The 144,179-nt window shown below is 38.7% G+C and overlaps 1 protein-coding gene and 1 long non-coding RNA gene across 3 annotated transcripts in view; one reads left to right on the plus strand and one right to left on the minus strand.

Moving 5' to 3' along the window:
• Positions 1-5,299: 5,299 nt before the first annotated feature.
• Positions 5,300-84,381, plus strand: LOC306667285. 2 transcript variants are annotated; one of them, XR_013765488.1, is made up of 5 exons: positions 5,300-5,595; positions 26,993-27,217; positions 28,212-28,306; positions 29,388-29,526; positions 82,592-84,381. It is a non-coding gene; the product is annotated as an uncharacterized lncRNA (long non-coding RNA). The 2 variants fall into 2 exon arrangements; XR_013765489.1 differs by lacking the exon at positions 28,212-28,306.
• A 17,536-nt stretch (positions 84,382-101,917) lies between these two features.
• LOC306667384 (sodium/glucose cotransporter 1) overlaps positions 101,918-144,179 on the minus strand; it is a 74,190-nt gene continuing 31,928 nt past the window's right edge. Inside the window, exons 6-15 of the mRNA XM_079149922.1 lie at positions 136,600-136,705; positions 135,030-135,110; positions 133,613-133,833; positions 133,250-133,385; positions 131,766-131,873; positions 123,378-123,528; positions 120,900-121,068; positions 117,505-117,720; positions 109,836-109,941; positions 101,918-106,289 (exon numbers count right to left, since the gene is read on the minus strand). Coding sequence (XP_079006048.1) covers positions 106,069-106,289; positions 109,836-109,941; positions 117,505-117,720; positions 120,900-121,068; positions 123,378-123,528; positions 131,766-131,873; positions 133,250-133,385; positions 133,613-133,833; positions 135,030-135,110; positions 136,600-136,705 — 1,515 coding nt within the window. The 3' untranslated portion in view covers positions 101,918-106,068. The remainder of the gene's footprint in view (positions 106,290-109,835; positions 109,942-117,504; positions 117,721-120,899; positions 121,069-123,377; positions 123,529-131,765; positions 131,874-133,249; positions 133,386-133,612; positions 133,834-135,029; positions 135,111-136,599; positions 136,706-144,179) is intronic.

Below are 144,179 nucleotides of genomic sequence, written 5' to 3' on the forward strand. Positions count from 1 at the left end.
TGTTCATTGAAAAATATTAAAGTTAATAGAAAGGCAAAATATGGAATGAAGAAAGTATTTGAACATATTTAATTTATATTGGTAAAATTTCCAAAATGTTAACAAAAATAGAACATAGCCAGAGAATCTTGAATAGGTATTTTGCAACAGAGAATATCCAAATGTTCAAAAAATATTAACAATCAGGAGAAATACAGATTAAACCATGATAAGGTATCACTATTCACTTAACAGAATAACTAAAATTTGCTTAAAAGATGGATGATAGAAGAGTTGGTAATGAAGTGGAACATGGCAATGCTGATATACTGTTTGTGGGAATATACACTGACCCCATGACTTTGAACAGCTTGATATTATCTAGAAAAATGTAAGATTCCCCACATTATGACCCAGCAATTCTGCATTTAATTGTATACCTTACATAAGTTTGTCTATTTGTTCAGAAATTTCATGTTCATATGTTCATTTTAAAACCCAAACGAATCAACCAAATATCCATCATCATTGAATAGATGAATAAATTGTGGTATCTTCATACAACAGAATATTTCATAGTAAACTAAGTGGGTGAACTATAGACACACAGAGAAACTTGGAGTCATCAAATAAATTAAACACAAAATACTATAAAATGATTCCTGAAGCTCAAAAACAGGTAAAATGATTTTAAATTAGGGTGCATAAAAGTAAGGAAGTTGCTAAAATAAAAGTCAGGATGACAGTTACCTGTAAGAGAAAAGGATGAGGTTGTGGTTGGAAAGAGGCATGTGAGGGATTCTTTGAGAGTTGACTATGCCTCCTATTCCTATCCTGGGTCCTGGTTTCTCACATTTTTTTATAATAATCAATAAGTTTTATAGTTATAATAATGTAAATTTCTATATTTCTTCCCCCAAATAGTTGTGGCTTAAAAAATGCCAGAGTTACTACAATACTTTGGTAAATAAGAAAAATACTGATGGTAATTTAAAAAATATTTATAACTAGTATAAATTTTTAATCCTAAAATTTGACTTAGTTACAAACAAAAGTGTAAAGTAGGCATAGAAGAGTCGCCTATTTTAAGTGATAGGGAAATCTTTATAGAGATGACCCTTCAGGCAAATTGCATACGAAAACATAAAAGATAGTGCACCATGATCAAGTGGTTCATCCCAGGTATGCAAGGTTGGTTCAACATCCAGAAATCAATAAATATAATTCATCACATCAGTAGACTTAAAGTTAAGCATCATATGATCATTTCAATAGATGCAGAAAAATCCTCATGTTCAAAACACTAGAAAAAATAGGGACAGTAGGAACATACCTCAACATTGTAAAGGCTATCTATGCTAAGCCCAAGGCCAACATCTTTCTAAATGGAGAAAAACTGAAAGCTTTTCCTTTAAAAGCTGAAACAAGACAGGGATGCCCTCTCTCACCTCTTCTATTCAATATCATCCTTGAAACTAGCCAGAGCAATTAGACCAAGAAATTAAAGGGATATATATAGGAAAAAAAGAACTCAAATTATAACTATTTGCTGATGACATAATTCTATATTTAAAGGATCCAAAAAATTCCACCAGAAAACTTCTAGAACTCATAAATGAATTCAGCAAAGTAGCAGAATATAAAATCAACACTCATAAATCTAATGCATTTTTATTCATAAGTGATGAATCCTCAGAAAGAGAAATTAGGAAAACTACCTCATTCACAATAGCCTCAAAGAAAAAAAGCATTCAAATATTACCTGCATATAGTACATGCCATGTGGTAAAATTTTGTACATGGCAATTTCAGCCACAGATGTCATCTTAATGACAAAGAAAATTTCTTTTTTTTTTTTTGTTTTTTGACTGTGCCATTCTATGCTTTAAATAGATGGTTTAGCCAGTAACTGTGGAAAACGGGAGACCAGTATAGATTATTAGATGATGGGTGCTGACTCTTCAGGGAGGAAAGATTTAAGATCACTGCTAAGAGGGTGAGTGGCAATGGAAAGGTAATTCCAGGTGGATGAAGCTTTGTTCTTAGAGTCATGATTCAGGAAGACAGAAATGAAAAAAGCCCTGGGGGGTGAAGAAAACAACTTATGGAAAAGAGTGGAGGGAAGTAAGATTGAGGCCAGGCTGTGAAGGGTCTCACTGTCATGCTGCTGAGTCCAGGTACAGAGGAATAGTTAAAAATATCATGCATATTCAGTACAACACAGGTTGCCTTCAAGAGAACACTGACTATTGCTGCACATGACTTGAGTTTCTGTTATGTTCTTCATTAGGTAACATATCATTTATATGTAAACTATTTCCTCTGCCTGCTGAGATACAAATTCACTTATTCACTTATTTATCAAACAATTATCAATTTTTATTTCACCTGAGGTACATCAGCATAGGTAAGATCTGTGGAATTAAAGATTGTACTCATGTTTAGCCCAGTTGTTGTAAGCTATTTTCTCAATCTTCTATATTTACTTGTTTCTGTAATTTAATTTTCTGTCTTTAAGGAACATGGTACCTATACTTTGAATTTCAGATGAACTATGTATAAGAATACATGTCTTAGAGCAGTAGTTCTCAAATTTGGCAGTATTGACATTTGGGGCCTTTGTTTTGGAGGCCTTCCCTGTGCATTATAGGATGCTTAGTAGCATCCCTGCCTTCCATTGCCAGACACCAGTAACATTCTTTCCAAGTGGTGACAAGCAGAACTGTATCTAGGTGTTACAAAATGACACCCAAGAAGTGGAACTGTCTTCAGGGAAGAATCATTATCTTGGGTTAATTAAAATAACAGAATACACTCCATGTATTTTCAGAAATGTTCCGGTAGTTTTAGTCAAGATAAACTATATGAAAACCTTGCTTTGAGTTGTTTTGACAGAAACTTACCATTTATAAGGATAGATCTTTTCCAGTTGTCAAAAAATGGAATTCAGTAAAAGCATCTCAAAGAAATTATTGACCATAGACTACCACTTGTATCACCAGTTTGTATTAATCTTTAAAAACACAAATACAAGCAACAAATTGAGCTCCCTATACAGTCCACATGTTCATTGCATTACTGACAATAAATGAAAAAAAAATTTTTAAAGAAGTCTTTACCTCTTCACATATTTAATATACTGCATCTTAGAGGTGTGATTTTTTTCTGTTAATTCCTTCCATTCAAACATGTCCAAGCACCACCAGAAATTATGAAGGAAAAGAAAGCCTTGTGAAAGTGTTCAGTGAAAATTGCTGAGTTCTGAAATTACTCACCCAGTTGATCTTCAAATCTACACTATTCAACCAGAGCACTGGAAGCTCCTTAAAACGAAGTAAGAGCAGTGACGTCTCTGGCTAATGGCCTGATAAGTGCATCCCTTCTTCCCTTGCATCTGTCCTATTTGGTTTGGGTTCATATTATTCTTCTACAATGCCTTCAGGTATGAATTAGATGCAGAGTCTGAACATACTGTGAGAACAAATTGACAGAGGGTCTGGGATGAGGTGACAGTACACATATCATTTTCAACAATGGATTAAGTTGCAGAGCCCCTTAAGAAGTGCACAAACCTAGTGGGAATTTCTAAGTCATGTAAATCTTGTAGAAAACATCTAAATTATGCTTTGGTTAAAAAAGAACACTTAGCAAAACACCATTATAACTTCATTACCACTTGGATCAATGAAAGACAAGAAAAAAAATGTTAGCTTTTGCCTTTATGACTAAAGAACATATTGTCAAAATACTTTGTCATCTTGATAATTTAACAAAGCTTCCACTTGCCAGGATGTAAATCAAAAGTTAATCTTTCAGCTAATTTGAACATTGTCAGCAATAAGCATATGAAAATATTTTAATTAATACATCTTTGATTTTTAATACCCTTTAAATTACTCACCATTCTATCTTTCTCCACTAAGGAAATGTGTAATGTCTAATCCGTATGCTTTAAACATCTACTCTTCCAACAGATTTTATGTTATACAATCAAAATGGGTAACATTACACAATGCTACAATATATGTATGCTATGTATGCATATATACATATATTTTAAGAATCTATTCATAAGGTTATGAAGGGTGTTGAATAGGATACAAATGGGTAGAAGTGCCAAGAATTTGCAATGAAATGGTATTCAGTACAATTCACTTTGTTTCCTTTATTGTTATTAATATAAGTAGCTTCCATTTGAAATCAGTAGTTTGTAATAATAATGTTTTTTACTTATAAGTCATTTTCCCTCACCATCTCAAAGAAGTTTAAAGCACATTTTTTCGTGTTTAACAATCTTTAATTCAAATGTAAAAGTTCAATACAAGCCGTATGCAGGGCTTGGGATTTGTTTTTCTTTTAAAAACAAGCATAGGGAAAATGCAACAAAACGATCTTTCCACTTTTCTCAAAAAACTTTCAAGGAAAGAATAGCTCCTAGGGCCATAAAGATCCATTAACCAAACCCATTTTCTCCCCCTACCAAGTCTTACACCCATTCCATAATCCTAATACATATTCCTGAATGAAGAGCTATAGCTCAGCTTTGCTTACATAACCATTTAAAAATACTTAGCACCAGTTTGCTTCCTATAATGCGAAACAAATCGTCAAGTAGTTCAGTCTGCATTTCTTCTTTTTAAAACAAGGGGGCAGTTCCTTGTTGAAAGCAATACTTAGCCTCCACATACATTTCCCAGAAATGACCTATGCCTGCCATTCAAAAGCCTCCACACTCTCATGGAATACCTAGCGTAATGTCACAGAAGCGTGAATGGCGAAGTTGAAGGTAAGTATTACAACTATTTTTCTATTTATTTGAAGAACAGTCAAAAAAAAAATCGGTACACTTTGGAAATTCGTAGGTACAAGGTACACTACCGTTACTTGAGGGACATTACACAGTAAAGGGGGGAAAAAAGGAGAAAGGAAAAGAAAAAGTAAAAAGAAAAAACTTTTTTCTCCTGTTTGAAACACTGCATTACATAAGCTTACCTGCCCTAACAGACCCTTCACAAATAAACTGCTAACATCCATAAAAAGGTAGCTTTCTTACTAAAATGCAAGAATTTAAAATTAGTATCTAAACAAGAAAAGAAAACTGGAATGAAAGTCTAGACAGCACATCTAAAACCGGTGCGACGGCTTTGGGTGGTCCTCCCAGCAGCCAGCTGCCTTTGGGGCCGCCCACCTTGGGGGAGTGTGGTCGGGGCTCCATTGGTCCGCGGCTCAGGCAGGCAGAGGCATCGGGGCGCGCGGCCGGCTGCCTGCTCCGCGATCCAGGCCGGACTCCCTAAGGAACCACGCGCTTGGACCAGTCCTGCGGCGCCACTGGCGGATGCTGGTGCGGTGCTGCTGCTGCTGCGGAGGCGGCGGCGGGATCCCAGGCTTAGGGTGGCCGGGCCTAGGCCCGGCCCGAGCCCATGCCGGGCAGTGGAGGGCGGTAATCGTGCAGGACACCACTGTCACCTTCCTCTGCACTCGTAGAAACCGCCGCCGCTGATGCAATCCCCAGACGCTTCTGTGGTCCAGGGGCTGTCGAGGCCCAAGCGAAGAAGACTCTCGGGGACCTGGAGCCCACCTGCCTTCACACAAAATGACGGAGAACCCAGGCTTAAGGTACATCTTACTGCATTTTTAAAAAAGCATCTTTCCAGCATTCTTCATGGAAGCTAGATGGTAGATTTAATTAATCTCATTTTACAAATAAGTAAATCTAAAATCTGAGTTTTAAAGAGAGCATGTTTTCATGAAGACCAGTCTCAGAAATTCCTATTTTCAAAAATGTTACCCTTAATTGTACTATCTCAAGTATACATATAATATCTGGTAATTAAGAAGTCCTTACCCTCATTCTTCACTGTCACAAGTTAATAAGCATTAAAAACAATACTCTGGGCTATAAAGCACAACAGGCATTTCAAGGTTTCAGTGATTAAACAGAGCTACTTAAAATGCCATAAATGAGCAAACTTCTAGGATGGACTGGGTTATAGAACTGAAGATCTGTCAGGGAAATAGATGGCCCCACATAGGATAGAAGACCAGGGAGATTTGCTGAATGCTTGGGAATTTTTTTCACTCAATACTGAACTTAAGTTACTGAAAATAGTGGTAGAGAGTAATTGCTTCAGCATCATTGGAAACGCCTGAACATCATTTGGAAGGGTCTTTTTTTCATAGCTCTGATTACTTGTTGTTTAATCCCTGTTAACAACTAAACAAAATAATAAGTAAAATGCAAAACTCAGAGCTCTCCTTTAATTCTGGGGATAAAATGTCTGAAATTCACTTGTGAACTGATTTCACAATGCTATCCTACTGCAAATGTTGATTCTTTCAATACTACATGTAGAGGAGTGTTAGCAGCTTACCAACACGTATGAAGCTCCAAAAGGGACACAGAAACACACTGCCCCCACCAATACAAAAATATAAGGTAAAATGTTGAGGACTACTCTAATTCTGGAGTAAAATAATGAAACAAACATGCAAATAAAGGTCACAAAAGATAAATAAGATTTGTGTAATAAATACGTAATGCAGATCTTGTTACTTATTTTAAGGAAGACTTGTCAGGGTAATTGTGGAATAAAATGTGTAACGGTGAAACGACATATTGAAAAGCACCCAGAAACCACTCTGGACTCAGGAACTTGTGGAAGAGCTTTTATTAAGTGGACAGGCAGTGTCTGCCCTGGGGGCGGGGGGGGGGGGGGGGGGGAGAGAGAGAGAGAGAGCGAGAGAGAGAGAGAGAGAGAGAGAGAGAGAGAGAGAGAGAGAGAGAGAGAGAGCAAGGGAGCTATTCTTAAGTAGTGGAAGTTTGTGGGCTAATAACAATTGGACCAATGACTGACTAGGAAATTCGTGGGCTAACAATCTGGGTTGTAAAATGGTGTGGGGGGACAGAATACCGGTGGCAGCAAAATGTCAGATCTGATGCCAATACATATAATAAGAATTGTAAAATAAAGTATATGTAATACACAAGTGCCACCAGTTTTTAAAAAGGGAGACAGTATTATAAAGTTGTTTGAAGAAGTTCATTTAGAAAATGTAGTTTTGAATTTAACTGTTTATTCATTTATAGTAAGGGCCAAAAATTTGAATGTTGATTTTTGAGAAAATCCTTAGATGCTGTGATTCTTCAGTTATTTGAAGTTAAACTAAAATACAGAACTTGAAATTTCAGCTTCCAGCGTTCCAGCATTCGTGAGTGATGGAGGTGTAGAGTGCAGGCTCTGGACTCAGGCTTCTGTTAGAATCCCAGTTTTCCATGTGCCAGCTCTGTCACTCTGGGCAACTTACTAAAGGTCTTGGTGTCTGCAAAGTGGAGATAATGCAATAGATGTTTAGCTTCCTGGAGGTGTTCGTTCTGTATAAGAATTGTATCCTTAGTAGTCTAATCTCCTCATTTGTGAGGAGGAAATGGGGCTAGGTGACCTCTAAATTCCTGGACACCTTTTAGCTATTATGGTTTGTGCTTTTTCTGTCTGCTCAAGAAATCTGCACCTGCTCTGTGGCCATTGAAGATAACCTTTGTATCCTCCTAAGGAATTTTTGTTTTGTCTTGTTTTGCTCTGCTTTGTTTTACCCCTTACATTTAGTTTTCAAATACCCTTTGAATTCACTTTTGTGTGGTACATGGTAGTGAACAAGATTCCTTCATCTCCACATGAATATCAATTAATTTCACATGCCTTTGTGAAGAAATTGTATTTTTGTTTTCCACTGCCCGGAAATGTCAGTTTGATCATGGTCCAGCGAGATAGAGAGACAGAAAGACATATACATCTATATGCATATACCTCAATTTACAAATAAGCATATATGCCGGAAATATGTCGTAAAAAGTACTGATACTACTATAAGTGGTGCAGTTTGGGAGATATCATTCCCTAGGTAGTTATTACTGGTATTACTGATGTACTTTCTGATCTTCTAAATTCATGTATTAATTTTAACAATTTATTTTAGATATTTTCGAATATTCTATGTGCACAACAGTGTCTCTTGCAAATGTTGTTTCATTTCTTGTGTTTCTATACATGCATTCTTTCTTGCCCTGTTTGATTTGCTGAGAACCTCCAGCTTAATATCAAAGAACCATAGTGGTAGTGGGTATCTTTTTCTCATTACTTGAAAAACCTGCCTATATTTTACTAAAATAGCTGTCCATAGGACTTTTTTGTATTTGGAAACTCTATCTCTAGTTAAGGAAGTTTTATTCTGTTCTAGTTAGCTAAAGCATTTTTATGCTGAAAGTACACTGAATTTTATTAAATATGTATTGAAAGAATTTTTATTTTCCTCTTAATTCTATGAAAGTGATGGCCTATAATGATTGATTTTTGAATGTTAATTAAGTTTTACATGCCTGTAATCAAACTGATGAAGTAGCTTCTTTAAAGAAAATTTCTGTCCTTGATAAGACTTTGTCCTATAATTTTTTCTTATTATGCCATTGCTGGACTTGCAATTGAGAAAATGGTAGCCTCATAAAACAAACTGGACAATATTCCTTTTTATTTTTCCTTTTCTGAGGAAGAATTTGCAAGTGATCAGTGTTGTTTCTTTCATAATATTTGGAGAACACATCAAAGATGATATTTGAATCTGGATTATTTATATTTTTAATTATTAAAAAATATCTTTAATACATATTCAATTTCTTTAATAGACATAGTACTATTGAGGTTTTTAAAAAGTTTTTTCTTGTGTTGGTTTTGGAGAAATAATATTTCAAAGAAATGTGTTCACTTGATACACATTTTCAAATGTATTTGGTATGAAACTGTAGTATTTTATTATATTGTATTGTCATCCATGTCTTTAAAACATCCATGTCTTTAAAACCTTTCCAGTTTTTAAATGTTGTTAATTTCTTCCTTAACCTTTTTTTTTTTTTTAAGTCAGATTTGCCATCTATTCAAGTAATCAAATTATGGCACTGTATTTTCTCTCTTGTGTGCTTGTTTTTGTTTCTAAAATTGCTCTGTAATTTTATCTTTTCATTATATATTGACAGTTTATAATCATATGATTTGTCGCTGGCTCTTTGCGGTTCCAAAATCCGTGGATATTTGTCACCGCTTGCAGCAACAACTTGCATGGGTCTTATGGGTGGTGGAGTGGAAACTGAGGCACTTCTATCTTTCTCTTTAGTGCACTGCTTTCTTGCTTGTTTGTTTATAGAGGACAGAGGAAATGAGGTTTACTTGCTTTGAGAGGAGAGAGAGAGAGACCCCGCTTATCAGAGAGAAAGAGACTTTGCTTAAGAGAGAAACTTTGAGAGAAAGACAGGCTTTGCTTAGAGCTTAGAGGAAGAGACTTGCTACACCTTAAAGTCCTGCATCCTGTGAACTAAGGGTATGTCCACCCAAGGTGCCCTAGTGATGCAGCTCAGTTCTCCGTTCTGCGATCTGCCTTCCGCCGCTGCCCCTACTTGCTGCTGCCGTGCTGTGTCCTTCTTCTCCTGCTTTTCTGCTAATGGCTGCTGTGTCTCTGTCTCACTCCGCCTACGCTTATATCACCTCCAGGAGGTGGAGAGCAGGGCCAGCCTCTTACGCAAAGATTAGGCGAGATGCTCCGAGCAGGCAATTAGTGCTCGAGAACACATGTGCAAACATTGTGTGCGTGGAGGAGAAAATCACCTGAGTGTGCTTATGTCAATTAACCTCCTCACTGCCGATGTGATCAGGTGCCATCCCAGCACCGCCAACATGGCACAGCCCCCAACATGATTTATAGAATATAGAATATTATTATGACTTATGAACGTGGTATGGAAGAATTAAATCAAGCTAGTTAACATATCCATCCCCTCAATAGCACATAAAGGGTCCCAACTGACCTCACAGCAGACTTCGTAGTAGACAGCTGCTATCCTAGGAAAGAGTGATGTGACATTTTCATAGTAGTAAAGGGGGGAAAAATGCCAGTAAAGCTATCCTGTATAAATGAAGGACAGGTAAATACGTTCCCAACTGCCTGCACACATCTCCAGCACCACACCCAAGCTCAGCCACCACCTGCACGCATCTCCAGTGCTGCCCAGGACCAGCCCGTGGCCTCCAGTGCTGCTCAGGCCCAGCCTGCCGTTCCTGTGCCCCACTGCTGTCCCCCATCTGCCAACATGTGGGGTCACCTCTGCCCACTATCATGGATTAGTTCCAACCTGGATAACACCATCCTTAGTCCTGGTAGCTCCCTTACTGGGACACCACATTACCAAGTACCTCTCATGCATCAGGCTACTAAAGACTAGGAGGTTTGAATAGTATTTTATAGTTTCATTGTAGATTTTTATTAGTATTATTATTACTATTATTGCTACTTTTCTTTTTTATTATTTTTCTACTGTATTTTCTTCTTATCTATCTGTTTTCTTGGAGTATCTTTCTCTCTTTTCTCATGCTAACAACAAATTTCTTTTGATTCTGCTTTCACTCTGCCTATGATCTAATACTTCTATATACTCACTTCTTATCTCATTAATGTTCCACATTCTCTTTGTCCACCATTAGAAATTATGGACCTTATTGCAAACATATTGTTTATACTATAAATAACAATCAAACTCATCATCTCTGTTTATTAAGGCAATACTATTACTATCTTAATAGGGACTATTTGGGTTAAGGCTATATTTTGTTCGTATTGTGTGCAGCTGATATTGATCTCACAGTTTAAGGTGAGGTAATGGAAACCTGCAAGGACACTATAAGCCTATAGGTGAGAAACTGCAATACCTCAGATCCGCAGTGCTAGAGGGGAAAATACACAAATGACATGAAAAGATAAGGGAAGAAAATGTCCCAAACAAACCTACATACTATATCAATAGAATCAAATGACATCATGGTAGAAGATATGTCAGAAAAGGAGTTCAGAATGTACATAATTAAAATGATACAAGAAATAAAGGATGAGGTAAGAGAGCAAATGCAGGCAATGAATGAACACCAACAGTTAAGAGAGCAAATGCAGGAAGCAAAAAAGCACTTCAATAAAGAGATAGACATTCTGAAAAAATCCAAATAGAAATTCTTGAAATGAAGGAAATAATAAATGAAATTAAAAAATCAATAGAAAGCATCACTAATAGACTAGATCACTAGGAAGACAGAACCTTAGACAATGAAGACAAAATATATAATCTTGAAAACAAAGTTGACCAAACAGGGAAGATGGTAAGAAATCATGAAGGAACCTCCAAGAGAATTATGGGTTATTATGAAAAGACCAAATTTAAGAATTATTGGGATTGAGGAAGGCACAGAGATACAAAGCAAAGGAATGAACAACCTATTCAATGAAATAACATCAGAACATTTTCCAAATCTGAAGAATAAAATGGAAAATCAACTACAAGAGGCTCACAGGACACCAAATGTACAAAATTACAACAGATCCACACCAATGCACATTATAATGAAAATACATAACATACAAAATAAAGATGGAATTTTAAAGACTGCAAGACAAAAGCATCAGATTACATATAGGGGGAAACCAATATGAATATTAGCAGATTTCTCATTCCAGATCCTAAAAGTTAGATGGACCTGGAACAACATATTTCATGCTCTGAAAAAAAATTAATGACAACCAAGAATCTTATATCCAGAAAAACTTACCTTCAGATTTGATGAAGAAATAAAATTCTTCTATGATAAACAAAAGCTAAAAGATTTACAAATAAAATGCCTATACTACAGAACATTTGCAGCAAAATACTCCTTGAGGAAGAAATGAAAATTAACAATGTAAATCAACAAAGGACGGAACTACACTAAAGGAATAGCCAATTGAAGGAGAAACCAAGTCAAGTTAAAAACCAAAAATAAGCCAAAATGACTGGGAATACAAGTCATATCTCAATAATAACCCTAAATGTTAATGGCCTAAACTCATCAATCAAAAGACTTAGATTGGCAGATTGGATTAAAAAGAAAGACCTAATAATATGCTGACTTTAAGAGACTCATCTCATAGAAAAAGATACCCACAGACTAAAGGTGAAAGAATGGGAAAAAACATAGTACACACACGAACTCACTAAAAAGCAGGGGTTTCCTTCCTTATATCAGATAAAGTGAACTTCAAGCAAAAATTAGAAGGGATAAAGAAGGCCATTTCATACTGCTTAAGGGAAGTATAAATCAGTAAGACAGAACAATCATAAATATTTATTCCCCAAACAATTATGCATCCATGTAGATCAAACAAATCCTTCTTGATTCCAGGAACCAAACAGACCACAACACCATAATGCTAGGTGAGTTTAACACACATCTCTCACCATTGGACAGATTTTCCAAACAAAAAATGAACAAAGAAACACAGTCAATAATTTAGACTTAACAGACATATATAGAATATTCCATCCATCAACGAGTGAATACACTTTCTTCTCAGCTGCACATGGATCCTTCTCTAAAATAGACCATATGTTATGCCACAAAGCTACTCTTAGCAAATACAAAAAATAGAGATACTACCGTGCATTCTATCAAATCATAATAGAATGAAATTAGAAATCAACAATAAAATAAAAAAAGAGAAACTACTCCAATACCTGGAGACTAAATAATACACTATTGAATGATGCATGAATAACAGAAGACATCAGGAGGGAGATTAAAAAATTCTTAGAGGCAAACAAGAATAAAGATATAACATATCAAAATCTCTTGGATGCTATGAAAGCAATACTAAGAGGAAAATTCATTGCATGGAGCACATTCAATAAAAGAAGAAAAACTCAACAAATTAAAGACCTAAAATTATAGCTCAAAGCCCCCCAAAAAGAAGAAAAGATCAACACCAAAAGTAGTAGGAAATAATTAAAATCAGAGATGAAATCAGTGAAATTGAAACAAAAGAAATAATTCAAAAAGTTGACAAAACAAAAAGTTGGTTCTTTGAAAAAAATTAAACAAAATTGATAAACCCTTAGCCACACTAATAAGGAGGAGAGAAAAAACTCAGATTACTATAATTCATGATGAAAAAGAAAATATCACAACAGACACTACTGAAGTACAAAACATGATTAGAATCTGCTATGAAAATCTATACTTCAACAAAATAGAAAATCTCGAAGACATTGACAGGTTTTTTGGAGACATATGATCTGCCCAAACTGAATCTGGAGGACATTCACAATTAAAATAGATCAGTTCAAGCAATGAAATAGAAGAAGTCATCAAAAACCTACCAACCAAGAAAAGTCTGGGACCAGATGGATTCTCAGCCAAGTTCTACAAGACCTTCAAAAACGAACTCATTCCAATTCTCCTCAACGTATTCAATGAAATAGAAGAGGAGAGAACCCTTTAAGACTCTTTCTATGAAGCTAGTATCACCCTGACACCAAAACCAGATAAAGACACATTGAGGAAAGAAAACTTCAGACCTAATGAACATAGATGCAAAAATTCTTAACAAAATTTTAGCAAATCACATATAAAAACATATTAAAAAGATAGTGCACCATGATCAAATGGATTTCATCCCAGGGATTCAAGATTTGTTTAACATCCAGAAATCAATAAATGTAGTTTTTTTTTTTTTTTTCCACAATGGATTTGCCATCAGAACACAGGTGTCATGAAAACCACTGCTAAATCAAAGCCATAATGGGAAAGTAAAAGACTCATATCAACATCATTGTCATGGGACACATAGATTCAGGCAAGTCTACCACTACTGGCCATCTGATCTACAAAAGAACCACTGAAAAATTTGAGAAAGAAGCTGGATGAGATGAGAAAGGGCTCCTTCAGGTACGCCTGAGTCTTGGATAAACTGAAAGCTGAGAGTGAGTCTCACCCTTGACATCTCCTTGTGGAAATTTGAGAAGAGCAAGTATTATGTGACTATCATTGATGCCCCAGGACACAGAGACTTTATCAAAAACGTGACTACAGGTACATCTCAGGCTGACTGTGCTGTCTGGATTGTTGCTGCCGGTGTTGGTAAATTTGAAGTTGGGATCTCCAAGAATGGGCAGACCTGTGAGCACGCCCCTCTGGCTTATACACTGGGTGTGAAACAAGTAATTGTTGGTATTAGCAAAATGGATTCCACTGAGCCACCCTACAGTTAGAAAAGATATGAGGAAATTGATAAGGAAGTAAGTACCTACATTAAGAAAATTGGCTATAGCCCTGACACAGTAGCATTTGTGCCAATTTCCGGTTGGAATGGTGACATGTTGGAGCCAAGTGCTAATATGCCTTGGTTCAAGGGATGGAAAGTCACCTGTAAAGATGTCAGTGCCAGTGGAATCACACTGCTTGAAGCTTTAGATTGCATCCTGCCACCAACTCGTCCAACTGACAAGCCTTTGCATCTGCCCCTCCAGGATGTGTACAAAATTGGTGGTATTGATACTGTCCCTGTGGGCTGATTGGAGACTGGAGTTCTCAAGCCTCGAATCGTGGTCACCTTTAGCGCCAGTCAATATTGCAACTGAAGTATTGAAATGCACCATGAAGCTCTGTGTGAAGCTCTTCATGGAGATATTGTAGGCTTCAGTGTCAAAAACATGCCTGTCAAAGATGTTCATCATGGCAATGTTGCTGGTGACAGCAAAAATGACCCACCAAGGCAAGCAGTTGGTTTCATTGCTCAGGTGATTATCCCGAACCATCTGGACCAAATCAGTGCTGGCTATATCCCTGTACTGGATTGTCACACAGCTCACATTGCATGTAAGTTTGCTGAGCTGAAAGAAAAGATTGATCACTGTTCTGGTAAGAAACTGGAAGATGGTCCTAAATTCTTGAAGTCTGGTGATGCTGCCATCATTGATATAGTTCCAGGAAAGCCCATGTGTGTTGAGAGCTTCTCTGATTATCCTCCTCTGGGTGGTTTTGCTGTTTGTGATATGAGGCAGACGGTTGCTCTGGGTGTCATCAAAGCAGTGGACAAGAAGGCTGCTGGAGCTGGCAAGGTCACCAAGTCTGCCCAGAAAGCTCAGAAGGCTAAATGAATATTATCCCTAACATCTGCCACCCCAGTCTTAATCAGTGGTGGAAGAATGGTCTCAGAACTGTTAGTCTCAATTGGCCATTTAAGTTTAATGGTAAAAGACTGGTTAATGGATGAAGATACATAATGGGGGAAAGGTAAGAATGGAGGAAGGATGGATTGTATAGAGGGGTGGGGAGGGTATGGGGGGAAGGAAAGAGAATGAGACAAACATCATTACCCTTTGTACATATATGATTACACAAACAGTGTGACTCTATTTCATGTTCAGCTGGAGAAACAAAAGTTATACCCTATTTGTGTACAATGAATCTAAATTAAAAAATAAAAATTAATAAAAAAGAGAGGACAGAAAATGATTGAGACATTCATGCTCACAGTGTAGAAATCCTGCAGTGGAAAAATACATCTTCATCAAGCAACACTGAATCTCACTTCACACATACTCTACTCCACCTCAGCCTTGGTGTTTCAGTCAGCTTTTCTGCTGCTGTGACCTCAAGACCTAACAAGAACAATCAGAGTAGGAAACATTTATTTTGGGGCTCAAATTTTCAGTAGTCTCAGTGAAAGACTGGCTCCATTCTTCAGGACTAGACATGAGGTCAAATGTCAAGGCAGAAGAGAGTGACAGAGGAAAGCAACCCAAGACATCACAACATAGAAGCAGAGAGACCCCCACTTGCTAGAAACAAAAGATATATCCCAAAGTCATGCCCCCAGGAAACCATTCCCTCCAGCAACTCCCAACCTGCCTTCAGTTATCACTCAGTTAGACTATGTGGTCTATTGTGAATGTGATCATGTCCCTGATTTCTTCCTCAGCTGAATCACTGTTGGAGTTTTGGAAAGCTATTGATTTATGGGTGTTGATTATGATATGTCTTGGAGATATTCTCATTTGTATAGGTGTATTTGCAGGTCCTGTGAGCCTCTTATATGTGGATGTCTATCTCATTTCTTTCTTTTAGTTGGCACTCTTAGTTGTACATGACAGTAGAATCTATTTGACATAATTATAAAAGCATAAAAATTGTAGAACACTGAAAAAAGAAATTGAAAAAGACCTGAAAAGATGGAAAAACATCCCATAGTCTCAGAGATGCAGAATTAATATTCTCAGAATGGTCATACTGCCAAAAGCAATATACAGGTTCAATACAATCCCCATCAAAATACCAATGACCTTCACCACAGAATTAGAAAAGAAAAAACAATTTTTTAATTTATTTGGAAGAATAAGAGACCCAGAATAGCCAAAGCAATATTAATAATGAAAAGCAAAGCAGGAGGCAACAAAATACCAGACTACAAGTAATGCTACAGAGCTGTAGTAACAAAAACAGCATCGTATTGCACCAAAATAGACGCAAAGTCCAATAGGACAGAATAGAAGACACAGGACAAATCCACATAATTACAGCCCTCAGATACTTAACAAAGGTGCCAAAAATATATGTTGGAGGAAAGATAGCTTTTTTAACAAATGGCGCTGGGAAAAAATGGATAACTATGTAGAAAAAGAACACTAGAACCCTATTTCTCACCCTGCTCAAAACTCAAATAAAAATGGATCAAACATTTAGGAATTAGACTATAAAATTTTCAACTGCTAGAAGAGAACATAGGGTCAACAGTCCTTCACATAATTGCTGACGCCAGCTTCCTTAACAAGATACTTGAAGTTCATGAAATGAAACTAAGAATAAATAAATGAAATGTCATCAAACTGCAAAGCTTCCACATGGCAAAAGAAATGAATAAGAGTGTGAAGAGAGAGCTACAGAATGGGAAAAAATCTTGACCAGCTATTCATCTGATAAGGGATTAATACCCAGAATACACAAATAACTCAAAACACTTAATGCCAAACCCCCCAAATAACCCAATTAATAAATGGGCAATAGAACTAAATAGAAACTTCACAACAGAAGAAACACAAATGGCCAATAAACATATGAAAAAAATGTTAAACATCACTAGCAATCAGGAAAATGCAAATAAAAGCTACACTAAGATTTTATCTCAACCCAGAGTGGCAATGATCAAGAATACACACATCAGAAAATGTGGGCAAGGTTGTCGGAGGAAAGTGTACTATCAATGTACACATTGATAGTGGGACTGCAGACTAGTATAACTACTCTGGAAAGCAATATGGAGACTCTTCAAAAAACTAGAGAGGTAAGCATCCTGAGAACATTTGCCCACTCCTTGGTATTTTTGCCAAAACATCTAAAATCAGCATACTACAGTGAAAGAGCTATCTCAATATTTATAACAGCACATTTCACAATAGCTAAATTATGGAATCAACGCAGATTCCTCTCAATAGATAAATGGATTAAGAAATTCTGACATATCATATCACACACAGACACACACACACACACACTGGGGTTCTGAGCCACAAAAGGAGATAAAATTGTGATGTTTGCAGGTAAAAGATAGAAATGAGAATATCATGGTAAGTGAAATAAGCCAAACACAAATCTCAAAGATTGAATGTTTTCTTTCATATGCAGAAACTAGAGTCAAACAAAGGAAAGAGGAAGGGCAGGATAGGATATCCTAAAGATAAAGGGAAGAGTAGTAATGTAGAAAAAGATTGAGAGGCCGAGTGGAAGAATGGGTAATGGGAGGCAATGCAGAATGATTCTTAAAAAATTATGTGCACATATAAACATACCACAGGGAACTCCACCTTTATGCATAGGTAGAAAGAACAAATGAAATATAAATGAATGGATGAGCAAAAGGAAGTCTAGTAGAATAGATGAGGGAGATTGGTAGAGGTAGGGAGGATGGCAGGAAAAAGAGGGAGGGAAAGTGGGGAATTCTGAACTAAAATCAAATTACATATATGTATGACTTTGTCCAAATGAACTTATTACTATGTATAACTATAAAGCTCTAATTTTGAAAAGGAAAGAATGTAAGAAAATGATTGTAAAAACTAAAAAGGCAGAAGAAAAATCTATTGAAGTTTGACTATAGGTGGGAGATACATACTGCCCTGGAGTCTGTTTTTTCCAATTTCATTTATAGTAGGACAGCTTTTACTTTCTTTTTATTTTACATGATCCAGCTGGCAGAAGGGGGCATTGATATATCAATAGACAAGTTGGGGTTTACAGGGCCTAGAGACTCTAATCAGATGCTTTGATTTTCAGTCAGTCTTCCGTCCACATGACCAGGCTCTGTCAGTATCACAGACCTTCCTACACTTTCTAGAGTAACTTCCCTTTCCTTCACATATGGGGACTCGGTTGTGGCAAAATGCTCTTGTCCCTAAGGAAACCATGGCTATGGGAAAGTGATGGTGGCAGGCACATTTATTTCATATGTTAAACATTTACTTCTGCCCCAATCTCTTGCCTGCCTCTTCAGATAAGCATGTTTACTAGATCTCTCTGGCTTTCTTCAATATCCAGTCTCTTCCTTGTTTCCCTAGTTTTAATTTGAATGTTAACAGAGTCCCGTTCCCCAACTTCTTAACACATTATTTCACTTCTGTGTCTTGTTTTTCTATGTGGTGCACCATTTAATTCACCCTCTCTAATCACCTGCATGGCCATATCCTCAATCACTTCTGCTCAGGTTTCTCTAAGCCTAAGCCTCCAAATTCTTGTGCCAGATATTCTTAGTTAATGTTAATCCTTACTTTCTTTGGTTTTTGCTGAATACTCATTTATCAGATAATGACCTCAACTGTCAAATGAAAGTGGAGAATTTCATGGACTTTTTATTGTGGCCTTTAAGTAAGAAACATCTGTGGACTGCTAAGTACAGTACCCAGATGGCAGGAACTGCAAAGCATTACATTAGGTTGTTGCCTTCCCCTTTTGGAGCTACCATGGTGGGTGTGGTGTTGAGTCACTTCTCCACTTCCTTCTAACAAGGCTTCCATTGTCACTGTTTTCCCATGCACCAGCTCAGATGCAGCCCCATGGCTTAGTTCCTACTCTTCCTCTTGCTCCCAGCCCCCAGAGTACTGAACTGGAACCTGCACTGACCCACTATTCTCTTACCAGGAACTTTTTTTTGTTGTTTGTTTGTTTGTTTGGTGATACTTCACATTTTGATAAACTTTTAAATTATTTTCTTAGTCCAGGGGAATTGAACTCAGGTCCTTCTGTGTGCTAAGCAAGATTACACCAAACTGCACCCCAGCCCTTGATCAATATTTTAACATATATGTATATATCTGTGTATATGTGTGTGTATTTCATACACATTTGCATATACATATGATTTTGTGCATATCTAAGTTTCACTCGAAGGCATTGTACTAGACAGCACATAGAAAATTATACTCAAAATTGTCTTATAAAATTATACCTAACAAGTCTTTAAGAGGGAAATTATATTTGTTTGGAATACCTGTTCATCAAAGAAACATTTTTTTTTGTACTGAATAAAAGAAACATATCATCTAAGTGATTGGTTGACTTTTGCTTTTTCACGTGGCATATGTATGTTAATGATATGAGAGGGAAGTCCTGCTGCCTTAGATCGTATGTGGTCAAGACTAGACTGTGCATGATTTGTGCAGAGTGTTCAAGGTGTACTGAAAACTGTGGTTTTCAGATTCCATAGATTTAGTTTCTTTCCCTTGAATTTGGAAAGTTGACATGAATTCTCCAACTCTGGTCTTCCACAGTTCTTTTTTCTTTTGGCTCAGATCCTGCCATTTTCACCAGGACAAATGCTAAATATGACAATTAAATGGCTTGGAAACCATGAAGGAAAATTATTAATGCAAATAACTGTTGGTCCTCTGTAAGTGTGTTATGTGAATTTAGAAAAATTTCTCTGTGTGCCACAAAGCCTTCAGTCCTATTTATTGAATCTTCTGTGGCTGCCTTTCTCCTCATTCTTCTTACCACAGTTGTCCTATTGTTCTGTTTGCATCACTGCCCAGTAGTTCCTCCGTTCTTAAATGTGTTCTCTGTGTCCAGCTTCTGTACCTTTTCTACCCAGAAAATTTTTTATGTTTGTAATAATACTTGTCCTAAATATCCCACTTATCATAAAGACAAAATTTGTCTTCTGGGAATTTTATTTTTATTTATTTATTTATTTCTATTGTAAACAAATGGGATACATGTTCTTTCTCTGTTTGTACATGGCATAAAGGCATACCATTTGTGTAATCATAAATTTACATAGAGTAATGTTGTTTGATTCATTCTGTTATTTTTCCCTTCTCCCACCCCTCTCACCCCGCTTTTCCCTCTATACAGTCCTTCCTTCCTCCATTCTTGCCCCCCCTTCCCAACCCTAACTCTAACCCTAACATTAACCCCTCCCTCCCCCGATTATGTGTCATCATCCACTTATTAGTGATATCATTCGTCCTTTGGTTTTTTGAAATTGGCTTATCTCACTTAGCATGATATTCTCCAATTTCATCCATTTGCCTGCAAATGCCATAATTTTGTCATTCCTCATGGCGGAGTAATATTCCATTGTATATATATGCCACAGTTTCTTTATCCATTCATCAACTGAAGGGCATCTAGGTTGGTTCCACAATCTGGCTATTGTGAATTGAGCAGCTATGAACATTGATGTGGCTGTATCTCTGTAGTATGCTGATTTTAAGTCCTTTGGATATAGGCCAAGGAGTGGGATAGCTGGGTCAAATGGTGGTTCCATTCCAAGCTTTCTGAGGAATCTCCATACTGCTTTCCAGAGTGGCTGCACTAGTTCGCAAAACCACCAGCAATGTATGAGTGTACCTTTTTCCCCACATCCTCGACAACACCTATTGTTGCTTATGTTCTTGATAATCGCAAGTCTAATTGGGGTGAGATGAAATCTTAGGATAGTTTGATTTGCATTTCTCTTATTACTAGAGATGTTGAACATTTTTTCATATATCTGCTGATTGCTTGTAGATCTTCTTCTGTGAAGTGCTGTTCATTTCCTTCGCCCATTTGTTTGTTGGATTATTTGTATTCTTGGTGTAGAGTTTTTTGAGTTATTTATAGATTCGGGATATTAGCGCTATATCTGAAGTATGAGTGGCAAAGATATTCTCCCACTCTGTAGGCTCTTTCTTCGCATTACTGATAGTTTCCTTTGCTGAGAGAAAGCTTTTTAGTTTGAATCTATCCCAGTTGTTGATTCTTGCTTTTATTTCTTGTGCTATGGGAGTCCTGTTAAGGAAGTCTGCTCCTAAGCCAACAAGTTGAAGGTTTGGACGTACTTTTTCTTCTATATGATGCAGAGTCTCTGGTCTGATTCCGAGGTCCTTGATCTATTGTGAGTTGAGTTTTGTGCAGGGTGAGAGATAGGGGTTTAATTTCATTCTGTTGCATATGGATTTCCAGTTTTCCCAGCACCATTTGTTGAAGAGGCTATCTTTTCTCCGTGGTATATTTTTGGCCCCTTTGTCTAGTATGAGAAAATTGTATTTATTTGGGTTTGTGTCCATGTTCTCTATTCTGTACCATTGATCTACCAGTCTATTTTGGTACCAATACCATGCCGTTTTTGTTACTATTGCTTCGTAGTAGAGTTGAAGATCTGGTATTGCGATACCCCATGCATCAATCTTTCTGCTAAGGATTGCTTTAGCTATTCTGGGTTTCTTATTCTTCCAGATGAATTTCATAATTGCTTGCTCTAATTCTGTAAAGTACACCATTGGGATTTCAATTGGAATTGCATTGAATTTCTATAGCACTTTAGGTAGTATGTCCATTTTGACAATATTAATTCTTCCTATCCATGAACATGGGAGATCTTTCCAACTTCTAAGGTTTTCTTTAATTTCTTTCTTTAGTGTTCTGTAGTTCTCATTGTAGAGGTCTTTCATCTCTTTTGTGAGATTGATTCCCAAGTATTTTATTTTTTTCAATGCTATTGTGAATGGGGTAGTTTTCCTAATTATTCTTTCCAAAGATTCATCACTTATGTATAAAAATGCATTAGGTTCATGTGCATTGATCTTATATCCTGCTACTTTACTGAATTCACTTATGAGTTCTAAAAGTTTTCTGGTGGAATTTCCTGGTTCCGCTAAGTATATAATCATATCATCAGCAAATAGGGATAGTTTGAGTTCTTCTTTTCCTATTCATATCCCTTTAATTTCTTTGGTCTTTCTAATTGCTCTGGCTAGAGTTTCAAGGACGATATTGAATAGAAGTGGTGAAAGAGGGCATCCCTGCCTTGTTCCAGGTTTTAGGGGGAATGCTTTCAGTTTTTCACCATTTAGAATGATATTAGCCATGGGCGTAGCGTAGATGGCCTTTACAATGTTAAGGAATGATCCCACTATCCCTATTTTTTCTAGTGTTTTGAGCATGAAGGGGTGCTGTATTTTATCAAATGCTTTTTCTGCATCTATTGAAATAATCATGTGATTCTTGACTTTAAGTCTATTGATATGGTGAATGACATTTATTGATTTCCTGATGTTGAACCAACCTTGCATCCCTGGGATAAAACCCACTTGATCGTGGTGCACTATCTTTTCAATATGTTTTTGTATGCGATTTGCTAAAATTTTGTTGAGAATTTTTGCGTCGATGTTCATTAAGGATATTAGTCTGAAATTTTCTTTCCTCGATGTGTCTCTCTCTGGTTTAGGTATCAGGGTGATATTGGTTTCATAGAATGAGTTTGGGAGGGTTCCCTCCTCTTCTATTTTATGGAATACTTTGAGAAGTATTGGAATGAGCTCTTCTTTAAAGGTTTTGTAGAACTCAGCTGAGAACCCATCTGGTCCCGGACTTTTCTTTGTTGGTAGGCTTTTGATGACTTCTTCTATTTCATTACTTAAAATTGGTCTATTTAAATTGTGTATGTCCTCCTCGTTCAGTTTAGGCAATTCATATGTCTCTAGAAACCTGTTGATGTCTTCGAAATTTTCTATTTTGTTGGAGTATAGATTTTCAAAATAGCTTTTAATTATGTTTTGTATTTCACTCGTGTCTGTTGTGATATTTTCCTTGTTCATTCCGAATTTTAGTGATTTGGGTTTTCTCTCATCTTCTCTTTGTTAGTGTGGCTAAAGGTTTATCAATTTTGTTTATTTTTTCGAAGAACCAACTATTTATTTTGTCAATTTTTTGTATTGTTTCTTTTGTTTCAATTTCGTTGATTTCAGCTGTGAGTTTAACTATTTCCTGTCTTCTACTACTTTTGGTGTTGGTCTGTTCTTTCCTTTCTAGGGCTTTGAGCTGTAGTCTTAGGTCGTTTATTTGTTGAGTTTTACTTCTTTTATTAAATGCGCTCCATGAAATAAATTTTCCTCTAAGTACTGCTTTCATAATGTCCCAGAGATTTTGATATGATGTTTCTTTGTTCTCATTTACCTCTAAGAATTTTTAAATTTCCTTCCTAATATCTTCTGTTATCCATTCATCATATAATAGCATATTGTTTAATCTCCAGGTGTTGGGGTAGTTTCTGTTTTCTACTCTTTCATTTATTTCTAACTTCAATCCATTATGATCTGATAAAATACAAGGTAGTGTCTCTATCATCTTGTATTTGCTAACATTAGCTTTGTGGCATAATATATGGTCTATTTTAGAGAAGGATCCATGTGCTGCTGAGAAGAAAGTGTCTTTGCTCTTGGTTGGATGGTATATTCTATAAATGTGTGTTAAGTCTAAATTATTGATTGTGTTATTGAGATCTATGGTTTCTTTGTTCAATTTTTGTTTGGAAGATCTGTTCAGTGGTGAGAGAGGCATGTCAAAATCACCTAGTATTATTGGGTTATGGTCTATTTGGTTTCTGAATTTGAGAAGGATTTGTTTGACATACATGGATGAGCCACTGTTTGGGGCATAGATGTTTATGATTGTTATATCTTGCTGATTTATGCTTCCCTTAAGCAGTATGAAATGTCCTTCTTTATCCCTTCTGACTAACTTTGGCTTGAAACCACATTATCTGAAATGAGGACGGATACTCCAGCTTTTTTGCTGAGTCCATGTGCATGGTATGTTTTTCCCCATCCTTTCACCTTTAGTCTATGGGTATCTTTTTCTATGATGTGAGTCTCTTGCAGGCAACATTTTGTTGGATCTTTCTTTTTAATCCAATCTGCCAGTCTATGTGTTTTGATTGCTGAATTCAGGCCATTAACATTCAGGGTTATTATTGAGATATGATTTGTATTCCCAGTTATTTGGTTCATTTTTTAAATTTTATTTATTTATTTATTTATTTATTTATTTATTTTGACATGACTTGGTTCCTCCTTTATTTGACCATTCCTTTAGGATAATTCCTCCCTTTGCTGATTTGCTTCTTTGTTTTTCATCTCTTCCTCATGGAATATTTTGCTGAAAATGTTCTCTAATGCTGGCTTTCTTTTTGTAAATTTTTTTAGCTTTTGTTTATCATGGAAGGATTTTATTTCATCATCAAATTTGAAGGTAAGTTTTGCTGGGTATAAGATTCTTGGTTGGCATCCATTTTCTTTCAGGGCTTGAAATATGTTGTTCCAGGCCCTTCTAGCTCTTAGGGTCTGGACTGAAAAATCTGCTGATATCTGTATTGGTTTCCCCCTGAATGTAATTTGGTTCTTTTCTCTCACAGCCTTTAAAATTCTGTCTTTATTTTGTATGTTAGGTATTTTCATTATAATGTGCCTTGCTGTAGGTCTGTTGTAATTTTGTGTATTTGGAGTCCTATAAGCCTCTTGAACTTGATTTTCCATTTCATTCTTCATATTTGTGAAATTTTCTGATATTATTTCATTGAATAGATTGTTCATTCCTTTGGTTTGTTTCTCTAAGCCTTCCTCAATCCCAGTAATTCTTAAATTTGGCTTTTTCATGATATCCCATAGTTCTTGTAGATTCTTTTCATGATTTCTTACCAATTCTCTGTTTGTTCCACTTTGTTTTCAAGGTTAAATATTTTGTCTTCAATGTCTGAGGTTCTGTCTTCCAGGTGTTCTATCTTATTGGATATACTTTCTATGGAGTTCTTTATTTGGTTTATTGTTTCCTTCATTTCAAGGATTTCTGTTTGGTTTTTTTCAATATCTCTAACTCTTTATTGAATTGATCTTTTACTTCCTGTATTTGCTCTTTTAACTGTCGATTGGTGCGATCATTCAATGCCTGTATTTGCTCTTTAATCTCATCACTCAGTGTCTGCATTTGCTCTTTCATCTCCTCATTTGCTTCCCTGATCATTTTAATTATGTACATTCTGAACTCCTTTTCTGTCATTTCTTCTGCCATGCTGTCATTGTGTTTTATTTATGTAACATCTAGATTTGTTTAGGGCATTTTCTTCCCTTGTTTTCTCATAGTGTTCAGGTATCAGTGGACTGCTGAGATATTGCAGATTTCCTCTATTGACTTATAATGTCCCTGAAGATTTCTAGTATATCCCCTCTTAGCCTTCAGTGGGCTGAAGTCTTGGAGGAAGTTGATAATGCGGTGCTCCACAAGGAAGCTGCCTCTCTAGGAGTGGTGGCCTTCAGGTGGGGTATTTTCCCTGCTAGTGGGCAGAGGTGCCTCCACTTGTTGACCAATGGTCATCCAAAGGGGAACTAGGCTATGGGCTGAGGCAAGGCCTGTTTGGGCCTGTGTCTCTGGTTTTACCGTCCTTGTGGGAAAACCTCACCCGGTGGGGAGGTCTCGCTGGTCAGGTCCCGTCCTAGAGGTTCCCCTCAATCTCCAACTACTGCCTGGGCTGGGCTGCCTTCCTCTTCAACTTTCCCAGGGGCCCGGACCTACCTCCTGGGCCTCGGAGCCTCACCCTTCGCAGACGAGTCTCCTTAGGCTGCCCCTCCTCAGAGAATCTGCCCGCAGTCCTGGAACCTTTGCTCTGCCCCTAAGCGTGTCTGTGCGGCTCTTCCACCAAGAAGCTTCCTAGGTCCTGGGACCCTGGTCTGCACCTAATCGCCTGGCTATGCGGCCCCTCCTCTGAGCAGCCACCTGGGGCCCTGTACAATCGCTCCGAGTCCCAGAGACCCGCCACACGCCTCTTCCTCCAGACAGCCTCCCCGTATTCCGGTGCGGTCACTAGGAGTCCAAGCAACTCACTGCGTGCCTCCTCCTCCCACCAACCGCCTGTTGCCCTGGGCAATCACTCCGAGTAGAAGTGACCCACCCCATTCCTCCTCCTCCTCCGGGTAACCCCCTGGGAGTTCAGGAGTGGTTGCTCTTTGTCGCTCTGAGTCCAAGCGACCTGCTGTACACCTCCTCTGGGCAGCCACCGGGAGCTCTGGTGCAGCCACTCTGAGACCAAGCGACCCACCACGCTCCTCCTCCGGGCAGCTCCCCGGTGTTCCGGAGCAGTCGCTTTGAGTCCAAACAACTCACCACTCACCTCCTCTGAGCAGCCTCCTGGAACTTTGATACAGTCACTGTGTGTCCAAGCGACCCGCCGCGCTCCTCCTCCTGCTCCTCCTCCTCCTCCGGGTGGGCCCCGGTGTTCAGGAGTGGTTGCTCTGAGTCCAAACAGCTCTCCTCGCAGCTCCTCCTCTGGGCAGCTGGCTGGAGCCCCAGTAGTTGCTCCCAGTCCAAGCGCTGTGCTGAGCGGCCTCCTCTACGATGCTCCCAGTTGTCTGAGTTCGCTGCTCTAGTGGGGTAGAGGTGTCTCACTGGGCAGCTCTACTTCACAAAGTTCCCTGCGTTCTGGGACTACCGCCCCATCCGGGATGCCTCCCCAACGGGAGAGACTCACCCGGCTGCTTTGAGTTGGTCCCAAGTCTCTCAATATCTCCTCTTTTGAATCCTGAGTCCTGGAGCAACATGAAATGCAGCCACCCTCTAGTCTGTCATCTTGAAACCCCCCTCTTCTGGCAATTTTATCATTATGCAATGATGTAAGGAATATTATAAAAATAAACAAACGTCTCTATGAACTTCACCCACTTTGCATTTTTGAAGGCTTTTTTTTTTTTTTTTTTTTTTTTTTTTGCCTTTCTTGGTCCTGGGCTCTTTCACTGTCTCTTTGTATTGGTGGGAACTGAGATATATATCATAAATAACAGCAGATCACATATTACTGTGGTTTTCTTTTTCAGAGCTGGATTTGAATGCTCCTTCAGGAATGAAGAATTCTCCCAAGCTGGAGGGTGATGCTACTGATGGCTCCTTCACCAGCAAGAATGGCTCCCATGTTATAGGCCACTGATGACTATAGTGCTCTCAGAGAGCAGATTGGGCAGGAGAAACAGCTGGTCCAAAAGATCCTATCTCTCCTGAGACCCACATGCAACTTTCTGGACCATGAAGCTCATAGCTTAGAGGTAGTCACACCCGCAGTTCTTTGGTTTACCCTTTTTTTTTTTTTGTTCCCTTTGTCCTTGTTTCTACTTCCTTCTCCACTATTTATGTGATTTGCACTCCCAATGACAGAGAAATCATCTTCCAATTATTCTAGCCAGGCCCTTGCTTCCCTATCTCCTGATTTATTCTAAATTCTAGTCTGTTATAGATAAGGCCAACTAGATATTCTCCCTCAAAGCCACAGAGAAGTATGTAGGACATTGTCACCATCCTCAGTAGAGCATTTGTTTAGTGTTGCTGTCCATATGGTGTTGAAATAAGCACCCTCTGATAGTTTATTATTTATTACAGTCATGCTGGTTCATGTGGACAGATTTAAATGAATCAGATGGGACAGAGACTGAGGGATTTGCATCTATAAAGGTCTTATATATGGAAAAAGAAAGAACCTGACCACCACAGGATTTCTTTTTTCCCATGGAGCAATGGGAGGGAAGCAGTCTATAATGCTTCTCAGAGTGCTTCTCTGTTGAGAGATAATAAGGGCCAGTGGCTGTGCTGTCTGAGCCATCAGAGACCCATGGATGTGTAGACACAACCTTGATCCAGGGAACCCCCCACTCTGGGGCAAGACACAGATCCCTGTTGATAAACCAACTGAGGGTCCACAGGCTCAATGTGAGAATTCATATCTTGTGCCTTGAGTATACTGATGCGGAAGGATCTTTTATTGTAGGTGAGGAAGGTAATAGGTCTATAGAGGACATCACATGAGAATTAGCTTTGACAGCCTTATGTAGGGTATCCAGGTGGAGGAGGCATTCCAGGTAAAGGGAACAGCACTTTAGTCCTGGGACCTCAAAGGGATGAACCAGGGTTTTACAGGTTCAAGTAGCCCATGGTTTGTGCCTCACTTGCAAAGGAAGTTTGAGTCCTGTGCAGGTCTAAAGGGTCCTGAGCCCTGAGATGTTTAAGCTTCACTGATATCCATGGCTACCTTCCCCCTTTCCATAGGAACCAGGCAACAAATGTTTCCATGAACTAAGAAGCAGCACTAATGCTCTGCACCACACCCTAGAGGAGGCAGCTTCCCTCCTGACCACATTCTGGTGAGCAGCTTACCAAGCTTCCTTGGCCCTGGGCTGCTTGGCATAGTGGAAGGAGGCCAGTGTCATCTTCTGGTACAAGCCCCACTCTTCTGTCCTATAAGATACTGTATTCTCAGTTTCAAAGCTTTCTGAGGATCAGGAGCCCCATGGGTTGTTAGAATGTGCTGGACCTTAGTGGAGCATCCTAAGGGAGACACCTGATCCATGGCGGCTGGTATCATTGAAGCTCTGATTATCTTAATTCCTCCTCACAACCCAACCCCCAGAATAATAATTCAGAGAGAAGAAAAGGACATGGAGAAGCACAGAGATCGACACCCTGGTAATCCATAAATGTCCACTTCCAATAATTTTGAAGTTTGAACTGAAATTCAGGGGCCTTTGAAGCTTCTTCAGTCCTCAGGGCTGCTTGATCAAAAGATCAAAGAATGTCACTCTGAGCCTGCAGCTTATTTTGGTTATATCCTAGAATCCCAACACACCTTTGAAATTTTCATGTCTGCCAGTCTTGGGGAAAGGCAGACACACTGAAGAATTGTTTAGATATCAGTCTGGCTCTTATTGCCAGCCCTAGGGTGGGCTAGTTTCTGGGTCCTCTCCCAAGTTTCAAATTCCACATTATTGTTTCTGGTATGTTTTGCATCTGACTATGCAGAGAGGTACAGACGTTTTGAAATGTGAACACTGTCATCAGGGTAGCCCTGTATCCCAGACATGGTATCTCTGAAATTCTAAGTCCTGTATGGATAGGGGTTAGGTGAGATAAAACTTGTACAAGGACTAAGTTGGAGGTCTTGTTCAGAGTTGGGAGTTTCCTGCAGGCCTGGGGTCAGGGTCTCTTTGACCAAAGGAATGTAGGCCTGTGCTAGTCTGATTGGGGGCTTTCAGATTCTCAACATTCCTACCTGTGGTCTCTCTCAACTCTTCTGAACTGGAGAATCGAGAGGCTGTAATGTAGGGAACTCAGTCTAGGAAGTGTTGAGAAGATTGTAGAGTTCCGCTTTCGATTGATAGGAACCACAAAGCACAGGGTGCCTTCAGTCTCCAAACTGTTGTCTGAAAGCCTGTCCCTCTTCCCCAGAATGAGTCAATGGAGAGGGAACTCCTGGATCTGTGAGCCCAAGTATCCAAACAGGAGAGGCTCCTTCAGAGCACAACTGAGCATCTGAAGACTACCAACCACCAGAAGGAGAACTTGGAGCAGTTCATCATCAGCCAGCGTAGGTGCCCCTAAGTTGTGCAGCAGCAAAGGAAAGGGATGGTCTTGCACATGCCCCAGATGAACAGTGACCAGAGAGGCATAGGAATGTTGGGAGGGGAGAGTCTGATGCACTGGGCCCAACCCTCCTGTGCCATGAGTAATTGTGGGTCAGAGGGAGGGGAAGAATAGATCAACAAGAGACCATGATTTATGGGTCAGAAGAAAATGCTTAAACGCTTTAGAAAATACATGCCCAGCAACTTGGGCCTAGCTGGTAATTCCTGCTCTGTGGCACTCTTTTGTCATTTCGGTGACCAGGACACATGATGTTTTGAAGAAGGCAAGGACTGACTTGGAGCTAAGGAAACAGTTGTACTTTTCACAGTCACAGAACCTGTTTCAAACACCTCACCATCTGTCATCAGATCTGTAAGTGATTCTGACCTTCTTTGACCTTCCAGAGGAGATATCTGGTCCACTAGACATGTCTTAGTTCCTAGATAACCTCCTCCTAGGATTCCATCCCTTTGCCCTCCTGCCCTCTCATCTCCCTACCCTGCCCTTGTTCTCCCCTTGTCACCATCTCTCCTCTTTACCCCAATTTTCCATACTTGATGTCAGTCAAGCAAGGAGCCAGGAGAAATGCAATTCAGTTGTTCCTCAAGGGAAGAAACTTTGAAATTCTGTCTGTGAATTAGTTGTCTACAAAGACAACTTTTTAAAGTTGTCTTAACTTATTATTAACTTTTTTTAGGCCATTTGTGAATTCTGAACTTTCCTGAACTATTTTTTGAAAAACCAGAAAAGGCATACCCTCATAAATTGACTTTAGTGCACAATATTTGGTTAAGAACAGAAATTTGATTTTGACACATCATTTTCTTTAAAAAATATGAAGGAGGATCCACTTGGTCTCTTTGATATAAAAGAAAAATTGATAATAAAAAACACTGAACTTAAGGGAAAAGCTTTAAAAATATATGTACCAGATATTTTCTACATTTATTTAAATGGTAAGTGTTAATAATTCCCTAGAAATACTTTGAAGAAAAACTTGATGTGTAACTGATTGGTTTAAGAATCAGAAATTAAACCTTTACATTTAGACAGTAAACATCAGAGCCACTTAGCATTCTCCTAGGAATGTTCCTAAATTGTATGCTGAGAGCCCTGACCCCCACAGTGTGATCAAGGATGGGCCATGTTTTAACTACCTCTTGTTTTCTAATTCCCTCTGGTTCTTCTCTGAGGTTTGCTTTCTTTCCTGAGCCTCTTTAGCACAACGCTTATATGATTGCCTCTGTACAGCCTCATCCTCTCCCTGTAGAGTTAACCCAGCAGCCTCCAGTTCCCACTGGATCCCTCCAGTGTGCAGGTCACCCTCTCTTCTTCCTGACATCTGGTCTCTGATGCTAGGCTTGTCACTAACTGGTTGTATGCCTTTGGCTGGCCCCTTTGTCTCTGTGAGCTGCTGCCTTTCATCTGTAAAAGGTAGACCTAGACTTAAATATCTCTGAGGTCCCTGCCAATTTGAACTCTCCTTAAGAAACCTGGGACACACACACTTAATAGGGGAACTTCCCCCAATATGTCCTCTCCATATACCACAGGCTGTTTTTACATGTGCATGTTTCATTCTATATCCTTATTTTCCTGGAAGATGACAAAGTACTTTATTTCTCTTCAGACCACATAATTTATACCATGAATCTGGCTCATGAAAAGGAAGTGGTATGATATGACCACACAGCATTCAGTGGGGCAGTGGGGCATTGGCTGGGGCAGCAGGGATTTGGCTGCACAAGGAGGCTCTTCCTCTAAGCTGGAAACTGGAATCTCCTCCAGACCCAGTGCATTCCCTCGGTTCATCCTCTTAACCACCTCCCACCATGTTCCTACTTTCCTGCATGATTTGCCCTCATTCCAACCTTGAGCACCATGAGCGGTGTCTGACAGTTCTGTGTGAATGGGGCTATTTTCTGTTTGCTTGCAGGTGAAATTCTTAAGGGCCCTGCTATGCACTCCAGCCTTGAGATCCTTACCTTCCAGGAACCACACAAGAAGCAAAACCACTACAGTTCCTTAAAGCATAAGGAAGCCTAGGCCTACCCCACATCCGAACAACTGCCTATCCATGGTAAACCTTGTGACACTGCTTCTGAACAGCCTCAGTGGCACAACACCTGCTGTAAATGGTTCTCACCTCAGCAGCTCTCCTCAGATCATCAAATTTGGGGAAACAATTCCCTCCTACACATGAGTTATGTAGTCCCAACATGGAGCTCCTTGGAAGTTCTGGTAGCACCCTAGTGAGCAGCAGTGCACTGCTCAATATTGTCAGTGGATCTCAGCAAGCACTTTTCACAAATCCACACCTGACCAGGTAGCGCCTCTGGGTCAAGCCAGGCTGGACCAATGGTCAAATCTGCTGCTTTTATTAACATGTTCTCCAAATTTTACTGCCCCACATTCAGTATGTTGTCCCATTTTGTTAACATAACTTCCGTCAGGGGAATATGAGACATGTCCACACCAAGCCTACACAAAGTCTTGCATATCGCATTTCTCTACTTGATTTTTAATGGTGCAGGCAAGGCCTCAATTGTGTCTTCAAAGTGCTCCTAGAATGTGAGTAGGTATGTATAAATGTATGATAGGGATTTATTCATGTTGCTGTAGGCCAACATCACTCACGGAGAGGGATGTTGAGATGGAATAATGGTCTTTTGGTGGTTAGTAAAGTAAAATTTGTATAGAGAAATAGTTTATTTTCATTTCCCATTTCGACACCAGTCCCTAGAACAAGTGTTAAAAAATAAAATAAGCCAAACACAAAAAAACAAAAGCTGAAAGTTTTCTCTGATAAGCAGATGCTGATCCATAATGGGGAGGAGAGGATAGGGAAAAATGAAGGAACTTTGGATTAGGAAGGGTGGAGGGAGGGGAAGCGGATGCTGTGGAGGTGGGAAGATGGAATGAGATCGACATTATATCCTACACACATGTATGACTACCCTACCAGTGTGTCTCAGTGTAGGTTCCCCTGTGCAGTGCCTCCAGTCCATCAATCTCCATCCTCGATATAAAGAAGGTCAGAAGTTAAAAGAATTTGAAGATTTTTATTTCAAAGGAGTCTGTCTCACAATCAGTTGTGGGTATTGTGGGAATGACTTCCTGGGCTGCAAGAAATACCCAGCACTTTAGTGGGTATGGGTCTGTAATCTAGGATCTGCATCTTATGTACCCCAAGTGATTCTGATGCAAACACAGCTTAACACACTGATGATTCTGATACAGATGGACTGCAGACCACAGTTTAACATACACTGTGTGTGTCATTTAGTCACAACAATAAAGAAACATTTAAGAACCTTAATTGAAAATCACATTAGTCCATAAATTTTGAGATAAAAATCTTAAAATATGCCTTCAGAAAATTCTTGTGTCTTTTGCCTTCCAGAATTAAAATAAAGCTATTAGTCTACATTTATTTCCTAGAAATAGTTAAAAGTGAACACAAACAATAACAGCTAGAACAAAAACTGTAATCATTGTCAACAAAACCATCACCATTATCAGCAGCAATAACAAAAGACCTTTCAAGAGACCTCTGTGTAGAGACATGGCCACTCATATGGGAAGACATTAAGTTAACTTGTGCATGAGTGCTTTTAGCCTTGAAATACAGAAAAAATTGCTGGCAGAATTAGCAGAATGGTTGGAAAGTCCTCAGACCCATTCAATATCATTTAATGTGGCCACTGGTAAGGCCCTGAGGTTATTGCAGAAGCCTGCAAATTTTCTTTCTTTATCTCTGTGCTTCAAGAGCTGGTAGCCTTGATAAAATAGTCAATGATCACAGGACAACTCAAATATTCATACTTAGTAAGTCAGCTTACTAACTAGCAACTTCAGATAACAACATATTACATCTTGTCAGACCTGGTGAATACAGTACCAAGTTACTTTTAGGGAAAACTTTTTAAAGCTATAGTATTTTACCTTTTGTGATTGTAGAAAAATAGCTCTTTGAATTAATTTTAAAAAGGTGACAGCAAAAATATTCTTGAGGCAGATTCTTCAGTATATAATTTTTAAAAATTATATTCTTTCCTTGTGTGTGGCAGGAACAACTTACTCTATAAGAAAGAAAAGAAAAAGGGAAAACAGTCTATATGACTACCACTGTCTTCCAATTTATTCTAATTCAAATAAAATCCATGGAGAATTCTGTGAGGAAAATAGAATTCTGACCTGCTGACCTAAGATCTTCAGAATCTAGAGAGAATTCTTGTTCCTCAGACCTCCTCACTGCTGAAGTGAGTGAGAGAAGCACTAGTGATGCTATTCTATTGCATGGTAACAAATTTTCACAGACATCATCACTGTGAAGAACACAAACCCATTGTTAGAGTTGTAGGTTATGAGTTCACAGAGGGGTCCCACTGGCCTAAAATAACTGGGGAGCAGGGCTGCCTCACCCAGTGGAGAATCTTGGGCACATCCTGCTTCCTTGCCTTTTCTGGCTCTAGAAGCCACCCACTCTTGGCTGATGACTGCTTCCTCCACCTTCAAAACCAGCATTAGAGTTCCTGATCTATCACCATGACTTCTTTCTCTGCCTCCTCTTCCATTTTAAAGATCCATGGGATTACTTGGATTTTGTGGATTAAACTGTGCCATCCAGGATGGTCTCCCCATCTCAGAATCCTTAACATAATCCCATCTGCAAAATCCCTTGCTAGATAACGAAGCATGTCCATAGGTTCCAAGTATTGGGAAGAGGATCTCCTGGAGATGCTATGACTCTGCCTGCTACACACTCTTAATTCATGTGCATAGTGATATTGGAAGTAAAAATGAAGAAACAAAACCAAAAATCTCTAACTTAAGCCATGTTAGTAAAATTAAGACATTGCCTCAGAGCATAGTCTTCCAAAGCAACTCAATGTTAAATTCAAATTTAAGCCCTAGAAATTCTCCACTGATGACTTCAGGATTTCCCAAGTACCATATTTATCTTAAATGAAGCCCTTATTTCCTCAAAGGCCGGCTTGGGATGCAGAAATCTCATCTGAGGCTAAGAGCACACACTGAAGGGGAGAGGTAGAGGCAGATTTGATGTTCCCGGAACCTACTGACTTTGGCTTGGTATAGTTGGTGAAGTCTAAATGGGGCAATTGGATAGTTTTCATTTGAGTCTGCCCTAGTCTGTCTTTCCTGTAGTGTACAATTTCTGTAATTCACTTTAAGGAATCACTTGTGTCCTTTCCAGAGGAAGCTGGATTGTGTGTGTCTCTATTTGATTGGACTTTGTTAACGTAAATTAAAGTGGAGAAATGCCTGAAAAAAATTTGAGTAAATAAAGACACTGGACCTCAGAAATTACCTTACTCTTGATTTCTATAAATGACTATATTGAAGTAAAATTGAAATTTCATTCTTACCCACCAGAAGCTCCCCAAAACTAGGGACTGCCGAGAAGGGTAGGCCATTTAAGACAATTGAGTAACTGAAAGAATTTAAAAGCACTTCTGGCTTTACTTCCATGTTCCCCTGTGAAAGTTGTTTCCTTGCATCCCCTAGACAAAGCTCCTGAACCAGCTCCAGTTTGGAGCTGCCTAATTCATGAGTCACTCTTTCCGCTAATAAAATGCTTAAAATTCCATTGTACCTCAGTTTGTTTTCTACATTTTTCCTCATTCCTCTTTGTTTTCATACTTTTTTTTCTCTTTTACCTTCATGATGCTTTTACCTATCAAAATTCCCTTAACACAGTCAGTCTATGTCAGTTTACATCAGCAGACCCCATTTTTATTCTTTTCCTATCGATTCCTTTCTCTTCTTCTTCTTTCAAACTGACAAATGATAAATTTATACATTTATGAAATAATACTCCATTTCTTTTTGTTTGTTTGTTTGTTTTAAATTATAATTATTTTATTAAATTTAATTAAAAATCATAAATTTACATAGGGCAATGTTGTGTGCTTCATTCTGTTATTTTTTCCCTTCCCCCCATCCCCTCCCACCCCTATTTTCCCTCTATACATTCCTTTCTTCCTCCATTCTTACGACCCTCCTTATCCCTAACCCTAACCCTAACCCTAACCCTAACACTAACCCCGCCTACCCGCCCCCCTTATATGTCCTCATCCGCTTATCAGCGAGATCATTCGTCCTTTAGTTTTTTGAGATTGGCTTATCTCACTTAGCATGATATCCTCCAATTTCGTCCATTTGCCTGCAAATGCCATAATTTTGTCATTCCTCATGGCAGAGTAATATTCCATTGTATATATGCCACAGTTTCTTTATCCATTCATCAACTGAAGGGCATCTAGGTTGGTTCCACAATCTGGCTATAGTGAATTGAGCAGCTATGAACATTGATGTGGCTGTATCTCTGCAGTATGCTGATTTTAAGTCCTTTGGGTATAGGCCAAGGAGTGGGATAGCTGGGTCAAATGGTGGTTCCATTCCAAGTTTTCTGAGGAATCTCCATACTGCTTTCCAGAGTGGCTGCACTAATTTGCAACCCCACCAGCAATGTATGAGTGTACCTTTTTCCCCACATCCTCGCCAACACCTATTGTTGCTTATGTTCTTTTTTTTTTTATATTGTAAACAAATGGGATACATGTTGTTTCTCTGTTTGTACATGGAGTAAAGGCATACCATTTGTCTAATCATAAATTTACATAGAGTAATGTTGTTTGATTCATTCTGTTATTTTTTCCCTTCCCCCCACCCCTCCGACCCCTCTTTGCCCTCTATACAGAACTTCCTTCCTCCATACTTGCCCCCCTCCCTAACCCTAACTCTAAACCTAACACTAACCCTTCCCTCCCCCCAATTATGTGTCATCCTCCACTTATTAGCAATATCATTCGTCCTTTGGCTTTTTGAGTTTGGCTTATCTCACTTAGCATGATATTCTCCAATTTCATCCATTTGCCTGCAAATGCCATAATTTTGTCATTCTTTATGGCTGAGTAATATTCCATTGTATATATATACCACAGTTTCTTTATCCACTCATCAATTGAAGGGCATCTAGGTTGGTTCCACAGTCTGGCTATTCTGAATTGAGCAGCTATGAACATTGATGTGGCTGTGTCTCTGTAGTATGCTGATTTTAAGTCCTTTGGGTATAGGCCAAGGAGTGGGATAGCTGGGTCAAATGGAGGGTCCATTCCAAGTTTTCTAAGGAATCTCCACACTGCTTTCCAGAGTGGCTGCACTAATTTGCAGCCCCACCAGCAATGTATGAGTGTACCTTTCTCCCCACATCCTCGCCAACACCTGTTGTTGCTCTTATTCTTGATAATCGCCATTCTAATTGGGGTGAGATGGAATCTTAGGGTGGTTTTGATTTGCATTTCTCTTATTACTAGAATGTTGAACATTTTTCCATATGTTTGTTGATTGCTTGTAGACCTTCTTCTGTGAAGTGTCTATTCATTTCCTTAGCCCATTTGTCGACTGGATTATTTGAATTCTTGGAGTAGAGTTTTTTGAGCTCTTTATAGATTCTGGAGATTAGTGCTCTATCTGAAGTATGATTGGCAAAGATATTCTCCCACTCTGTAGGCTCTTTCTTCGCATTGCTGATAGTTTCCTTTGCTGAGAGAAAGCTTTTTAGTTTGAATCTATCCCAGTGGTTGATTCTAGCTTTTATTTCTTGTGCTATGGGAGTCCTGTTAAGGAAGTCTGATCCTAGACCAACAAGGTGAAGATTTGGACCTACTTTTTCTTCTATAATCTGCAGGGTCTCTGATCTGATTCCGAGGTCCTTGATCCATTTTGAGTTTAGTTTCGTGCATGGTGAGAGATATGGGTTTGGTTTCATTCTGTTGCATATGGATTTCCAGTTTTCCCAGCACCATTTGTTGAAGAGGCTATCTTTTCTCCATTGCATATATTTGGCACCTTTGTCTAGTATGAGAAAATTGTATTTATTTGGGTTTGTGTCCATGTCCTCTATTCTGTACCATTGATCTACCTTTCTGTTTTGGTACCAATACCATGCCGTTTTTGTTACTATTGCTTTGTAGTAGAGTTGAAGATCTGGTATTGCAATACCCCCTGTTTCACTCTTCCTGCTAAGGATTGCATTAGCTATTCTGGGTTTCTTATTCTTCCAGATGAATTTCATAATTGCTTGCTCTATTTCTGTAAGGTACATCATTGGGATTTTAATTGGAATTGCATTGAATTTGTATAGCACTTTTGGTAGTATGGCCATTTTGACAATATTAATTCTTCCTATCCAAGAACTTGGAAGATCTTTCCATCTTCTAAGGTGTTCTTTAATTTCTTTCTTTAGTGTTGTATAGTTCTCATTGTAGAGGTCTTTCACCTCTTTTGTGAGATTGATACCCAAGTATTTTATTTTTTTCGAGGCTATTGTGAATGGGGTAGTTTTCCTAATTTCTCTTTCTGAAGATTCATCACTTATGTATAAAAATGCGTTGGATTTATGGGCATTGATCTTGTAACCTGCTACTTTACTGAATTCACTTATGAGTTCTAAGAGTTTTCTGGTGGAATTTCCAGGTTCCTCTAAATATATAATCATGTCATCAGCGAACAGGGATAGTTTGAGTTCTTCTTTTCCAATTCGTATCCCTTTAATTTCTTTGGTTTGTCTAATTGCTCTGGCCAGAGACTCAAGAACGATGTTGAATAGAAGTGGTGAAAGAGGGCATCCCTGCCTTGTTCCAGTTTTTAGGGGGAATGCTTTCAGTTTTTCACCATTTAGAATGATATTGGCCATGGGCTTAGCATTAATGGCCTTTACAATGTTAAGGAATGTTCCCACTATCCCTATTTCTTCTAGTATTTTGAACATGAAGGGGTGCTGTATTTTATCAAATGCTTTTTCTGCATCTATTGAAATAATCATGTGATTCTTGACTTTAGATCCATTGATATGGTGAATGACATTTATTGATTTCCTGATGTTGAACCAACCTTGCATCCCTGGGATGAAACCCACTTGATCATGGTGCACTATCTTTTTAATATGTTTTCGTATGCGATTTGCTAAAATTTTGTTGAGAATTTTTGCGTCGATGTTCATTAAGGATATTGGTCTGAAATTTTCTTTCCTTGATGAGTCTCTGTCTGGTTTAGGTATCAGTGTGATATTGGCTTCATAGAATGAGTTTGGGATGGATCCCTCCTCTTCTATTTTATGGAATACTTTGAGAAGTATTGGAATGAGCTCTTCTTTAAAGGTTTTGTAGAACTCGCCTGAGAACCCATCTGGTCCCGGACTTTTCTTTGTTGGTAGGCTTTTGATGACTTCTTCTATTTCAGTACTTGAAATTGGTCAATTTAAATTGTGTATGTCCTCCTCGTTCAGTTTAGGCAATTCATATGTCTCTAGAAACCTGTTGATGTCTTCGAAATTTTCTATTTTGTTGGAGTATAGATTTTCAAAATAGCTTCTAATTATGTTTTGTATTTCACTCGTGTCTGTCGTGATATTTCCTTGTTCATTCTGAATTTTGGTGATTTGGGTTTTCTCTCGTCTTCTCTTTGTTAGAGTGGCTAAGGGTTTATCAATTTTGTTTATTTTTTCAAAGAACCAACTATTTATTTTGTCAATTTTTTGTATAGTTTCTTTTGTTTCAATTTCGTTGATTTCAGCTCTGAGTTTAACTATTTCCTGTCTTCTACTACTTTTGGTGTTGGTCTGTTCTTCTTTTTCTAGGGCTTTGAGCTGAAGGGTTAGGTTGTTTATTTGTTGATTTTGACTTCTTTTATTGAATGCGCTCCATGAAATAAATTTTCCTCTAAGTACTGCTTTCATAGTGTCCCAAAGATTTTGATATGATGTTTCTTTGTTCTCATTTACCTCTAGGAATTTTTTAATTTCCTTCCTAATATCTTCTGTTATCCATTCATCATGTAATAGCATATTGTTTAATCTCCAGGTGTTGGAGTAGCTTCTGTTTTTTACTCTTTCATTTATTTCTAACTTCAAACCATTATGATCTGATAGAATACAAGGTAGTGTCTCTATCTTCTTGTATTTGCTAACATTAGCTTTGTGGCATAATATATGGTCTATTTTAGAGAAGGATCCATGTGCTGCTGAGAAGAAAGTGTATTCGCTCTTGGTTGGATGGTATATTCTATAAATGTCCGTTAAGTCTAAATTATTGATTGTGTTATTGAGATCTATGGTTTCTTTGTTCAATTTTTGTTTGGAAGATCTGTCCAGTGGTGAGAGAGGCATGTTAAAATCACCTAGTATTTTTGTGTTATGGTCTATTTGGTTTCTGAAATTGAGAAGGATTTGTTTGACATACATGGATGAGCCACTGTTTGGGGCATAGATGTTTATGATTGTTATGTCTTGCTGATTTATGGTTCCCTTAAGCAGTATGTAATGTCCTTCTTTATCCCTTTTGACTAGTTTTGACTTGAAGTCCACCTTATCTGAAATGAGGATGGATACCCCAGCTTTTTTGCTGAGTCCATGTGCATGATATGTTTTCCCCCATCCTTTCACCTTAAGTCTATGTGTATCTCTTTCTACGAGGTGAGTCTCTTGCAGGCAACATATTGTTGGATCTTTCTTTTTGATCCAATCTGCCAGTCTATGTCTTTTGATTGATGAGTTCAGGCCATTAATATTCAGGGTTATTATTGAGATATGATTAGTATTCCCGGTCATTAGGTTCATTTTATTTCTCTATTTATTTATTTATTTATTTTGAGATGACTTGGTTCTTCCTTTATTTGACAATTCCTTTAGGATGGTTCCTCCCATTGCTGATTTGTTTCTTTGTTTTTCATCTCTTCCTCATGGAATATTTTGCTGAGAATGTTCTGTAATGCTGGCTTTCTTTTTGTAAATTCTTTTAGCTTTTGTTTATCATGGAAGGATTTTATTTCATCATCAAATTTGAAGGTAAGTTTTGCTGGGTATAAGATTCTTGGTTGGCAACCATTTTCTTTCAGGGCTTGAAAAATGTTGTTCCAGGCCCTTCTAGCTTTTAGGGTCTGGATTGAAAAATCTGCTGATATCCGTATTGGTTTCCCCCTGAATGTAATTTGATTCCTCTCTCTTGCGGCCTTTAAAATTCTGTCTTTGTTTTGTATGTTGGGCATTTTCATTATAATGTGCCTTGGTGTGGGTCTGTTGTAATTTTGTATATTTGGAGTCCTATAAGCCTCTTGTATTTCATCTTCCATTTCATTCTTCAGATTTGGGAAATTTTCTGATAGTATTTCATTGAATAGATTGTTCATTCCTTTGGTCTGTTTCTCTAAGCCTTCCTCAATTCCAATAATTCTCAAATTTGGCCTCTTCATGATATCCCATAGTTCTTGGAGATTCTGTTCATGATTTCTTACCATCTTCTCTGTTTGTTCAACTTTGTTTTCAAGGTTAAATATTTTATCTTCAATGTCTGATGTTCTGTCTTCCAGGTGTTCTATTCTATTGGTTATGCTTTCTATGGAGTTCTTAATTTGGTTTATTGTTTCCTTCATTTCAAGGATTTCTGTTTGGTTTTTTTTCAATATCTCTAACTCTTTAATGAAGTGATCTTTTGCTTCCTGTATTTGCTCTTTTAATTGTCGATTGGTGCGATCATTCAATGCTTCCATTTGCTCTTTCATCTCATCATTCAGTGCATGCATTTGCTCTTTCATCTCATCGTTTGCTTCAGTGGGACTCTGTGATATTGTAGATTTCCTCTATTGGCTTATAGTGTCCTTGTAGATTTCCAGTGTATCACCTACCAGCCTTCGGTAGCCAAAAGTCTTGGATTAACTTGATAATTAGTGCTTCCGAAGAACACTGCCCCTAGCTCGCTACTGGTTCCAGGGAGAGAGACCTGGAGAGGTCTCTTGCTACCCAGCCCTGGTCCCAGAGGCTAGTTGCAGGTCGGAGGTCTCCACTGGCTTGGGGACTTGTGGCTGGCTCTGTGTAGACAGGCTCTCTCTGGGCAGTTTGCCCTGAGAAGCTAGCCTAGAGAGGTGCTTCCTGCCAGTGGTGGCTGGGCTGCTTGGGGAAGTCCCTGGCGCCCTGTGCTGATCACTGAAGCAAACTGCGGGGGGGCCGGAGCTGGCAGCGGGGCGGGCCAGAGCTGGCCGCGCTGCTTCTGTGCAGAAAGGCTCTCACTGTGGGGCCTGCTCCGTGAGGCTGGAGATTCTGTCCCTGTGGGAGTAGCTCACCGCCAGACTGCACAGAGCTGCCTGGGGCAGACTCTATCTGCCCTGTCCTACTCTAATAAACTGCTCGAATCCGGGCCTGCCGCCCAGCTGAGCTTCACTGGGTGGGGGAGACTCACCCCATGGTTCTATTTTAGTCTGAGTCTCTCAATGCCTCCCCTTCTTGGATCCTGGGTTCTGGAGTGACTGGAGATGCAGTCACCCTCTAGTCTGCCATCTTGGATGGCCCCGTGGAAAAAGCCTGCAGCTGGAGGGGGATAAGGCTGCCTGGAGAGGTCTCTGGCTGCCACCCTGGTACCAGAAGCTGCTTGTGGGTTGGAGGTCTCCGCTGGGTTGGGCACTTGTGGCTGGCTCTGCATCGAGAGGCTCTCACTGGGTGGTCTGCCCCGGGAAGCTAGCCTAGAGAGGCACTTCCCGCCAGAGGGGGCTGGGCTGCTTGGGGAAGTCCCTGGTGCCCTGTGCTGGTCTCTCAAGCAACCTGTGGGCAGGCTGGAGTTGGCAGCGGGGCGGGTCGGAGCCGGCCACACTGCTTCTGTGCAGAAGGGCTCTCACTGGGGGGCCTGCTCCCCGAGGCTGGAGGATCTGTCCCTGTGGGAGGAGCCCACCGCCAGACTGCACAGAGCTGCCTGGGGGAGACGCTATCTGCCCTTTCCTACTCTAATAAGCCACTCGAATCTGGGCCTGCCGCCCAGCTGAGCTTCGCTGGGTGGGGGAGACTCACCCTGTGGTTCTATTTTAGTCCGAGTCTCTCAATGCCTCCCCTTCTTGACTCCTGGGTTCTGGAGTGACTGGAGATGCAGTCACCCTCTAGTCCGCCATCTTGGATGGCCCCGTGGAAAAAGCCTGCAGCTGGAGGGGGACAAGGCTGCCTGGAGAGGTCTCTGGCTGCCCAGCCCTGGTCCCAGAAGCTGTTTGCCTGTCGGAGGTCTCCGCTGGCTTGGGGACTTCATATTACTCCATTTCTAAAGGAGAGAGAAAAGAAGTAGAAGAAGGAGGAGGAGGAAAAGGAGAAGGAGGGGTAAGAAGAAAGGAGGAGAGAAAAAAGATAAGGAACGAAGGAAGGAAGACAGCACCTTGTCCTTGGAAATCTGCCAGGTGCTCCATTTCCTTCCAGACTCCTCCACAAATCTAATGAATATAATCATGTTCCCCCTTAATACAGTGGCAGCCCTTCCAGAACTAAGTTCAACCACCCACACTGTCTGCCCTGAAATTACAATTCTACATTTTTCTCCATCCCTGCCTCCTTCACCACAATGGGTCTTCTAACCCATTCTGAACTTGGAGGAAAAAAAAAAAAACTCACTCTTCGAACTGTTTTAAAAAATTAACTTGGAGGTTATTAGACTGAGACAGCTCTAGGACCATGTGTTCCTATTGAAGCAGAACAAACCACAACTCAATGAAAACAGAAAAAAAAAAACTCAAAATTAATCATTAGTCATTAACTTGCAACTAGGAGCTTTCCACTTTAACCAATCAAATATTTTGTCTTCTTTCATTAGCACCTTAAAAGTTATTTCCATGGCACCCATTGAGTAGAGCCCTGAATCTCTTACCAAATGAGCTATTAACTAATGAATCAATGCTTCTGCAAATAACTATTTAAAATTTTAATGTGACCGACTTTATCCTTGACTCAAACAGCAAAAGCCTCATCTTCCTATTCCTTATGTTAGCCAGCATCTTATTTTCCTGAATCTTCATTTCTCATATTCTGTGAAGTAAGGAAAAGAAACAAATGGCCCTGAAATACTACCAGAATGGACAAGAAAGTAAATGCGCAGAAAACCCACCATCTGGTGCTGCGATGAATAGCATATGAATCTGCATATGCACATGCACATTTTGATCGTGGAATATGGCACTAGCATGCACTGTTCTATAGTTTTTGTCTTTGAAAATGTCAGGTTGTTAAGACACTTGAACCTAGATTTCCTCACCTTGGTGTATAATCAGGGAGAAAGGTTAAGAATCCAACCAAACAAGTGGGAAAGATTCATTATCTTTGCATTTTTAAGTCATCAGATAATATTTTATACTTATTCATGGGAGCATGTAATAATAATTTAGTACATCTATACAATGTGTAATGATCAAAATCAGGGTCATTACCATTTTCATCCCCTAATAAACTCAACAATTTTTTAAAATACTAATTCTGTTTGTTGACCACAAAATTATGATATAATTAATAACAGATATCTAGGAATTCCCCATATATTAGAAAGTCAAATAATATCCTCTTAAATAATACAAGTCAAAGAAAAAATCATAGAAGAAATTGAAAAATACTTCAAACTTAATGACAATGAAAGCAATAAATAGTAAAATTTGCAGCTAAAGTGGTACTTACAGGAAAATGTATAACTTCATGTATATATCACACAATTTAAAACCAATGATCTTAATTTCTATCTTAAGAATCTAGAAAGAGACAAGCAAATTAAATCCAAAGTAAATAGGACTAAGAAATCACAAAGCTCAGGAATCAATGAAATAGAAAACAGATAAACTACAGAAAAAAAATCAATTTTTGGAAAAGATTAATAAAACTGATAAATACCAAGTAAGACTAATTGGGAAAAATGATAGAAAATACAAATTATCTTTAGATGATCTCCATAGATTCTACAGACATTAAAAGTAAGATAATAAAGACTATAATGAACACCATTATATTCAGAAATACTATAAACATTTTTTTCTGTAGGGATTTGTGTGGATAAATGTTTTCATTCCTCTCAGTAAATATCTTGAGTTGGATTATTGGATTATATGGTGAATGCATGTTAATCTTTATTAGAAATTGCCAAAACTTTCTTCCAAATGTTCATAAAATTTTACATTCCAAATATCAATATGAGAGTTTCTGTTGTTCTATACCCTTGCCAGCACTTAATATTGTCAGTCTATTTCACTTAAGATGTTTTAATAGCTGTGTAGTGATATCCAATTTCTAATTTTTCACTTCACTGATAACTACTGATGTTGAATATTTTTGTATATCAATAGAACATTTATAGATCTTATTTTACAGTGTTCCTGATTAAATCTTTGTCCATTTTATATTTTAGTCATCTTTTCATTGTACAGTATTATGCAATCAATAGGTATAAATCCCTTGTACAATACATGCATGGTAAATATGTCTGTCTGTGCCTATATTTTAATTTTATTTATTTGACAAGTAAAAGTTTTAAATCCTGAAAAAAAAAAGAAATACAATAACTTAGGTGAAGTGGATAAATCTCTTGAAAAATACAATTCGTCAAAACTGACAAGATAAAATAGATAGCAACATTATCCCTTTATGAAAAAAATTGCATTCATAATTTGGCGCAAAGAAAATCCTAAATCTCAATGACTTCAGATTGAATTCTTTCATTTATTTAAGGAAAAATGATACAAATATTCACAAATTATTTCAAAAAATCAAAGGAGAAAAAATTTCCCAACTCATATTTTAGGTAGGCATAACCCTGATACCACAACCAAATGGAACATACCTGGTACCAAAAAATCTGATAACAACAAAAAAATTATGCACAGGAGGGGTTTCAAGATGGCGGCCTAGAGGGTGGCTGCATTTCATGTTGCTCCAAAACTCAGGATTCAAAAGAGGAGATATTGAGACACTTGGGACCAACTCAAAGCAGCCGGGTGACTCTCACCCCTTGGGAAGGCGTCCCGAATGGGACGGTGGTCCCGGAACGCAGGAAACTTTATGAAGTAGAACTGCCGGCGAGACGCCCCTCCCCCCGCTGGAGCAGTGAACTTGGACAACTGGGAGCATCGTAAAGGAGGCCGCTCCGCAGAGCACTGGGACTCGGAGCAACCACTGGGGCTCCAGCGGCTGCCCAGGGGAGGGGTGGCGAGGAGAGCTGTGTGGACTCAGGACACCGGGGCCTGCGCAGAGGAGGAGGAGGAGGAGCATGGCCACTTGGATTCGGAGTGAATGCACCAGAGCTACAGGCGGTTGCCAGAGGAGAAGCTGCGCGCCAAGCTGTTTGGAATCAGAACGACTCCTTCTGAACCCCGGGGCCTGCCCTGAGGACGAGGAGGAGGAAGAGGAGCGCGGCCGCTTGGATTCGGGGTGACTACACCAGAGCTACAGGCGGCTGCCAGAGGAGGGGCTGCGTGGCGAGCTGTTTGGACTCAGACCACTTCTGAACCCCGGGGCCTGCTCGGAGGAGTAGGAGGAGGAGGAGGAGGAGCGCTGCGGGTCCTTTGGACTCGTAGTGACTGCATTAGTGCTCCAGGCAGCTGCTCAGAGGAGAAGGCGAGTGGTGAGTTGTTTGGACTTAAAGTGACAGCTCCTGAACACAGGGGGACTGCCTGGAGGAGAAGCGTGGTGGGACGCTTGGTCTTGAGTGGCCCCACCAGAGCTCCGGGCGGTTGCCCAGAGGACCCGGGCTGCGGGTCACGTGGACTCAGAGCCACTCAGAGTGACAGCTTCTGAACACCCGGGGGGTTATCTGGAGAAGGAGGAGGAACGGGGAGGGTCACTTCGACTCGGAGTGATTGATTGCCCAGGGCTACGGGTGGTTGGTGGAGGTGGAGGCACGCAGTGAGTTTCTTGGACTCCTAGTGACCACACCGGAATACTGGGCGGGTGTCTGGAGGAAGAGGCATGTGGCGGGTCTCTGGGATTCAGAGCGATTGTACAGGGCCCCAGGTGGCTGCTCAGAGGAGGGGCCGCTTAGCCAGGCGATTAGGTGCAGAGCAGGGTCCCAGGATCTAGGAGGCTTCTTGGTGGAAGAGCCGCACAGAGACAGGCTTAGGGCGGAGCGAAGGTTCCAGGCCTGCGGGCAGATTCTCTGAGGAAGGGCAGCCTAAGGAGAGTCATCTGCAAAGGGTGAGGCTCCCAGGTCCAGGAGGTAGGGCCGGGCCCCTGGGAACTTTGCAGAGGAAGGCAGCCCAGCCCAGGCGGTAGCTGTAAATTGAGGGGAACCTCTAGGAGGGAACTGACCAGCGAGACCTCCCCACCGGGTGAGTCTTCCCTGCTGGGTGAGGTTTCCCCACAAGGATGGTAAAACCAGAGACTCAGGCCCAAACAGGCCTTGCCTCAGCCCACAGCCTAGGTCCCCTTTGGATGACCATTGGTCAACAAGTGGAGGCACCTCTGCCCACTAGCAGGGATTATACCCCACCTGAAGGCCACCACTCCTAGAGAGGCGGCTTCCTTGTGGAGCACCGCATTATCAACTTCCTCCAAGACTTCAGCCTACTGAAGGCTAAGGGGGGATATATATAGAAATCTTCAGGGACATTGTAAGTCAATAGAGGAAATCTGCAATATCTCAGCGGTCTTCTGATACCTGAACAATATGAGAAAACAAGGAAAGAAAATGCTGCAAACAAATCTAGATGTTACATCAATAAAACCCAGTGACAGCATGGCAGAAGAAATGACAGAAAAGGAGTTCAGAATGTACATAATTAAAACGATCAGGGAAGCAAACGATGAGATGAAAGAGCAAATGCACGCACTGAATGATGAGATGAAAGAGCAAATGCAAGCATTGATGGATCGCACCAATCGACACTTAAAAGAGCAAATACAGGAAGCAAAAGATCATTTCAATAGTTAGAGATATTGAAAAAAAACCAAACAGAAATCCTTGACATGAAGGAAACAATAAACCAAATTAAGAACTCCATAGAAAGCATATCCAATAGGATAGAACACCTGGAAGACAGAACCTCAGACATTGAAGACAAAATATTTAACCTTGAAAACAAAGTTGAACAAACAGAGAAGATGGTAAGAAATCATGAACAGAATCTACAAGAACTATGGGATATCATGAAAAGGCGAAATTTAAGAATTATTGGGATTGAGGAAGGCCTAGAGAAACAAGCCAAAGGAATGAACAATTTATTCAATGAAATAATATCAGAAAATTTCCCAAATCTGAACAATGAACTGGAAAATCAAGTTCAAGAGGCTTATAGGACTCCAAATACACAAAATTACAAGGCACACCAAGGCCCATTATAATGAAAATAACGAACATACAAAATAAAGACAGAATTTTAAAGGCTGTGAGAGAAAAGAACCAAATTACATTCAGGGGAAACCAATACGGATATCAGCAGATTTTTCAATCCAGACCCTAAAAGCTAGAAGGGCCTGGAACAACATTTTTCAAGCCCTGAAAGAAAATGGATGCCAACCAAGAATCTTATACCCAGCAGAACTTACCTTCAAATTTGACGATGAAATAAAATCCTTCCATGATAAACAAAAGCTAAAAGAATTTACAAAAAGAAAGCCAGCATTACAGAACATTCTCAGCAAAATATTCCATGAGGAAGAGATGAAAAACAAAGAAGCAAATCAGCAAAGGGAGGAATTATCCTAAAGGAATTGTCAAATAAAGGAGGAAACAAGTTGTGTCAAACAAATAAATAATAAAATTTAAAAAATGAACCAAATGACCGGGAAACCAAATCATATCTCTATAATAACCCTGAATGTTAATGGCCTGAATTCATCAATCAAAAGACATAGACTGGCAGATTGGATTAAAAAGAAAGATCCAACAATATGTTGCCTGCAAGAGACTCACCTCATAGAAAAAGATACCCATAGACTAAAGGTGAAAGGATGGGGAAAAACATACCATGCACATGGACTCAGCAAAAAAGCTGGAGTATCCATCCTCATTTCCGATAATGTGGACTTCAAGCCAAAGTTAGTCAGAAGGGATAAAGAAGGTCATTTCATACTGCTTAAGGGAAGCATAAATCAGCAAGATAGAACAATCATAAACATCTATGCCCCAAACAGTGGCTCATCCATGTATGTCAAACAAATCCTTCTCAATTTCAGAAACCAAATAGACCATAACACAAAAATACTAGGTGATTTTAACACGCCTCTCTCACCACTGGACAGATCTTCCAGACAAAAATTGAACAAAGAAACCATAGATCTCAATAACACAATCAATAATTTAGACTTAACGGACATTTATAGAATATACCATCCAACCAAGAGCGAATACACTTTCTTCTCAGCAGCACATGGATCCTTCTCTAAAATAGACCATATATTATGCCACAAAGCTAATGTTAGCAAATACAAGATGAGAGAGACACTACCTTGTATTCTATCAGATCATAATGGATTGAAGTTAGAAATCAATGAAAGAGTAAAACATAGAAACTATTCCAACATCTGGAGATTAAACAATATGCTATTATATGATGAACGGATAACAGAAGATATTAGGAAAGAAATTAAAAAATTCTTAGAGGTAAATGAGAACAAAGAAAAATCATATCAAAATCTCTGGGACACTATGAAAGCAGTACTTAGAGGGAAATTTATTTCATGGAGCGCATTTAATAAAAGAAGTAAAACTCAACAAATAAACAACCTAACACTACAGCTCAAAGCCCTAGAAAAAGAAGAACAGAACAGCACCAAAAGTAGTAGAAGACAGGAAATAGTTAAACACAGAGCTGAAATCAATGAAATTGAAACAAAAGAAACAATACAAAAAATTGACAAAATAAATAGTTGGTTCTTTGAAAAAATAAACAAAATTGATAGACCTTTAGCCACACTAACAAAGAGAAGACGAGAGAAAACCCAAATCACTAAAATTCGGAATGAACAAGGAAATATCACAACAGGCAGGATTGAAATACAAAACATAATTCGAAGCTATTATGAAAATCTATACTGCAACAAAATAGAAAATTTTGAAGGCATCAACAGGTTTCTAGAGACATATGAATTGCCTAAACTGAACGAGGAGGACATAAACAATTTAAATAGACCAATTTCAAGTACTGAAATAGAAGAAGTCATCAAAAGCCTACCAACAAAGAAAAGTCCGGGACCAGATGGGTTCTCAGGCGAGTTCTACAAAACCTTTAAAGAAGAGCTCATTCCAATACTTCTCAAAGTATTCCAAAAAATAGAAGAGGAGGGAACCCTCCCAAACTCATTCTATGAAGCCAATATCACCCTGATACCTAAACCAGACAGAGACTCATCAAGGAAAGAAAATTTCAGACCAATATCCTTAATGAACATCGATGCAAAAATTCTCAACAAAATTTTAGCAAATCGCATACAAAAACATATTAAAAAGATAGTGCACCATGATCAAGTTGGTTTCATCCCAGGGATGGAAGGTTGGTTCAACATCAGGAAATCAATAAACGTAATTCACCACATTAATAGACTTAAAGTCAAGAATCACATGATTATTTCAATAGATGCAGAAAAAGCATTTGATAAAATACAGCACCCCTTCATGCTCAAAACACTAGAAAAAATAGGGATAGTGGGAACATTCCTTAACATTGTAAAGGCCATTTATGCTAAGCCCATGGCTAATATCATTCTAAATGGTGAAAAACTGAAAGCATTCCCCCTAAAACCTGGAACAAGGCAGGGATGCCCTCTTTCACCACTTCTATTCAACATCCTTCTTGAGACTCTGGCCAGAGCAATTAGACAAACCAAAGAAATTAAAGGGATACAAATTGGAAAAGAAGAACTCAAACTATCCCTGTTCGCTGATGACATGATTATATATTTAGAGGAACCTGGAAATTCCACCAGAAAACTCTTAGAACTCATAAGTGAATTCAGTAAAGTGGCAGGTTACAAGATCAATGCTCATAAATCCAATGCTATTTTATACATAAGTGATGAATCTTCAGAAAGAGAAATTAGGAAAACTACCCCATTCTCAATAGCATCAAAAAAATAAAATACTTGGGTTTCAAGATGGTGGCCTAGAGGGTGGCTGCATTTTATGTTGCTCCAGGACTCAGGATTCAAAAGAGGAGATATTGAGACACGTGGGACCAACTCAAAGCAGCCGGGTGACTCTCACCCATTGGGTAGGCGTCCCGGATGGGACGGTGGTCCCGGAATGCAGGAAACTTTGTGGAGTAGAGCTGCCGGCAAGACACCCCTCCCCCCGCTGGAGCAGTGAACTCGGACAACTGGGAGCATGGGAGAGGAGGCCGCTCAGCACAGCGCTGGGAGTCGGAGCAACCACTGGGGCTCCGCGGCTGCCCAGGGGAGGAGTGGCGAGGAGAGCTGTGTGGACTCAGAACACTGGGGCCTGCCCTGAGGAGGAGGAGGAGGAACGTGGCCGCTGGGATTCGCAGTGACTGCACCAGAGCTACAGGCGGTTGCCAGAGGAGAAGCTCCGCAGTGAGCTGTTTGGACTCAGAACGACTGCTTCTGAACTCCGGGGCCTGCCCTGAGGACGAGGAGGAGGAAGAGGAGCGCGGCCTCTTGGATTCAGAGTGACTAAACCAGAGCTACAGGCGGCTGCCAGAGGAGGGGCTGCGTGGCGAGCTGTTTGGACTCAGACCACTTCTGAACACCAGGGCCTGCCCGGAGGAGCAGGAGGAGGAGGAGGAGGAGCGCGGCGGGGCGTTTGGACTCGCAGTGACTGCATTAGCGCTCCAGGCGGCTGTTCAGAGGAGAAGGCGAGTGGTGAGTTGTTTGGACTTAAAGTGACAGCTCCTGAACACAGGGGGGCTGCCTGGAGGAGAAGCGTGGTGGGTCGCTTGGTCTTGAGTGGCCGCACCAGAGCTCCGGGCGGTTGCCCAGAGGACCCGTGTAGCGGGTCACGTGGATTCAGAGCCACTCAGAGCGACCACTCCTGAACATCCGGGGGGTTATCTGGAGCAGGAGGAGGAACGGGGAGGGTCACTTCGACTCGGCGTGATTGATTGCCCAGGGCTACGGGTGGTTGGTGGAGGTGGAGGCACGCAGTGAGTTTCTTGGACTCCTAGTGACCGCACTGGAATACTGGGCGGGTGTCTGGAGGAAGAGGCATGTGGCGGGTCTCTGGGATTCAGAGCGATTGTACAGGGCCCCAGGTGGCTGCTCAGAGGAGGGGCCGCTTAGCCAGGCGATTAGGTACAGAGGAGGGTCCCAGGATCTAGGAGGCTTCTTGGTGGAAGAGCCACCGAGAGACAGGCTTAGGGCGGAGCGAAGGTTCCAGGCCTGCGGGCAGATTCTCTGAGGAAGGGCAGCCTAAGGAGAGTCATCTGCAAAGGGTGAGGCTCCCAGGTCCAGGAGGTAGGGCCGGGCCCCTGGGAACTTTGCAGAGGAAGGCAGCCCAGCCCAGGCGGTAGCTGTAAATTGAGGGGAACCTCTAGGAGGGAACTAACCAGCGAGACCTCCCCACCGGGTGAGTCTTCCCTGCTGGGTGAGGTTTCCCCACAAGGATGGTAAAACCAGAGACTCAGGCCCAAACAGGCCTTGCCTCAGCCCACAGCCTAGGTCCCCTTTGGATGACCATTGGTCAACAAGTGGAGGCACCTCTGCCCACTAGCAGGGATTATACCCCACCTGAAGGCCACCACTCCTAGAGAGGCGGCTTCCTTGTGGAGCACCGCATTATCAACTTCCTCCAAGACTTCAGCCTACTGAAGGCTAAGGGGGGATATATATAGAAATCTTCAGGGACATTGTAAGTCAATAGAGGAAATCTGCAATATCTCAGCGGTCTTCTGATACCTGAACAATATGAGAAAACAAGGAAAGAAAATGCTGCAAACAAATCTAGATGTTACATCAATAAAACCCAGTGACAGCATGGCAGAAGAAATGACAGAAAAGGAGTTCAGAATGTACATAATTAAAACGATCAGGGAAGCAAACGATGAGATGAAAGAGCAAATGCACGCACTGAATGATGAGATGAAAGAGCAAATGCAAGCATTGATGGATCGCACCAATCGACACTTAAAAGAGCAAATACAGGAAGCAAAAGATCATTTCAATAGTTAGAGATATTGAAAAAAAACCAAACAGAAATCCTTGACATGAAGGAAACAATAAACCAAATTAAGAACTCCATAGAAAGCATATCCAATAGGATAGAACACCTGGAAGACAGAACCTCAGACATTGAAGACAAAATATTTAACCTTGAAAACAAAGTTGAACAAACAGAGAAGATGGTAAGAAATCATGAACAGAATCTACAAGAACTATGGGATATCATGAAAAGGCGAAATTTAAGAATTATTGGGATTGAGGAAGGCCTAGAGAAACAAGCCAAAGGAATGAACAATTTATTCAATGAAATAATATCAGAAAATTTCCCAAATCTGAACAATGAACTGGAAAATCAAGTTCAAGAGGCTTATAGGACTCCAAATACACAAAATTACAAGGCACACCAAGGCCCATTATAATGAAAATAACGAACATACAAAATAAAGACAGAATTTTAAAGGCTGTGAGAGAAAAGAACCAAATTACATTCAGGGGAAACCAATACGGATATCAGCAGATTTTTCAATCCAGACCCTAAAAGCTAGAAGGGCCTGGAACAACATTTTTCAAGCCCTGAAAGAAAATGGATGCCAACCAAGAATCTTATACCCAGCAGAACTTACCTTCAAATTTGACGATGAAATAAAATCCTTCCATGATAAACAAAAGCTAAAAGAATTTACAAAAAGAAAGCCAGCATTACAGAACATTCTCAGCAAAATATTCCATGAGGAAGAGATGAAAAACAAAGAAGCAAAGCAGCAAAGGGAGGAATTATCCTAAAGGAATTGTCAAATAAAGGAGGAAACAAGTTGTGTCAAACAAATAAATAAATAAAATTTAAAAAATGAACCAAATGACCGGGAAACCAAATCATATCTCTATAATAACCCTGAATGTTAATGGCCTGAATTCATCAATCAAAAGACATAGACTGGCAGATTGGATTAAAAAGAAAGATCCAACAATATGTTGCCTGCAAGAGACTCACCTCATAGAAAAAGATACCCATAGACTAAAGGTGAAAGGATGGGGAAAAACATACCATGCACATGGACTCAGCAAAAAAGCTGGAGTATCCATCCTCATTTCCGATAATGTGGACTTCAAGCCAAAGTTAGTCAGAAGGGATAAAGAAGGTCATTTCATACTGCTTAAGGGAAGCATAAATCAGCAAGATATAACAATCATAAACATCTATGCCCCAAACAGTGGCTCATCCATGTATGTCAAACAAATCCTTCTCAATTTCAGAAACCAAATAGACCATAACACAAAAATACTAGGTGATTTTAACACGCCTCTCTCACCACTGGACAGATCTTCCAGACAAAAATTGAACAAAGAAACCATAGATCTCAATAACACAATCAATAATTTAGACTTAACGGACATTTATAGAATATACCATCCAACCAAGAGCGAATACACTTTCTTCTCAGCAGCACATGGATCCTTCTCTAAAATAGACCATATATTATGCCACAAAGCTAATGTTAGCAAATACAAGATGAGAGAGACACTACCTTGTATTCTATCAGATCATAATGGATTGAAGTTAGAAATCAATGAAAGAGTAAAACATAGAAACTATTCCAACATCTGGAGATTAAACAATATGCTATTATATGATGAACGGATAACAGAAGATATTAGGAAAGAAATTAAAAAATTCTTAGAGGTAAATGAGAACAAAGAAAAATCATATCAAAATCTCTGGGACACTATGAAAGCAGTACTTAGAGGGAAATTTATTTCATGGAGCGCATTTAATAAAAGAAGTAAAACTCAACAAATAAACAACCTAACACTACAGCTCAAAGCCCTAGAAAAAGAAGAACAGAACAGCACCAAAAGTAGTAGAAGACAGGAAATAGTTAAACACAGAGCTGAAATCAATGAAATTGAAACAAAAGAAACAATACAAAAAATTGACAAAATAAATAGTTGGTTCTTTGAAAAAATAAACAAAATTGATAGACCTTTAGCCACACTAACAAAGAGAAGACGAGAGAAAACCCAAATCACTAAAATTCGGAATGAACAAGGAAATATCACAACAGGCAGGATTGAAATACAAAACATAATTCGAAGCTATTATGAAAATCTATACTGCAACAAAATAGAAAATTTTGAAGGCATCAACAGGTTTCTAGAGACATATGAATTGCCTAAACTGAACGAGGAGGACATAAACAATTTAAATAGACCAATTTCAAGTACTGAAATAGAAGAAGTCATCAAAAGCCTACCAACAAAGAAAAGTCCGGGACCAGATGGGTTCTCAGGCGAGTTCTACAAAACCTTTAAAGAAGAGCTCATTCCAATACTTCTCAAAGTATTCCAAAAAATAGAAGAGGAGGGAACCCTCCCAAACTCATTCTATGAAGCCAATATCACCCTGATACCTAAACCAGACAGAGACTCATCAAGGAAAGAAAATTTCAGACCAATATCCTTAATGAACATCGATGCAAAAATTCTCAACAAAATTTTAGCAAATCGCATACAAAAACATATTAAAAAGATAGTGCACCATGATCAAGTTGGTTTCATCCCAGGGATGGAAGGTTGGTTCAACATCAGGAAATCAATAAACGTAATTCACCACATTAATAGACTTAAAGTCAAGAATCACATGATTATTTCAATAGATGCAGAAAAAGCATTTGATAAAATACAGCACCCCTTCATGCTCAAAACACTAGAAAAAATAGGGATAGTGGGAACATTCCTTAACATTGTAAAGGCCATTTATGCTAAGCCCATGGCTAATATCATTCTAAATGGTGAAAAACTGAAAGCATTCCCCCTAAAACCTGGAACAAGGCAGGGATGCCCTCTTTCACCACTTCTATTCAACATCCTTCTTGAGACTCTGGCCAGAGCAATTAGACAAACCAAAGAAATTAAAGGGATACAAATTGGAAAAGAAGAACTCAAACTATCCCTGTTCGCTGATGACATGATTATATATTTAGAGGAACCTGGAAATTCCACCAGAAAACTCTTAGAACTCATAAGTGAATTCAGTAAAGTAGCAGGTTACAAGATCAATGCCCATAAATCCAACGCATTTTTATACATAAGTGATGAATCTTCAGAAAGAGAAATTAGGAAAACTACCCCATTCACAATAGCCTCGCAAAAAATAAAATACTTGGGAATCAATCTCACAAAAGAAGTGAAAGACCTCTACAATGAGAACTATACAACACTAAAGAAAGAAATTAAAGAACACCTTAGAAGATGGAAAGATCTTCCATGTTCTTGGATAGGCAGAATTAATATTGTCAAAATGGCCATACTACCTAAAGTGCTATACAAATTCAATGCAATTCCAATTAAAATCCCAATGACGTACCTTATAGAAATAGAGCAAGCAATTATGAAATTCATCTGGAAGAATAATAAACCCAGAATAGCTAAAGCAATCCTTAGCAGGAAGAGTGAAACAGGGGGTATTGCAATACCAGATCTTCAACTCTACTACAAAGCAATAGTAACAAAAACGGCATGGTATTGGTACCAAAATAGAAAGGTAGATCAATGGTACAGAATAGAGGACACGGTCACAAACCCAAATAAATACAATTTTCTCATACTAGACAAAGGTGCCAAAAATATGCAATGGAGAAAAGATAGCCTCTTCAACAAATGGTGCTGGGAGAATTGGAAATCCATATGCAACAGAATGAAACTAAACCCATATCTCTCACCATGCACGAAACTAAACTCAAAATGGATGAAGGACCTCGGAATCAGACCAGAGACCCTGCAGATTATAGAAGAAAAAGTAGGTCCAAATCTTCACCTTGTTGGTCTAGGATCAGACTTCCTTAACAGGACTTCCATAGCACAAGAAATAAAAGCTAGAATCAACCACTGGGATAGATTCAAACTAAAAAGCTTTCCCTCAGCAAAGGAAACTATCAGCTATGCGAAGAAAGAGCCTACAGAATGGGAGAATATCTTTGCCAATCATACTTCAGATAGAGCACTAATCTCCAGAATCTATAAAGAACTCAAAAAACTCTACTCCAAGAATTCAAATAATCCAGTCGACAAATGGGCTATGGAAATGAATAGACACTTCACAGAAGAAGATCTACAAGCAATCAACAAACATATGAAAAAATGTTCAACATCTCTAGTAATAAGAGAAATGCAAATCAAAACCACCCTAAGATTCCATCTCACCCCAATTAGAATGGCGATTATCAAGAATACGAGCAACAACAGGTGTTGGCGAGGATGTGGGGAGAAAGGTACACTCATACATTGCTGGTGGGGCTGCAAATTAGTGCAGCCACTCTGGAAAGCAGTGTGGAGATTCCTTAGAAAACTTGGAATGGAACCACCATTTGACCCAGCTATCCCACTCCTTGGCCTATACCCAAAGGACTTAAAATCAGCATACTACAGAGACACAGCCACATCATTGTTCATAGCTGCTCAATTCACAATAGCCAGACTGTGGAACCAACCTAGATGCCCTTCAATTGATGAGTGGATAAAGAAACTGTGGTATATATATACAATGGAATATTACTCAGCCATAAAGAATGACAAAATTATGGCATTTGCAGGCAAATGGATGAAATTGGAGAATATCATTCTAAGTGAGATAAGCCAATCTCAAAAAGCCAAAGGAAGAATGATATCGCTAATAAGTGGAGGATGACACATAATGGGGGGGAGGGAATGGTTAGTGTTAGGGTTAGAGTTAGGGTTAGGGAGGGAGGCAAGTATGGAGGAAGGAAGTATTGTATAGAGGGTAAAGAGGGGTGGGAGGGGCGGGGGGAAGGGAAGAAATAACAGAATGAATCAAACAACATTACTGTATGTAAATTTATGATTAGACAAATGGTATGCCTTTACGCCATGTACAAACTGAGAAACAACATGTATCCCATTTGTTTACAATAAAAAAAAATAAATTAAAAAAAATTTATGCACAACTATTTCTCATAAACATATGTGCAAAAAATCCTCTACAAAAGCAAGCCAAATGTGATCAAGCCAAATTCAGACATATGTAACAGGAAAACAATACATCCCAATCAAGTGTAGAGTTTATTCAACATTTGAAAATGAATAAATGTAATTGCTTTCATTAACGGAACAAGAATATACAATAATTTCATTAAAATTTTAAAAAGTATTTGACAAATACTTTTTTGTCAACTCATTCCTGATTTAATTTTTTTTTTTTTTTTTTGGCAAACTAGGAATAGAAAGAAGTTTTTTTACCTGACAAAATGTAAATATAAAGAACAAACAACTGGTATGTTTAATAGTGAAATAATGAATGTTTCTCACCTAACCTCTGGAATAAGGTGAGGGTATCTTCTCTCACCACATTCACTTACTATCATGCTGGGGTATCTTAATCCACATAATAAGATAAAATAAAGACAAGTCAAGAGGAATAAGGTGTGGTAATGAAGATGTATAACTACTTTTATTTGCAAAAACAAAAAAATGTATGTAGAAAATTCTAATAAATCTTAAAAGTGTTGGTATTAATTTGTGATTTTGACAGGGCCATAGGATTCAAGTTAATGAACAAAACCTGAAAGTGTTGACAAAGGTAGAGATATAGCATGGAGAAGAATTGGAAGACTTTAATTTTATCAAATAAGTTATTTTTTTCTTTACATGTGCTGAGTTTCCAGTGTTAGTTAAGAAAATTCTCCACAATGCCAATATTATGCAAATACTTTAAATTATCTTGAAATTAATATTTAAGTTAAATTGTGTTTACATTTTAAGCTTACATTCATTAAGAAAATTTTTGAGTCTGATGAGTCAGTGCTCCAGCTTTATTTCCTCCCAGGTGAACACCTAATTGTGCCAGAATAGATTGTTTTTAAAAAGTTATCATTTCCTCCACTGATTTGATGTACCATTAGCATATTTGTTTATATACCAATATCATCACATTTTTCAAGTTCACGTTCAGGAAATAGAGTTGTTTTAATCAGTTTTTTGTCACTGTGACCAAAATGCCTGACAAGAACAACTTAGAGGAAGGAAAGTGCCTATGCAGCAAAATATGAAATATTTTGTCATACATTCTTTGTTATCTGACTCCTTTTGCTCAGCATAACATTTCTGAGATTCTTTCATGTTACTGAGGAAATGACAAGATGGCACTTGAAAGGTAGGAGAAACCAAGATTTATTCTATGCCAGCTGGCCCAAAGGAGATTAGCACTCTAAAATTCTGAGCCCTGATCAACAGTTTCTCACAATATTTATAGGTTGCTTGGTGTCATCTTAGACACATGCTATCATTGGGGCTTTTTTCTCTTTTTTTAAAAGAATTTCTAATCTATGCAAATGATGGCCTTGTGCAAAATCTCTAACATCAAGCATGCTCACAGAACAGACAAGAAGAAACAGCTCTTTTCATAGACATCTATTACATTTAAGGAGGGAGTAGTCAGACTCTTAAGGCAGTTATTAATAATGCAAAATGTAGGGACCCATGGTAAATTAGGCTTCCTGGAGAAAGGTTAAGACAGGAAAGGGAAACTGACCCCTTCCCCAGGCATTGGACTCTTATAATAACGTTTTTGTAATTTCATTTCACAACCAGGTCTGGTTTTACCATCACATTTTCCCCCCTTTGGTGCCCTTTTAAAACCTCTTAATGGCATCACCTGTGTCCATATCCTCCAAGCTAATCCATTGGGAACTCTGGAGAATCATTTGGAATTTCATGACCTCTAAGCAGGAGGGAACAAATCGGGTCAGTATGTTAAGGATGCAAGTACCAAACAGAAGTGCCAGGAGGATCACAAAAGCAAAATAGACCAATGCAGAAAATAAGAGTAGTCCATTTATCCCAGGTAGCAGTCAGTTCCTCAAGCATCTTCTGTGCATACATTAGTCAGCTTCTGGAGTGACTAAAGCAGGGCTGTTGTTCTTGGGGGCTCTCAGGGTGTGGTTTGTTTAGTTTTGATGGTCAGCTTGCCAGGTGCAGTTGGATCAAGAATGCACTCCCAACCATCAGAGGCTATTTTACCCTGCTGTGATGAATCGAAGGGGCCACCTTGTCTATCTACTGTATTAGGGTTGGATAAAAAGATAGTGAAAGGACCTTTCCAAAGAAGTTTTAGGAATTGGACTTGCCTTTATTATTATTTTAAAAAATCAATTAGCATCTCCTGGTTTAAAGGTGTGGGCATAATGTTTTTTTTTTTAATTTTAGATCTTTTTATGTATCTCTTATAATGAGAGGAGGGTGCCCATAGAGAATCTCATAAGGGGAGAATCCTGTTTGCCTAATAGGGCTTGATGCAATTATTAATAGAGCAACTGGCAGCACCTGATCCAGTGTAAGTGGGTTTCCTGATAGTTGTAACTTCCTGGTGATCTCTAACCCCTTTGCTATCAATTGTGCCATCTTAGCTATGGATGTTGGCCCTTGAGTGGCTGTGCTTTGTAACTCTCCTGTCAGGTGTTTAAGACCAACTTGGTCAAAATTGACCTTGTCCCTATTCAATCTTAAGAATCAGCTGAAATTCCTCAGGGGATCACTCTTGGGAACTTATGAGAAGCCTCTTAGCTTCTCTAGTACCATCTTTTGGAATAAGTCAAGACCTTGCTGATCACATATGGTTTCCCTTGGAAGCATTAGGGAATCATTTCCCTTTCCAGTGACCCTCTTCTTTGCAGAATGTGCACTGGTTGACTTTCTATTACCTAGGGTCCCATTGATCTCTCTGATTGGGAGGTCATGTGGCCCAGAGTTGTAAATCCTTAGAGAAGTTCCTGTTGTTTCCTGGGTTTGAGCTGACCTCAGAGGGCAAGAGCCAAATACTGATTATTTTCCTTGGTCCTTTTTATCTTTAGTCTCTAAGGTTTGGTTTTAATCATTCAGCAGCCCAGTTTTACCAGTCTTAAAGTAGGAGTACTTGGTTTTAACTTTAATGTCTCTAATTTTATAGTTATTTACCCCTTTTATTTAATTGGGGTTAGTATCATGGAAATCAGTCTTATATTTTGTCTAGCTATAGAGCTGAAGGCTCATTACCTCAAATTAACTCTGGTTATTATATTAGAAACTATGTTTCTGTAAAGCACTAACTGACAACAGTTATAAAGTTTAAAAGGAAATATAAAATAAAATTAACAAGAGTAAAAACATGTTTAGTTTAAAATCTATGAATGAAAAAACATAATTTTGTAATCCTAAACTTTTAATTAGCTATATATTTTCTTTTAAGATCAAAATAATTCTTATAACAAAAACCTATCTTTTGAACTTAACTTTAAATGAACTTGAGTAGTTATCCTAGCATGGAATTAGGTGAGAGGCAGAGTTTTAACTCAGGCATGATGGCCTCTTGACAAAACTTAGTAAGGCATTTTATTTCTGAAACTGATGTTTACTTTTTAAAAAAACATTTTATAAAGTTTTGATCACCTTTAAACAGGTTAGGCTCTCCTTATTCTTTTAAAAATGCATTTAAATTTCAATTTCAGGGTAAGGAATAACACAAAATTGTATATATAACATATTGACAACAGGTTACTTTATCCACCTATAAAACATCAAATGACATGAATAAATACCAACTAAATTTGTTATTTTTATACATATTTGAGAATTTTGTTACAGATAGTTTTAGTTCAGAGGACACTAACTTGTCAAAGTGTTCTCCAAAGTTTTACGTTTAACAAAGTTTAACTTTTAAAATACAATTTAGAATTTAGACTGTATGGTAACAATAATCATAGGTCTCCATGGGTTAACAAAATATCAAAGAATAGCCTTAAATTTCTTATACATTTAGAAAACAGTATTAATAATCAGAAATTGACTTAGTCAAACAAAGTAAACAGATATAAGACAGATCTTCAAATGACAATGTGGTCCTTCTATGGCCATATACAAAAGAGAGCACTTATTGGTTATCTTGCCAGGAAACTTACATAAACTTTTATTTTATAAACTTTTTAGATGTTGATGGATCTTTATTTTATATATTTATTTATATGTGGTGCTAAGAATCAAATCCAATGCTTCACACATGCTAAGCAATCACTGAGCCACTACCCCAGTCCCTCTTTTTATAAACTTTTATATAACATTTAGACAAGGCCTAGACTGATATAGTTTTCAGATGCATACATATACATAGTCACATATTTTGAGTGTCAACTATATTGTTATAACCTAAATAACAACTGTTGGTTTAACCAGTTACAAAGTAATTATTTAAGACTTTAAAATAAGTACAAACCCTAATTCCTTTAAGACTTAGTTTCCCTAAGTAATAAAACCTAACAAATACAAATATGAGAAAATGATCTTGATAGATAAGAGCAAACCAATGTTTTAGACTGTTTCATATCAGCATATTAAAGTTCTAATAACTGATTGTGCTAATCAAAGCCAATTTAATCACAAATACAAACTTTTTGAGATATACATTCTGCTGACTTTCTGAAACTTACTTAAACATTTACAACTTGCTTACATCCTTAGTTTTGTCCTCTCATCTTGGACTTTAGCAGAAGAATATTACTTTTTTGGGTTTTTTTTTTTTTTTTTCAGAATCTCTCTCTTTGTTGACGTGTTCTTTTGTTTCCTGCATTTACTCTTTTAACTGTTTACTGGAATGGTCATGCATTGCCTGCATTTCCTCTCTTATCTTGTCTTTTGCTTCATGGATCATTTTAAGTATGCAGAATCTAAACTCTTTTTTCTGTCATTTCTACTGCCATCCTGTCATTGGATTCCATCACAATAGCATCTTGGTTTGTTAGGGACACTTTCTTCCCCTGTTTTTTCATATTATTTCTATATATTACCCTTTAGCAGTGAAGATCAGAGATACTGAAGTTCCCCTCTTGCAGGTTTATTATGACCCTGCAGTTTTCCACTACCTCTCCTTTAAAGGGGAAATCAATACCAGTAGCACCCAATACAGAGAAAAAGCAGCCCTGAACCAGATAACCCCTATAAAGACTTTGACATAATTGTAATGAACAGGATCAGTTAGATTACTATTTACAGTATTTCTACTTGTGAACAAGAGGATGGAGAAGGGTGTAGGATGTAAGTGAGTAAGCAGAAGTACTTGTCAAAGGGCCTCCAGTCTCCTGTAGGTGTCTCAGGAAGGAAGTCGCCCTTCCAATGATGATGGCCACAACCTCAGGAATAATTCAAAATGCCTGGGCCAGCCTCCAAAGAAGCTGGGGAACCCCAGCGAGGGTGTGCTGAGTCAGCACAGAGGCAGGTGCAGTGTCCCTCAGCATTTAGCAGGGCAGGCGTGCTGGCTCAGCTACTGACCTCCGTCCTCGGTGTGTGGGCGGGCTGAGGGGTTAGTGCCAGGTCAAACCTCAGTGGGGGTGGGGCAGGGGGGGCTCAGTGATGGTATCCAACCTTGACAGCACCATTTTTTAAAAGACTATCTTTTCTCCAACATATACTTCTAGCACCTTTGTTAAAAATAAATTGACTATAGCTATGTGGATTTACCTTTGTGTCTTCTATTAATTGGTCTTTATATTTATTTTGATGCCAATATGATGCTACTTCTGTTATTACAGCTCTGTATTCTAATTTAAATCCAGGTATTGTGATGTCTTCTGCTTTGCTTTTCTTATTTAGTACTGCTTTGGCTATTATAGGTCTCTCATTCTTTCAAATAAATTTAAGAATTGTTTTTTTTTTTTCTTATTCATGGAAGAATTTCATTGGTATGTTGGTGGGGATTGCATTGAATCTGGATATTGCTTTTGATAGTATGATCATTTTGACAATAGTGATTCTGCCTATCCACGAACATGGGAGATCATCCCATCTTCTAAGATCTTCTTTAATTTCTTTCTTCAGTTCTATAAGTTTTATTGTATAGCTCTTTTACATCCTTTTTAGATAATCCCAAGCATTTCATTTTTGAGATTATTGTGAATGGGATGGTTTTCCTGATTTCTTCCTCTGCAGAATCACTTTTGGACTATAGGAAAGTTATTGTGTTATCAATTTTGTATTCTACTACTTTACTGAACTCATTTATAAATTCTAGACATCTTCTGATAAAGTTTTTGGGTCTTCTAAATGTATGACTATGTCATCATCAGACAGGATAGCTTGACTTCTTTTCCTACTTGTATTCCTTTTATTTCCTTTATTTGCTTGATTGCTCTAATATTTCAAGGACTATATTTAATAGAAGTGGTGAGAGTGCCTTGTCTTGTTGCTGAATTTAGAGGAAATGATTTTAGCTTTTCTCATTTTAATATAATGTTGCCTTTTGGTTTGCCACAAGTGGCTTTTCAATGTGAACATAAGGTCACATTGAAAGTTAAAAACATTTTAAACATGATTGAGTGTTGAATTTTTCAAATGACTTTTCTGCGTATGTTGAGACAATCTTGTGATTTTTGTCTTTAATTCTGCCTAAGTGATGGATTACATTTATTGATTTGCATATGTCAAACCAACCTTGCATTCATGGAATGAAACCCACTTCTCATTATGATTTTCATGTGTTTTCATGAAAAGAGCAATGTTGTATCTCTGTTCTCATTCATTTCTGAGAATTTATTGATTTATATTCTCATTTCTTCTTTGATCCATTCTTCATTTAAGAGAGCATTGTTCAATCTCCATGTGTTTATGTGGTTTCTATTATTTTTCTTGCTGTTGATTTTTCTAGCTTCATTCCATTATGATCTGATAGGATATGTGTGATTCAATTGATTTTTCTGTATTTTCTTTGCAGTCTAGAATATGATCCATTTTGAAAAAAGTTTTATGTGCAGCTGAGAAAAAGGTAAATGCAGTTTTTTGGGGTGGAGCATTTTATAGATGTTAGTTAGTTCCATTTGATTCATAATATTTTTTAGGTTGGAAATACCTTTATTAATTTTATGTTTTGATGACCTGTCTATTGGTGATAAGGGTATATTGAAATCACCCAGTATTATTGTGTCAGAGTATATCTGAGATTTAGTGTCGTGGAATATTTTTTAATATAATTGAGTGTGCTGGCATTGGGACATAAATATTTACTATAATTATATCTTCTTGTTGGATTGTTCCCTTTACCAGAATATAGTGACTTCTTTGACACTTATGATTAATTTTTGCTTGAAATCTGCTTAGTCAGATATAAGAATAGCTACTCCTGCTTGTTTTCTTGAATATATGCATGGAATCTTTTTTCATATATGTATTTTATTTTTTAAAAAATGTTTAAAATTTGTTCTAATTAGTTGTACATTACAGTAGAATGCATTTTTACATTTTGATAGATCATACATAAATGGAGAACTGTCAGCCTATAAATGAATGTCTTTGCCTACAAGATGAGTCTCTTGTAAACTGCATATTGTTTTTTTTTAATCCATTCTGCTAATTCATGTCTTTTAATTGGAGAGATGAGACCTCTAATATTCAGCATTAGTATAGATATTTTTGCATGGTTTCCTGCCATTTTGGATTTTTTGCTGAATTTATCCTGTCTTGATTCTAATTTAGTGGATAATTCTTTTTTTGAACTTCCTCTATATAGGAGCTTTGGGAATTGTGTTTTAGTTCCTCTGTGTGCAGTTTATCTTTGAGTATTTTTTGTATTGCTAAATTGGTGCTCATGAATGCTTTTAGCTTATTCTTATTGTGGAAAGTTTTTATACCCACCTCAGATTTGAAACAATTTTGTTGGGTATAGCAACCCTGGTTGGCAATTGTTTTCTTTGAGCGCTTGGAATGTTCCATTCCAGACACTCCTAGATTTTAGTGTCTGAACTGAGAAATCAGAAGTGAGTCTTCTTGGTTTGCCTCTAAATTTGAACTAATGTTTCTATCATGCAACTTTTAATATTCTTTCCTAATTTTCTATGTTAAGCATTTTGATTCAATGTCTTTGTGAGCATCTTATTTGACTAGGTCTATTTAGGGTCCTGTAAGCATCCTGTATGTTGATGTCTACCTCATTTCTGAGGTGAGAAGTTTTCTGTAACTGTCTCATTGAAAATGTTCATCGTGCCTTTAGTTTGTATCTCCATGTTCTCTTCTATCCTAATGATTCTCAGGTTTGGACTACCTCTCTCTCTCTCATACACACAAAGAATAAAAAGTAAATAAAATAAAATGTAAATTTTTAAAAAGATCAAAAATAAATGAAAGAAACTCCTCCACTGAAGGTGTCAGAATAGTTGACCAGATTGGGTAGTCACTCTCTATGTCCAACTGTCTTTCCAATTCTTCTTGAGTTTTGTACTGCTAGAATGAAGAGTGGGGCTTTTGCATTGCTCTTTTAAGTACCTGTTGGAGCAGACTAAGATTAAAGCCATTTAATATAAGACTCAGCTTCCTTTCTCACCAGTATGAGGTGGGAAGGGTTAAGACATATTTTTAGTTGGTGTTTTATCCATTTGGACCAGTTCGGGGCACTCCCAGAATGCAACTTATGTAGTGTTCTGTGAAGGGAGTTCCAGTAAGTGGGGCTTAAATCTAATCATGCCACAGGGGCTTTGTTGGGTGGTGTCTGTTTTGGAGAGGTTAGACTGACTGACCCCTAGGACTTGACAGTAGCCAATCTCTTTTTCAAGTCTGATTCTCAGGAGCCTCTCAAGATAGCTAATCATGGGGAGCAGGTGGCAAAGTTCCACTCACTACTGCACAAAGCCTTTCAGAGTTTATGTCCCTGAGCATGTTTATCTTGCCCACTGAGATGATTGGTTCACTATGGCTGGTCACATGAGCCACCAGACACAAAGAAAAAACTAGTTGGGTTCTCCTTCACCTTTGTGACTTGAATCCTGGATACAGTCTATTCTGCACCTGTTTCACTCACCTTTCATCAGTTCCAGCCTAGGTCACTTAGATAGCGCTGAAATATCATGGCTATGTTTTTTTGTTTTTGTTTTTTCTGATTTCGTAGGTCCCACACTCACCATGGTGGTGCACTTGCCCCATGAAGGTTTTTGCCTCAGTTCCCTGTGGCTAGTTGAGATACAGGATGTGCTTTTCAAGCACAAGCATGCTGTGCATCCCTTTGAACCAGCTAAGACTGGGCAGCATTTTTAACCCCAGTTTCCTCTGTACAAATTCTGTGTTTCCCCTTCATCTGTCTTTGGTGAATCCATGCTGGCAGTAATTGTGGGGCCTCTGGGTCAGTTCTGATATATTCTTTCTTCTTTGTTTATCATACCCAAATATCTGAGTCCCTAAGCCAATTCAAGTGTTCAATATTAAATTTTAGTAAAATCCTTCTTTCAACCACCTTTCTGAGAAGCTGTACACCTGCTGCTTTGGTCCCATGCCTTGGTGTATCTTGGGATGCAGCTTTTCTATATTCCACCATTCTGTCCCCCCAAGTATATAATTTTGAAAATAAAGTTAACCATAAAGAATAGATGTTAAGAGACCACCAGAATATTCAAGTATTCTGAGATAACATTAAGAGGCTGAATTTAAGGTTCAATGGAATAGATGAAAGCTCTGAAATATAAGCTATTGGGATGAATAATCATTTTAATGAGAAAAATATCAGTAAATTTTCCAAACCTTAAGAATGTGACAGAAATTCAAATACAAGAGGCATATAGAATTTCAAATATGCAAATCACAATATGTCCTTTCCAAGACATATTATAATGAAAATGCCTAACTTACAGAATAAAGATAGAATTTGAAAATCTGCAAGGAAAAAAATGTCTGGTCACATTTACAGGTAAAACCATCTGGATTTCAACTGATTTCTGAGTCCACATCTAAAAGCCAGGAGGGCTTGGAATAATATATATCAAGCTCTGAAAGAAAATGGATGCCCACCAAGAATACTGAATCCAGAAAAATTAAGGTTCAGAATTGAAAATGAAATAAAATCCTTCCATTACACACAGAAGCAGAAATAATTTATAACTAGAAATCCTAAAACAAAAATCCTGCACAATAAAATATTTTATAAAGAAGAAATGAAAATAAAAATAATAATGAAAGCCAGCATAGTGAAGAATTACACTAAAGGAATATTAAATTAAAGGAGAATCAAGTCTAATTTAAACATTAGAAATGAATCAAGATGGCAGGAAATAATCTCTCAGTAATAACTCTGAATGTAAGTCATCTAAAATTTTTATTCAAAGGAAACAGGTTGGCAGGTTGTATTAAAACACAAGACCCAACAATATGCTATTGGCAAGAGACTCACCTCACAGGCAAAGACATCCACAACCTGAAGGTTAAAAGATGCGAAAAAGTGTTCCATTCACATGGGACTTGTAAACAAACAGGTGCAGCTATTCACATATCAGATAAAGTGAACTTTAAGCCAAGATTAATTAGAAGGCAAAGAAAATCAAGTCTGCTTGTGGGAATCATACATTAACAAGGTATTATGATCAAGAAATATTCATGTCCCAAACAAAGGTGAATCCACATATATTAAACACATCCTTTTTAATATCAAGAATCAAATAGAAAGATACTAGAATGATACAGACATTATTACCCTATGTACATGTATGATTACATGAATGGTGTGAATCTGCATCATGTAAAACCATAGAAACAACAAGTTGTACCCCATTTCTGTACGATGAATCAAAATTCAGTCTGTAAAAATTAAAAAAAATCAAATAGATTATAATAAAATACTTTGTGACTTTAACATGACTCTCTCATCACTGGAGAGATCATCTAACCATAAGCTAAGAAATTAGTAATATGGACCTAACAGAAATCTATAGAATATTTCATCCATTAATGACTGAATTCACTTTTATTCAGCAGCACATGGAACATTTGATAAGATAGACCATATTTTAGGCCACATAGCAAATCTTTGCAAACCCAAAAACATAGAGATAATAACTTGCGTTCTATCAGATCACAATGGAATGAAATTAGAAATCAACAATAAGACAAAATGGAAACCACTCTAACACCTTCTGGTTTGTATTTCAGAGCCTTTATTTACCCTCATCATTCTTAAATTTGGTATCCTGATGTTTTCCTAGATGTCTTGAATATTCTGATCATGTTCTCTTAATATCCTTTGTGGTCAACTTTATTTACATGACTATATAGTAGTAAGGTTTAAAAAAATCTATCTTCAAAGTAGTCTAACCTAATGGTGATGCTTTTCACTGAATTTTTAACTTAATCCATGATTTTCATTGGGTCCTTTTTCAGGATTTCTAGCTCTTTTTTGAAGTGATCGTTCAATTCCTTTATTTTCTCTCTAATTTCACTCTTTGCATATCCTTTTTTCTCATTGAAAATTTTAACTATGAACTTTCCCAATTCTTTCTCTGAGATTTCCTCAACTGTAGAGTCCATGGGGTCAGTTGTTGAAGTACTGTGGTCTGTTCAGGGTGGTTTATTCCATTGCTTTTTTAAATTGCCTGTCTACTCATCTTTTGGGATGGTTATTGCTGCTTCTTTTAAGCAAAAGACTACAACATGAACTTCTTTCTCTCAGGAACCCTAAGTTGGGTGAATAGCTAGGCATTGATGTTTTAACTCAACATGTGGCCTCTGCAGTTCCCAGTACTACTTTGTGAGAAGCCACTGAATCTTATTTACTACAATTACTTCAGAGCCAAGCCATGTACTATTCAACCTTATGAAAAGTGAAAGACTTATTGATACTGTTCTGAACCATTCCTATAATCCAGGTATAAACTTGTGGTAAATTCTGGAATAGGTAAAAAATTAGTTATTAATATGGGCAAAATGAATAGAAAAAGAAAAAGAAAGATAATAGTATACACCAAGGTAAAAGGAGAAAAAGATGAATGGTGGAATTTGAGGCAATAGCAGATAATGTAAGAGGGAGAATAGAGGTTAAGTGGACCAAGTATAAACTGGAACTAGAAAAAAAAAAGATAAAGAGAATGATTCCCTGGACTGATAACACAGTCACAGTAAGACATACTCCTCCAGACTGTTCAAGGGGGACAGTGAAAAGTGGTGCCAGACCTCCTACTTTGGTCGTTTCATGACCTCCTTATTCTGTTGGAAGATTACACCAGATTCAAACCGTCCAGGACTCAGTCCCTAGGTCTGCTATTTCTCAGGAGTTGACACCACCAAGGTCTCACCAACATCCTTGGAGGACAACAATACAAACATGAATTCCCAGAGCACACAACAGCAGATCTTTGGCCAGCTTGCCCCTGGACAAGGAGGCAGAAGAGTACACTTTGACCAGTGTTGCTGGAGAGGACAACATGGAACATGGCTCCCGGCTCTGGAGACAGCAGGATCAGCATCAGAGTGTAGGGTGTGGGATGGTACGGAGGGACAGGATGTCTGTAGTGACTGCAGTTGGAGCAGTGCGCTTTCCACTCTTGACTGATGAGTTCCCAGGTCCTTCCGGTTCTTCCTCCTGCTAAACTCATTCATGCAGAGGATGCAGATGCCCTTGGAGCTATCCAGGAGGGACAGAAGTGACTCCTGACTGCTGATCTCCTCCTGGAACCAGACTTGGTCTTATGAAGCAGAAGGTTTCTTTCTGCCACGCCCTCTACAGATTTGTCATAAAGGAAGGCAGTGATGTGGGGTACCACCACACCAGGACCTCCTCCCTGCTGTCCTTCTCAGGACTGGCACATCGGAGATTTCAGAAGAGAATGCTGACGTGGGATCATCCTTTATGAGATCAAGGAACAGGATCTTAGGTGCTATTTTCTGGACAAATCTGATGGGAGGGAGTGCCGAGCTGAGGACACACACTTTGGCAGGTTGTGGCTGAAAGCAGGAGCCAGAGGTGAGAAAGGAGGGCCCCAAGGCAGTCACTGTTCTCAGAAATGAGCTTAATGGAGTGCCCTCACCTAAAGTGTCCCATGGGGCAACTTGTACTCAAGTACTTTACATTTTTTCCCCCTCTACCGACTTCTTTCTTACATTACCTACATATTGTTTTAGTGCTATCTCAAGGAGAGATAAAGAAATGCTTCCAAACTGGAGATTTCTTGGTGCAGCTGACGTGTCAACTAGAAAGAAGGTGCTGGGTCTCCCCTTCCACGACTATGCTATATAGCATGTTGCACTGGGAGAACAGAGACACATGGTCAGCCTCCCACTCAGCAGAGAAGTACTTTCCAGTGGTCTGACTGGAACAGCTCACTGCTACCCAGGCTTCTGCCTCCACAACATCACTGTCCCTGTGCTTCATGTCTTTCTGTTCACTCTGAAAGTCTATTCCTTCCAAACAGTGACTAGGAATTGGATCATCATCTTCCCACTCTCATTTGAAACAAAATCACTGTCTATTGGAGCAAGTGTTCTGGTATTCTCCATGACCATCCATAACTCTCCTAGCTCCTCCATCATGCTAACATCTTAGGTTGATTTAAAAAAAAAAAACTCATCCAAATGCTAATTTGTGCCCCCAAATGCATATTACCTTCACCTTTTCATAACCATTCCACCATCGAGGATGTTTCTAAGAACATGGTTAATCATCAATATCAGTGGAAAGCAGAGTGTGACACACATGAACAAAGTGTCTTGGGGCACAGAGCACTGTGTTCAAGGAGTTCTGCTAAATGCTCCACAGGGTGGACATGTTTATGCAGTGGAGACTTGCATCTGGTATTAAATATAGGATCCCCAACCCTTGGCAACATAAGGTCCTTTTGCATTTCTGTCTCCATGCTTTCTGAACTCCACTTCCCAGTTTTCTCACTCTCCAAATTCCAAGCCCATCAAGGATCTCAGCTTGGCACAGACCACAAAGCGCTGACAGCTAACTTCACTGTGAGCATACCCATTCCTTAACTGCCTTGTCTGGCCTGGCAGACCCTCTTGTGGCCTGGGCCAGTCAGTCATGATGCCTGGAAGCTCTGCCCCTCCTGGGTCATGTGTAGGGAGTGGAGGGGGGGCATTGTTTTTTGTTTTTTTTTTTTTAGGTTGATTCACTCATTATTAAAACCTCAGACCTGGTTCACTCCATAGCCCTACCTAGCAGCTTCCATTTCTTTCATGAGCTTCCAGGATTCTGATGTGTCAATCAAAGCCCATTCATACTATCTGCTCCTGATAAATATGGGCATTCGTAACTCAAATGCTTAACTAACTTCACTTTTAAGGGATATTTTTTCTTTTATTTTTCTTTTTTATGTTATTCTAGTGCATTAGAATTATACATAGTAGTGGGGTTCATTGTGTCATATTTATATATGCACATTATTTGCTCCAATACATTTCCCAGTGCTTCCCTTTTTCCTCCTCTCCTACTCCTCCTCTTGTTCTCCTTCCTCTATACTTCTGATCTTTCATCTATTTATTTACATCTATAGTCTTCCCCACTGATTCATTGTAATTTTACATAAAAATGGAATTTACTGTGATATATTCATATATGCATGTAGAATAATTTGGTCTTTTTTATATACCTGTTCTCTTTTCCTACCCACCCCTTGATCCTCTATCTCTACTGATTTCCTTAAAGGATAAAAATTTTTGGTCAAGAATTTTAACTATTTTGTAATGAACCATCACCTCTGTCCCTCCGGACCCTGTTCTGGCCTTTCCCTCCATTCTTCTCTCCTCCTTGGTTCCCTGCTGCTGTCTCTTAGCCCTCACTTTAGTAAAACCTCTTTAAAAATCTAGTCTTTTCACTCATTGAACACCTTACTGTCCACCTCTAATTCTTACCCTATTTGTTGTCCCTCTCCCTGATTCTGAGACTCTACCTAGGCCAGCATGTGATCACTACAGGGCCAGCATCTCAGAGCCTGGATTCAAAGGAGAGCTTTACAGATCCCCATGCCCAGGAGTTGGCTCTGATATCTTTCCCCACCTGCCTGAGGCTGATCAATAAACCAGTGCTTAGAGAGGTCTCTGTTTCTATTTGTAATTTAAAACTCTCTAATATATTATTCTTAGATCACCAGGAAATATTCAGGAAACAACACACACCATTGTACATAGATAGGCACATTAGTTCATTCATTTTCCATATTATTCTTTTTGAATGGCTCTCTGATTTAGCCCAGCCTTCACAGATCACAACACTGACAACTTACCAGTACTTGCAAACTCCTGGACCCAGGGACTGTGAGGCTTGATGATGTCACAGTGCTCAGAGAGGAAAGTCCCCACCATAGTAACTGTCCTCTCTGCACACACCCCACTGGGAAAACTGCCACTGACCCAGCACCACTGCTATGGTTCACAGGCATGCCCAACAGGAAAAGCCACCTCAGCTGTGATCCATGCATGCACCAAACAGGGAAAGTCCCCACTGTGTTCACACCCGGTGGGAAAAGCTGCTGCCACGGCCACTGGCACTGCCACTGCTGCTGCCCCTACTGCCCATAGGAAAAAACACTTCCTCCGCCCCCACAGCTCATGAATGCAATGAGTTGAGCCCAGTGCAACTGTGAGCAGTGGCAGAAAGTTGGGAACTCCTGCAGCCAACTTAAAAAAAATCCCAGAAGACCCCTGAACCAGAGAGAGTAAAATAGGCACAAGGGATATTGTACTTGGACCATTTAGACTCTGGACTACAAGGGAGAAAGCTACCTTATTGCTGGCACTGTACTAGATACACAGAAATATCTCTACTCAAAGGAAGATACTCAATATTTCATATGCATAGGGTGAAGCTGAAACCTGTGAAGGTTTTGTCCCTATGCCCTAAAGCAGACTTCACCACAGACTCTAGATACCCAGACATCCTGCAGTGACTTGTATTCCCCCAGTAATAGGGGGTGTGGATCAATTCTCAAAGTTCCACCCACAGAGTTTCAAAGTTCCGTTGAGACTAAACCCCAATTACTAGAATCTTCAGTTTATAACACTACACCAAGCCCATTGCAGAAACACAATTTGTCAGCACCCAAATTGTGATATTCCAACTGTAATGGTCAATTTGAATAGTCAACCAGATTGGAGTAAGGGATGCTGAAGATTGAGAGACTTCTGGGTATGTCAGTGAGGAATGATTGGCATGTGGGATAGTGAACAGAAGTGGAGACCTTCCCTAAGTGTGGGGAGAACCATCCAATAGATTGGAGGTTTGGGTGAAATAAAGTTGGAAGAACAAAGAAGCAGAAGTAGATGCAAGCTCTATTTTTCTTGAATGGGTTCTTGATTGCTGCTGAGATCACCTGAGGACATCAGACACTCTCTCCTTCATTCTTCCAAAGTGGACTCTGTCAGTGCTTTTCCAAGGACTTTCCAGAAACCTTCAGTCTTGGACTGAGGTAGCATCATTGACTCTTCTTGTTTTGAGGCTTTAGAATCTTAGACTGCACAGTTACTGGTTCCTCCAGCTCTTCAGCCTGCATATAGCCATTGTGAACTATCCAGCTTCTGGTTATATAAGCCAATCTAAAAAATCCCCTTTTTATAATCATACCTACTGTTGGTTCTGTTCCTCTAGAGAACCTTGACTAATAACAGAAATTGGTACCAGGAGAGTTTCTAGAGAAACAGAATTATAAGAATAAATTTTCTTACTTAGTTTTGTGGTTTCTGGAGTTGGCTGTCTGAATTGGTTAGGCTAGCATTGCTAAAGTCTCCTACTGGTACTATGGAGAGCACTGATAATCCATGGTGTGAACTGTTTAGAGAGATTAATAAAGTAAATGCTTTCGATGCTCCCAATTCACCACTTATAAAATGCAAGAAGTTTAGCGACTCTATATGTGATACCTTTAAACATTTCTGGAAAACCAGGGAATATTGTGATGTTGGTTGGTTGTTTCTAGCTTCACTGGATAAAGGGGAAGGATTAGAAGCCCAATATCAAGGTATCTACAGGTTAGCCACTACCGTCACCACCAACTAGGGACCTGGCTGCTTCCATCTGGGGATAAGAGCCAGGACCTGAAAGAATATCACCAAGGTCCCTGCAGGCTTGGTTACATCTGAGGTATCCCTGCTAGGTGTGCTAAGAGCCACCATCTTGCTGCAGAGGCAGAAGAGAGTTTTGCAAGGGGGTCAGTAGGTTGGAAGACAGTGTGAGGGCATCTTGATCCCAGCTCATCCAGCCAACCATTCTGGCACCCACCAGGATACCAGAGACAACTTGGGTGGCATTTTCTGGGACCCAACATCAGCCTTGTCCATGACTCCCTTCCCAATACAGCATCCAACCAATCACCTGGTCCCACTTGTTTGGCAATCAATAGGGGCCTCCAGCTACTCAATCCCAAGTCTCCCAGTCACCCCCTTGTCACCAATTTGGTCCTGCACTTTCAGCTACGTGACTGGCCCACAGCTCAATTCTCAGTGCCTGGTCCAGATCTGTGCAATTCAGAACAGTTTTCCACAAGTTCACAGGTCCTGGTGCTCAGCACTCAGGAACACCAGGGAGAGAGGTTCCTGACTGGGAAGTTGAAAGGCCGGGAAAGAAGAGATATAATTTAGAGACCAGGAATTGTGTGGTCCACAAATGAGGTAAGGAGCTAAGACCAAGCTCCTGCATCACACGAGTGGACCCCAGAGGAGAGTCCTGGGGTGCAGTCTTCCAGTGGGACTGGTAATTGCTATACTCCATCTCCAGAAGTCATGCCTCCAAGTCTAATCCTCCAACCTTAGTAACGTTCATCTTCCTGAGGGTGGAGTTACCAGCAAACTTCAGACAACCTATATGATAAGGGAAACAGAGAAGATATTGAACTCCAACAGAAGCAATTGTTCAATTTTCCTTCAATATTTTTCCCCCTATTTTTTCTTTTTCTGTTTCCTGTTCTCACATCCCCAATATTTTTTTTTTTTGGATTTTTAAAAGACATTTTATATATTTATTTTTTTATTGTAAACAAATGGGATACATGTTGTTTCTCTGTTTGTACATGGCGTAAAGGCATACCATTTGTGTAATCATAAATTTACATAGAGTAATGCTGTTTGATTCATTCTGTTATTTTTTCCCTTCCCTCCACCCCTCCCACCCCTCTTTACCCTCTATACAGTACTTCCTTCCTCCATACTTGCCCCCCTCCCTAACCCTAACTCTAACCCTAACACTAACCCTTCCCTCCCCCCCCATTATGTGTCATCCTCCACTTATTAGCGATATCATTCTTCCTTTGGCTTTTTGAGATTGGCTTATCTCACTTAGCATGACATTCTCCAATTTCATCCATTTGCCTGAAAATGCCATAATTTTATCATTCTTTATGGCTGAGTAATATTCCATTGTATATATATACCACAGTTTCTTTATCCACTCATCAATTGAAGGGCATCTAGGTTGGTTCCACAGTCTGGCTATGGTGAATTGAGCAGCTATGAACATTGATGTGGCTGTATCTCTGTAGTATGCTGATTTTAAGTTCTTTGGGTATAGGCCAAGGAGTGGGATAGCTGGGTCAAATGGAGGGTCCATTCCAAGTTTTCTAAGGAATCTCCACACTGCTTTCCAGAGTGGCTGCACTAATTTGCAGCCCCACCAGCAATGTATGAGTGTACCTTTCTCCCCACATCCTCGCCAACACCTGTTGTTGCTCGTATTCTTGATAATCGCCATTCTAATTGGGGTGAGATGGAATCTTAGGGTGGTTTTGATTTGCATTTCTCTTATTACTAGAGATGTTGAACATTTTTCCATATGTTTGTTGATTGCTTGTAGATCTTCTTCTGTGAAGTGTCTATTCATTTCCATAGCCCATTTGTCGACTGGATTATTTGAATTCTTGGAGTAGAGTTTTTTTGAGTTCTTTATAGATTCTGGAGATTAGTGCTCTATGTGCAGTATGAGTGGCAAAGATATTCTCCCACTCTGTAGGCTCTTTCTTCGCATTGCTGATAGTTTCCTTTGCTGAGAGAAAGCTTTTTAGTTTGAATCTATCCCAGTGGTTGATTCTAGCTTTTATTCTTGTGCTATGGGAGTCCTGTTAAGGAAGTCTGATCCTAGACCAACAAGGTGAAGATTTGGACCTACTTTTTCTTCTATAATCTGCAGGGTCTCTGGTCTGATTCCGAGGTCCTTGATCCATTTTGAGTTTAGTTTCGTGCATGGTGAGAGATATGGGTTTAGTTTCATTCTGTTGCATATGGATTTCCAATTCTTCCAGCACCATTTGTTGAAGAGGCTATCTTTTCTCCATTGCATATTTTTGGCACCTTTGTCTAGTATGAGAAAATTGTATTTATTTGGGTTTGTGTCCGTGTCCTCTATTCTGTACCATTGATCTACCTGTCTATTTTGGTACCAATACCATGCCGTTTTTGTTACTATTGCTTTGTAGTAGAGTTGAAGATCTGGTATTGCAATACCCCCTGTTTCACTCTTCCTGCTAAGGATTGCTTTAGCTATTCTGGGTTTCTTATTCTTCCAGGTGAATTTCATAATTGCTTGCTCTATTTCTGTAAGGTACGTCATTGGGGTTTTAATTGGAATTGCATTGAATTTGTATAGCACTTTAGGTAGTATGGCCATTTTGACAATATTAATTCTTCCTATCCATGAACATGGGAGATCTTTCCATCTTCCAAGGTGTTCTTTAATTTCTTTCTTTAGTGTTGTATAGTTCTCATTGTAGAGGTCTTTCACCTCTTTTGTGAGATTGATTCCCAAGTATTTTATTTTTTTCGAGGCTATTGTGAATGGGGTAGTTTTCCTAATTTCTCTCTCTGAAGATTCATCACTTATGTATAAAAATGCGTTGGATTTATGAGCATTGATCTTGTAACCTGCTACTTTACTGAATTCACTTATAAGTTCTAAGAGTTTTCTGGTGGAATTTCCAGGTTCCTCTAAATATATAATCATGTCATCAGCGAACAGGGATAGTTTGAGTTCTTCTTTTCCAATTCGTATCCCTTTAATTTCTTTGGTTTGTCTAATTGCTCTGGCCAGAGTCTCAAGAACGATGTTGAATAGAAGTGGTGAAAGAGGGCACCCCTGCCTTGTTCCAGGTTTTAGGGGGAATGCTTTCAGTTTTTCACCATTTAGAATGATATTAGCCATGGGCTTAGCATAAATGGCCTTTACAATGTTAAGGAATGTTCCCACTATCCCTATTTTTTCTAGTGTTTTGAGCATGAAGGGGTGCTGTATTTTATCAAATGCTTTTTCTGCATCTATTGAAATAATCATGTGATTCTTGACTTTAAGTCTATTAATGTGGTGAATTACGTTTATTGATTTCCTGATGTTGAACCAACCTTGCCTCCCTGGGATGAAACCCACTTGATCATGGTGCACAATCTTTTTAATATGTTTTGTATGCGATTTGCTAAAATTTTGTTGAGAATTTTTGCGTCGATGTTCATTAAGGATATTGGTTGAAATTTTCTTTCCTTGATGAGTCTCTGTCTGGTTTACGTATCAGTGTGATATTGGTTTCATAGAATGAATTTGGGAGGGTTCCCTCCTCTTCTATTTTATGGAATACTTTGAGAAGTATTGGAGTGAGCTCTTCTTTAAAGGTTTTGTAGAACTCGCCTGAGAACCCATTTGGTCCCGGACTTTTCTTTGTTGGTAGGCTTTTGATGACTTCTTCTATTTCAGTACTTGAAATTGGTCTATTTAAATTGTGTATGTCCTCCTCGTTCAGTTTAGGCAATTCATATGTCTCTAGAAACCTGTTGATGTCTTCGAAATTTTCTATTTTGTTGGAGCATAGATTTTCAAAATAGCTTCTAATTATGTTTTGCATTTCAATCCTGTCTGTTGTGATATTTCCTTATTCATTCCGAATTTTATGGATTTGGGTTTTCTCTCGTCTTCTCTTTGTTAGTGTGGCTAAAGCTTTATCAATTTTGTTTAGTTTTTCGAAGAACCAGCTATTTATTTTGTCAATTTTTTGTATTGTTTCTTTTGTTTCAATTTCATTGATTTCAGCTCTGAGTTTAACTATTTCCTGTCTTCTACTACTTTTGGTGCTGTTCTGTTCTTCTTTTTCTAGGGCTTTGAGCTATAGTGTTAGGTCGTTTATTTGTTGAGTTTTACTTCTGTTATTAAATGCGCTCCATGAAATAAATTTCCCTCTAAGTACTGCTTTCATTGAGTCCCAGAGATTTCGATATGATGTTTCTTTGTTCTCATTTACCTCTAAGAATTTTTTAATTTCCTTCCTATTATCTTCTGTTATCCATTCATCATATAATAGCATATTGTTTAATGTTGGGGTAGTTTCTGTGTTTTACTCTTTCATTTATTTCTAACTTCAATCCATTATGATCTGATAGAATACATGGTAGTGTCTCTATCTTCTTGTATTTGCTAACATTAGCTTTGTGGCATAATATATGGTCTATTTTAGAGAAGGATCCATGTGCTGCTGAGAAGAAAGTGTATTCGCTCTTGGTTGGATGGTATATTCTATAAATGTGTGTTAAGTCTAAATTATTGATTGTGTTATTGAGATCTATGGTTTCTTTGTTCAATTATTGTCTAGAAGATCTGTCCAGTGGTGAGAGAGGCATGTTAAAATCACCTAGTATTATTGTGTTATGGTCTATTTGGTTTCTGAAATTGAGAAGGATTTGTTTGACGTACATGGATGAGCCACTGTTTGGGGCATAGATGTTTATGATTGTCATGTCTTGCTGATTTATGCTTCCCTTAAGCTGTATGAAATGACCTTCTTTATCCCTTCTGACTAACTTTGGCTTGAAGTCCACATTATCTGAAATGAGGATGGATACTCCAGCTTTTTTGCTGAGTCCATGTGCATGGTATGTTTTTCCCCATCCTTTCACCTTTTGTCTATGGGTATCTTTTTCTATGAGGTGAGTCTCTTGCAGGCAACATATTGTTGGATCTTTCTTTTTAATCCAATCTGCCAGTCTATGTCTTTTGATTGATGAATTCAGGCCATTAACATTCAGGGTTATTATAGAGATATGATTTGGTTTCCCAGTCATTTGGTTCATTTTTTAAATTTTATTTATTTATTTGTTTGACACAACTTGTTTCCTCCTTTATTTGACAATTCCTTTAGAATAATTCCTCCCTTTGCTGATTTGCTTCTTTGTTTTTCATCTCTTCCTCATGGAATATTTTGCTGAGAATGTTCTGTAGTGCTGGCTTTCTTTTTGTAAATTCTTTTAGCTTTTGTTTATCATGGAAGGATTTTATTTCATCGTCAAATTGAAGGTAAGTTCTGCTGTGTATAAGATTCTTGGTTGGCATCCATTTTCTTTCAGGGCTTGAAAAATGTTCCAGGCCCTTCTAGCTTTTAGGGTTCTGGATTGAAAATCTGTGATATCCGTATTGGTTTCCCCCTGAATGTAATTTGGTTCTTTTCTCTCACAGCCTTTAAAATCTGTCTTATTTTGTATGTTAGGTATTTTCATTATAATGTGCCTGGTGTGTGTCTGTTGTAATCTTGTGTATTGGAGTCCTATAAGCCTCTTGAACTTGATTTTCCACTTTCATTCTTCATGATTTGGGATATTTTCTGATATTATTTCATTGAATAAATTGTTCATTCCTTGGCTTGTTTTCTCTAGGCCTTCCTCAATCCCAATAATTCTTAAATTTGGACCTTTTCATGATATCCCACAGTTCTTGTAGATTCTGTTCATGATTTCTTACCATCTCTGTTTGTTCAACTTTGTTTTCAAGGTTAAATATTTTTTCTTCAATGTCTGAGGTTCTGTCTTCCAGGTTTCTATCCTATTGGATAGGCTTTCTATGGTGTTCTTAATTTGGTTTATTGTTCCTTCATGTCAAGGATTTCTGTTTGTTTTTTTTTCAATATCTCTAACTCTTTATTGAAATGATCTTTTGCTTCCTGTTTTGCTCTTTTATTGTGATTGGTGCGATCATTCAATGCTGCATTTGCTCTTTCATCTCATCATTCAGTGCATGCATTTGCTCTTTCATCTCAGTCATTGCTTTCTCTGATCATTTTAATTATGTACATTCTGAACTCCTTTTCTGTCATTTCTTCTGCCCTGCTGTCATTGGGTTTTATTGATGTAACATCTAGATTTGTTTGCAGCATTTTATTTCCTTATTTTCTCATAGTGTTCAGGTATCAGTGGACCGCTGAGTTATTGCAGATTTCCTCTATTGACTTTCAATGTCCCTGAAGATTTCTATATATATCCCCCCTTAGCCTTCAGTAGGCTGAAGTCTTGGAGGAAGTTGATAATGCGGTGCTCCACAAGGAAGCTGCCTCTCTAGGAGTGGTGGCCTTCAGGTGGGGTATAATCCCTGCTAGTGGGCAGAGGTGCCTCCACTTGTTGACCAATGGTCATCCAAAGGGGACCTAGGCTGTGGGCTGAGGCAAGGCCTGTTTGGGCCTGAGTCTCTGGTTTTACCGTCCTTGTGGGGAAACCTCACCCAGCAGGGAAGACTCACCCGGTGGGGAGGTCTCGCTGGTCCGTTCCTTCCTAGAGGTTCCCCTCCATTTACAGCTACCGCCTGGGCTGGGCTGCCTTCCTCTGCAAAGTTCCCAGAGGCCCGGCCCTACCTCCTGGACCTGGGAGCCTCACCCTTCGCAGATGAATCTCCTTAGGCTGCCCCTCCTCAGAGAATCTGCCCGCAGGCCTGGAACCTTCGCTCCGCCCTAAGCCTGTCTCTGTGCGGCTCTTCCACCAAGAAGCCTCCTAGATCCTGGGACCCTGCTCTGCACCTAATCGCCTGGCTAAGCGGCCCCTCCTCTGAGCAGCCACCTGGGGCCCCGTACAATCGCTCTGAGTCCCAGAGACCCGCCACACACCTCTTCCTCCAGACAGCCACCCAGTATTCCAGTGCGGTCACTAGGAGTCCAAGAAACTCACTGCGTGCCTCCACCTCCCACCAACCACCCGTAGCCCTGGGCAATCAATCACTCCGAGTCGAAGTGACCCTCCCCGTTCCTCCTCCTTCTCCAGATAACCTCCCGGGTGTTCAGGAGCGGTCGCTCTGAGTGGCTCTGAATCCACGTGACGCGCTGCACTGGTCCTCTGGGGAACCGCCCGGAGCTCTGGTGCGGCCACTCAAGACCAAGCGACCCACCACGCTTCTCCTCCAGGCAGCCCCCCTGTGTTCAGGAGCTGTCACTTTAAGTCCAAACAACTCACCACTTACCTTCTCCTCTGAGCAGCCGCCTGGAGCGCTAATGCAGTCACTGCGAGTCCACACGACCCGCTGCACTCCTCCTCCTCCTCCTCCTACTCCTCAGGGCAGGCCCCGGGGTTCAGAAGTGGTCTGAGTCCAAACAGCTCGCCATGCAGCCCCTCCTCTGTCAACCGCCTGTAGCTCTGGTGTAGTCACTCCGAATCCAGGCAGCCACGCTCCTCTTCCTCCTCCTCGTCCTCAGGGCAGGCGCCGGTTTTCAGAAGCAGTCGTTCTGAGTCCAAACTGCTCGCCGCGCGGCTTTTCCTCTGGTAACCGCCGGTAGCTCTGGTGCAGTCACTCCGAATCCAAGTGGCCACGCTCCTCCTCCTCCTCCTTAGGGCAGGCCCCGGTGTCCTGAGTCCACACAGCTCTCCTCGCCACTCCTCCCCTGGGCAGCCACCGGAGCCCCAGTGGTTGCTCCGAGTCCCAGCGCTGTGCTGAGCGGCCTCCTTTATGGCGCTCCCAGTTGTCCGAGTTCACTGCTCCAGCGGGGGGAGGGGCGTCTCGCCGGCAGCTCTACTTCACAACGTTCCCTGCGTTCCGGGACTACTGCCCCATCCGAGACGCCTTCCCAACGGGTGAGAGTCACCCGGCTGCTTTGAGTTGGTCCCAAGTGTCTCAATATCTCCTCTTTTGAAACCTGAGTCCTGGAGCAACATCCAATATTTTTGAAACCAAATACTTTTCTTGCATCAGGCTACTGAGGACTGGGAGGTTTTAATAGTATATTATAGTTTTTTGTAGGTTATTTTTAATGTTCTCTCCTTTTTCTTTTCTTTACTTACTGTTTTCCTCATATTTATCTGTTTCCTCAGTCTCTTTCACTCTTTTCTCCTGCTAACAACCAACATCTTTTGATTCATCTTTCACTCTTCCTATGATCAAAAACCTCTATATTTTAACTCCTACCTCATTAATATCACATCCTACATCCCTCCCCCATTCTTTTCTCCACCATTAGAAAATGCAGACCTATCACAAACTTACTGTTTAACTTGTAGATAATGATTGAATACATCATCTCTTTATTGTGACAAAGCTGTAAATATCTTAAAAGGGGTTATTTAGGTTAAGGCTGCATATTATTTGCATTGGGTGCTATCGATATTGCTCTCCCCCTTACAGGCAAAGTATTGGAAACCTTCAGGGACACTACAAATCTACAGGGTGGAAACTGTAACACCTTGGATCTGCACCATTAGGGGTGAAGACACATGATCAACATGAAAAAACAATGGAAGAAAGCACCCCCCAAAAACATAGATGCTATATTAATAGAATCCATTGACAGCACAATAGAGGAAATGTCAAAGGAGGTCAGAATATACATAATTAAAATGATCTGTGAAGTAACGGATGATATAAAAGAGTAAATGCAGGCAACAAAATATCACCTCAATAAAGAGCCATAAGAGCAAAGAAAGGAAGTAAAAGATTATTTCAATGAAGAGATAAAGATTCTCAAACAAACAAATAGAAATCCCTGAAATGAAGGAAACAATAAACCAATTATTTAAAATCAATAGAAAGCATCACCAACAAACTAGATCACTTGGAAGACAGAACCTCAGACAATGAAGACAAAATATTTAATCTTGAAAAGAGAATTCACCACATTTCCTGGTAAGAAATCATGGACAGAACCTTCAAGAATTATGAGATAACATGAAAAGACCAAATTTAAGAATTATTGGGATGGAGGAAGGCACAGAGATATAAAACAAATAAATGAAGAATCTATCCAATGAAATACAAGAAAATTTCCCAAACCTGAAGAATGAAATGGAAAATAAAATACAAGAGGCTTACAGGAAGCCAAGTGTACAAAATTACAACATATCCACACCAACACACATTATAATGAAAATGCCCAGCATACAAAATGAGGATAGAATTTAAAGGTCATAAGAGAAAAGTATCAGATTACATATGGGGGAAACCAATTTCAGATATCAGCAGATTTGTCAATGCAGACCCTAAAAGCTAGGAGGTCCTGGAATGATACATACCAAGCTCTGAAAAAAAAATAGATGCCAACCAAGAATCTTGTATCCAGAAAAACTAATCTTCAGATTTGATGACAAAAGAAAAACCTTCCATGATAAACAAAAGATAAAAGAATTTGCATATAGAAAGCATGCTCTACAAAACATTCTGAGCAAAATATTCCATGAGGAGGAAATGAAAAACAACAGTGAAAGTCAGTAAAGGGATGAACTACAAAAGAAATAATCAATCAAAGGAGAAATCAAGTCAAGTTAAAAACAAACAAAAAATGCCAAAATGGCCAGGAATACAAATCATATCTCAATAATAACACTGAATGTCAATGACCTAAACTCATTAATCAAAAGACGTAGAATGGCAGATTGGATTTTTAAACAAAGACCCGACAGTACGCTGCCTTCAAGAGACTCATCTCATAGGAAAAGACATCCACAGACTGAAAATGAAAGGATGGGAAAAAACCTACCATGCACAAGGACAGTGTAAAGAAGCAGTGGTTTCCAACATCATATCAGATAAAGTGAACTTCAAGCCAAAGTTAATCAAAGGGATAAAGAAGGACATTTCATTCTGCTTAAGAGAATCATAAATCAACAAGACATAACAATCACAAACATTTATGCCCCAAACAATGGAGCATTTATGTATGTGAAACAAACCTTTCTCAATTTCAGGAATCAAATAGACCACAACACAATAATACTGGGTGACTTTATCACACCTCTCTCACCACTAGATAGATCTTCCAAACAAAAACTGAGCAAAGAAACTATAGAGCTCAATAATACAATCAATAATTTAAACTTAACAGACATATAGCAAATATTCCATCCATCAACGAGTGAATTCACTTTTTTCTCAGCAGCACATGGAACCTTCTCTAAAATAGGCAATATGTTATGCCACAAAGGAACTCTTAAAAAATGCAAAAAATCAATAGATCTACTACCCTGCATTCTATCAGATCATAATGGAATGAAATTAGAAATCAATGATAAAATAAAAAATAGAAGCTACTCCAACACCTGAAGACTAAATAATACACTATTGAATGATGCATGGATAGCAGAACATATCAGGGAAGAGATAAATTTTTAGAGGTAACTGAGAACACTGATACAACATATAAAAATCTCTGGAACACTATGAAAACAGCACAAAGAGGAAAGTTCATTGCATTGAGTTCATTCATTAAAAGAATAAAAAGTCAACAAATAAATGACTTAACATTATGTCTCAAAGCTCTAGAAAAAGAAGAGATCAACACCAAAAGTAGACAGGAAATAATTAAAATCAGAGCTGAAATCAATGAAATTGAAACAAAAGAAACAATTCAAAAAATTGACAAAATAAAAAGTTGGTTTTTTGAAAAAATATATGAAACTGACAAACCCCTAGCCACACTAATGAGGAGAAGGAGAGAGAAAACTCAAATTACTAAAATTCATGATGAGAAAGGAAATATCATGATGGACACTATTGAAATACAAAATAATTAGAAGCTATGTTGAAAATCTATACTCCAACAAAATAGAAAATCTTGAATGTATCAACAGATTTCTAGGGACATATGGTCTACCCAAAGTGAATCAGGGGGACATACACAATTTAAACAGATCAATTCCAAACAATAAAATAGAAGATGCCATCAAAAGCCTACCACCAAGAAAAATGTGAGACCAGATAGATTCTCAGCCAAGTTCTACAAGACCTTCAAGAAGAACTAATATCAAAGTATTCTATGAAATAGAAAAGGAGGGAACCCTTCCAAACTCAATCTATGAAGCTAGTATCACCCTGATCCCAAAACTAGACAAAGACACATCAAGGAAAGAAAATTTCAGACCAATATCCCTGATGAACATAGATGCAAAAATTCATTTCAAAATTGTGGCAAATCACATACAAAAACATATCAAAAGGATAGTACACCACGATCAAGTGGGGTTTATTCCAGGGATGTGAGGTTCTTTCAGCATCCAGAAATCAATAAATGTAATTCACCACATCAATAGATTTAAAAACAAGAATCACATGATCATCTTAATAGATGCAGAAAAAGCATTTGACAAAATACAGCACTCCTTCATGTTCAAAATACTAGAAAGAAATAGAAATAGTAGGAACATACCTCAACATTTAAAGACTATCTATGGCTAAGCTCAAGGCCAACATCATTCTAAATGGAGAAAAATTGAAAACATTACCTCTAAAAACTGGAAAAAAGACAGGGACGCCCTCTTTCACCACTTCTATTCAACACCATCCTGGAAACTCTAGCCAGAGCAATTAAATGAAATAAAGGGATACAAATAGGAAAAGAAGAACTCAAACTATCACCATGTGCCTTCACATGATTCTATACTTAGAGGATCCAAAAAATTCCACCAAAAAACTTCTAGAACTAATAAATGTTGCAGGATATAAAATCAACACATAAATTTAATGCATTTCTATTTATAATTGATGAATCCTTTGAAAGAGAAATTAGGAAAACTGCCCTATTCACCATAGCCTCAAAAAAAAGAAAACTTGGAAATCAATCTAACAAAAAAGGTGAAAGACTTCTACAATGAAAACTACAGAACACTAAAGAAAGAAATTGAAAGATGGAAAGATCTCCCATGCTCTTGGACAAGCAGAATTAATATTGTCAAAATGGCCATACTACCTAAAGTGCTATACAGATTCAAGGCAACTCCAACTAAAATCCCAATGGCATACATCATAGAAATAGAGAAAGCAATCATGAAATTAATTTGGAAAAATAAGAGACCCAGAATAGCCAAAGCAATCCTTAGCAATAAGAATGAAGCAGGAGGCATCAAACTTCCAGACCTCAAGCTATGCTACAGAGTTTTAGTAATAAAAATAGAATGATATTCTCACTAAAATGGACAGGTAGATTAATGGTTCATAATAGAAGACACAAAGACAAACCCACATAAATACAGTTATCTCACACTAAACAACCACACAGGTAAGTAGTGTGGAGATTCCTCAGAAAACTTGGAAGGTTCCCACCATCTGACCCAGCTATCCCACTGCTTGGTCTATACTCAAAGGATTTAAAATCAGAATACCACAATGATTCAGTCACATTAGTATTTATGACAGTTAAATTCACAATAGCTAGATTGTGGAACCAACCTAGATGCTCTTCAATAGATAAAAAATGCTGTGATATATCTATATGAATAAAAGTATGGCACTTGCAGGTAAGTGGTTGGAGTTGGAGAATATCATGTTAAGCAAGATAAGCCCATCCCAGAAAACCAAAGGCTAAATGTTTTCTCTGATAAGTGGATGCTGATACATAAAGGGGGTGAGGGAAGAATGAAGGAACTTTGGATTGGGCAGTGGGGAATGAGGGGAAGGGAGAGGGGAGGAAGGTGGAATAGATAGTGGAATGAGATGGACATCATTACCTATTTACATGTATGATTGCACAAATAGTATGACTCTACATTATGTATAACCAGAGAAATGAAAAGTTGTACTTCATTTGTATACAATTAATTGAAATGCATTCTGCTATCATGTATAACTAAATAGAAAAAAAAAGAATGAATTGGATATTACTACCCTATCCTGTGCATATAAGATTACATGAGCAATGTAATTCTATATCATGTATAATCAGAAGAATTAGAAGTTATACTCCATATATGTATAATATGTCAAAATTCTACTATCATGTATAACTAATAAGAACAAATTAAAAATATATAATAAAAACAAAAAATATGTTGGAGAAAAGACAGTCTTTTTAATAAATGGTGCTGGGGAAATTTAAAATTAGATCACTTTCTTTCACCCTGCAGACAAGTCAAATAAAAATGGATCAAAAACTTAGAAATTAGGCCATAAAATTTGCAACTGCTAGAAGAAAGCACAGGATCAACACCCTATCAAGTGCGTGGGCTGACGTCCTCAACAAGACCCATAAAACTCAAGAAATAAAAGCAAGAATCAATAAGTGGGATGCCATCAAATTGAAATGCTTCTGCCCAGCAAAGAAAACAAGATACTAAAGTAAGAATCTATGGAATGGGAAAAAATATTTTCCAGATACTCCTCTGACAGGGAATTAATATCCAGATAATATCTTTATATAAAGAACTCAAAAAAACCTCAGTGCAAAAAAGAAAATCAGCCCAATCAATAAATAGGCAAAATAACTAAACAGAAACTTCTCAAAAGAAGAAACACAATGGTGGTTCCATTTCAAGTTTTCTACCCAAAGGACTTAAAATCAGCATAGTACAATGACATAGCCACATCAATATTTATAGCAACTCAATTCACAATAGCTAAACTATGGAGCCAAACAAGATGCCCTTCAACAGTTCAATAGATGATTGGATAAAGAAAATGGAAATGGGGTATATCTATATATGATGGAATATTACTCAGCTTTAAAGAAGAATAAAATTCTGGCATTTGCTGGTAAATGGATGAAGTTAGAAAATATCATGCTAAGTGAAATAAGATAAACCCAAAGAACCAAAGGCCAAATGTTTTCTCTGATATGCAGAAGCTAATTCACAATAAGGGGGAGGAGGAGTAGGGAAGAACAGAGTTACTATATATGAAGTAGAAGGGAGTGAAGGGAGGGGAAGGGGTACGGGGGAAGGAGTGATAGTAGAGTGAAACAGACATTATTACCTCATGTACATGTATGACTGGATGACCAATGTGATCCTGCATTATGTATGATCAGAAAAATGAGAGATTACACTCTATTTATGTATGATCTATCGAAATGTATAAATGCATTCTACTGTCATGTACAACAAATTAGAATAAATAAAATTTTAAAATTTTAAAATGAAGAAATACAATATATTCATAGACTCTGAGATGGAGTCCTGCATTTCTTTTTTTTTCTAACAAAGCAATAAATCTAATTTTTTGTTTTCCTCAAAACCTTGTTTTTATTATTGAGTTGGTACTGGGGACAAGGACAAATTTTTCAGTAACCAATTGGTGACCCAGGTAGGATGCAAGAGCAGCCCCTGCTCTGGATTTCTTGGGAAGGCCTTGCACTCTGAACAACCCTACTTCTATGCCAAGGATGTAATGTGACTGGTGAACTTGTTAAAAGCCAACTAGTTAGAAGATGAGTGAATTTTCTTAAGGCCAAACCAGAGGAGATATTCTTGTGTAAATGAAGGGACTGAGGGACGTTCCCAGCTGCTACTGAAGCTCTTTTTGCTTTGGGGAACTTTTCTCCCTGAATGGTACAGCTTGCTATATCTTGATCCAGTTTGAGAGAAAGGAAATGGAACCCAGTAAAATCACAACACCTTGGTCATCTGGTGAGTCCTCTGGTGTACACACCGAGAACCTCAATTCCACACATCTGCTTCCTCTTTGTGGGGACATCTGTGGCATTGCTTGTGTAAGAGTCATGGTTAAGTGAGTCTACTTAACTGTGAATCTAGAACCTAGAAATTTTTTTCCCCTCTGGTCTATTTTAGGTTCTCATCTCTTTGTTGCCCTTGGGTTCAGGGATTCCCTCTTGTCTGTCACTCTGTGTTTTTATTTGTATCTATTACTGGTCTTATATAAGACATGGGCAATACTCTGTTGACCTTATATACAGTCTCTTGGGAATATCTTGACCAAAAGAGTCACCTACAGGTATAAGCCTACGAAAATGATGTTTTACTGTAACACAATCTGGCCTTCAAATGTTTTTCTGAATTACACAATCTTGCAATTGGAGTTTGTCTCCGGAGGTAAAGTAAGTGGAAGCAATTCGGTATGTACAGGCATTTCTGCAGTTGTATGATAAGGAGCCTGAAGAGTCAGAAACTAAGTTGAGGGTGCAAAAAGGCACTGCCTCTGCTGTGCAAGAGTAGCAGAACACCATAAGAAAGCGTTCAAAAAATATTTAAATTCTTTCAATCCAGTGCTGGCAGTTCTAGCACTAGCCTGGTCCTCGGCAGCCACAGATAACCTCACTGTGGGTCAGGAACACCAGCTCTGGTCTGGGAAAAAATCCTAGTGAAGCTACCTGGGTTGTAGAGAAATGAACAAGAAAGGCCTGGCCTCTGACCTGCCTTCCAGCCCCTAGCTCCCATGGGGGATGGAGGCTGCTGGCCACAAAGGATGTGGCAGTACATTTCCATACTGCTAGTTTATACAGACTGCTAGTTTATATCCTGGGGACAGGAATGGTCTCCTCAGAAAAGAAGAAAGAAAGAAAGAGAGAGAGAGAGAGAGAGAGAGAGAGAGAGAAAGAAAGGAAGGAAGGAAGGAAGGAAGGAAGGAAGGAAGGAAGGAAGGAAGGAAGAAAGGAAGGAAGGAAGGAAGGAAGGAAGGAAGGAAGGAAAGAAGGGAGGGAGGGAGGGAGGGAGGGAGGGAGGGAGGGAGGGAGGGAGGGAGGGAGGGAAGAAAACTAAAGCCAACCCATGTTTTGTTGGTAACCTATGCAAAGGAATCTTCGAGGAAACCTAAAGGATGGAAAATGTCTCCTTCATTGAATATCAGCAAGCCTGTTTTAAGCTAAAGGCCCCCAACGGGCCTCTGGGTACACAAACATCCTTAGTAATTAGAGAAATGCAAATTGAAACAACTCTAAGATTTCATCTTACTCCAATTAGAATGGCTTTTATCAAGAACACAAACAATAATAGATGTTGGCGTGGTTGTGGGGAAAAAGGCACACTTTTACATTGCTGGAGGAGTTGCAAATTGGTGCAGCCACTCTGGAAAGCAGTGTGGAGAATCTTAAGAAAACTTGGAATGGACCCACCTTTTGACCCAGTTATCCCACTCCTCGGTTTATACCCAAAGGACCTAAAATCAGCAAACTACAGTAACACAGGGACATCAATGTTTATAGCAGTTCAGTTCACAATAGCTAGATTGTGGAACCAACCTAGATGCCCTTCAGCAGATGAATGGATAAAGAAACTCTGGTATATACACACAATGGAATACTATTAAGCCATAAAGAAGAATAATATTATGGCATTTGCAAATAAATGGATGGAATTGGAGAATATCATGCTAAGTGAAATAAGACAAGCCCAAAAAACCAAAGGCCGAATGTTTTCCCTGATAAGTGGAGGATGATATATAATGGGGGTGGGGGTGGGGAATGAGAGAAGAATGGGGGAACTTTAGAATATGTAGAAGAAAATGAGAGGGGGGGGTATGAAAAATGGTGAAATGAGACAGACATCATTGCCCTATGTACGTGTATGATTACACAAATGGTATGAATCTACACTGTGTACAACCATAGAAACAAAATTATGTACCCCATTTGTGTACAATGAATAAAAATGCAATCTGTAAAAACTTTAAAGCTAAATAAAATAAAAATGAAAAAAAAGAAATAAAAATTTAAAGTAAAAAAAAAAAAAACAGTGAGAAACTCACCTAGAATTAATGGCATTGTGATAATAAGGGAGCCAGGTCAAAATCAACAGTGTCCTGTGCTTCAACTCCTTGAATGCAACCTGGAAAAAAGAGATTAAGGTACAGTTTTTTGTATACATCAGATTTTTCAGTTCCTCTCCTGAAATGTGCAAATTAAATGCATAGATAACATTCATAAGGATTATTTCAGAATATGAATTTAAGAAAGGGTCTGAAACTAGAAAATACATTAAAAAGTTACAGCCATGGAAATATATTTTAGTATGAAAAACTAGAAGGAAAAAGACATGTTTCCAGATGGGAACGTCTTTTGTATGGAGAAGAAAGCAATATTCTTGTGCTAAACTCAAAAATGAAAGAAAGAACAGAGATAAGGACATAAACAAGTTATAGAACATCTAAGTAAGTTTCAGAAGATTTGCAGAAGGCAAACCTGAAAAGGTTTGTGTATGTGATTAAGTTGGCTATGACTAACACAGTTAAAGTTATTTGAGGGTATTTCTATGGTGGAATCTCAACATACTGAAATGCAGCAAAGTCTAAAACATTGATTTTCTCTTACTTATCAAGATAATTTATTGTGTCTGTTAGGTTTCATTACTTAGGGAAACTCAGTCTTAAAAGAATTAGGGCTTGTTCCTGTTTTAATGACTTTTATATGATGACTTCGTAACTGGTTAAATAAACAACTGTTATTCTAGGTTATTACAATATAGTCAGCACCTGGTTATATATGACCAGAGATATGCATCATATAATAACTATGTTTATCTGAGCCTTGTCGAAATGTTATGTCAAAATTTCTATTCTCCCTAAGAATTGCTTTGGCTATCCTGGGCTTCTTATTTGTCCCAATGAATTTCATTACTGCTTTTTCTATTTCTGTGGAAAATGTCATTGAAATTTTGATGGGAATTGCCTTGAATCTGTATAGCACTTTTGGTAATAAGGCCACTTTGACGATATTGATTCTGTCTACCCAAGAACATGGGAGATCTTTCATTCTTCTAAGGTCTTCCTCAATTTCTTTCTTTAGTGTTCTATGGATTTTAAATTTTTTAATTTGTTCTAATCAGTTATTCATGACAGTAGAATGCATTTATGCATTTGAGAAATCATACATAGATGGAGTATAATTTCTCATTTTTTTGATTGAACATGCTGTAGGATCACATGGGTCATGCAGTCATATATGTACATGAGGTAATAATGTTTGTCTCATTCTACTATCCTTTCTACCCCTATGCCCTTTCTCCTCCCTTCATTTCCCTCTACCTAATCTAAAGTAACTCTTTTCTTTCCTAACCACACTCCCTGCCTTATTGTGAAGTAGCATCCACATATCAGAGAAAACATTCAGCTGTTGGTTTTTTGGGATTGGCTTATTTGGCTGAGCATGATATTATCAAACTCCATCCATTTACCAGCAAATGCTATAATATCATATTGTAGAGGTTCTTCACCTCTTTTGTCAGATTGATTCCCAAATATTTCATTTTTTGAGGGTATTTTGAAGGAATAGTTTTCCTAATTTCTTTTTCAGCAGATTCATCATTATAATATAGGAAAGTGGTTGATTTATGGGTATTAATTTTGTATCCTGCTACTTTGCTAACCTCATTTATGAGTTCTGCAAGTTTTCCATTTTGAGTTTTTTGGATCTTCTAAATAAAGGATCATGTCATCAACAAAGAGAAATATTTTGACCTCTTTCTTATCTTATTCATATCCCTTTAATTTCCTTCTCTTGACTAATTGCTCTGATTAGAGATTCAAGGACTATGCTGAATAGGAGTGGTGAAAGGGGGCATTCCTGTTTTATTCCTGCTTTTAGAGGGAATGCTTTCAGTGTTTCTCTCTTTAGAATGATTTTGGCCTTGGGTTTGTTGAATATAGCTTTTACAATACTGAGGTATATTCCCTTTATCTCTAATTTTCTACTGTTTTAAATTTGAATGGATGCTGTATTTTGTCAAATGCTTTTTCTGCAACTATGGACATAATCATCTGATTTTTGTCATTAAGTCCATGATGTAGCAAATTACATTTTTTGATTTCCATATATGGAGCCAACCCCGCACCCCTGGAATGAAACCCATTTGATCATCATGCACTATCTTTTAAATGTGTTTTTAATGTGTGATTTGTCAGCATTTCATTAGGAATTGTTGCACTTACGTTCTTCAAGGATCTTGGCTTAAAATTTTCTTTCCTTAATGTGTCTTTGTCTGGTTTTGGTATCAAGGTGAGGCTGGCTTTGTGGAATGAGTTTGACAATATTCCCTCATTTTCAATTTTATGGAATAATTTCTTCTTTAAAGGACTGGTAGAATTTGGTTGAGAGTTCATCCAGTCCTGGTGTATTTTGTTTTGTTTTGTTGAAAATTTTTGATAGGTTCTTCAATTTCATTACTTGATATGATCTGTTTAAATTTTTTATACCTTCATGATTCTATTTAGGTAAGTCTGTATCTATAAATTTTTCAATATCTTCAAGATTTTCTATCATATTGGAGTGTAAGTTTTCAAAATATTTTCTAGTGACCCTCTGGATTTCAGTATTCTGTGGGGGATATGTCCTTTTACTTTTTGAATTTGGTTAATTTGAGTTTTTTCTGTTTTTCTTTTGGTTAGTTTGGTTAAGTGTTTATCAATATTCTTTATTCTTTCAAAAAAAAACCCAACACTTTATTTTATTGGCACTTTGCACTTTCTTACTCTCAATTTTATTGACTTCAGTTCTGATTTTAATTACTTTCTGTATTCTACTGATTTTTGGTGTTGTTTTTTGTTTTCTTTTTCTAGGGTATTGAGATGTAATGTTAGATTAATTATTTGGTATCTTTCTATTCCTGTGCTGTATGAACTCAATGCTATAAAGTTTTCTCTTAGAACTACCTTCATATTATCCAGAGAATTTAATATGTTATATCAGTCTTCTCATTTACTTCTGTAAATTTTTTATATTCACCCTGATTTCTTCTGCTAGCCATTCACCATTCAAAAGCATATTATTTAATCTCCAGGTGTTGGAATGATTTCTGCTTTTTATCTTAGTAGTCATTGATTTCTAATTTCACTCCATTACAATCTGATAGAATGCAAGGAATTATCTCTACTTTTTTGTATTTGCTAAGAGTTACTTTGTAATCTAAAATGTGCCCTATTTTAGAAAATGTTTGCATACTTCTGAGAAGAAAGTAAATTCAATGTTTGATGCATAAAATATTCTATAGATGTCTGTTAGGTCCATATAATTAAACATATTTGTTAGTTCTGTAGAATCTTTTCTTAGTTTATATCTGGATGATCCATCTAGTGGTAAGTTTGTGTTAATATCACCCAGCATTATTATCTTATGGTCCATTTGATCCTTAATATTGAGAAGGGTTTGATTTAGGTACCTAGGTGCACCATTGTTTGTGACAAAAATACTTACAATCTTGCACTTGGATCACTCTATAACCAGTATGAAGTGACCTTCTTTGTCTCTTATAATTCATCCAAGATGTAAGAAATACAAGCTAAAGGGATTACATCTTGTCATTGGATCATTCTCCTAATAAGTATGAAGTAACTTTCTTTGTCTCTTCTAATTAATCTTGGCTCAAAGTCCACTTTATGGGATATTAGAATACCTACCTCTGGTTGTTGACAAGTTCCATTTGAATGGTATATCTTTCCCCATCCTTTCACCTTAAGTCTGTGGATGTCTGCTTGTGAGATCTCTATAGACAGCATATTTTGGGGTCTTTTTTATTTTTATTTTTATTTTTTGTGGTGCTGGGGATTTGAACCCAGGGCCTTGTGCTTGCGAGACAAGCACTCTACCAACTGAGCTATATCCCCAGCCCTGGGTCTTATTTTTTAATACAATCTGCTAACCTATGTCTTTTGATTGAAGAGTTTATACCATTTAATTAAATGCTGCTACAGAGAGATGGCTTTTATTTCCTGCCATTTTGATTTATTTCTAATGTTTACACTAGATTTCATTGTCCTTTAATTCCTGTGCAGGGTTTCATTTTATTTTTCACTTCTTCTTTATTAAATATCTCATGCGTAGGTTTTGTAGTGTAGGCTTTCTGTTTATGAACTAGTTCAGCTTCTGTTTGTCATGAAAGGTTTTTATTTAATCTTCAATTCTGAAGCTTAATTTTGCTGGGTCTAGTACTCTTGGTTGGCATCCATTTTCCTTCACATCTTGATATATAGTATTCCAAGTCCTCTTGGTTTTTAGGGTCTGGGTTGAGAAATCAGTTGAAATTCAGATTCGTTTACCTCTAAATGTGACCAGTCATTTTTCTTTTGCAGCTTTAAAAATTCTATACTTATTCTGTATGTTAGGTAATTTCATTATAATGTGTCTTGGATTGAATCTGTTGTGATTTTGTATATTTGGTGTAATATATGCCTCTTGTGTTTGAATTTTCATGTTATTCTTAAGGTTTGGAATTTTTTCTGATATTATTTCATTGAAAACATGCATACATTTAGCTTGTATTTCTGATCCTTCATCTACCCCAATGATTTTTATATTTGGTCTCTTGATGAAATCCCATATTTCTCAAGTATTCTGTTCATGGTCTCTTAACATCTTTTATTATGGTCAACTTTATTTTCAAGATTATATATTTTGCCTTCAAGACCTGAAACTCTATCTTCAGAGAATAGTATGGCAATTTCTCAGAAAAGTTGGAACGGACCCACCTTTGACCCAAGTATCCCACTCCTCAGTTTATATCCAAAGGACTTAAAATTAGCATACTATGGTAACACAGCCACATCAATGTTTGTGGCAACTCAATTTACAATAGCTAGATTGTGGAACAAACCTAGATGCCCTTCAACAGATAAATGGATAAAGAAACTGTGGTATATATGCACAATGGAATATTTTCAGTCATAAAGAAGAATAATATTATGGCATTTGCAGATAAATGGATGGAATTTGAGAATATTATGCTAAGTGAAATAAGCCAATCCCAAAAGAACAAAGACCAAATGTTTTCCCTGATAAGTGGATGATGATATATAATGGGGGTGGGAGGTGTGGGTGAGAGAAGAATTGAGGAACCTTAGATTATGTCGAGGAAAATAAAAGGGAGTGTGGGTGGGGGTATGAAATATGGTGGAATGAGACAGACATCATTACCCTATATACATGTATTATTACACGAATGGTATGAATCTACATCATGCACAACCATAGAAACAAAAAGTTGTACCACATTTGTGTACAAAGAATCAAAATTCAGTCTGTAAAAATAAAAAAAATAATAATAATAAATAAAGAAGACCAAAATAGTGATCTAATTCATTGATGATGTTTTCTATTGGATTTTTAATTTGGTTTTTTGATTCATTTATTTTGAGGGTTTCCATTTGGGTTCTTTTTCAGAATCTCTCTCTTTATTAAGGTGATCTTTCATGCCTTGTATTTTCTGTCTAATTCTACTCCTTCCATCTTCTTTTATCTCATAGAACATTTTAACTATAAACTTCCTAATTTTTTTTTCTCTGACATTTTCTCCACTGTGTTGTCAATGAAGTCAGTTGCTGAAGTATTATGGGCTGTTCCCTTGCTTTTCCATATTGTCTGTCCCATCTAATGGGACAGTTATCACTTCCTTTAAGCAAAGAAGTACTTTATGAGTTTATTTCTCTTACAAGCCCTGCATTGGACAGATATTCAGATAATGATACAATAAGTCAATGTGACCTCTGCTGATCCCAATATCAGCATCAATTTGAAAGATGCCACTGAGCCCTATTTTATATAATCACTTCAGAACCAAAACTCATACTACTCAACCTACAGGAACCAAAAACTTGTTGATATTCTTCTCCATAGTTCCTCTAATCAGGTATAAACTTGGAGTAAAGTTCTCTCTCATCTGCTTTTCCTTTGCTGCCTCCTTTCTGTGTTGTGAGTAGACAGGGCATCACAGCCTAGATTACTTCTGCCTTCTTCTCTATCCCATGTCATTTTCATTTTTAAAAAGTCTCAAATTCTTTATTTTGCAAAAATTTCTTTATTTCACATAAATTTGGGCAGGTACTTACAGTCATAAATATCCCACCGAGTATTGCTTGAACTTTATCCAAAAATATTTGATGTTTCACTTTAATTTTTTTCTCATTTCTACCTATTTTCTGTTTTCCCTTGTGGTTGCTTAAGAGCATGTTGCTTCATTTGCACCTATTTATGAATTTTCCAGGTTTTCTTCTATCACGAATCCATAGTTTCATTCCATTGTGGTTGGAACAAATACCCATAATATAATTTCAATCTTTCTAAATTTATTGAGACTTGTTTTTAGGCCTAACACATATTAAATCCTAGAAAATGTCACATGTGTACTTGAGAATATTGTATATTTGGCTGTTGTGGGATAGACTGTTCTAGTTTGTTTGTCTCCTTTAGTCATAGTGTTGTTAGGATTCCTCTCTTTACTGATCTTCTGTCAAGTTGTTCTATCCATTATGAAAAGTGGTGTATTGAAGTCTCCAACTATTTTTGTAGAATTATCTGTCTTTCTCATTGATTCTATCAATCCTTGCTTCAAGTATGTTGGGGTTGTATTGTTTGGTACACTTTGTTTAATAAAAAAAAATCTGACAGAGCTGGGTTCAGCCAGCCCCATAGTCACTGCTGTCAATATTACTGGAAAAAAGATACACTCATCTGGAATTCAAGAAAAGAAGAGACAGAAGTCAAAATTTGAAAGACCTAAGTGAGGTTTCTTGGAAACTTTCAACCTGACACCAATCCACTATACTTCAGTGCAGATTAGGTTATTGTTACCTCTCATAGGACTATTTGCCTCTCTGAGTTTCAGCCACTTCAAAGAAAAATGTAACTTATACTTAGTTACAGGAATCATGGGCATTGACCAATTGAAATATTATAGCCACCTCTCCCCTCATTAAATATGGATCTAAAACCATATCTTGAACCCCCACTCAATTGCATGACCTTAGACTAATTCTTTAATCTCTTAGAACCTCTGTTTTCTTAATCTGTAAATTCAAGGTAAAATTAATCACAAAATTGGTGTACTGAAAAAATATGTGCTCACTGCCTCATACCTAGAAGCCCATCTATGATCAGTGTTAGTCCCCTGCTGAAGGTAGTGACTTAGCTTCTCTATCCTTGTTTCCTGTTCTGAAAAATACCTGCATTTATAGAATCAAGGTAATGGTTAAATAAAAATATCTGAAAGCACTTTACATAACTTACACAATTTATTATTTTATTATCCACTATTCCTTACAAGTCACACTAAATAGATTTGTACTACTAGTTTTCTACACACAGGGAACTTCCTGCCTTAGTTTATTCACAATATAGTAGCTAATTTTAAATGAGAAAGTGGTGAATAGCTATTTTGAAAAGAGACAACCACTTTGGGGGCAGATAATATGTCAGACTATATGCAAACCACTATTGCAGTAAAGCCTCAAAATAATACAATAGTGTAGTTCTTATTATTCACACTTTCCAGATGAGAAAAATTCAATTAAAGGAACAGAAGTACACTTCCCAAGAATATACAGCTAATAGATAAGGAGACAAGATTTTAACCTATTCTTTCAGACTCAAAATTGCAAGCTCTTAACCAGTATGCAGGCCTTTAACTATCTTAATAAAAATGGAAAGGAGTAGAGGGAATATTTGATAATGGGGAAAGAGATAAGGCACAATGATTTGGGACATGCCAATATTCTACCAGATAGTCAAAAAATCACAGTGGGATTTTTCATAAGCAAGAAGCAGATGGAGAATTGTTTCTGGACAGATACACTTCTTCTCTCAACTTGAACTGTGTATATATAGCATCAAATCTACTTGGTATGGCCTTGACTCAAAGAATAATTTTGAAAGGGACTCAGCCCTAAACAGGACTTTTTTTTTTTTTTTTTTTTTTTTTTTTTTGGTGCTGGGAATTGAACCCAGGGCCTTGTGCATGCAAGGCAAGAACTCCACCCACTGAGCTATATCCCCAGCCCTAAACAGGACTTTTTTTCAAAGACAGATAAAGTGAGAGAGAGGAAGAAAGGGAAGGAGAGGGAGGAAAGGGAAAAACTCTGACACAGTACCTGGTAACCAGACCATTTCTCAATCTTCCGGGAAGAAGTCCCTGAATCCAGGAGCCTCACCATTGTGCTGGGGCTTCAAGTGCTAGCCTTGGCTACAGACAGTGCTTCTTGATCTCATATATGGCCCATTCATATAAGTTCTGAGGTAATATATAATTTCAGGCAGATGAAGCATGACATCAAAGCTGAGCATAGGGAGCATCAAATTAAATGAGGTTGGACCTCTCTTCCAGGGCTAGATCCAGATTCTAGCCTTAAAGGAATCAGAATTGGAGTTTGAGACAAAAAGGCAAGAACCTGTAAGAATAGCTTATGTGAATTAATGTCAAGGATGTGATGCAGAAAATATATTCTCTGAAATCATCAACTGAGAATCTTCTCTATTTTGAAATTTTATCTGTGAGAATGAAAAATCTCTTTCCCTAACGGTCTGAGTCACATAGGTCACTGATAGAAAAACAGCCTCAACTTCTGACTCAGATTCAAAGCCTCAGATATAAGATGTTCAAATATAATATTCTCATGTTGATTTCAATCTTGAATTCCTAAGATAATAGGACTCATGAGTCTGATTCTTAGATTTATCTTAGATTAATCAGACAAGGTTGATTATTGGACTCTTTACATACAGTCTCTGCTTTGCTTTGAACCTAAAAATACATGGCTTCATGTAAAATTTCCCTAAACTCTACCTTTCTTAAAAATCACATAATAATTCTGTCTCTTCTTTTGTTTGGTGAGAGACTGGAATTCTGTTTGAATTTCTCACCCACAGTAGTAATTGAAACAACCTAGCTTTGTGTAACCCTAGGTGTGTTCCTGGTGGGGTCTAGTTGATGGTGATTTCAAAAGAATTAGAAAGGGGTGAAAAGTGAAGGTAGAGACTGGTGATATAGGTTTACTGTGGTCCATAAGATAACTGGACCCTGAAAATGAGTACTGAGGAGAGAAGAATAGCACAAAATGAAAAGAGAGCACAAAGCATCCAGAAGAAAGGTTGAGAAAGAGATAGGTGGTCTTTTAAGGAAGTGATAGTGATAGTGCAATTCTGGTTCAGCTGGCTGCCTGATGGTATTCTGTAGACTATGTGAAGTGGAAGGGATTTTTATCTAAGAATGTAAATGTTGGATAAGTTATGGTAAATTCAGGGTATCCACAAGAGGAAAGAATGGTCTTGAAAGGATGACGTTTATTATACTTACATGTTCTAGAGAGGGAGTCATCACATGTCATATAGAGTCATAAGGGAATCACCAGTGTTGGTCAGGATGCAGAAAAGAGTGAGGGGAAGGCATAGTCCACAGTGTTTATTGGGGTTTCCATAGGAAACGATGGCAGAGCAGACAACATGGATTAGGACTGACTAGTTTGAATAATACCAATGAGCTGTGGGCTATCATAGTGGTCTCCAGTTGCCTTGAACCTGGCCCTAGGATGATTTAAAGAAGGGTAAATATTGTCTTGATGTATGAAAGTTAGATAAAGTGGTGACTGTGCCTACAGGTATGGAAGTAGTTTATTTGTATATGAAAGACATACTCCCAGTCAATCCCTTTATTGTCTTTAAGAAAGAACTAACCCTTGGAGGTGCAGCCTTTCCCCAAGTCTTTAAGAACCCCCAAATACAAGAGCATCAAGAATACATAAAATAAACTGGGGGCATATCTCAGTGGTAGAGCACTTACTTAGCATGCTTGAGATCCTGGGTTCCTTCACCAGCAACACACACACACACACACACACACAAGCACACACACATCACAAGAATCAGAAAAATAAGAAATATTATGATTGGCCCTGTGATGAATGGATACCAATTAGACAAATACGGAATCTAAGAAAACATGGAAAAGGATCTAACAGCTCCCTTATAGACTGTATGTACTTTCTAGAGCTGCTATAACAAAGCACAAGTACTGGTAGGCTTAAAAAATAACAATTATCTATTCACTGTTCTACAAGCACAAGTTTGAGATCAAGGAGTCCACAGGGAGGGCTGGGTCCTCCTCTTGTAGATGTCCATCTGTCCTAGTGTCTTCACATGATTTTCCTTCTGTCTGTGTCCTAAATCTCCTCTTCTTATAAGGACACCAGTAATATTAGATTAGGACCGACCCTATGACCTCATTTATCTTAATCACCTCTAAAAACCCTATCTCCCAATCCAGTTACATTCTGAAGTGCTGAAGTTAATGAATTTTGAGTCCAATGAAGCCCACAATGCAGAGTTGAACCCTGTGCATTCCCAAACCAGAGTTCTGTGGAAAAGATAATCTAAAGTGGGTGCTATGTAGCAGAAGGAAAGAGAATTGCAAGGTGAACCTATAAGTCTGTGGATGTGGCAAGGCCTTAGGGTGCGCTGAACCACAGGGCTTTATAACAACCAATCAATGGAAAATAATTTGTTGTACCCAGTAACCAGGCACCTTGACTCCAAGCTAGAGCATAACAGAAAGTTGCAGAGACCCAGCACTGTGATTTGCATTTTTACTGATCTGACACATCTGGAGTTTAGTTTGAGTCTGATGCAGTAGCGCAGGTCCATTCAAGGACCATCTTCCCTGATGCTGCGGGTGAAGTGAAACCCAAATACGTCACCGTCCACATCCCAAGAATCTTGAAAGAGCCTTCATGAAAGAGCAGAAGCTGCTTTAGCAAAGAAGATGACTTCCTATGCCTGTTTGGTCAGATAGCCACCAAGACTAATACTAGGAGTACAATCTCTAAATAGAGTCTCACTTGGAACCAAGAAATCATCTCCCATGCATCTTTATTTTTCATCTGAAAACAGGGATAGGAGGGCCAGTTTCACCAATTTAAATAAGTTGACAGCACTTATTCATATTATTTATTAATATAAATAAATAGTGCTCAATAGATGTGGGTCTTCTCACTTGTCCACACCCCACACTCATTCCAGGGTCGTTGGAAGTGAAAAAGGGATGTATCATTGTTGGAAGACTGCACTAGGAAATTCTGCTTCGGTGAGAAGAGACTGTCAACCCCTTGACCATGACAACTAAAATCCTCACTTTTGGCAAGTCTTTGAATCTCTCTGAACCTCAGTTTACTCCAAGTATAATGCACACTTCACAGAATTGTACAGATTAGCAGAAGTCATTTGATATTGTTTAAAGAGTGGGACTCATAAAAGATGCTCAATAAATGCTGTACTTTCAGTTCTGAAACTCACAGAAGCAAAGAGTAGAATGGTAGTTACCAGGGGCTAGTAGAGAAAGGGATTTGGGAGATGTTCAAAGAATGGAAATTTTCAGCTGTCTGGGTGGAATTAGTTTAGGAGATCTATTGTACAATATGTTGATTCTACCTAAAAGCAATATATTATACACTTAAAATTGATGATAGATTATAAATGTTCTCATCTCCACAAATAAGTATGTGAGGTAATGGATATATTAAGTGGTTTGATTTAATTGTCACATTATATATACATATGTCAACACATCATGTTGTACACCATAAATATATACTATTTATTGGTCAATTAAAAAACTCATGAAGAACCTTTAAAAATAGTGTCAGTCCCTGTTCATCTAAAGGGGAGGCCAGAATTAGAGGATCCCTCAAAGTTAATGTACCTTGGCATTATAATGTGCCTCAGACATACGTACACCTTGGTTTCAGAAAAGACTTTTGGTCCTAAGGTATCACTAAAAATATCAAAGGAGAACCTGGGGGAAATTTTCCACTATCTCTGCCTGCCTTGGTAATGAAATGAGACCACTTTGGAAGTTAACCCTAAATAGAGGCTTTCATGGTGATTTCTTCAGATGATCAGCATCAAAAACATTTGGAAACTTATGAGAAATGCACTATTCCCAGAACTACTGAAGCATAAATTCTGGGGTAGGTCCCAGCCATCCATGTTTACACAAGTCCTCCAGGGAATTCTGATGCAATCTAGTTTGAGAACCATGACTCTCTAAGCTCGTTGATTCTGGAATTCATGGATTCTGGAATTCAAGTGCTGCGAGCACTTGTGTAGAGAAGACCCCTTTAACAGATGAGCATTTGCTACCAGATTTCCAAGCAAGAGATGAATTGTATTAAATAACTTGTTTTTGTATTTGTTCTTTTTAGATACACATGATTGCAGGGTGCATTTTGACATATTATACATACATGGAGTATAACTTTAATTAAGATCCCATTCTTGGAGCCATGATGTGGAGTTTCACTGGTCATGTATTCACATATGAACATAGTTTTTTAGTACGAGTTGCCCTTAGGACTAAAATATTTGGGTTAGGGAGGCAATGTGAGGCTCTTGTGCAAAAAGGACACTCACCAGCAACCCTCATAAAGAGTCAAACAATGCCGGCCCTGTTGACTTCATCCACACCTCCCTAATTCCATTCCCACCAACATAGTGAAACAGTGAGTGACACCTCACTCAAACAACTTCATGCACCAAATCACAATCTGGAGGTTAGGTGTGATTATCTTGGAGTGGGATGAGAGGAAATGTTAATAGACTCCTCTCCTCCAACCAACCATACATATGATTTTCTCTCAAGGTTTGTTTTTGTGAAGCAACCATATATCATTAAGGGGATGGTGATTTCAGTATCATCAAAGAGTGGATTCCTGTGGGTCCCAAAGGTAAAACAGTCCCTAAGTGAACAATAGTGTCTGACTCAGCTACAGAGAAGTAAGCAGTGCTCCCAGGTAGGTTCAGGATCCACTTCATTCTTCAGGGAAGGAGATCTGCCTTTTCATTATCATCTGTATTTAAAGAAGCTTTTTGGCCCAGTAAACTGTGATTTTTCAGTTTTATAAAGTGAGCATTAATAAGCAGTCATTCTATCCCATATATAACAAAATCTTTAATTTGAGAAGAAGAATAGCTCTTCATACTCTTCTGAAATAATTCAAGTATAAATTATCAGTTACCAGTCGGTGGTTACCCAAGGAGCAGTTTACTTTAGCAGGACATTATGTAGGCAGAGCTACTCACCTCATGTATACTATAGGATTGCATTTGAAAATCATTTTCATTATTAGCTACATTTTTAGATGGGGTCTCACTATGTTTCCCAGGTTGTTCTCAAACTCCTGGGCTCAAATGATGCTCCTTCCTTTGGCTCTCTTGTCGCTGGGACTACATGAGTGCAACACCATGCCCAGCTTGAGTTACAGTTAAAAGAAATTGTTTAATTTGCCAGATTTTATCCTTAACTATCTTGGCCTCCTGCTCCTAATCCATACCTTGTGCTAACCAGTTATGTATTTATCTATACTCTCTGGATGTTAGAGGTTTCAATGTTTTTATTATTGCTGAACATATTTAACTGATGAGACTGTAATACAGCTTAATATAGCATCTGTATGGCATCTTTCATGTATGATCTCCCATTCCCTTTTCAAAGTGCCTTCTTTATACCAAAGGAGGCAGGGAGATGCTATAAACACGAAGTTGTCCATCTTTCAAAGAGAAAAATACACAGTTGAGACAAAATAATTTACCATGATATATACAATAAATCATTGGTTAAACCAGAAACAAAATCCAAGGCACTTTCCATTTCATCCACTAGCTTTCAATCCTCTCCTTTTACGCTATCCAAGCTCAAAACTTACCACAAACTCCACATAAGACAATCCTCTGAGTAATGCTAGCCATGTGAAAGTCTCCACTTTCCCCTCTTCTTTGCTCAGATTAAGAATGCACTTTAAGAGTGCTCACTGGGTTTCTTTTCTTCCACAAGAGTAAGCCATCTGTTAGTGTCAAGCTACTTCTTCTATTTTCAAGACCTACTCTCAGCTCTTTTCCAAGCTACCCTGAAATCAGTCAATACTAACAAGTTGAATTGAACTTCAATAGAAACATATTATCAATAAGATTTCACAGGTAGAATTTTAAAAATTAATTAAATTTAAATTAAATAAAAATGATTTCCTGCTAGCAAATCAATTCAATGAAAAGTACATTGTTTTCACCTAGAAGCACTGAGCACCTCCACCTGGAACAGAGACCATGCACTTTAACCTTTGTCAATAGATGATTTGCAATCAAGACGCCTGACAAAGAACAGCTGTGGTCACATGAACTCATGAAGGATCCCAGACTAATGATTTCAATGTTTTTTTTGGAGAATACAGTGGTATTGAGACGACAGATACCCTGACAGGTGCATTTTCTGTCAAGTGACAGTGACAGCTTCTAAGTCCATATATGTCCACATCAGCACCATGAAGCAAAGTTGCCTCTGACAAATGCATTCAAGTTCATTATAATCACCAGAGGGTATAGTTTCTACAGTCACACACACACAAAAAAAATGGTTAACCAAGGACCAGACAAAGTGTCTGTAAATAAAGGCTGCTATCATTCATTTAGACAAAAATAAATAAATAAAAATTTCCAAGTGGCTAAAACATTCTAGGAACATTGAATGTCAAAATGAGTAAAATTCCAAACATGAGGAGCACACAAGGGGAATCTTTAAAAAGACAAAAAATTCCCTGGACTCAAGATTATCTTATTTCCCCACTGGCTTGAGTCTTGGCCTGGGTCCTTCCCTTTTCTGAGGCCTTTGCTTTAAAGAGCAAATGCCTAGGACAGGGACCCTATCAAGTTCCCATCCCCAGCTTCTGTGTATCCATTGGTTTGTCAAATTGATATTTCTTGCACTATAAAAAATTTGAGAGTGGTATGATGGTGGGATAAAAATTTCTAAAAAAAAAAAAAGAGATGTTCAGATATGGTTAGAAACAGAGCAAAACTCTAACAATAATATTCAAGGATTACAATGTAGACACACTGAATCTACCTGAGACAGACTTGCAACAGATACCACAGGACTTCTGTTTCTTCATCTGATTTTTCTGGATATGACTGAACAAACTTTCCCTCTGTGACTCTACTTTGTACGGATGAATGTATTACACTGGCTTCAATACATAAGTTAATGGCAAAATAATGATTTTCCTTCAGCTAGTCTATAATTACACATATACATATTTATCCAACTAGGAAAAATTTACAACTATCTGGTTTCCTTTCAATGCCACAGAATGGGACTGAAGGGAGATGAAGATTCCAGCCTTGTCGAGTCTATAGCAGAAGGTAGGGCTCAGGCAAAGTATGCATGGCAAAAGACAGCCACAGCTAGCAGGATGATGCCATTGATGTTCACTATTGTCCTCCACAAAGGCTTCTCGGAGGTGTCTGTCAGCTTCATCTTCATAGCTGCCTCCTCCTCCTTGGTCATCTTGGGTCCTTTCTGGTCCAGCCCACAAAACAGGTCATAGGCCCGCCTGAAGCACCCTTTTCTCTCCTCAGGCACTTCTGTGTCAAGGAAAAGGCATAAAAGAATTATTGGATGCAGAAGCAGGAGAGATGAGAAGAGGCTTCTAGGAAGATGCTATACCATGAAGCATCTGCATTCCAAAGAAATTTCCCAATTTTCTTGTTTTTAGGAATGGGAATAGTATAGAATTTTCAAATGAACAAGACAATGTTACTAGATGGATTTTATATCCTCATGATCAACTAGCCTGAGTGTCATCTCTATCAGGACCAATGGAATGTATTTTGATTTAAAAAACTTATAGTAAGTAATAATTTATGAGAGAGAAATGTCACAGAGAAACTGTGACATGAAGGACAGGGAAAACCCGCCTCTGAAATACATAAACTCATAGCTGTTTGCTGCGTTATTGAAAAGCAACAGGGCTGGAATGACAGGAGTGAATTGGCTACATCTGTGAATTCTAAGCCTCCACATCAGATTCATCTAGTTGGTGAGTAAATGTCTGAAGTGTCCCTGATGCAAAGTAGCAGGATCAACTCTTCTTGGCCTTAAGATCTGATGTTGCATATCAATACTGCTGAATCAAACCATCCAGTTGGCCCTTACATTCAAAGTGGATGGCTACCAAGAGAACTGGTTCCCTCCTCTGAGCTCAGGTGTGGCACTAGAGGTAGACAGACCCAGTTTACAATCCGTCTCTTCCACTTACTAGACATGAAATCAAACACACTATATTTTTGGCGCCATCTTCAGAGAACACTTTCTGCACTTTCCCATTTTTACAAGTCATAGGCTTTCTAAAAAGAGTCATAGGGGTTGGGGATATAGCTCAGTTGGTAGAGTGCTTGACTCACAAGCACAAAGCCCTGGGTTCAAATCCCCAGGACCACAAAAAAAAAAAAGAAAAAAAGAGTCAAAATTTTAGAACTAGAAAAATCCTTCGTGATCCAGGGCATACATCAGAATTGGTACCAAGTCTGGCCTTGTGACCTTGAAATTAATTTCTCTTATCTTTTGGGTATCTGTGAAAATGGATAAATACTGTCTTCTTTATTGTATTCATGAAAATTTATTGAGATATTTAATCTAATGATTTAATGAGAGGGAACTCAGCACATAGTACATATTAATAAGTAAAGACCTTCTTCCACTCTCTCTCCTTTCTCTCATGTGCATGAGACATGCCTTTTTCTGCCTCTCCCATCTGCTTCATGCCAGTGAGATGGGCTTATTGACTAGCTCACATGACAAATAAATACATGGTTATCTGAGTCAGTATAAAGTCGAGTGGTCTTGGGAAAGTCTCTACTTTTCATTTCTCTCCTCTATAAAATTGGAAGAATTATATTTACATTATCTGCCTTAAATTATGATGTGGTACAAAATGAATCATTAAATGAGTAAGTTATTTATAATTAAGATGTTATGATCACGTCATTATCAGTCATATGATGATGGTGGTGGTGGTGATGATAATAAGGGGAAGGTGATGCAATCACCAGGCTTCCTCACAGTGCTGTTTCTCATGAATGGTGCTGGTGACACCCGTGGTCCATCAACAGAGCTTAATTTATTGTGCTTTAGTATGGTAGAGTGGCATTGTTTCACCATAAGTTCATGAAAGAAAAACAATTCAAGCACTGCCATGAACCTCAGAGGTCACCACGCTAATTCTTCTCTCATTGAAACGATCCCCTCTACAATATCCCAGATAGACAAATATCTGAAACTCATCCCTTTCCAGATCAACTCAATTCGAAAACTCTTCTTTAAAATCAATCATGATGGTGATAATTATAGCCAATTCTTATAAAGAGTCCAATGCTGCCAAGAACACTGAAGCATGGGGTATCACTCAGAATACTCAAAGATGAGAAATATGAGCTTTACAAAAATGAATTCACTTGCCCAAGGTAGTGAAAAAAGAATTTAGGATTCAATGTCAGTTCCACCTCATTCCAAAACCTGCCCCTACCCTCTCACTCACTAGGGGTTGAATCCAGGGGTATTCTATAGCTCAGTCATACACACAGTCCTTTTCTCTTTTGAGACAGAATCTCATTAAATTGCCCAGACTGGTCTCAAACTTGCAACCTTCCTGCCTCAGCTTCTTGAATCACTGTGATTACATATATGCATCACCATACCCAGCTCTATAACCTAGCCGTTCACTATTCTACTTTCTTACTCTGAGTTCAAATTGGATGGATCCTTTGGTTCATCCATTTTAATTTTTTTCTCTGTTGAAAAAATAATCTCTTCTTCCATAGTAACATTCTTGATACTCAAGACTCCTCATCCATGTCCTTCTAGAATCTGATACTCTCCCTCGGTGTGGGAACTTTTTTTAAAGTAGAAGAGGAAGGGTGCACACAGGCCTAAGGTGCAGTTTTGTGGTAGAGTACTGATCTGGTAGGTGCAAGTCCTTGTTTTAATTCCCAGCACCACAAAAGGAAAAGAAAAAGAAAATGGGGCCATGTTCATGCCTGCCTGCTCCAGGAAAGCAGGAGGGAGCTGCCTGTTGTCAGCATCATGGTCAGCTGTCTGTGGCTCCGTGTTCCTCCAGACCATTAACGGTTTCTCCCTTGTGGTACCTCAATTTGTGTCTGTAATGTGAGATAATAAGATCAAATGACCTTTATGGCCCTTTCCAGAGCTAGAATTCTATGACATTCCTGATGGCCAGATTCAAAACTTGTTCTGCTTCATCTGGTGTTCGTTCTACTTCAGAAGAAGTCATGAGCTCTCCAATGCAGTACCAGCAATAGCATATGATCTAGAGCTCTCCTACTTCTGCACACCACACACATCCATTCTCCATGTGTGTACCTCACCCATATAGGGATGAAAGGTTCCAGCACTGAAGCCAAAGAACACATTAATTCAAAGGGCAAAAGCCTCTAGGCACTAAGCATCATCTTAGGCTTCTAGAGAAATATGATTTTCTAAAACTGATATGGTAAGACATAAGATCCCAAGAGCCCTATTTCATTCTCCTAATGTTACTAGAATTGAACAAAGCTTTTATTTCATCTGTTCTGTTTCCAAGTTATGTCAGAAGAGCCCTGACCCTTCTCTTACCCATGACCATGCCCCAAAGCATGGTCAAGTCAGGGTGCAAATTTCTCATACACTGATTCACTGATCACTGTAAATTTGAGCAGTGAGGCAGCTGAAATGGCCCTGGGCCTCCTTCCCTGACCTCAAACAAGAGAGAACTTTCCAAAATCCACTTATCCATCTCATCCCTCCTCATTACTCCTAGGGAAGAGATCTGAACTTTGATGAAAGCTTTAGACAGTCTTGCTGTTATAAAAGTAACTTTAGTGGGGTTGTGGGGGTGGTTACCATGTCTCAATGGTCAGGGGCACTCGACCATTGAGACACATCCCAAGCCCTATTTTGTATTTTATTTAGAGACAGGGTGTCACTGAGTTGCTTAGCACCTCACTTTTGCTGAAGCTTCCTTTGAACTTGAAATCTTCCTGCCTCAGCCTCCCAAGTCACTGGGATTATAAGCATGCACCACTGTGCCCAGCAAGAGTAACTTTTAATGGCTTGGAAATAAGCTCTGACTCATAAATCACCTATTTCAATGGTATCCTTTGGGGATTCTCGGAGGTCCTCCTCTTCTGCATCCAGGTCAATACGCTCCTCTGTACTGTTGCGCAGGCTCCAACACAGACGATAGAGCTGTGGGAAAAGGAGGAAAGGTTAATATAAAAATCCAGTGTCCTCAGCCAAGTTGTAGGAGACCAAAGAGGTAACCATCAAGAAAGGAAAAGGAATGAGGACTCTCAGTACCAACAAAGAACACAGATAACATTACCACCCACAGCATTATCTCTATACATATTGGAATCTTCGATGTAAATCATACACACATATACATGTTATATGGAGATTCAGAAGTTAAGAGACTGCCTCAGATAAAGAAATGTTTGTCCAGTGATTTTCTTTTACACATAATAATTGAATTTGTTCCTTTTAGCACTGGTACTAGGAAGTAAAACTAGACTAAACAGGCATTTTTCCAGACCAGTAGTGTGAGATCATAATTTTATATTATGTTATACTATGGGGATAAGAATCTACCAAGGAATACAGCAGTTGGCAGAATAAAGACAGCTAGTGCTAGTTTGCTCCTCCATGGGATGGAAACAAAGAAAACCAGTGTGTAACTGCTCATGGAAGTGAGGGGCTATGAATGAACACTGGAAATTGATAGCATAGAAAATTAAAACTGGTGAATTCTAGAGACAAGGGAGGATAGTACAGCAAAAGAGGTAGGAATACCTCAGCTCCTAGTGCCTGACACCTTGGTCAGGGGAAGGTACTGATCCTCCAAGGAGGTAAAGTCTACAAAGAAAGAGTCATGGCATGGCACAGAAGGTTGCACCCTGCAGACTAACGGCTTAAATAGATGACCTGGACTCTGCAGAGCAAGCTAGCTTTAGAGAAGGAACTTGTTGAGCCTCCCAGCAAACCCTCAGAGTACTATAGCCAGGATCCATCTTGAGTAGGCTTCTATTGTTAGGAACTAAACTGGTCTGGGGTCAGAAAACACAGTAAAATTTCAGTGTCCCAATGAACATTCTTGTGCACTGACTGGGTAGGCAGTGGCCAAATAAGCCACTCTGACTTGGGGGAGTGTCCTGAGCAAAAGTTTGCTTCGAGATTTATGCAGGGGTTTATTTATAATTTATTTATTTATGATTTATGTATGCAGGTAGCATAGACTGCAATATATAGGAGAATGTAGGGGACAGTAGTTCAGCAATTCTCCCTTCTGTGTCACCCTTGAAGTGTCACCAGCAGTCTCCAGTCTGAAATCATGAGGATAGAGGTTGGCAAATTATTTGGTTCCAACGACCGAAAGAAAAGAATAATGAATTTTAAATTTCAATGTGAGTTTAAAACTCACAGAAAAAAGAATTTTAAATTTTAAATGTGAGTTGTCACTGCTCTCACGTAGAGAGGCAAACCTGTTAGAACAAAAGCAGATTTCTCAGTGGAAAATATGAGCACCAGGAGAGTATGGAAGACTTTTTTCAAATACTGAAAGAAAGTAAATGACAATCTACATTACTATACCCAGCAAAGTTATTCTTCACATTTGAATGATAAATAATGATCTTCCATGATTATCATAAACAAAGAGAATTTATGACCACTAAGCCAGCACCACAGAAGGTACTTAAGGGAATTCTATACCTAGAAGAGGTAAGAATGATAATCATAATTATGAGAGCACAGGAAAGAATAAATTCTCACTAAAAGAGTTGTTAAGCAAATGAGATACATACCAATCCTCATAAAATTCCAATGACATTCTTCACAGAACTAGGAAAAACAATCCTCAAAATTCATATGAAAGCATAAAGACCCAGAACAGCCAAAGCAATCCTGGGCAAAAAGAATAACACTGGGGGGATGTTAATCCTGGTTTCAAAATATACTACAGAGCAATATTAATAATATATTAAAACAGAGTGGCATTGGCATAAAAATAACCAGTGATTTGATTAAATAGAATAGAGGGAACCAGAAATAAAACCCATGCTTCTATAGCCAACTGATTCCCAACAAAAGAGAAAAGACAGCTTCTTCAACAAATGGTGTTGGGAAAACTGGATACCCACATGCAGAAGACTGAAACTAGGGCCCCTATGTCTCACCCTATACAAAATCAACTCCAATAAATAGATAAACTAAACTCAAAGTGATCAAAGATATTAAGGTAAGACCTGGAAGCTTTGAAATGACTAGAAGAAAGCATAGATATAGCCACAGGCAACAATTTCCTAAATAGAATTCCAAAAGCCCAAGAAACAAGAAATAATCGACAAACAGGATCACAACAAATTAAAAAGCTTCTGCACAGCAAGAGAAACAATCATAAAAGTGAAGAGACAACCTACAATATAGGAGGAAAAAAATCCTTTGACAAAGGATTAATATCCATAATGCGTAAATAATTTTTAAAAGTTAACAACAAAGGAACAAGCAATCCAATCAAGAAATGAGCAAATGATGTGAACAGACACTTCTCAGAAGACGAGTATGAATGGCCAATAAATATATTTTAAAATGATAAATATCTTTATTCATCAGGCAAGTGCAAATCAAAACTATACTGAGATTCCATCTGACTGTGATATAGTCAGAATGGCTATTATAAAAATGAATAGATAAATAACCAATACAGGCAGGATATGGAGAAAAAGGAGCCCTTATATACACTCTTGGTGGGAATGTAAATTAGTTGTCACTATAAAAATCAGTATGCAGTTTCTTAAAAAAACTAAAAATAGAATCCCATACAATCCAGCTATATCACTCCTGGATATATATCCAAAGGAAAAAAGCATACCAAAGAGATACATGCATACTCATGTTTATTATAATTTATAATTATAATTCATATTCATAATTATAAAGCTATTGAATCAGCCTAGGTGCTTGTCTAGATGAATAGATTTTTTAAATGGTATATATACACTATTGATATTATTCAGTCATAAAGAATAATGAAATCATGTCATTTTCAGGAAAATTATGACATGAAGGATATTATGGTAAGTGAAATCAGCCAAGAAAAGAACAAGTATGGCATGTTTTCTCATGCTCATTGGTGACTATTTTGCTTTCTTTACTTTAAAAAGTGTAGAGTTAAATGTGTTTGGGGCTGCAAGACTGAGGCATGGGAAAGTGATAGCTCCATCAAAGAAAGTCTGTGACAGATACAGTAAATAAATAAATTGTGGTGATTCTGCAGTTATAAAATCAGTTTTTATTTGACATATATGTTTGTCACAGCTTTCAAAAATTTGGCAATGCAACTATAGGTCTCTTAATGGTTCTGTAGGTCCTTGTATTCCAGTATGCATGAGTAAAGTACCAATGAAACATTTTGTCTTTTTCTATGGGTATATATGACCTTCGGTTAACTTTCTACTTCTGTTTCCTTGGAAACCTGAAAAAGGTGGAATGCCGTCTGGATTGGTTTTGCAGACTTAGATTGCTTATAGTCCCATAATTACTCATTTTTCTAGATTGGGAGGGATACGGGGAAAAAAAAAAAAAAAACCTAAACCAATGGAAGCACCTAGATTTAAAGAAGAGTCCTTTTAATTTATGAAGTCTTAAATCAATTGGACCTTGACATCGTGCTACAGTTTGAATGTCCCATCCAGAACTTATGTTGAAATTTAACTCCATTGTGACAGTATTAACAGATGTCAGCATACTACAGTGATACAGGCACATTACTGTTAATGGCAGCACAATTCATAAGAATCAAGTCATGGAACAACCCCTGGTGCCCATTGACAGACAAATGGATAAAGAAAATGTGGCATGTATACACAGTGGATTTATACTCAGCTATAAAGGAGAAGGAAATAAAGTCACTTGCTGGTGAATGGATGTAACTGGAGAACATCATGCTAAGTGAAATAAGCCAGATTCAAAAAGTCAAAGGTCAACTGTTTTCTCCCACAAGCAGAAGTTAGAAACGAGGGGAAAACAGTTGGGGAATCCCATGAAAATAAAAGGGAGATCAGTGAAGTAGAAGAAAGAGATTAGGGTGACAGAGGAGGGATGAGAAAAAGGAGGAACCACAGAATGAAAGTGATCAAGTTATGTCACATACATATATGAGTGTACCACAGTGAATTCCACCTACCTGAATATGTATAAAACACCAATTAAAAACAATGAATGGGCTATCTTTTCTCCAGTGAATGCTTTGGCAACCCTTGTCTAGTATGAGATAGAATGTATTTATGTGGGTTTGTCCTCTGTGTCCTTCTATTACTACCCTTGGGTCTATGTGGTCTGTTTTGGTACCAATACCCATGCTGTTTTTACATGCTATAGCTCCGTAGTACAGTTTGAGAGTCTGGTATTGTGATGCCTCCTGCTTCACTTTTCTTGGTAAGGATTGCTTTGTCATATTCTGGGTCCTTTTATTTTTCCAAATGAATTTCATATGATTGCCTTTTTCAAGTTCTATGAAGAATGTCATGGGGATTTTAATAGGAATTGCATTAAATTTGTATAACACTTTTGGTAGTATGGACATTTTGACAGTATTAATTCTGCCTATCCAGGAGCATGGGAGGTCTTTCAATCTTCTAAGGTCTTCTTTAATTCCTTTTTTTAGTGTCTTATAATTTTCATTGTAGAGGTCTTTCACCTCTTTCATTAGATTGCTTCCCAAGATTTTTTTTTTTTTTTTTTGAGGCTACTGTGAATGGGGTAGTTTTCTTACTCTCTTTCAGTGGTTTCATTACTGATGTCTAAGAATGCATTTGATTTATGGGTATTGATTTTATATCCTGCTACTTTTCTGAATTCACTTACTAGTTCTAGAAGATTTTTGGTGGACTTTTCTGGATCTTCTAAATATGGAATTATGTCATTGGCAAATAGTGATAGTTTGAATTCTTCTTTGCCTATTTTTATACATTTAATTTCTTTCTTCTAATTGCTCTGGCTAGAGTTTCAAGGACAATGTTGAATAGAAGTGGTGAAAGAGGGCATCCTTGTTTTGTTTCAGTTTTTAGAGGGAATGCTTTCAATTTTTCTCCATTTAGAATTATGTTGACCTTCAGTTTATCATACATGACTTTTATGATGTTGATGAATGTTCCTACTATCCATAGTTTTTCTAGTGTTTTGTACATGAAGGCGTGCTATATTTCATCAAATGCTTTTTCTGCATCTATTGAGATGATCATATGATTCTTGTTAAGTATATTGATATGATGAATTACATTTATTAATTTCCATATGTTGAACCAAGCTTGCATCCCTGGGATGAGCACCACTTGATCATGGTGCACTAACTTTTTAATATATTTTTGTATGTGATTTACCAGAATTTTATTGAGAATTTTTGCATCTATGTTCATCAGGGATATTGGTCTGAGGTTTTCTTTCCTTGATGTGTCTTTGTCTGATTTTGGTGTCAGGGTGAAAGTCACATGTAACAAAATAAAATTAAGCCTTTATCTCTCACCCTGCACAAAACTCAACTCAAAGTGGGTCAAAGACTTAGGCACTGTAGTACAGAGACCCTGTGACTACTAGAAGAAAAAGTAGGTCCAAATCTTCACCATATTGGCCTAGGATCTGACTTCCTTAACAAGATCCCTAAAGTGCAAGAAGTAAAATCAAGAATCAATAAATGGGATGGATTCAAATTAAAAAGTTTCTTCTCAGCAAAAGAAACAATCAATAATGTGAAGAGAGAGCCTACAAATTGGGAGAAAATCTTTCCCACATGCATCTCAGATAAGGCATTAATCTCTGAGATATATAAAGAACTCAAAAAACTTAACACCAAAAAAAAAAAAAAAAAAAACCAAATAACCCAATCAATAAATGGCTAAGGAACTGAGCAGACACTTCACAGAAGAAGACAATCAATCAACAAATATGTGGAAAAATGTTCAACATCTCTAGCAATTAGAGAAATGCAAATCAAAACTACTCTAAGATTTCATCTCACTCCAATCAAAATGGCAATTTTTAAGAATACAAGCAACAATAAATGTTGGTGAGGATGAGGGGGAAAAGGTATACTCATACATTGTGGGTGGGAATGCAAATTAGTGCAACCATTATAGGAAGCAGTATAGATTCCACAGAAAACTTGGAATGGAACCACCATTTGACCCAGCTATCCTACTCCTTGGTTTATACTCAAAGGATTTAAAAACAGCATACTACAGTGACGCGGGCATATCAATGTTTATAGCAGCTCAACTCACAATAGCTAAACTATGGAACCAACCTTTGTGCCCTTCAACATATTAATGGATAAAGAAAAGGTGGTATATTACTCAGCCTTAAAGAAGAATGAAATTATGGCATTTGCTGGTAAATGGATTAATTTGGAGAATATCATGCTAAGCGATATAAGCCAAACCCAAAAATCCAAAGGCTGAATGTTTTCTCTGATATTTGGATGCTAATTCACAATAAGTAGATTAGGTAGAGAGGAGTGAAGGGAGGGGAAAAGGTATAGGGGAAGAAATGATAGTAGAATGAAACAGACAGTATTACCTCATGTACATATGTGACTGCATGACCAATGTGGTCCTACAATATGTACAATCAGAAAAATAAGAAGTTGTACTCCATTTATGTATGATTTATCAAAATGCATTCTAATGTCATATGTAACTAATTAGAGCTAATAAAAAATTAAATTAAAAAAACAATGAATAAATAGAAGTAAGATCAGTAGAGTAGAGGACGAAAACGGGCAGGAAGGAGAGGAGGAAAAGTGGAAGTACTGGGGATTGAAATGGAGCAAATTATATTCCATGTACATATGAATATGTCAAAATGAACCCCACTATTATTTATAACTATCATGCACTAATAAAAACATTTTTAAAGGGGGATAATTAGATCTTGAGGGCGCTCTCCTTATAAGGGCATTAGAATTCACCATTGTGGGAGCACTTTTCTGAAAAAATAAATGTTTGACTTCTATTCATATTTCTATCTATCTATCTCTCCTCTCTCTCTTCCCCCCTGATCCATTCTTGCCATATAATGCCTTCTACAAGGTTATGATGTGGCAAGAAGGTCCTCACCAGATGCACCCCTCAACCTTAGACTTACCAGCCTCAAGAACAGAAATAAATAAAATCTTATTAAATAAATAAGTAATAAATTCTTATTACTTAAAAACTACTCAGTATGTGGCATTTTGTTATAGCTTCAGTAAACAGAATAAGACATATTGTTAGAAATGTCTTTAATTTTATGGTGACTTTGTTGACTTAATCAGAAAAAATCAAAAGATAAATCATACTACAAATTTTCTTAAGTGTAGAGATTTTTATAACCAGGACTCAGAAGCTTCAACTATGGAACTGTTACAAGAAACACTAGTTCCTATTTTGAACACGGGCTTCTAAGTCAAGATAGCCCTGCACCTGCTCATGTGATCTCACTTCCCTTACACTTGAACTATCACTCAGGGAGCAGGATCCAGAGGAAACCCCCTGGACTGAATTGTGGACTCTCAGGACTCCCGTTGAAAATGTACTCTTGAAACTGCCCAGCTGGCATACCAAGTTTCCTCTACTGTGCCCTACTACCCAAAACCAATGGCAAGTACAAACTATATTATTCATGCAGGTGGGAGATGTCTAGTTGAGTTGAGGTCAACCAAGAGTGCTGCAACATGAATGGGAAACAAGGACAGAAGAGGTCTTCTGAATGGGTACTCACATGCACGTCTGGAATGGGCTTGGTGAAGAGGGAGATGACCACGATGGTGATGACCGAAATGGCAAAGAGGAGAATGGCAAAATACAAGTAGTGTACCCCACATATAATGGTGGGACAGTTGCTGGGCTCCATGCAGCTCCCAGTTCCATAGGCAAACTCAGTAATCATACGGGAAACCCCAATCAGAAATCCTAGGATGAGTCCCCAGAAGGCTCCCTGTGAAGGAAAACCCTGAGTTAATGAGCGCTGAACACACAAAACAGGTGAGCATTCTAACATTCCTAGAGGTGGACAGAGGCAAAGGAATAAAGATGAGAGAAATGGTAGCTCTGGAGCGTCTGAAGCCAGAACATGGTGGTTCAGAACAGGGCTGGGACTGTTAAATTGGGTTTCCAGGGGGTCTGCCTATCTTGATTCAGCAGCACAATTTCACCTGCATCATTAAACAAGGACTCATAATATAATGGGGTAAAGTGCTTAATAACACATATAGAATTTTAATCGCAAGTCTTAATTCTAAATTTTTTTTTTTTTTTTTTTTTTTTGTGCTGCTGGGGATTGAACTCAGGGCCTTGTGCTTACAAGGCAAGCACTCTACCAACTGAGCTATCTCCCCAGCCCTAAAAATTCATTTTAACTTAAAAAATATTTGAACTTCTCTACCTGCAGCTATTGTCACCACCTGCCTCCAGATTTCAGGCCCATTCAGATATAAAGAACTACATGTAGAGCATTTTGTCTTCTTTGAAGACACTGAAAAAGAAATTAGGTGTTTGGAGGTGGAGAAAGTAACTTTTCCATATAAAAATAATTCTTCCTTCTTTAATCCCCTTTATAAATCCAAAGTTGCTATCTTATTTTAATAACATAATGTTATATGATGTGTTTTGATATCAAATTTGGGGGTTTTATATGAGATGCACAAGAGACTAAAAGAATTAGGGGACTATTTTTCAGGGATCTTTCTTTGACTTCTTTCTTCTTCCTTCCCTTCTTCCCTCTTTCTTTGCTTTGCTTTCTTCCTCCTTCTTTCTTTCCTTTCCTTCACCTTCCTTTCTTTGCCTCTTCCTTTGCTTTTTTTTTCCCCCCCTTTTGGTCTGCACTCACCTAAGGTCCACATCTACTTCTGAAAGCTACATATTAAGTGAACCAAATCAGAGTATGCTCTTACAAATGTGGCCAAAGTGAATCTTCAGGATTTTGTCAGGGGTTGTTCAGTCCCTTCACTAGCCACAGATATTCCTATACTTTACATTCCAAGTGTACTAAATTACCAGGTATTCTTTAAGTATGCCATGTATGTTTGTGTCCCAGGATCTTGTTCAGGTCATTCTCTCCATCTGGGAGAGTGTGGATAGTTCTCTTCCTGGTAAATTTGTTCTTTCTTAAATAGAACAAGCTAGAGAGAACTGGGGGGAGGGGTTGCCCTCCTTGCTGTGGCCACAGCACTGTGAACACACCTCCATGCCAGCCCAATTCTACCGCTGTGCAATCACACATCCATTTCTCTCCTTCCCCATTTGAACTGGGAACTGGAAGCTTGCCCAGAGAAGGAACAAAGTTTCATTCACATAATGTAGCTAGTGCCTGGCCCGCACCTGGCATCTGAAATTGTCTATTAAATTAATAAATGAGTAAGAAAAAAGGTTCACCATTCATTCCGCCATAATATTTTCCTTCAAAAAACATTTTTATTTTAGTTAGTATGAACAATACTGATAAACTTACCAAGAATTTCTTCTTTTTTGGCAATTAACTCCTTTTTTTTATCTTTATTCTCATGTGGATTTTTAAAAATTTGATAGCCTTTGACATTTTCTTGTGCATTTTAGGATATTTAGCATATCCCTGACCTCTAACCACTGGGTATATGCAGGGTTCTCTGAGGCAGAACTATCAAAAATGTTTCCAGACATTGCAAATGCCCTCCTTGAAAGGGGTGAAAAAATACCTCCAATGAACAATGACTATGTTCTATCTCAATTCTTGGCTTTATTTTTGAAAGTGCTTATCCATTGCTAAATTGGATATTCTTGTGGCCTGCTGCAATTCCAACCTGGGCTTTTAGACACAGTTGAGAATCTGTATTGTAAAAATATTTCAGGGAACCAGCTTTCTGCCAATTCCTACTGAGACCTGTCCAAAGATCCACATCTTTGTCTCTAACCTGTTGAGATTACTTTCTGGTTTAATTCTGATCTCTTCAAGGTGTCTGTGTGCCCAGTTTTGTATAACTAGAAAATCTGGATTATTTTCCTCTTAGCAAATGTGGAAAGAAGAGATATACCTGCTGTGTTTTGTGCACCTCAAAACTGGGTTACTTCACTGAGGTATTTCCCTGATGCAGTATACATCTGTTTCTATCCTTTTGGGAGAGAGGAAATGTCTCCAATCAAAACTATGTTATCAAATTTATTCTTTTAGACTGTAAGCCACATGGTCAGCACTGCTGCTCTTTCCCAGCCCTTCCCAGCAGATAGATGGTTGGAAACAGACAGATAAGCAACACTCCAGTTGTACAGCATATCCAAATGCATCATTCTCATTGTGCTTTGAAAACAGCAGTGCACCATACTTTTGACCTAAATTCTTTAACCTGGCTTTCAAAGTAACCATTCCTATTCTAAACTTGACCTACTTTTCCAGCTGCATCTTCCATTATTCACACACAAACTCTCTAGCCAGATGCAATTCCTTGCCAGTCCCTTGCCTTCCCCTTATCCTTCCATTTTCTATATTTGGGCAAGGCTTTTCTCCCTGGCTTAAATTCCCTCTCTTTCTTTGCCAATTTTAAGACCCTCCTTTTCCAAGGCACCTTCTCTGATCATTTCAGCTCATGTTGATTGATGCAGCCTTTCCTGAATCCCTTCCTACTTACATTTTGAACCACATTTTAAATATGTCTCAATTCTTATCTATCTTTCATTGTTTTTCAGATAAAATGTTTGAGCAACAAGACTGTGTCCTTCACTGGGCCCTGAAGAGTGCTGGCAGGAAAGCTAAGTTCACAGCACAGCCACTAAAGGTAACTTGTACTAGGATTTCCTGTGGAGCTGCTCACCCAGAGACTACAAAATTCACAGGAGATGCCATGTGGTCAGGTGAGAATCACCATGACTGGATAGAAAATGCACAAAATTAGTTGGGACCCTGTGCCAAGAGGGACAGGGGAGTTAGAGACAAAGGGGACCCAGTACCAACTCCTGAGGAATTTTTTTCTACTCTTAAAGAGTTCCTGTGCTCCATAGAGACTTTCCCATATAAACCTTTAGTGGCACATCCATTTCTGCTTAAGATCTCTGGGAAACAGAATCCCTTCCACAGAGAATATGCACAACCCCATACAGAATTCTGTGGTGGAATGGCTTTTCTGAACATGTCAGAACAATACCTACAGGCTCAGTGATTCTCTTCCAGAAAATAGCAAGCAGGAAGACAGCTGCGATGGGTGGTCCCAAGTAACTGGTGATGGACTGGATGTAATCAAAGAGCTGCCCACTCTGGGCTGACTGCACAATGGGCACCCAGGCAATGCTGATACCAATCAGTAAGAGAATGAACAACCTGAAATCAAATTCCCCACAGCAGGATGTCAATAAATAATTGTACATAAATAAATATATATCACTGTGTCCCACATAAACATACATACATCACTAGCCAACATATATGCACATATGTATATGTCCAAATACATAAATATGTAACATGACCACAGCATGGAAAAGTAATAAGCAAATTCATTCCAGAGTCTTTTTTCCTCCCTTTTCTGCCTTTAGGAACATCATCTGTGACTACAAGTAAGTGAAACACACTTGGTTTTCAATAGTCATCTAGGCCAAATCATTCCCATACAAAAATCCCACTTTGGGAGGCAGTAGAATTCAGAGACAAGGGTATACTTTGGAGCAAGACAGTTCTTACTATCTTTGTGTGATATAGAATGCAATGCTTAGCCTCTCTCTGAATCTCAAATTCTCCAACTCTAAACTGAGAATAATGTGACTGACCATGCAAGGTTGGAATAAGCATTAGTGAGAGTAAAATGCCTCGCAAATAGTATGCAGTCAATAAATAGTTAAATATACATATATAGTGTTATTATCTTCTCTTCCTTCCTCGTGATATAATTTAATACAAGCTAAAGAAAGTTCATAAAGGAACAGTCCAGATAGGAAGGGACACAGTTAGGTATTTCCAGCTCTCTCCCTCTTGACATTTGCCACATCCTAAAAGATTAGAGATTCTCTTACAAGCTCTTTTTACTTGGACTCTTGATTTAATTATAGATTAAGGGAATCTTAACAGCAGAATACAGGAAGGAGATTGGGGAGGGGGGGGAGGGATCAGAAGGGAAAGGAACTGCAGAATGAAATTTACCAAATTTTAGATAGATAGATAGATAGATAGATAGATAGATCACAATGAATTTCATTTTGTGTGTAACTATAATGCATCAATTTTAAAAATAATAAATAAATGGAAGGATGACCAGTATAGCAGAGGAAGGGGATCAGGAAGAGGGAGGAGAGGAGGAAAGGGGCAGAACTGGGGATTGAAGTGGAGCAAATTATGCTATATACCTCTAAGAACATGTACCACTATTATGTAAAACTATAATGCACTAGTGGAAGCATTAAAAAAGAAGGCTCTGATTCAGTTATCTCACATGTATTTATGGCAAAAGTCTTATACTCACCTTCACAGAGTTGTGTTTTTACATATTTCTCTTTCTGGAATTCCCCTCCTACTGCCACCTATTTACTCAAATTTGACCCACCACTCTGAACCCAGTTCAGGTTCTTCCTCCTCCAGCTTTTCCCTACTGTGCCATCTATGCTCATCTCTCCTTTATCTGAGTCCCTGATTGCTCTTACAGTCCACACGGCAGAGTCTGAAATTGTTTCATGGCACTGTGAGTTTGTACAGGAGACTGAGATAAGCCACAAGATAGTCAGTTATGGGATGTATGAAAGTATGAGACCCATCATATATTAAGACTAGGGGATCCAGACCTGTCGAAAGCAATGGAGTGGTCTTCTTTCCCATTTTGCACTTGAACCTTATAAATACAAAGGAGAGTTAATAAGTGCCTTTTTAAGAGAAAGTCAGTCAAGGTAGCAGTGCTATTTCCTATGATGCAGAGTAGTAGATTCTGGGCTGGACAGATCTCCCTTGGCTGCCATGTAACTTTTCCCTTCTTTACTACAGTATTACTAATGAGACTGGGAAGTAATAGCCCATATCCCTCCTGAACTCACTGGGAATCTTTTCTTGAAATAACATCCCAGGGTTTTATTCCACCTGCCCTGAGGAGAGTGCTTTTGCCCCATGAAGAGACTTATCAGCAGTCAGTCACACACCATAATCCCAGTGACTCAAGAAGTTGTGGTAGGAGAATCATCACATGTGAGGCCAGCCTGCACAATAGCAAGACCCTGTCTCAAGTTTTAAAAAGTGTAAAGCATTGGGATTATAGGTCATTGGTAGAGCACCTCTTGGTCACATTCCTAGTACCAGGAGATCAGGGAGAGAGTGGGATCAGGGAGAGAGAGAAGAGACACACAAGCACTTCTAGGAATCCTCTATCCAGAGCATCTGCTCAATGGCTAATCATGATAATGAGCACACCTGATCCACTTGACAGTGTTTTGATATTTTCAGAGTCCAGTTGGGTTGATTTACTCATTTGACAATTAAAAATGTAGAGCATTGTTTGATGACCTCCAATTTTCCAGTGTGAAGTTAAATACCACTGAAGGGCAAATATAAATAGCCACAGATGTCACGCAACCAGCACCATCCAATCTTGCCTAACTTATTCTCTGATCATTCAAGCTTTTGTGATACTAGATGCAGAAAGCTGCATTTACCTTCCAGCAATCATCAGCTCTTTCTCAGATGCTTGCTTCCGGATCTTCGTGTAGATGTCCATGGTGAAGAGGGTGCTGGCACTGTTGAAGATGGAAGTTAGGGAGCTCATGAGAGAAGCCATCATGACCGACAGCATCAGGCCTCGCAATCCTGGAAGTAAAGGAAGTTCTGAATGGCACATCCAGTACTTCAGCAGGACTCAAGTCTTGTTTGTTTCTGAAACCATGCCATCTTCCCCAGTGTATCTCTCCAGAAAGAATAAATGTTTTAAGCTGAGTGTGGTGGTGCACACCTGTCATCCCAGTGGCTCAGGAGGCTGAGTCAGGAGCATTGTAACCTCTGCAACTTAGCAAGGCCCTAAGTTACTTGGTTAGACCCTGTCTCTAAATAAAATATTTTTTGAAAGGGCGGGGATGTGGCTCATTGGTTAAAAACACCTGGATTAAATCCTTGATACTAAACACACACACACACACACACACACAAAGAATAAGTGTTTTAAGAAATAGGCTATGGTTTTAAATTATAAGCCCACAACAACCAACAGAGCTCTAGAGAAAAAAAATGTATAAGGTAAATACTTTGCAATTGGATAATAATCGTGGTGATGGTGGTGGTGATGTTTCCACTGGCTTTTGTATGATCTCTCACCCAAAAGATTGATGGTAGAGCTCAAAGATATTTAAGTGAGGATTCAAAAGATAAGATTCTCAAGAAAATGAAAAGACAGCCACAGAATGGGAATAAACATGTACAAATCATATATCTGGCAAGGACCTCCTGTACAGATCATATATGAACTATCATATCTCAATTATAAAAATACGGATAATCCAGTTAAAAATGGCACAAGATCTGAATAGCCCTTTCTCCAAGTACACATAATGGTCAGTAATGACATGAAAAGATGCTTGACATCAAGAAAATTCAAATCAAAGCCACAATGATTACTATTTCACACCAACTACAATGGTACAATTTTTAAAAGACAGCGAGTGTAAGTAGAGAAACAGGGACCTTCTTTTGCTGGTGGAAATGTAAAATGGCAAAGTTACTGTAGAAAATTGGCAATTCAGCATACAGTTAAACATAGAGTTACCATATGATTCATCAATTCCACTCATAGTTGTCTACCCGAGAGAAATAAAAACAAATATCCACACAGACACATGCACATGAATGTTCATGGCACCATTATTTATAACACCCAAAAAGCAGAAATAACTCAAATGTCCATTAACTGATCAATGGTTAAACAAAATAAACAATTGATTAATTGCCATGCAATGGAATATTATTCATTAATAAAAAGAAATAGGGTTGGGGATATAGCTCAGTTGGTAGAGTGCTTGCCTTGCATGCACAAGACCCTGGGTTCAATCCCCAGCACCACAAAAATAAATAAATAAATAAATAAATAAATAAATAAATAAATAAATAAAATAAAAAGAAATAAAGTACAAATACGTGCTATAACACAAAACAACTTTGAAAACATTATGCTATGTTAAAGAAGCCAGCACAAAGCACCATATATTATTACATGATTCCTTTTGTACGAAAGGTCTAGAACAGGCAAATCTATAGAGACAGAAAGTATATCTCTGGTTATTTAGGACTAGGAGTTTAGGTTGAAATAAGGAAGGACTGCTAATTTCTTTAACAGGTTCAGGATTTCTTTGTGGGGTGATGAAAATTTTCTAAAATAGACTGGGGCGATTGGCACTACTCTATGAACACACTAAAAACCACTGAGTTGGACACCTTGAATGGGCAAATCTCATGGTATATCAATTATAACTCAATGAAGTCTTTACTGAAAGAAGACAAAACTGTTTCCAACTCTGACCTTAAACAAGTTTCGTAAAACTATAGGCTTCATTTCTCGATGTATTAAATCGGGATAATATGACATCCACCCACATCAGAATAAGAAGTGTCGTTTTAAAGATTTTCCCAATCACAGCAGGTATGGTTGGCTATAACCTTTGTTATTCTTTCTGTACCAAAGAGGGCACACAATTGCACCAGCGGAGGCCAAAAGACCAGAGCAAGCTGAAGCCCCACAACACAGCACAGACTTACAGTCTCAGGAGTGAAGTGACCTTAGGGATCACTTAGGCTTATCATCCACCTGCTACACGGGTACCTTCCACAACTGAGGATTGCCAAATCCTCAGTAATAGGAAATCTCCTACACCACAGGAAGCCTACTCCCTCTTAGACAGTTCTGACCAGGCTGAATTATGCCTCTCTATAGCTTCTGTCCTTATGCAACTCAGGGAGAGATCTTACCTTTCACCCACTTTACCTCTTTCATATATTTAAGGATAACTCATGTCCCCTTGAACTCTCTATGCTCTAAGCTAAATATCTTCAGTTTCTTTCAATATTTCTACATAATTTAGGAACCAAAATATATAACACTTGACTCATATTTCTGTTAACTTCAGTTTCTTTATTCGAGTCAGCATTTATGCCTGTTATGATTTAGATTTGGAATGTCCCCATAAGGCTCATGTGTTCAAGGCTTGGTCCTTAATACAGCAATGTTCAGATGTGGGGCTTTGGGGAAGTGATTGGATCATAACCTCATAGAGGATCTGTCCATCCACTGATGGATGCATAATCTGATGACTCTGTTGGGAAGTGGTAGAAACTAGGGGAGGTGGGACCTAAAGGGAGTAGGTCCTTGGGGTCATGCCCTTAGGATCTATCTTATCCCAGACCCTTTGTACTCTTTCCCTTTCTCTCTCCTTCTGACTGTATGAGGTGATTAACTTTCCCCTACCACACCTTCCACATCATGACATTCTGCCTCACCATGGCCTGTAATCAAAAGAGTGAAACCTCTAGTGACTGATGTAAGATATAAAGCCACCTTTCTCTCCCGTGACAGGAATTTCCCACCTCCAACAAAAGGGCAATAACTGTCTCTACCTTCATCCTTCATGAAATCATTCCTCGCTTTGGAGTACCTACTTCCTTCCAGTCAGATAATGGACCTGAATTCATTTCCCAAGTCACCCAACAACTTGCCAAGGCTCTCAGGGTCCCTTGGCATTTCCACATTCCTTTTCACCCAAAGTCATCAGGCAAAGTAGAAAGAGCAAACCGAACTCTTAAAAATGTTTTAACCAAGCTCTCTTTAGAACTTCACCTCGACTGGGTTAAAATCCTGCCCCTTGCTCTTCTGCATCTTCGCTCACTCCCCAAGAAACCAACTAATATTTCCCCTTTTGAGTTAATGTACGGTCGTCCCATCCTACCCCCTGGGATAGTGCCTCTTCCTTCCCTTCTTCCTTCTCAAATATCCATTCCTCTCCTAAATCACATTCGAGCATTTCTATGGGGTTATGCTGACTCCACCCTACCCAAACCTTTATCTGGTCTCCTTACCCAACCTTTTCAAATGGGAGACCAAGTTCTTATTTCTCCTCCTCAGGAAGCTACAATCCCTCTATCTCCCAAGTGGCAGGGACCCCATACAGTAATCCTGACCACACCAACAGCTGTCAAAGTACAAAATCTACCAGGATGGCTGCACATTTCTCGGGTTAAGCTCTATTCTCGGTCCACTAACCCTTCTCCAGTTCCTAATCCACAGGCTTCTTCCAACCGATACTCATCCACTCCTGTGGGACCCCTTCGTCTCAAACTGAATATCATGAAGCCCTCCACCCTTCCTCCCATTCCAGAAATTGGAAGCCAGATGATTGAAATACCATCATCAGACAACCATCAGACAACCATGCCTAGCCATGAGGACCGGATTCCTGTTTGTAATTTTCCTAACCACTGAATTTTTTCCAATAGAATGCCAACCGAAAAGGGGAGCCCCCTGTCTTTTACTTCCATGTCAACTAATCAACTTGTATTGCAGAAATATCAGGATCTCACAAAAAATTGGAGCCTGGCTGCAGATGTGCCTCCAGAGAAACTATCAAGTCCCCAGTTCTTCCTACCACAATGATACCAGCTCTACGTCCACACCCAGCAGGAAGTAATTACAGAAGACTGACCTTCATCCATGTACCCCCCCCAAATTTTTTTTTATATAAAATGAAATGGGGAATGTAAGATATAAAGCCACCTTTCTCTCCCGTGACAGGAATTTCCCACCTCCCAACGACCTGTCAATCTGCGTTCTCCCCGCCTGTCACGTTACAGGAATTTCCGGCTTACATTGCTGTAATCTTCCTGCCTCCCGCGTTAACGTCCTAATATGTCATTGGTCCATTAGTCAGTCTGTAAGAATTCTCCTCCGAGATTGGTTCATCTCAGCCCACGAAATTCCTATGTCTGAGAGAAACCTTGTGCCATCTTTCTCTTTTCTTTCTTCCCCTTCCCCCGTGCAGACGTGAATTCGTCTGCGCAAAATAAAAGGTTCCTTGTGTGAGACCTGTATCTGTGGAGCGTTTCTGGGAGCTAGCGACGAACCATAACTGCACCTTTACCACCTAACAACTGAAACCTTTGAAACAAATCTTTTCTCCCTCAGGTTGGTTTTCTCAGGCATTTCGTCACAGAGACACAAAGTTGATAAACACAGTGTAACAGTGGTCCACTTCATGCTTCAAATATAACCCTTGCTGCTCTGCAATTGTGACTTATTTTTATTTATTTATTTATTTTTTATTTTTTTGGTGGTGCTGGGGATTGAACCCAGGGCCTCATACTTGCAAGGAAAGCACTCTACCAACTGAGCTATACCCCCAGCCCATGACTTATTTTTAAAATGTACATTTTTTTTTCTCTTCTCCTCCTCCCCCTCCCTAATCTTTCCCCTTCTCTGATCTTGGGGGAAAGAGGATTACCCTCTTCCCCATACTAAGCCTAGTTGTCCATGAGCACATGCTCACCACAGGAATGAAATAATTCAGATTTCAGGGATGGTGCCAGATCTAAGAAATCTTTGAAATGAGCAAATGAATCATGACTCCCATCAGGACATGCCTGGAATGCAGCCTTTGAACCACCTCTTTAAAAGTTCTCTGTTCTTCCTGATGGGCAGAATGACAGCCCCTGGGACGGGAGTCCCCTGTGTTTCTCTTTTGCTAGCTAATAGATAAGGAGAATGAGAAATCCCCAAGATAATGAGGTCTGAGAAAAGGGAGTGAAAAAAGAAGGCCATGCACTGACAGCCTTCATCTCCTGAGACAAATGTTTTCCAGGTGCCAAGTGCAGACAGGGAGGAGGTGTTTTATCACCCTTAGAAGAAACAGTCTCTAGGAGGTGTTAATCTCCTTCGCAATAAATCCTCTCCAGACACTGCCCACAAACCTTCAACCAAAAAAAAGTTTGAATTTCTGAGTGCCCAAGGAAATTGATATGTACACTAGACCACCCCTCAAAATAGCCTATATAAACCCCGTCCTTTTCTTTGTTCAGTGGTTCATTTTCCACCAGGACAGTAGGTCCACTGGCAACATTTTCATCCCTGCATTTCCTGTTCCAGTGTGAAACTGTTCCTGAATAAACAGCTGAGATGACTCTTGAGGTTTGTGTCCTGCCTGGTCTTTTTGTGCTAATACTAGCCAAGTAATAAAAGTTCTTTTTCCTTCTCAAAACCTTGTCTTCTTTATTGGATTATCACTGGGGACAAAGACAAAGCTTTCAGTAACAACAATGCCTCTTGAGATCTTTTAGGAACATGATTCTGTTATTCCTCTGGGTTTGGTATCTATAAACAATTTTATGGTCTCATATAAATGGCCTTGCAATATAGATTATAAAGTCTGCCCATTCCAATCTTTTCATTTTGTAGGAGGTTTTTTTTTTTTTTTTTTAAATGTGTCCTCCTAAGTTTATATAATATAGATCCAGACTACTGGAGCTATCGGAGTTATAAAGACCATTTAGTGCAACTTTCTCATTTTTCAGTTGATAAAATAAAGTTCTATTTCAAGGAGATATGAGATAGGGCCTTCAGCCATTTGCTCAAGGTTACTTCGTCAGGTAATTGCTAAACTGGGAGAGAACTCTGTCCTCTGTTCCACACTCATTTCAAACTCTCATTCATTTATTCATATTTGTTGAATATAATTTTATAGCAGCCCAGATAACTAATGGTACATCAGACCAAAATTTTAAAATTGGAGAGAGGAAGATAAGAGACATTTAGGAGACAAAATGATAGCATTTGATGTGGATTGGTGGGAAAACAACTTAGTGATTGAGGAAAGGAGGATGAATCAGCAAATGAGACAAAAAGAAGCTACCTAAGAACATGGAAAGGGAGAAACAGGAGAGCGGGTGGGGGTAACTGTACCAATCTAAAGAAATAGCACAAATGTCCCCACAGAGACCAGTGTAATCCAAGCCAAAACTCTAGAAAAACCATTGTGACTCTTGCTCATTACAACCTTAATAAGCAACCTGGCTCAGTGGGGTAGTTAACTATTACTCCCGTATTTATGTCATTTGAATGCAAATTTTTTGCCCAAGGTCATGCATGAAGTCTGTGCATGAAGTCTTTTAAAAGAAAAAAGGACCCTCCCAAATTCCTCAATTCCACCCTTGAGCAGAGTTAAGCAAGCCAGGTGGCAGACAAGAGTTGCTTATATGGCCTTGAAAAGGTCACTTTCTTACAGAAGGCCTCAGTTTTCCCATTTGTAAAATGAAGAGGTTGACCAAATGGCCTCTAAATTTCTTTTCAATGATAAAATTTTTAATTTTATTTTAAATCAAGTTATTAATATTTATGGATTTTTGATTTCCTGAGACCCTCCTAACCTAACCAGATTTTTAGCCCTTGAGCTATAATTAAGAGATTTTTTTTTTTCTCTAATGAGAAACAGGAACTACAACCTCACAGGTCAGTCCCCAAACTCTAGCTATTCTAAACTCCGGACGCGATCTTCTAGGATAACATGTTATTCTTTTTTTCTTTTTTGGTACTGGAGATTGAACTTTCAGGAATACCTAACTACTTAGCCACATCGCCAATCTTTTTTTATTATATTGAGACAGGTTCTAGTTAAGTTGCTTAGAGCCTTGCTAAATTGCTAAGGCTGGCCACGAACTTGAGATCCTTCTGCCTCAGCCTCCCTCACCTCCCCCTCCCCACCCCCACCTCACCAGTCGCTGGGATTACAGACATGTGTCACCACCATGCCCAGCAGGGTGGGGCTCACCTGTAATTCCAGAAATTTAGGATAACATATCTTGTATGATAACAAGCCCCACCAAATTCCTTCCATCTACAACTTATCTACAACTTCAAACTCCTTCCTTCTAGAAGAACTAAAAATCTGAACTTTTTCTTCACATATGCCCTTGAAACAATCTAAAAGTCAATTCATTCTCCAGGTAAAATTCCCTTATACCTGGCAGGCTTAGTTCAAGCTTTCATATTAATCTGTTTGAGAGTTTTATTTATTTTTAATGGATAAGAAAACTGTTTATATTTATCATGTATACCATGACATCTTGAAATATGTATAGATTGTGGAATGGCTAAATCTAGATAATTAGCATATCACATAGTTATCATTTTTTGTGGTAATCTACTCTCGGCAATTTTCAAGCACATACACTATATTGTTTATGACCATAGTCACCACATTGTACAATAGATTTCTTGAACTTATTCCCCCTAAATGAAATTTTGTATTCTTTTATAAGATATCTCTAATTCATGCCACCCTTTGTCTCAGTCCCTGGTAACTACCATTCTGTCTGTTTCTACAATTTTGACTTTTTAGGTTCTGTGTTTAAGTGAGAACATACAGTATTCATCTTTCTGTGCCAGGCTTATTTCACTTAACATAATATCCTCCAAGTTCATCCATGTTGTCATAAATTAAAGAATTTTCTTCTCTTTTAAGGCAAAACAGTATTCCATTGTGTATATATACCACCTTTATCCATTCAAATGCTGATGAGCACATGGATTGATTTCATATCTTCACTGTTATGAACTGTGTTGGAATGAACACAGGGGTGCCGATATCTCTTCAACATACTGATTTTATTTTCTTCAGATATATATACCCAGTAGTGGGATTGTTAAGTCATAGTGTAGTTCTATTTTTTTTTTTTTTTTTTGAGGAACTTCCATCCTATTTTCCACAATGATTATACTAATTTGTATTGCCGTGTTGAAGATCTTTGAAAGATTGTCTAGATGGTCATGGATGGTTGTAGTTATTAGTTTTCCCTGATAGTTTTCAGATCATCTCTTTTCAAGCCTGACTGATGGAGAAGTCCCAGGACTCATGGACTCTAGCTAAGCCACATGTCTTAGAGACATGTACAAAACCTGAAAACACTTAGAATGAAACTTCCCCTACTGACCCCCTAGATTCAGAAACTTCTTAGTCTCAGAAGGCACCCAGGAATCTAGAAGGAGCCTAAACCCAATCGGCCTCCCAAGAAAGACTCACCATTAGGCATGAGCTCCACCACCAAGGTTGGGTAGGCGATGTTGGTACAGCCAACTGGGGTGCCACAATATTTTATACATTCTGAGGGAAGGACACAGGCAATTTTTTCTGGGGAGAGATAGAGAATCATGTCAGCAAGCACAATTGGGGAAATACTTCTAGGATTCACCTCTTAAAATAAGGCGTCAAACGTGACATTTCTGCCCAGGACCCTGAAATAGTTCCACAGAGTGCAGCTTCCCCTGAGCACCTCTATCCTATGCCCCTGCCCTTCTGGTCTTGATACATCCCCAACCTCTGACTGTGGAGGAAGGATGGTTCCTAAGTAGAGGAAGAAAGGAAAAAAAGAAATGCTTAGGATGAGATGGGAGAAAACACGCTCTTTAGACTTTCACTAACTACTCTTCATCTCAGCAGTGATAATTATCTTGTTTTCTCCTGAAAAAGTACAGTGATCTGTGGTTCCTAATTTCTAGGTTTATTTTAAGCAGCTCTTAGAATTAGAGTCAAATGTCTAAATAACTGAGGAAATTTCCCCAGTGACAGGATTGTTGGATACTACTTCCAAGACAGGAAATCTGGGTTAGAGATAAAAAGTAAATAGCCTTGGAGGGGAAGGAAGATGATCTAGAATCTTAGGGAGAATTCTAGAAATGTGTATAGAATTCAGATCAACAAACATTCATTCAACATTTGCTACAAGTATATCTCATTTAGTGCTTCCCTATATAGCACTGATTCACTATAGCACTATTTTGTAAACAAGTATGCATAAAATCCATTAGAATATAAACCATTGAGTCAGTTATACAGTCATTCTTCAGTATCCATTGAGGGGACTGGTTCCAAGGACACCACCCCGCCACCCCTTGGATACAAAACTCTGCAGATGCTCAAGTTCCTTATATAACATGGTATAGAATTTGCATAACCTATGCTTATCTTCCTACTTTAAATCATCTCTAGATTACTTATAATTCGTAATATGATATAAATGCTATGTAAACATTTATTATACCATGTTGAACAACAACAAGGCAAAAAAGGCTATATATGTTCAGGATAGTTGAAATTTTTTCTGAATATTTTCAATCCATAGTTGATTGAATCCATGGACATGCAAGTCATGAATACAAAAGACTGACTGCATTTTTTTTCATGACAGAAAAGCCTGGGGCGGGTGTGGGTGCTACAACTGAGTATATGTTATTATTAAATGGAAGAGGCAAGTTGGATGCATGTTGTGACTTTAGAAGATTGGGGAAAAAATGAGAAAATGATTGCCAGTGGAAGAAACCCAGGGAAGACAACCCCAAAAGTCTTTGCCTCTCAAGTTGCTTATTGTTGATCAGAGGGAAAAAATTATGCTTGGTAATCATGGCAAGAAGAGGGCAGAAAAGAGGGAGCCGGTAGCTAAAGGATTTTAGAAGTGATTCAAAGGTAGAGAAATGAGTGTGGTCTGTTAGTCTAACAGAAGGCATTACCTGTGTACAGAATGCGGCTGATCATTCCTGGCATTACCATGAGGAACATGGGCAGCAGCTTCAGGTACCCACACAGGGTACAGCCGGCCTTCACGTGAGACATGTTCTTGGCTGAGAGGCAGCGCTGCACGATCACCTGCAATGGAAAGCCCAGTGAGAGAGGGGTGCAGCCCAGAGAGCCCATGACACCCTACTGTTATCCCAGCTTCCCCATCCTGGTCCTTGGCCTGAGACTCCCATGTCACCAGGGTTCAGTCACCCAAGACCATGTGAGGCCTTCCCCAACCCCACAAGCCACAGATAGCCCGGAATTCCTGCAGTGCCCTGGGGAGACTGTTCACCCTGCACATCCTGCTTGAGTACCTGATCTGTGCACCAGTACCACAAGGCAAGGATGCCCAGCCCAAAGATGAGCCCAGGCCATGGGAGGTCTCCCTTGAGGGGGTCTCGGAAGATATGGAAGGAGTCCTCCCTTGGGGTGTAACATTCTTCCTTGATGGTGATGTTTCCATCAGAAATTGCCGTTGGAATAGCTTTCATGTACTTTTCCATGAAGGCTTCATACCCTCCCACTTCGTGGAAAGCTGAAAAACATTGGTACAAAAACAGTCTGAAATTTTCAACTCTTCGTAGAGATTTCTTCTTTGGGGCCTGAGAAATTGAGAGGACCCCACCACCAGAGACAGCCCTTACTGTGGTGGTCTTGGGCAAGTTATTTTCCCATTCTGTGCCTCAGCTTTCTCATCTATAGAATGGGATTATTAACCCTGCCCAGCCCCCTTGGGGGCTACTATGAGGATCCAAAGCAATAACTTGTAAAAGTATTCCAACCACAAACTTCTTTACAAAATGGAAGGTATTTCAATGAATTAAAGGAAGTTCTCAGTATGGGATCACATGCAAAGACTTCTTCCCTCATTTCCTGTTATCAGCCATGGTCCTTGGAACTCAGGTCACAGGCCTAGAGACCCTCAGTGACCATTAGGAACCTGGACAAAGACCTATCACCCCTGGTTCCAGCAGTGTAATGAGACAAACCAAGAAGATGAGGCGTCTGGAACCCTGCCACCTCTCAGCTATGTGTCCTTGAGAAGTCATTCCAAGCCCCTACCTTGCTGACCCACAGGACCTACGGGGGAACTTTCATACCAAATGAAAGTTCTTGGAAAACTGAACACTACAGAAAACATAAGAGTCTTTGCAGGACACACAGAAGACCTTGTGCACCTAAAAATAAAATGCATTTACATCCTCTCTTAACAAGTATCCCTGGACATAGGTTTCCCCAATATGGTCTTTAGGATTTTCTAGGCAAGCAAAATGTCAAAAAAGGCAGAGGGCTACATTGAGCGGCCAATTTAATTTTTTTTCAAAGAAGTGCATTGAAAGGAAAATTATCACATACTGTCAACAATTCATGAGAGTGGACATTTAACTTCTAAAACTAAAAACACAAAATTTGGATATATTTAGCTTGATGAATATTTAGCCTTCTCTCCCCCACCCAGTTTTTCTGCAGACAGAACATTATGTTATTAGAGGCCCAGACTGGGGAAAACTGACTGAGGCTATCAAGGGAGAACTGAGTCCTCCAGGGATGAGGAAGCTGCCCCCGCACACCCATGGTGATGGCCAATACAGGTTGGACCACTGCCCTTAAGAGGACAGAGCATGCCCAAGCTCACTGACTGGCAGGCAGCAAATAGAAAGGTCAGACTGTCTCTTCCTGGAGCTCTGTACATCTTCCCCTACCTCCCCAGCTTGCTGTCACCCCACTTACCAAACCCAGTCAGGATAAAAGACCCCACCAGCATAATTGCTGTTTGCAAGGTGTCCGTGTAGATCACAGCTGCCAGGCCACCTAAGCAGGCAAGAAGACAACTGTTAGGGTTTGGATGTGGTGTCCCCCAAAAGTTCATGTATGAGACAATGCAAGAAGGTTTGGAGGAGAAATGATTGGGTTATGCCCTTAACATAATCAGTGAATTAATTCCTGGTGGGATTGAGTGGTAACCAGAGGCAGGTGGGATGTGGTTGGGGGAAGTGCTTCATTGGGGAAGTGGCTATGGGGTATATATTTCATATCTGGCAAGTGGAGTCTCTCTGCTTTCTGATCATCATCTGAGCTGCTTCCCTGTCATTTTTGACATTTTGCTTCCCTGTGCCACACACTTCCTCATGTTGTTCCTGCCTCACCTCAAGTCCTGAGGAATGGAGTCAGCTGTCTATGGATGGAACTCTGAAGCTGTGAGCCCCCAAATAAACTTTTCCTCCTCTACAATCGTTTTGGTCAGATCTTTCAGTCACAGCAGCAAAAAAGTTAACTCAAACAACAACGTAGCTGACCTCATGTGGAAGATCACCAGTCTGCCTACTTCTTCCTATCCCAATCCCAAACCCTACCTCTTGTACACAATTTGAGAACCAACCCCACCCCCAGTCATCAGTCTGCCTTTCCTCCTTTCCCTCCCTTATCCTGTTACACTATTCTGTTACTCAGTGTGTTCTCAACTCCCGCCTTTCACAGAAATGCTATCAAGGCCTTAGGAAAAGGGAATGTTCCTGAAGAACCTGATGTGACCCTTTTAAGCCAAGGGATGGTTCAAAGGAGATGGCTGCTCTATGGTAAGAGAAAGCAGCTTCCAAATGAAGGCAGGAAAGAGCAAAGAGGTGGCTAGGGAGATGCCTGGGGCCAATATAAAATTGGCACATTTCAGAGGATCACTTCTATGTCTATTTGCTATCTTCTTGGACTAGCTAAGTAACTTCTTGTCCTTAAAGATATGGAACCCCAATTCAGCTGCAATTTTCATTGATGATCCTGTCCTTACCAAACTAGGCAAAGTGACACCTCTGCATTCCTTTCTCCCTCACTATAGTAGCCCCCAGTCCCCATCATATAAAATCCAAGGCCCAGTCTGTCTTTCAAGGCCTCTGTACCTCATTTGAATCATCAAACCTATGGCCCACACTTGCCCCCATTACTTCTCAGTGGCCACTGTCCTTCAGCGAAGTGCATCTGCTTGCTACCCTTGCCTCTACCCCACGGCATGCCATTCCTACCTCACTCCCGGCTCCCACATTCTTGTACCTGACACTCCTCCGATCTTCCCAATGTAGCCACATTGATTTTACAACCAGCAGGGTCAAAGCCAAGTTCTCCCTGAGGTCTTGTAAGAAGTTGCCCTATCCCAGCCACTACTAGAGATTTCTGAGACCACTCATGTAACTAGGAGTAGATACCAAGCAAATGCCCATTCTCAAACTGTTTCCTGGGTATATCTCTCTTCTTCAAGAAGTGCTTAATATTGAGCTGAACTTGAGATGCCGGTTTGTTCGAACAGACTCACCTGTGATTGTGTAAAGTCCAGTGATTGCTAATAAGAGAAAGATGGCCAAGTATATATCCAGACCCAAAGCCAGATTGATGAAAATGGCCCCAGAGAAGATGTCTGCCTAGAAGGAGAGAAAAGGCAGAATTAGAAGTGACAGAAGTCAGCTGGCCACAGGGTGCATACTGTATTCCTGAGTTTCCAACTAGCTTTATTCAGGATGATAATTTGTATTCCTGAAAAAGAATTCCATGATCAAAATGGTCTGGGAAATGCTGAAATAAAAAAGTTGAGGCCGTTTCTTTACCACACAACTTCTATGAGCCTTTAACATACACCATCTTCTGTGAATCCCTATAAGGGGAACATGAGCACTGTATACAGAGCTTCACCAACTTATTTTACTTTGAAACTTTTTTTTAAGTGCAATTTTCTATACTTAAGTTCTCAATATATTACTTTGACTTCATACTTAAGGGAAATACCTCTTTGGGATTACTAAGTACTTACAAATACACACACATTCTATTTTGATGTCCAACTTGCCATGTAAGCATGTTTATTACAAATTTCTAGACAAGGGAATAGAGTTAAAATGAGTAACTGGCATTTTCAGTCCACACATAAAGCAAGTCAATTATTTGAAATTTCACATTTCCTATGAGTATTAATGGTATTAGTATTCTACCACATTAAGGGGTCAATAAACAAGTTTCTTAGAATATATTTCAATGGATAAATAGTGGTTTTGACTAATTATTCATATATTTATATTTTAAATATTAAGTTGTGAAATGAAAATCATAGGCTTTCCAAAGGGAAAGAGATTACTTCTCTAATGTATTGAAATGATGTAGAGTACTCGTGTTCCTAAGTTTCCAAATCTAAAGGCAGAAAGAGTAAGCAAATTAATTGCCTTATTTAAGGTATAATAACCCCAAAACTAGGTCTATTTTCCACATCTTTTCATAAGGAAAATTGATTCCCTGATAGTTTTTCTCTGTTTTCATTACCAGGTAGCTATTTATCAGTTGAGAAGACTTCACCAAGCTATTCATCAAACCTAAGATGAAGGAATAATCATACAAAATTTACAATATAATAATCATACATCATTAACACTTGAAATGTTTTGAGTGAAACTTTTTTAACAAGGAGTAACTAGTAACACTTTGAGGTTCCTCCCAACCCACCTGTAGACTGCTGCTCTTAGCTATTATCCATAATTTACAACCCAATGTACACAAGTCTATCAGATCTAGTCCCAAAAGCAAGTTTTAGTGCCAAAGAATCCATGAGTGGGGACCCCCAACCCCAACCGAAGAACTTCAGAAAGATTATAATTTTATCTTCCCGACCGAGAATGAGTTCATCTTGATTCAAACTGTCAGGGAAATTGTTCCTTTTTTGCTCCAGAACTCGGTATGTTCTTGGTGCAGTTCTTCCATGGCCTCTTTCTCCTTGTCTCTTTCAGGAGCCTCTTAATTAACCTCTACCTGACTGGATGATGTAGTTGCTAATATAAACCAGCAGAGGGCGAGAGGCTCAACCAAAATCAATTTTCATGATTCTCCAGCAAAGATTAGTATTAAGGAATGATCGTGGTGAATCTTTTCAAATATTTAGGTAAAGAAGAAGCTTGACTTCCCCTAGATGAGATGAGTGAGCTGTTTTATTGCACAAAATCATTTCAGGATATGCAAACCTTGCTCAGAGTCCTGGGGAACAACAGGTCAATAGAGTTGGATTCATCTCTCTTGCATCTCCTCTCTAGTCTCATCTCCTCTCTTCCCCTTTACTGCAGCTTCTCAGTTCCCCCTAGCAGCTGAGATGCCCCACAACACCCTCCTGTCCCTCTGCTAGGTTTGAATGTGTCCTCCAAATTTTCACGTGCTGAAAACTTAATCCCCAAATTCATATGTTGGTGATGTTTAAAGATGCTCTATTTGGGAGGTAATTAGGATTAGATAACATCATAAGGGCAGGAGGTCCATAAAGGGATTGTTGACTTTTAAGAAGAAGAGAAACCCCAGTTTCCAAGCTCCTTATCACCATGTGATCCATATGTTAGATGCAGGAAGGAAGCCCTCAGCAGATGCCAGTGCTGTGCACTTGGACTTCCTAGTTTCCAAAACTATAATAAATTGATCTTTATAAATTATTCAATCTCAGGCATCCTGTTATAGCAACGTAAAATGTACTAAGACACCCTCCCAATGGACTCTCCTCTCTACTGCCTCTATTCCTTACCTCTATTCTTTGGTCTAATGTCAATTCCATGTGCTAATGTTTGAGCCCTGGAGTGTGAGTCAACCCCCTCTCCCAAGATGGGCCTTCTGAGGACCACATGCCTTATCACCAGTCCTCCCAGACTTTCCCTGAAGATTCTCTCACTCCAGAGAGTTAATGCCATCATCATTCCTGGTGAAGGAAAATAGGCAGAGCTAGGAGGAGGAAAGAGAGAGGGTGACTTAGAAAAAAAACAAAAACAAAAACAAAACAAAAAAAAAAAAACACATGGGTCAAAGGACCTGAGTTTTAGGCATTGTCATTGAGCAACCTTAGGCAAAATATTTTACCTCTCTGCTTCTCAGTGTTCTCATCTTTAAAGCAGGAAGTCCTGACTCCAGCTGCTTGTCTCTGGTTTGAAATGGGAAAAGCCTGCATCATTCCCCAACCAACTCCAGGATGAATTCCATGCTGCCCTCTGCAACAGCCCCAGGAAGGAAGAATCCCTGCTGAACTCTACTCACTAAATGTAAAATGGCCACTTCTTCTTTCTGACTGCACACGAAGCCACTTGAAATTGCAATGAATACTCACAACGCTGGCTCCTGCTCATCCCATGCCTCCCATAGTCACATGAAGTTATGTAAGTTAAAGGGACCTCATTCACTGGTTACAGCATGATTCTGTCAAATTCACACTTTTGATTTGGTGGATTAGCTAACAAACACAAATGAGCTATAAAAAGATTCTAAGGCTGCTACTATGGCCTTAAAAATGCCCACAGTTGGCTTGTTTTCCATGGAAGGTAACTTTTAGTGCTTTATAACATGTCATGGTAAACTGTGATTCTCCCATTAATACTTGCCTTGCCTTCATTAGTCTCAAATAAGTATTACACAATCCAAAGATAATTCTATAAATGAAGTTTATTAAGACTTCTTGAAGTGTTGAACTCATAGAAATCTTGTTTTATGACATTCTATTTCCATCTAGTACAGATAAAGAATTCTAAGAAAACCTCCATGATGAACAAATTCCTCCTCCCATTGAGTCACTTCCTAACTCCAAGATAAATTCTGGCCCTTGGAACCCCAAAGGCCAGAAGAAATGCCTTGGAATAATAGCTGAGTTCATGGAAGTGACTGTATCTGAAAGAACCTGCTTTAGCCTGGGTTTCTGGTATTAGTCTTTGACTATCTCTAGATGCCCCAATTTTTCCTGCTTCACTACTGTGTTTTTTTTCCTCCTTTCTTTTCCAGGAAATCTTATATAGTTACCAAGGGCATTTTTAGATGCATGTGGTTTTTTAATTTTCAAAAACAACATTGAAAAAGTAAGGCATCCACTTTTCTGTAATACATTTCTGTGAAGTCCTTTTTTTACCTATTTTTAAAAAAACTTACTTATACAATAAAGCAAAATTTTAAATAAAATACACATGTGTGGTTTGAAAACAACAGCATGGGAAGTTCATATCGAAAGGTAAAAGTGTTAAACGCTAAAAAAATCATCACTCTGCCCACGGTGGAACACTGTTGAGAGTTTTGTTGTCTACCAGTTGTTTTAATAATAGTTTGCTGAAATTAAGCATCAACAGTTTAGTGTTCTCCATCCCGCTGAAGTAACACGCTGACAGAAATTGGAAAATGTTTAAAATTTGTGCTAAGAGCAAGAGGAACATAACAAAATGTTGTGAGTATTCTTGTGTGTGTGTGTGTGGTGTGTGTGTGTGTGTGTGTGTGTTGTGTGTAGTGGGGGGTTTGCTGGGGATCAAACCCTGAACCTTGCACTAGCTAACAAGTGCCTCTGTCCTCCTGAGCTAAATCCCCAGCCAGTGAGTACCTTCTGATTGTAATTTATAAAAGAAAACACAAATTATGACAAGATTGAAATATGGAAATGAAAAGTTGTATTAGTATTATAGGAATATGGGTGCTTCCCCCCCTAAAATTTTCTTAAATATCTTGCAGTTTCAAAAGTGGAGCAGAAATTTTAAAAAAATAATCTTTAAGGATAAATGGATGTGGGGTGTAGTGAAAATAAAAAAAAATAGAAAATGGGCAAAGAATACATATGAAGTTCAAGTTAGCATTTACTTTTAGAAAGAAGGGAAATAGGATCAAGAAGAAAGTACAGAGAAAGGAGTACAGATAAGTTATAATAAATTGTGTCAGGGTGTGGTGCACATACTTACATCTCAGTGACTCGGGAGAATTGCAAATTCAAAACCAGCTTCATCAACTTATGGAGAACTTGTCCCAAAATTAAAAGAAGAGCTAAGAGCAGGAGAGAAGATGAGCTCAGTGGTAAATCTCCCTCCCATTCAATCCCCAGTACCACCAATAAATCAATAATAAATAGTTTAAGATATATAAAATTTTGAGTGGGTAGATATAAAGGTGTTTCACCATATTATTATTCGTTGTGCTTCTCTGTATTGTTTGAAATATTTTCATTAAATTATTTTTTTATATAAAAGCAGGGCCTGAATAGGAAATACACCATAATAGTGGTAATAGTGGTATGGTAATAGCCCTGAGAACAATGATGATAATAGTCCCAGGAAATACAAACAAGGATATTCATGTATCATGTATAATTCATTAAAAAAGCTTTATTTCAAGTGATCATGCATATCTGAATAACATACAGCTTTGATATAAAAGAAGTATTCTATAATCCTCTGAGGTAATTTGTTTCACAGGTCATCCCAGATTGCTCCTTTCCTAAACTACTGTTACATGCCTTAAGAAAAAGAGATACAGAGAAAAAGAGAAAGAAGGAAGGGAAGAAGGAAAGGAGGATGGAAGGACGAAAGGCAGGAAGGAGGGAAGCAAGGAAAGAAAAAAAGAAGGGGAGAAAAGAGAAGAGGGAGAGAGATGGAAATTTCCCTGATGATGCTAAACAAAATCAACTCAAAGTGAAATAGAAAAGTATGGTCCTCTAGGTTCAGGGATTGGTAATTTTTTTTTTTCCCCATAAAGGGTCAGATTGGAAATATTTTCAGTTTTGCAAGCCATACCATCATTCCAGCTCTGCAGGTGAAACATGAAAGCATCATAGACAACATAAACAAATGGGCTTGGCTGAGTTCCAATAAAACATATTTACACAAATAGTAGGTTGGTTTATCCCAAGGGCTTCAAAAGCTTAGTTGATCAGTGTCATTGGAACTCTTAGGGATCAATAAAAATACAGATCCCAGCTAGAAAATCTCTGGGAGTAACTGAGACTCTGATTTTGGTGCGCCTTGTGTAGGTTGTTTGGTTTCAGTGCAGATGTTTTTAAGATGCTGTGATTTCCTATGTGTGTTTGCTGCCCGTTCTGGTCCTAAAATGTATCTGAGTACCCAATAAATCATACCTGGCAATGAGGGTTCAGATGGAGAATCACCATCAAATTTCTCTTTCCATTTGTGAAAGTGAACATCCCAGGTAATAAGCATTCAAACCTTAAGCCAAAGTCAAACCTTTTATTTTTACCCAAGGATTCCAAATGGACAGCAGAGTCGCTGTAAAACTTTATTGCAGTCATGATCTGTGATAATAGCCCCGGGAAATACAAACAAGGACATTCAGTTATCATATGTAATTCATAAAATCTGAGGCTTTATCTCAAGTGATTGCGCACATTCAAATAAGATGTACCACGCCAGGAAACCTTACAGAACAAAATGCTTCTCAGAGCTTGATAAAGCAGGTGCTCAAGGGAATCAATAAAATTCAGGAGTTCATGGAGAGACAATCAGTTCTGAGTCTCTGAGCTGGAAAGAATATAACCTCAAGATGGCAGCCACAGCCAAGGCTCGAAGCCTCTACTTCCCAGTGGCTGGTGCCACATTCTGGACCTGCACCTGCAATGCCCTTTGTTTTCTCCCACCAATTACACGCATGCTGGGACCCTATGTCTTCCCCACTTCCTGGCAAATTCCTGGTTGTTCCCTTTCTGTACATGGATCTCACAAGGCCTTTTCTTTTCTCTTCTCATGTATCACAAACCATCTATGCACACACCACCCCCCCAACTGGTTAATCTTTGTCTGTGTGTAATACACACTATACTCACTACTAAACTTTATTAACTAACAGTTCTTTTCTTTTATCCATGATCCCTGTACTCCTGTATACTGGGCTCCCAGCAGGTACAATTTACATCAATGTTATTTCTTTTGTTTTCATGTCTGAATTATATGTATGTATTTCTTTTAAAAATTTCAAGTCCTATGACCCATGGAGAACCTGAAGTCAGATAAATGGACAGTCAAAGCCTTGTCTTTCTGCATACATCGCCCTCCTTCAGGACCTTACACACCCAGTGTGCAATTGATGTTCTCTCATCACAGTCCTTTCAATCCTTCTCTTGCCAACTGGTTGATATTATGAGATTCATTTAACTGCTTCCCTTAATTTTTCATGCAGTCTTAAGTTTTAACCAAAGACTTGGAAAGTAAAAAACATATAAGGCCAAAAGATTTAGATTGGTGTCAGGAAACCTGCTTTTCGTCCTGGTTCTTCTCCTCTTTAACCCCCCAAAAGTCCTTTTCCCTCTCTAGACTTCAGCTTGCCCATCTATAAAATGAGACCTTAGGAAATAGGACTAGATGGTCTATCCCATTCCTTCATTTTATACCTTCATCCTACCTAAGCACAGGGCAGAAGTGTGAAACCACAGACTTTGAGACTAGACATTGCCATATACTAGCTATGTGATTTGGGGAAGATTATCTAACTTCTCTGAGGTTTATTTGTTTTCTTCCATGAAGCGAAAACTAAAACTAGAAATCCCTACCCATACAGTACACTTATGAGAAGAAGAGATAGTGGAAGTACAGTCCCTACAGGAGACTAAATGACAATACTGACCAAAGGGCAACTGTCATCCTTGTGCATTTGTCATGGAATTGTGTTTGGGCAACAGATGGAACAAGTATGATGTTTCTTAGGGCCTCCAATAAGAAGCACCAGAAATCATGATGTATGATTCATCAGCAAAATTTTGGAAAAGCCGATGCTAGGAAACCTTCCTCATTAAGATCTGAGCAGAAAGAGGCTGCCCCTCACCTACCTGGGGACTCTCAAGTTCAGGGAGGATTAATCAGTAACCTGAAAAAATAGGAGGGGTGATACGGAAGGCAGGAAGAGAGGTTGGGCATTTATTTATATGACTACCCCTACACAAGCTCCGAGGGCAAAGAATGCCCTTTCCATGGCAACTGACATCAACAGACTTTCGCCAGCTTGAACTGTGGACTTGGAGAATGCTTCCCTCTGAAAAAGGGAAACCCACTATCCTTCTCTATGTGCTCATGAGCTGGGTACCACCTCACAGGCTGGACTCAGGGGCAGTCCCCTCACCAGCTTCCTGCTACT

Source organism: Sciurus vulgaris (assembly GCF_902686455.1).
Source record: "Sciurus vulgaris genome assembly, chromosome: 8".
Taxonomy (NCBI): domain Eukaryota; kingdom Metazoa; phylum Chordata; class Mammalia; order Rodentia; family Sciuridae; genus Sciurus; species Sciurus vulgaris.